Here is a 116,418-nt window from a genome sequence, read left to right on the forward strand (position 1 = left end):
GAGTACTTGTGGCACCTTAGAGACTAACCAATTTATTTGAGCTTACACGAAAGCTTATGCTCAAATAAGTTGGTTAGTCTCTAAGGTGCCACAAGTACTCCTCATATTTTTTAAAGCTGGTGAAATTTCATAAACATGTCTATTGTTATGGAGATCACACAAAGTAAATTAGTGTTCCCTTTTTCTAAAAGCAATGAACATTGTTATGAACACACTAAACCTCTGTGACTGATCAATTTAAAATAATGTCTTTGTTTCAGTGAGTTAAATATGTAGTAATCTGGAATGATTAATCTGGAATCATGTCTCCCCTTAGCCATCTATTTTCCAAGCTGAAAAGTCCCAGTTTTATTAATCTCTCCTCATAGGGGTATGGAACGGCTTCCATATGAGGAGAGATTAATAAGACTGGGACTTTTCATCTTGGAAAAAAGACAGCTAAGGGGAGATATGATAGAGGTCTATAAAATCATGACTGGTGTAGAGAAAGTAGATAAGGAAGTATTGTTTTACTACTTCTCATAACACAAGAACTAGGGGTCACCAAATGAAATTAATAGGCAGCAAGTTTAAAACAAATAAAAGGAAGTATTTCTTCACACAACGCACAGTCAACCTGTGGAACTCCTTGCAGGAGGATGTTATGAAGGCCAAGACCATAACAGGTTCAAAAAAGAACTAGATAAATTCATGGAGTATAGGTCCACCAATGGCTATTAGCCAGGATGGGCAGGAATGGTGTCCTTAGCCTCTGTTTGCCAGAAGCTGGGAATGAGTGACAGGGGATGAATCACTTGATGATTACCATTCTGTTCTGTTCTGTTCATTCCCTCTGGGGCACCTGGCACTGGCTACTGTCGGAAGACAAGATATTGGGCTAGATGGACCTTTGGTCTGACCCAGTAGGGTCATTCTTATGTTCTTATTACTTTATGAAGGCTTAAGAGTACATTTAAAATATAAAATCAGCTTAGAAATACTGATTTAGAAAATGTAAAACAGAGAAGAGCTCCATCATGTATTCCATAATATTTAATGTTGTATTCAGCAAGATAGTGACTCGCCCTTACTACAAAGTTTTTGCAAATAAATGTCTGACAAACTTTAGGGCAGATCAAAAAACCTGTGACTGACATTTTTTATTCCCAAATTTAGTGCTTTTAATTAGGTACCTCTGCATGTCCATTCTGCGTGAGGCAGAGGGTTTGGGGGTCTCTGCGGGGAACTGTGACTCTCCGTCACCATGAGGTGGGCCAAGTATCTCACTATCCTTTGCTGCCTCATCCCTTCCCTCCCCCTGCACTTGGGCTGTGAACCCAGGCTGCCGTCGGGCATAGGGGCACCAGTTTAATAATACTGCGTAGGGCCCCATAAATTCTAAGGACGGCCCTGCCTCCTAGCCCACAGATATTCAAGGGCTGGCTCTGTTGTTATGGACCCTCCTTCCACATGAGCAATGTCCACTGGAGTTTCCAAAGAGGAGAATACATTTCTTTCCCATACACAGGTCTCACGCTTTCCTCTCCATTTTGTCTTAAATAATCTGCAAATAGATGTAAAATTCTTATACAAAATATACATAGTAATATCTGTTACTGTAATTTGTCTTTAAAGATACTACACCCTGAATCCACATGCACATTAATTATACCAGACAAACCTAAAATGGAGGTAACACAAAACTGTGTCTTCTCACGAGAAAAAAGTAGCTATCTTCAGCAGCTCTGCAGGAGCCATAACTACATTCCTATACCCACACTGATCAGACTTGCATAGGAACACACTACAGACTACACCCCACTGCAATGAAACCCAGTGGAGCTGTTTATCTGCCAAGGACAAACCAGCCTTGTCTATGGGGGCCCCTGAGTGAATTCAGAGGTGCAGATTTTGGACCTGCTTTTAGGGGCTGGAGTCAGGTCCCAACAATAGTACAATTTCTGACTAATGTAGAGTTAGTATTTACAAGATGAGATAGGGCTTGTAATGAAAATAAAGGGGATTCTTTACTGAGGCAGATAGTTTTCTCTGGATCTCCAGCACCCAGTCTAAAGAGGATCTCCCTGGATCCTGACCTGAAATGAGCACTCATAAGGGAAGCGATCATTATGCAGGACATTATTTGCTCTTAGAAATTTTTTTTAAAAAGTTGTTATTTAAACAACACACTCGAAATTCAGGCCATTCACTGTTATATTTCCAATCCCATCCTCAAAGCTGCCCCACCCTTCATCTCATGCCACTTACAGATCTCATCATTCACAACACAGAACTTCAACCTGTGTTGAAGCAGAGGAGTTGACCATGCTACAAGTACTCCAGGAAGGTTTAGTGGCCTCACTTTGTATTCAAATAGATTTAAGACAAATTGTCAGAGCAGGACTGTGGACAGTATTTGGTCAGACCAGTACTCCAAGCTGAATTCTGTGTAACCCAATGGGCAGTGTGTGTTACACATTCCCCCACTGTGCTGGATTCACAAAGGATGTGTTAGTCTCTAAGGTGCCACAAGTACTCCTTTTCTCCTAGCTACAGGGTACACCTGCACTGCAACTGGGGGACATGGCTGCAGCTTTTGAAGCTGTGGCAGCACGGGGTAGCCCCACCCTCCTAAGATTCTGGGTACATACTTGAGTGGCTTCCACTGGTGTAATGTAACCGGAGCCAGCTTTGATCTGCCTACACATACTCCAGTTACATTTCCTGACTGCAGTATAGCCTGAGCTACACGGGCTCGCTCTTTAGTTTAAGCCGTAGGGACTCTTCCTTTCAGTTTGGAGCATCTCGAGTTCAGTCCCTAAGATGATGGCCTTCCCAATACACTCTCATCTGTAACTGGGTTGCACTAGAGTCTGTGAAGAAAAAGTAGGCACCTGCTGATATTTCTTTGTTCCCCTCTTTCACTTTTCTTGTTCTCCTCCTTTATCTGGTTCTGTTGCTCTCTTGGGGCCTGATCTGGTTCCCACTAAAGTCAATGAAAATTTTGCCATTGAATTTAATGGGAGCAAGAGGCCCTTGATAATCTCAGTTGTACTATGGCTGGGACCTGATCCCAGCCTTAAAAGCATGTCCGGAATCAGTGACACTGCTAAATCAAGCATGTTCTTTTGAACTCTAAAAGGCTTCCCAACCCTTTCCCCAGATTAAATATTTGCGGTGCATGGGTTTGTGGGGGAAGGGGTTTCTGCCATTCCTTGGTAAATTAATGGATTGCTAACTAATGGAAGAACTGACTCAGCAGGATTGTTTGCTCTGGAGGGGCAGGGGAGCAGGATGTGAGGAAAGCTGGGGGGTTATTCCAGAGTAGGTAGTGGACAAAGGTGCTTCTATTTCCTGGACTAGTAACTCTTAACAGTAGCTGGAGGCTGCATCCGGGATGGAAGGAATGCTGCGGGGCTGCATGCCTGGCTCTGCTTATCTATGCACCAAGGTCAGAGTGGGGGACCATGACACAGAACAGAGGAAGCCTTTGTTCACCTGAACTCTGCAATTAATGTCCCCTATTTACTTGGCTAAAAGAGAATGGAGAGGGAAGAAGGGGCAAGAACCCTGGAGCCACAGAGAATATGGAATTCAGACATACAGTACATAGCAAAGAGTGGCTGGGGCCCCATTCAGATCCCACTAAAGGCAATGCGATTTTTGCCATTAGGAATGGGACTGGGCTCTGTGGACATAGTTTGCTGTTGCTCTGCTTCTTGTACAGTTTTTCCCACCAGAGCTGAGTGAACGCAAAATGCTCAGATCTCAAAGCATTCCACATTCACTTTGCACTGATTGAAATGATTGCACAAGGCAATCAGGCCTTCATTTTCATTTGGTGCCTTTGAATTGGTAACCCTCGGGAGGACTTTGACTCCCTCAGGGAACTGATGGGCAGGATCCCCTAGGAGAATAACATGAGGGGGAAAGGAGTCCAGGAGAGCTCGCTGTATTTTAAAGAACTTTATTGAGGTTACAGGGACAAACCATCCCAATGTGTAGAAAGAATAGTAAATATGGCAAGCGACCAGCTTGGCTTAACAGTGAAATCCTTGCTGATCTTGAACACAAAAAAGAATCTGACAAGAAGTGGAAGATTGGACAAATGACCAGGGAAGTCATGGAAAGTGTGGACCCCTTACTGAATGATGGAGGCAACCTAGTGAGAGAGGATGTGGAAAAAGCTAATGTACTCAATGCTTTTTTTGCCTCTGTCTTCACGAACAACGTCAGCTCCCAGACTGCTGCACTGGGCAGCACAGCATGGGGAGGAGGTGACCAGGCCTCTGTGGAGAAAGAAGTGGTTCGGGACTATTTAGAAAAGCTGGACGAGCACAAGTCCATGGGGCCAGATGCGCTGCATCCGAGAGTGCTAAAGGAGTTGGAGGATGTGATTGCAGAGCCATTGGCCATTATCTTTGAAAACTTGTGGCGATCCGGGGAAGTCCTGCACGACTGGAAAAAGGCTAATGTAGTGCCCATCTTTAAAAAAGGGAAGAAAGAGGATCCTGGGAACTACAGGCCAGTCAGCCTCACCTCAGTCCCTGGAAAAATCATGGAGCAGGTCCTCAAGGAATCAATTCTGAAGCACTTAGAGGAGAGGAAAGTGATCAGGGACAGTCAGCATGGATTCACCAAGGGCAAGTCATGCCTGACTAATCTAATTGCCTTCTATGACGAGATAACTGGTTCTGTGGATGAGGGGAAAGCGGTAGATGTGTTGTTCCTTGACTTTAGCAAAGCTTTTGACACGGTCTCCCACAGTATTCTTGCCAGCAAGTTAAAGAAGTATGGGCTGGATGAATGGACTATAAGGTGGATAGAAAGTTGGCTAGATTGTCGGGCTCAATGGGTAGTGATCAATGGCTGCATGTCTAGTTGGCAGCCGGTGTCCAGTGGAGTGCCCCAAGGGTCAGTCCTCGGGCCGGTTTTGTTCAATATCTTCATAAATGATCTGGAGGATGGTGTGGATTGCATCCTCAGCAAGTTTGCAGATGACACTAAACTGGGAGGAGAGGTAGATACGCTGGAGGGTAGGGATAGGATACAGAGGGCCCTAGACAAATTAGAGGATTGGGCCAAAAGAAATCTGATGAGGTTCAACAAGGACAAGTGCAGAGTCCTGCACTTAGGACAGAAGAACCCCATGCACTGCTACAGACTAGGGACCGAATGGCTAGGCAGCAGTTCTGCAGAAAAGGACCTAGGGGTTACAGTGGACGAGAAATTGGATATGAGTCAACAGTGTGCCCTTGTTGCCAAGAAGGTCAATGGCATTTTGGGATATATAAGTAGGGGCATTGCCAGCAGATTGAGGGACGTGATTGTTCCCGTCTATTCGACTTTGGTGAGGCCTCATCTGGAGCACTGTGTCCAGTTTTGGGCCCCACACTACAAGAAGGACGTGGAAAAATTGGAAAGAGTCCAGCGGAGGGCAACAAAAATGATTAGGGGACTGGAACACATGACTTATGAGGAGAGGCTGAGGGAACTGGGATTATTTAGTCTGCAGAAGAGAAGAATGAGGGGAGATTTGATAGCTGCTTTCAACTACCTGAAAGGGGGTTCCAAAGAGGATGGATCTAGACTGTTCTCGTTGGTAGCTGGTGACAGAACAAGGAGTAATGGTCTCAAGTTGCAGTGGGGGAGATTTAGGTTGGATATTAGGAAGAACTTTTTCACTAGGAGGGTGGTAAAACACTGGGATGCATTACCTAGGGAGGTGGTGGAATCTCCTTCCTTAGAAGTTTTTAAGGTCAGGCATGACAAAGCCCTGGCTGGGATGATTTACTTGGGGATTGGTCCTGCTTTGAGCAAGGGGTTGGACTAGATGACCTCCTGAGGTCCCTTCCAACCCTGATATTCTATGATTCTATGAAGTCTCTTCCAGGGCTTGTCCATACACAGAGTTACACCTGTTTAACTAAAGGTGTGACTTTACATCTTTGAGTGGGTGCAAAGGCTGGGTGGATGCTCTTTTTGGGTTTAAACTAGGCTTATTTCAGTTTAGCTGATGTTGATATAGAGCAAGTTGAAGCTAAATTGAAAAACGTTTCTCTTAAACTGAAATGAGAGTGTTCACATAGGGGTTTGCATCAAAACCAGTAGAAGTTTGTGTGTAGACGAGGCCTAAATCTTCCTCTCATCAACTTGTGTGACTGCAAAGAGCAGTGTGGAGTAATAATAGACATGGCTTGTGTAACCCATAGACCTCCTGGGTGTGGTGTTCTGTCCCATCTAGTGGCACCGAGATCACTTGGAAAGAGAGAGAGAGAGAAAATGAATCTGCTCTACAGCCTTAGGTAACAGCCAGTGGGCTTTTGGCTCATGCACTAGGCTCCAGAGATCCCAAGTTCAATCCTGCTGGAGTCTGTCAGCGTTACACTTGCAGTACCATTATGTTGCTCATTGTGCTGGTTGGGATGATGAAAGGTTGCAAATCTGCTTGCACTCTAACCCCTTATCTGCACTTGGTCCAAACTTCTGCAAAGTTTGCCCTTTGCAAGGAAACCTTCCGTAATTGATTTGCTCCCAAAGGCCAATGTTTTGGAAAGAGCGAGTTCACTCCACTGCCATTTTTATATTACACAATAGGGGGAGTGTTAGGGTTCCCTCCCTACTCTGAACTTTAGGGTACAGATGTGGGAACCTGCATGAAAGACCCCCTAAGCTTATTTTTACCAACTTAGGTTAAAAACTTCCCCAAGGTACAAATTTTTTTTCTTGTCCTTGGACAGTATCGCTGCCACCACCAAGTAAGTTAGACAAAGATTTAGGAAAAGGACCACTTGGAGTTCCTGTTTCCCCAAAATATTCCCCCAAGCCCCTTTACCCCCTTTTTTGGAGAGGCTTGAGAATAATATACCAACCAAATAGGTAAACAAGGTGAGCACAGACCAGACCCTTGGGTTTTTAGGACACTAAAAACCAATCCGATTCTTAAAAACAGAACTTTATTATAAAGAAAAAGTAAAAGAAGCACCTCTGTAAAATCAGGATGGAAGGTAATTTTACAGGATAATAAGATTTAAAATCACTGAGGATTCCCCTCTAGGCAAAAGTTTAAAGTTACAAAAACAGGAATAACCTACCTCTTATCATAGGGAAAATTTACAAGCTAAAACAAAAAATAATCTAATGCATTTCCTTGCTTTACTTAAAATTTTTGTAATCTAGATGCTTATGTCTGGTAGGATTTTAAAAAATGATTTTTCCTACCCTGTTCCCTCTCTGTCCAAAACAACAACAACAAAGAGAGCACACAATCAAAACCTCCCGCCCCCCACAGATTTAAAAGGATTTTCTTCCCTTATTGATCCTTTTGGTCAGGTGCCAACCAAGTTATTTGAGCTTCTTAACCCATTACAGGTAAAGGAGGGATTTTATGCTACCCTTAGCTGTATGTTTATAACAGGAGGGATACTTTGTAAAGAACTGCAAAGTGGCTAGTATTCCTTCCTTTCTAGCCCAATCCCATGGTTCTTTTCCCACGAGAGAGAGGCATGATTTGGGCCCATAGGTTTTAGCAGGAACATAGATTTTCATCTGGAAATATACTTAAAGAAATTGATTTGCAGAAGAGACCCAAGAGTTCCCATTTAGACTCCTAAATCAGTGATAAGATTTTCAAAAGAGCTCATCACCTAAATACAGTGATCAACAGGAGAGAATAAAGAGAACAATGGGGCACTGAGAACTACAGTACTACATTAAGTAGCTAAAGGGGAGCAGAGTTCTTTTGAAAATCTGGCTTTAAAAGTATGTGCTGGTATCTAAAGACATTTTCTGTCATGGGTCAGTTTATTCATGATAATTAGAACATAAGGCTGGTACTTTCAAAGGTGCCAGTGGGATTTAGGCACCCAGACCAAATTGAATCTTTCAGTGGATGTGGGTGCCTAACTCCTCCAGGGTCCTTTGGAAAGACTGCAAGTTGTTTGGGGCAGGGAGCAGCTGTTTGTTCTGTTTGTGCAGCACCTAATGCAATGTGCTCCTGGGCATGACTGGGGCTCCCAGGCACTGCTGGAGTAATAATAATACATACTTCTGTGCTGACTGTATTAGGTCATTTTGTTTTCATATGAAAGTTGGCTTACATTTTTTACAGCCTGGTTCTCATTTACAGTAAGGCCTCTCTCTGGCAGTGAACTGGAAACTTAGAATGAGTGCAGCATCACACCCTGCTAATATGCATTTTCTCCCCCCCGCTCCCCGTCTTTCTTTTTTCTTGTAATTTTCACCATCTTTTCACTGCCGGAGAGGTGAACAGAAAAGGGCCTTAGTGTAAATGAGAACCCAGCCCTTCAATTTGCATTGCCTCTTCTTATATGATTGGTACCTTTTTAGGATACATAGAACATGTTGGAAAACACTGCACATCATTTTTCTAGATAGTGCTAGTGCTAGTGGGTTAATCACTGCCTTGCTTCCAGGCTCTGCCTCTGTGTTGACCAAGATGCAAGAGCCAGAAATTGGCAGAGAGAGAGGCCGATACAGTATGATAGGAACAATCCTTAGCTCTGGCACGGTGCTTTTCATCAGTGGATCTCAAAGTACTTTATATTTACTTGTCAGTACAAGGCCCAGTCTCAGCAGGAATTGTACTCAGGCGATAGTTCAGTGCATTTTTAGTCTGGCATATGCAACATGGATGATCTGTGCAACAGAGATTAATTACACTGAAAGAATGTATCAGAGTGAGCTGACAGATGACATGAAGAGAAGAAACTCTCCCTGTTCTGAAGGGACCACCTGACTTTTTTCAATTTTGAGGATTTCAAATGGCATCCAATGCTAATTTCTGACATACTTGGTGTTTTAATCATCTCATTGTTACACAATGGATTGGCCAAAGTCCTCAATGAACATTCACCTCAAAGGCATTTCTTGCCTTGATGGGATGCCAGCTGTGGGGTTGGTTGGCAGAGAGCCAGCCTGAAGTGGTTTTAAAGCAGCAAGCATCAATAGCAACTTGCGAGTGGCAAATGGAACAATGTAGGCTGGCATGTCACATTGGGGGACGTCTGTTTCAAGGCCGTTCACTAATACAGGCCCAAAGTCTTGGATTCTGACTGTATTTCCTCCTCCCTTGATAACGCCAAGCACAGAGCACTCCAAGAGAGCAGACCCCAGCACAGTGCTCACTGGGGACTTGACCCAGCATTCACTGAAGTCAACAGAACTCTCTCCATTGTTTTCAATGGGCATTGGATCAAGCTCTGAACTTTACTCTGGGCCCAGTGCAGCTCTGGGCAGGAGCAAAAGCTTTTCTTTTCCATTTGCTCACAGATTTAGACTAGCAAATAGAAAATAATGCTGACAGTACTAGTGGGCAGTGTGGATAACTGCAGGGCAGATCGTACCCCCTGCCATGGCAGGAGGAAACAGAGCACGGACATTTCCCAGAGTGAAAAGTACAGGTTCACACAGTGGAGTGATGGCACAGCATCCAAACCCCTGTCAGGGGCTGGACTGGGCCCTTTATGAGGGAATTGGTCCAGCCCACCAGTTTCTCATGACAGCTGGGGCAGGGGGAACAGCAGAGTGAAGCTGCCGGAAGAATGAATCTCCTGCTGTGGTCCCTGAGGAAGGGAGTCATAGTTGGGTTTCCTTTTGGGGAGAAGGCAAAGCAGACAAGCCAGGCCTTGCGTCTTCTTCAGCTGCTGAAGAGCAGAAAGAGACAGCCCTCAGGGAACAGGGGCTGCGGTGAAAGACCTTTTTGTATTTATTTTTGACCTTTATGTTAAACAGCCAGACCCCAAGAAGGGTTGTTGCTATTGCACTCACAAAAGTCTTTTGTGTGTAGAGTTTATTGAGGAGCCTGAAGAGGGGAAACTGAGACAGTTCCACCCCAGGTCACAAGGGGCATTCAGGAGGTAGCTGACCCTGTTATACTCCCTAAATAATAGGGATCTATCTGCAGGCTTTTCAGTCTGGATTAAGGCACAGGCCCAGTAGGCCCATGCCTGGGGCCCCAGCTCCTGTCATTACAGGATGAGATCGGAATTCTGCTTGCATTAAAAATCAACTATACTTCGAGCCCTTGTGGATGCAAAGAAAACTTGAAAAATATGTTCTGAGCATAACTGATGTCTGCAGACAACCTGGAACAAGAGGTCGCAGAGGTGTGAATTGGCCCATTCATCTTAACTCAGACACCTGCTGCCATCCCAGGGAGGGGCAGAGCCATAACAAGGGGGGAGGCAGTGTGGGGGCCTCACATGGATTGTGGGTAGGACCTCAGATTGCCATCATCTGACACCAAGGCTTTCTAAGTGGTGCATGAGGAAATGGATGGGCACAGAGTCCAAGTGATCAGTGGGCTGGCCGCCCGTGGGCCATGAGGAGACATGTGACTTAGTCAAATGGACAGAAAGCATCTCAAGCAAACCTCTGTGTTGTGTACTGTACCTCTGCTCCTTCTCCACAGCTACAGAGGGCTGCTCTGTGACTCAGCTCACAGGGAAATCCTTCACTGCCTCTTTGTGTTTCATATAAATACTGCTAACGACTCATTGCTATGGACACTGAGTCAGCTCCCCAGCTGATGTAAATCAGCATCTCTCCATTGAAGCCAGATCCCCAGCGGGCATAAATCAGTATCTTTCCACTGAAATCAATGGAGTGATGTCTCTTTACACTAGCTGAGGATCTGGCCTGTCCATTTCCTGTTTGCTGAGTAGGATAGCTATGTGCTATGCCTCAGACTTATCAGCTTGGCTGGATCTCTTGCCAGATACACCTGATTGTTAGGTAGCCACCTTGGCAATGAATAGCTCAGATGGAGTTTGCACTCTTTCAGCTATGTAGGAGGAAAACACTGGGCTTATTAATGCCTTAGAATGTCTCTCCACTGGCTGCTCCTCCCACAAGGCACCTGCTTCCAGCCTTCTCTGCCTTCCCCCCCCACCTGCATGCATACCTGGCAGTACTGGGGAAGGTAAGGCTTGCACCAGCAAAGGAGCTCTGCAGAGAGGAGGGGATCTTTGCCCTGGCTTTGTAGCCATGACTGTGATAGTTTCTCATTGGTGCAGCTATCTGTGAGTGATACTTTCCCACGAAGGTCGGAGGCTGGAGCATTTCCAGAGGGCAGAGAAAATCTTGCTGACTGTGCTGGAGAAGGTCACTGCCATGGATTTCAGATTTATAGCTGATTATTCAAGAAACCTGGAAGCTTTTGAATTTGCCCTCTGTACCTCAGAGAATGCAGTAACTGTGGGGTTTCCCTTGTGGATTGCAGCTGATGCCCTCTGTGATCATGCACTCCTAAGGCTTCATGGAAATATGTTTATGAATGTATATATGGTATAACTGGAATATGTTTTATGCTACATATGCCATGTAACATATCTCTGTGAAGGTTATAGAATCATAGAATATCAGAGTTGGAAGGGACCTCAGGAGATCATCTAGTCCAACCACCTGCTCAAAGCAGGACCAATCCCCAACTAAATCATTCCAGCCAGGGCTTTGTCAAGCCTGACCTTAAAAACTTCTAAGGAAGGAGATTCCAACACCTCCCTAGGTAACGCATTCCAGTGTTTCACCACCCTCTTAGTGAAAAAGTTTTTCCTAATATCCAACCTAAACCTCCCCCACTGCAACTTGAGACCATTACTCCTCGTTCTGTCATCTGCTACCACTGAGAGCAGTCTAGATCCTTTGGAACCCCCTTTCAGGTAGTTGAAAGCAGCTATCAAATCCCCTCCCTCATTCTTCTCTTCCGCAGACTAAACAATTCCAATTCCCTCAGCCTCTCCTCATAAGTCATGTATTCCAGTCCCCTAATCATTTTTGTTGCCCTCCGCTGGACGTTTTCCAATGTTTCCACATCCTTCTTGTAGTGTGGGGCCCAAAACTGGACACAGTACTCCAGATGAGGCCTCACCAATGTCGAATAGAGGGGAACAATCACGTCCCTCGATCTGTTGGCAATGCCCCAACTTATACATCCCAAAATGCTATTGGCCTTCTCGGCAACAAGGGCACACTGTTCACTCATATCGAGCTTCTCGTCCACTATAACGCCTAGGTCTGTTTCTGCAGAACTGCTGTCTAGCCATTCAGTCCCTAGTCTGTAGCAGTGCATGGGATTCTTCCATCCTAAGTGCAGGACTCTGCACTTGTCCTTGTTGAACCTCATCAGATTACTTTTGGCCCAATCCTCTAATTTGTCTAGGGTCCTCTGTATCCTATCCCAACCCTCCAGTGTATCTACTACTCCTCCCAGTTTAGTGTCATCTGCAAACTTGCTGAGGGTGCAATCCACACCATCCTCCAGATCATTAAGGAAGATATTGAACAAAACCGGCCCCAGGACCGACCCTTGGGGCACTCCACTGGATACCGGCTGCCAACTAGACATGCAGCCATTGATCACTACCCATTGAGCCTGACAATCTAGCCAGCTTTCTATACACCTTATAGTCCATTCGTCCAGCCCATACTTCTTTAACTTGCTGGCAAGAATACTGTGGGAGACCGTGTCAAAAGCTTTGCTAAAGTCAAGGAACAACACATCCACTGCTTTCCCCTCATCCACAGAGCCAGTTATCTCATCATAGAAGGCAATTAGATTAGTCAGGCAAGACTTGCCCTTGGTGAATCCATGCTGACTGTTCCTGATCACTTTCCTCTCGTCCAAATACTTCAGAATTGATTCCTTGAGGACCTGCTCCGTGATTTTTCCAGGGACTGAGGTGAGGCTGACTGGCCTGTAGTTCCCAGGATCCTCCTTCTTCCCTTTTTTAAAGATGGGCACTACATTAGCCTTTTTCCAGTCGTCCGGGACCTCCCCCGATCACCACAAGTCTTCAAAGATAATGGCCAATGGCTCTGCAATCACATCCGCCAACTTCTTTAGCACCTTCGGATGCAGTGCATCTGACTCCATGGACTTGTGCTCGTCCAGCTTTTCTAAATAGTCCCGAACCACTTCTTCCCTCACAGAGGGCTGGTCACCTCCTCCCCATGCTGTGCTGCCCAGTGCAGCAGTCTGGGAGCTGACCTTGTTCGTAAAGACAGAGGCAAAAAAAGCATCGAGTACATTAGCTTTTTCCACATCCTCTGTCACTAGGTTGCCTCCCTCATTCAGTAAGGGGCCCACACTTTCCTTGACTTTCTTCTTGTTGCTAACATACCTGAAGGTTTCAGAGTAACAGCCGTGTTAGTCTGTATTCGCAAAAAGAAAAGGAGTACTTGTGGCACCTTAGAGACTAACCAATTTATTTGAGCATAAGCGTTCGTGAGCTACAGTTCACTTCTGTAGCTCACGAAAGCTTATGCTCAAATAAATTGGTTAGTTTCTAAGGTGCCACAAGTACTCCTTTTCTTTTAACATACCTGAAGAAACCCTTCTTGTTACTCTTAACATCTCTTGCTAGCTGCAACTCCAGGTGTGATTTGGCCTTCTTGATTTCACTCCTGCATGCCTGAGCAATATTTATATACTCTTCCCTGGTCATTTGTCCAATCTTCCACTTCTTGTCAGCTTCTTTTTTGTGTTTAAGATCAGCAAGGATTTCACTGTTAAGTCAAGCTGGTTGCTTGCCATATTTACTATTCTTTCTACACATCGGGATGGTTTGTCCCTGTAACCTCAATAAGGTTTCTTTAAAATACAGCCAGCTCTCCTGGACTCCTTTCCCCCTCATGTTATTCTCCCAGGAGATCCTGCCCATCAGTTCCCTGAGGTTGTCAAAGTCTGCTTTTCTGAAGTCCAGGGTCCGTATTCTGCTGCTCTCCTTTCTTCCCTGTGTCAGGATCCTGAACTCGACCATCTCATGGTCACTGCCTCCCAGGTTCCCATCCACTTTTGCTTCCACTGCTAATTCTTCCCGGTTTGTGAGCAGCAGGTCAAGAAGAGCTCTGCCCCTAGTTGGTTCCTCCAGCACTTGCACCAGGAAATTGTCCCCTACACTTTCCAAAAACTTCCTGGATTGTCTGTGTACCGCTGTATTGCTCTGCCAGCAGATATCAGGGTGATTGAAGTCTCCCATGAGAACCAGGGCCTGCGATCTAGTAACTTCCATTAGTTGCCGGAAGAAAGCGTCGTCCACCTCATCCCCCTGATCCGATGGTCTCTAGCAGACTCCCACCATGACATCACCCTTATTGCTCACGCTTCTAAACTTAATCCAGAGACACTCAGGTTTTTCTGCAGTTTCATAGCAGAGCTCTGAACAGTCATACTGCTCTCTTACATACAGTGCTACTCCCCCACCTTTTCTGCCCTGCCTGTCCTTCCAGAACAGTTTATATCCACCCATGACAGTACTCCAGTCATGTGAGTTATCCCACCAAGTCTCTGTGATTCCAATCACATCATAATTCCTTGACTGTGCCAGGACTTCCAGTTCTCCCTGCTTGTTTCCCAGGCTTCTTGCATTTGTGTATAGGCACTTGAGATAACTTGCTGTTTGTCCTGCTTTCTTAGTATGAGGCAGGAGCCCTCCCTTTTCGTGTTCTCCTGCTCGTGCTTCCTACCGGTATCCCACATCCCCACTTACCTCAGGGCTTTGGTCTCCTTCCCCCGGTGAACCTAGTTTAAAGCCCTCCTCACTAGGTTAGCCAGCCTGCTTGTGAAAATGCTCTTCCCTCTCTTCGTTAGGTGGAGCCCGTCTCTGCCTAGCACTCCTCCTTCTTGGAACACCGTTCCATGATCAAAGAATCCAGTTATGGTCTACTGAATCTATTCATCCTATTTGTATGCATGTGTCATTGTTGCATTCAATGTTATGAATATTAGCTGTATACTTGTTTGATTTTAAATAGCATTAGTAAGGAATTTGGTCAGCTTCTTTAGAAAGGAATTTGCAAGTTAAGTGCCCAATCAAGAAGCACTTAATGCACAATGGATCATGGAAGGCTCCAATCCACATAAGAGGTCTACATGAGGACGTTCAAGGTAGCATGTGGACAATGGCTGCTGCCTGTAAAAACTGAGTCATGCATGGACATGTGACTTGCCCAGGTGACTCCAGAACGCCATCTTGGAGCTGGACTTTACATAGGAGAGAGGAGGGGGTCTGCACTCACAAGAGAACGGCTATTTAAATCCCTGGCAGACCCCTCCATTTTGTCTTCAGCTAGCTAAAGAGGGAGCCTCTCCACCCCCAAGGATACCTGAAAGAAACTGGAACAAAGGACAGTAACTACAGCAGGTGTGAGTGGTTGCTGGACCCAGAATAGAAGGAGACTAGTCTGTAAAAGGAAGCTTACTGGAATTACTCTGAGGGTGAGGTATTTATCTATATTCAGTTTTCTTACTGTATTAGACATAGACTTGCATGTTCTATTTTATTTTGCTTGGTAATCAACTTTGTTCTGTCTGCTATTACTTGGAACCACTTAAATCCTACTTTCTGTATTTAATAAAATCACTTTTTACTTATCAATTAACCCAGAGTATGTATTAATACCTGGGAGGGCAAATAGCTGTGCATAGCTCTCTATCAGTGTTATAGAGGGTGAACAATTTATGAGTTTACCCTGTATAAGCTTTATACAGGGTAAAACGGATTTATTTGGGGTTTGGACCCCATTGGGAGTTGGGCATCTGAGTGTTAAAGACAGGAATACTTCTTAAGCTGCTTTCAATTAAGCCTACAGCTGTTAGGGGACGTGGTTCAGACCTGGGTCTGGGTTTGCAGCAGGCTAGCAGGTCCGGCTCAAACTGGGCAGGGCACTGAAATCCCAAGCTAGGAATGCAGGGAAAGCAGGGGCAGAAGTAGTCTTGGCACATCAGTTGGCAGCCCCAAAGTGGTTTCTGTGTCACACCCTCCTGCTGCAGGAGTGCTCTAGTAAACAGGGCCAGTCAGAGACAGTTACCAATGGGCACCATCAGATGTCAGGCTGCTGTGACCTAGGAGTGCCCAAAGAAGGAGCTGGCTGGGAAAATTGGACCAGAGAGGATGTGTTCAGTGTGGTGGACAGCGCTGAGTGCAGGGGGCACATAGTGCCAGGCAAGGTCCTCAGGCTCCTGAAAGAGCTAATTGTCATTGCCATTGTCCACTGCAGGCACCAGTTCCTCATTAAGCCAGGTCTGTATGCCAACTACATCTGCGGGGGTGTGGGCCAGTGGAGCAGAGTGACCACAGGGGGTTCTGTGGTTTGACTAGAGGCCTGCTATCTCTTTGCTCCTGGCCCAGAACGGGGGAAGGTGACAGAGATGCAGATGGCAAGAGACAAAAAGGGAAACAAGGAGAGGCACAGACAGAGGCTGAGAGGTGGGGGGAATGGGAAGAGGAGAAGGGGAGAGGAAGAAGATGGAACAAGTTGGAAAAGACACATCAGGTTATTCAGACCATATGATATGTGATATGACAAGAAAGGTCTTTAATAGGTTTCAGATCGATAACGGGTCAATAAACTATATAGAAGTGATGGTTGTTACCCCAAAATGAACATAAACTGAAAGGCTGGATTCCGAACTCCCACCGATGCCAAGAAAGAGAAAAGCTATTCAGTCAGAACTGGAATCTACCAGTAAAGCACAAGCCAGAGCAATGACAGAGAAACTCAGTTCCCCTCTCATCCCAAGATGCACTGCTTGGTCCACTGAGGACAGAGTGGCCCATTGATGGAGACATAAAAAAGAGGTTGCCAACTTTAGATCCCAATGTCTGTCCAAATTCTGACTTAGTTAGTTACATACTCTGCAGAGTGGGGAAAATAAACAACAAAACAAAACCCCTAGGTTTCATCTAGAGAGGTTAATTTCTTCGTGTTGTGCAATGCTGTTGGCACAGGATATCTTCAGTGTTTCACTCTAGAGGTGGTTGCATTTCAATGGTGGGTGAGAAAGCCCCATGGAGTGGCTATAGTCTAGAGTGCTTTGGGATTCTTCAGGTCGAAAGGGCTCAATATGCCATTTGATTACAATTCAGTACCACACTGAAATAAAGTTCCTGGGTGAAATCTTGACACCAGTAAAGTCAATAGGAGTTTTCCACTGACTTGAAAGGGGCCGGGGTTTCCCCACTGTAACTAAGGATACCCTAATAAAAGGTTACCCAGTGCATCTCAATGACTACAAAGCTTTGTTATGAACCAGCTATATATTCTACTTCCCTGTTCTTGTCTAGCTTCACTTGACTGTTGCCTTCAGTCTCCAGACGTTTTTATGTCATGCTTCTCCTGCTTCTCAATGACCAGATGACTGTTAAACTGTGGACGTTGTCCTGGTCTCAGGTCTTGCTCTCTAGATTAAAAACATCGCTGCTAGTGGTATGATAAAGAAGTGACCATATTGAAGTTAATCATAGGCTAGTGAGGTATTGCTGACCTCTCTGTTCTGTGAAATAGAACTACGAGTCGGACCAGTTCAAAGAAGGCTTACTACAAGCTCAGCTAAGCAGGACACTTGTTCCAGGCAGGGAGAAGACACTGGGGGGGGGCATCGCTTGATACAAGATCCAGAAGGAACTATGTAGGGTCTGGAAAGAGGTAAAGAGTCTGCAGAGAGGGAGCCCAGGCAGGGGCTGGGGAAAGGGGCAGGCTGAGGCAGGAAGTGGTCCAGGAAGGCAGTTAAAACGTAGCTATTTACCACCAGCAGCCAGGACTGGAACCTAGAGAAGAGGGAGGGCCCGGGTTCTCCTACCAGCCACTGAGGAAGGGGCTGTAAAAACCGACCTGATACAAGGGGTAAGGACTGTTGGAAGCCCTGGGGAAAAGGGGTGTAAGGAGAACTGGGCCCAGAGTTGGGGCTAGGGTTGCCACCTGTCCAGGTTTTCCCAGGATTGCCCCTTTGTTGAGGTAGCAGACACGGATGAAATGGTTCAGATGTTCTAGTTGGCTGTACCTCAGAGGTGGCAAGCCTGGCTGGGGCTGAGGACCTGGCATAATGTCACTGGACAGTTGTTCATGGAACTCTGTTACCCTCGAAGGGCTTGAATGTGACATAGTCAGAGGGCCAAGTCATATGATGAGGCAGACTGCTCCAAGGCCGAAGCTGCTGTCAGTAGGGGTGTTAGAGGAGGAGGGACTGCTATCCCATGCCCAGCCACAAGAGGGTGCCAGCCACTGAGTCAGTCTTCTACGCACAACTGTTTGTCTGTCCGACCATCTGACTGACCAAACACCCACCTGTCTGTCTAGCTAAGCATCCTTCTCCATGTTTCCATCAATACACATTTCTGTCAGGTGCCAGCTCATGCCAAGCTCACCTCAATCCCTAGAAAAATCATGGAGCAGATCCTCAAGGAATCAATTTTAAAGCACTTATAGGAGAGGAAAGTGATCAGGAACAGTCAGCCTGGATTCACCAAGGGCAAGACATGCCAGACTAACCTAATTGCCTTCTATGATGAGATAACTGGCTCTGTGGATGAGGGGAAAGCAGTGGATGTGTTATTCCTTGACTTTAGCAAAGCTTTTGACACGGTCTCCCACAGTATTCTTGCCAGCAAGTTAAAGAAGTATGGGCTGGATGAATGGACTATAAGGTGGGTAGAAAGCTGGCTAGATTGTCGGGCTCAACAGGTAGTGATCAATGGCTCCATGTCTAGTTGGCAGCCAGTATCAAGTGGAGTGCCCCAAGGGTTTGTCCTGGGGCCAGTTTTGTTCAATATCTTCATAAATGATCTGGAGGATGGTGTGGATTGCATCCTCAGCAAGTTTGCAGATGACACTAAACTGGGAGGAGAGGTAGATACGCTGGAGGGTAGGGATAGGATACAGAGGGCCCTAGACAAATTAGAGGATTGGGCCAAAAGAAATCTGATGAGGTTCAACAAGGATAAGTGCAGAGTCCTGACAGACTAGGGACCAAACGGCTAGGCAGCAGTTCTGCAGAAAAGGACCTAGGGGTTACAGTGGACAAGAAGCTGGATATGAGTCAACAGTGTGCCCTTGTTGCCAAGAAGGCCAATGGCATTTTGGGCTGTATAAGTATGGGCATTGCCATTAGATCAAGGGACGTGATAATTCCCCTCTATTCGGCATTGGTGAGGCCTCATCTGGAGTACTGTGTCCAGTTTTGGGCCCCACACTACAATGAGGATGTGGAAAAATTGGAAAGAGTCCAGCAGAGGGCAACAAAAATGATTAGGGGACTGGAACACATGACTTATGAGGAGAGGCTGAGGGAACTGGGATTATTTAGTCTGCAGAAGAGAAGAATGAGGGGGGATTTGATAGCTGCTTTCAACTACCTGAAAGGGGGTTCCAAAGAGGATGGATCTAGACTGTTCTCAGTGGTACCAGATGACAGAACAAGGAGTAATGGTCTCAAGTTGGAGTGAGGGAGGTTTAGGTTGGATATTAGGAAAACGTTTTTCACTAGGAGGGTGGTGAAACACTGGAATGGGTTACCTAGTGAGGTGGTGATTCTATGAAGATCCCCTTGCCTCACTTGAACACTGACATATACCGAGTTGGAATCAGTCTGGCTCACCTGGGTGTTAGTATGGTTAAAACAGGAGCTAGAATGCTAAGAATGTGTTTAGTCTTTAGAGTTTATGGAATGCTGGTGAGCTGCTATGTGCATTAATCTTACTTATCACACCTGTATCCCATAGTGTAAGGTTATATTTGAGCGGTTGTATTGTGAGCCTCTGTGACTGTGTAAATCACCATACAGGAGAGCGACATTAATTAGTGTGAAGGATTGATCCCAACAGAAGGTGTTACGCCCTTTCCAAAAGGACGATCTATCAATACAAGATAGACTATTGTGGGATGTTGCAACTGGAATTTCTGTATGTACCACCAACAAAAGGACAAAAGACTTTTCTTGTTTTTGTGCATCCTCCCTGTGAAGATGACTCTTCCCATCACCTGAGCTTTGCAACTGAAAGCATGTGGGAAGAAGAGAAAAAAAACCCTATCAAGAAGGGACTGATTATTTCTATGTTGCTTGGACTGTGAGGGGCAAGATATTTTTAGGAATAAGCAAGAGATCCCCAGCTGCTTAGCCTGGATTAGCCCAAAAGGACGTATAGAGCTTGTTGGTTATAGAAGCTTCTATTACCTTTTGAAATTGAAGATTGTAACTCATTTGTGTGTCTATTGTTTATCCGCTTTAACCTTTTAAATAACTTTCTTGTTTCCTTTTCATATTTAATAAGTCTTTATGTAGTTTATTATAGGCTAGGCTATACATGTTGTCTTTGGTGTGAGATATAAGATGCAACTGACGTGGGGTAAGTGACTGGTCCTTTGGGACTGGGAGTACTCTGAATATTGCTGTGATTCTTGGTGTAAGAGACCAGGTATCACATATGTACACTCACCTGGATGGCTAAACAGATCAGTGTACCCAGGGGAACTGTCTATCGCTCCATGTTAAGTGTTATAGTGCCTGGGGAGCTCACAATTGATAATTGGTTGGTGAAATCTAAGCATAGAACTCACCACCAATTTGGGGTTTGTGCCCTGGTTCCTAACAGTTTGCACAGAGGTTGGTACTTATGCTCTTGAGTCATGCAGGCAGTGTGACAGCTATATCCATCTCCCAACTGTACTCTTTATCACTCTGCTCCTGCCTCCCTGACCCCATCACCAGCGTTACATCCTTGTTCTTCTGACCACTGTGCTGTGTTGGGAGTTTGTTCAGAAAGGAGAGCATTCAAACCCAGCCTCTTGGTCTGCCAAATGGGGGGACAAATACAGAAAAGGAGTGTCTGGAGCAAAGACCACCTCAGTGCTACAGGCCCTGTCCCCTGTCTCCTGCTCTGCCCCAGTGATAAGTATCTAGGAAATGTTGACCTGCCTATTAGTTTTGGGTCCTTTTAACTAAAAAACCAAGCAGCTGCTGTACGACGTCTGGAGGGGGAAGAATGAACTCACATGCATCCGAGCAGAGATGCCAGGTTCTTCATTTCAAAACTTTTTCTTAATTTCATCCATTGATCTCGCTCCAGCAGCAGCCATTGCCATGGTCTGTTGCCCTTGCCCATAGGTGCTGAAACAAGGGGAATTCTCATTCTCTCCCAGACTGTCTTGCCTGGTATGCAGTGGAGACTGGATGATGCACTACTGCTAAGCATCCATCCAGGAAAAGCAGTTATATTTTAAAGAACAGGGCAAGAGCTACCAGTCTCAGGGTCCTGCTCGGCTGAACTGGAACTTGTCTCCAAGGCAGACAAGGCTTAAAGAGGAAAGACGGGGGTGGGGGGGAGGAGGGAAGAGAGGATCGGGAGATTTCTGGCTGTTGTTTTCTAAAAGCAACTTCTGCCCTTGACCAGGTGACCTCAGCGCTGAGAGCCTAAAGGAAGAAGGTCTGCAGCTGTCCCTGCTGCTGTCCAGTGGCCCGAAAATGATCAGGTTCAACATTATCCCTGTGGTGCAGAGAAAGCAGAGTGCTCTGAAACTCCACAACAGACGCAGAGAAGGAAGTTTTGCAGAAGGCAGCCTGCAAAAAGTAACACGGGGCTGACTTCATCCCCAGCAGCTACTATTACTGGAGGTAAACACCAAGCTATACTCCTGCCATCCGAACCCCTTCCTGAAACCTTACTGGGAGAGAGAGAGAGGGTTTGTCTGCCATACAGACTGTCAGTGGGGATGCAGTCTTAAGCAATGGAGTATAGTTCTGTAGAATTTAAAAGAGCTAGTGAAAAATGGAGGCAACTTCTTGATTCTGTAAATTTTGATGAATTTGTTTACTGTTTTCCATCCAAATTTGAAGTTTCAATGAAAATTTTCATCAACATTTGAAAATGTTATCTTCAAAATTTGAAAAATTTCAATCAACTCTAAATAAAGTTCAGCCTTTCACTAGGAAGAAAAGTCCTAATAAAATGAGGACCCTGCAATGGAGTTCAGGGCCAGTGTAACACATGGTGAACCACAAGATCTACTGCTGAGTTCAACTGCCATGCCAGGCTGACCGCTCCTGGGTTCTTCTATGGAGTTGTCATGATCACTACTATCTTCACCCTGGAGCACTGGGCAGATTCTGTTGCCTCAGCTGGGAGCTCTGTTACTGTCCCAGCTCTGTTGCTCCCAGCTGGGAATGCTGTTACTGAGCTATCAGTGATGGTCTCTCTTTGGGCTACTCATCCTGCTCTTTCTCCCCTGCTGCCACCCACAGGAACCCACCTCTTAGACGGGGATACTGGAGATCCACCACCAGCCCAGTCTTAGCCCCAGTGCCCTTTTGGGAGGTGAGGTCTCAGACTCCACAGAGGGGTAGGCAAGAAGTTGGTGTCACAAAGCCACCAGACTGCCTCCCCCCTGAGAGGGTGGTGTGACATTGCACTCCATTTGTTTTATGCAAATATGCTTATAAATGTGAATATGATGTAACTGGAATATGCTTTATGCAAAAGGTCTCTTGTAAGGTATCATTACAAAACTTATAATCTACTGAGTGTGTTCATCCTATTTGTTTGCATGTATTATTTCTATGTCTGGAGTTAGAAGAATAAGATATAAACTTGTATTACTAATGTAAACATGTTAAGTGGAAGCCATTAAGGGTTCTTGAAAATCAATGAACTGTAAATGGCTCTGTTTACTTGCAAACTTTCCTGTGTAAGTGTGGGCCAGCCCAGGAAGAATGGAGGTGGGGTCTCACGGGACATGTGACCATGTCACATGATGCTGGAATCCATCTTAAATCTAGTACTTTTCCATTTAGAAGGAGGGGTGGGATCCCAGAGAGGCTAGTGGCTTTCATCATCTGGACCCATGGAAAAGAAGCCCTTGAGGAATTCCACCATGATTTCAACTATTTCCATCTCACCATCAACCTCAGCCTGGACCAGTCCACACAAGAGATCCACTTCCTGGACACTAAGGTGCTAATAAGCGATGGTCACATAAACACCACCCTATACCAGAAACCTACTGACCGCTATGCCTATCTACATACCTCCAGCTTTCATCCAGACCACACCACACGTTCCATTGTCTACAGCCAAGCTCTACGATACAACCGCATTTGCTCCAACCCCTCAGACAGAGACAAAGATCTCTACAAGATCTCTATCAAGCATTCTTACAGCTACAATACCCACCTGCTGAAGTGAAGAAACAGATTGACAGAGTCAGAAGAGTACCCAGAAGTCACCTACCACAGGACAGGCCCAACAAAGAAAATAACAGAACGCCACTAGCCATCACCTTCAGCCCCCAACTAAAACCTCTCCAACGCATCATCAAGGATCTACAACCTATCCTGAAGAACGACCCATCACTCTCACAGATCTTGGGAGACAGGCCAGTCCTTGCTTACAGACAGCCCCCCAACCTGAAGCAAATACTCACCAGCAACCACAAACCACACAACAGAACCACTAACCCAGGAACCTATCCTTGCAACAAAGCCCATTGCCAACTGTGTCCACATATCTATTCAGGGGACACCATCATAGGGCCTAATCACATCAGCCACAATATCAGAGGCTCGTTCACCGCACATCTACCAATGTGATATATGCCATCATGTGCCAGCAATGCCCCTATGCCATGTACATTGGTCAAACTGGACAGTCTCTACGTAAAAGGATAAATGGACACAAATCAGACATCAAGAATTATAACATTCAAAAACCAGTTGGAGAACACTTCAATCTCTCTGGTCACTCGATTACAGACCTAAAAGTGGCAATACTTCAACAAAAAAACTTCAGAAACAGACTCCAACGAGAGACTGCTGAATTGGAATTAATTTGCAAACTGGATACGATTAACTTCGGCTTGAATAGAGTCTGGGAGTGGATGGGTCATTACACAAAGTAAAACTATTTCCCCATGTTTATCCCCCACCCCCCACTGTTCCTCAGACATTCTTGTCAACTGCTGGAAATGGCCCACCTTGATTATCACTACAAAAGGTTCCCCTCCTCCCCCCACCACTCTCCTGCTGGTAATAGCTCACCTTAAGTGATCACTCTGGTGTATGGTAACACCCATTGTTTCATGTTCTCTATGTATATAAATCTCCCCACTGTATTTTCCACTGAATGCATCCGATGAAGTGAGCTGTAGCTCACGAAAGCTTATGCTCAAATAAATTGGTTAGTCTCTAAGGTGCCACAAGTACTCCTTTTCTTTTTGCGAATACAGACTAACATGGCTGCTACTCTGAAACCTACCTGTAATCAGTTTCTTAATGTATTAGGCTTAGACTTGTATGTTTTGTTTTATTTTGCTTTGTGACTTACTTTGTTCTGTCTGTTATTACTTGAAACCACTTAAATCCCACTTTTCATACTTAATAAAATCACTTTTGTTTATTAGTAAATGCAGAGTAAGTGATTAGTACCTGGGGGAGCAAACAGCTGTGCATATCTCTCTATCCATGTTATAGAGGGCGGACAATTTATGAGTTTACCCTATATAAGCTTTATACAGATTTATTTGGGGTTTGGATCCCATTGGGAGCTGGTTGTCTGGGTGCTGGAGGCAGGGAACCTGCTGAGCATTTTTTAGTTAAAGTCTGCAGCTTTGTGGGCATGGACTAGACCTGGGTCTGTGCTGCAGCAAGCTATCGTGTCTGGCTCAACAAGGCAGTGTTCTGGAGTCCCAAGCTGACAGGGAAAACGGGCTCAGGAGTTACTTCACCACATCAGGTGACAGTCCCAAGGGGATCTCTGTGACCGAACCCATCACAGTGGGATCATCCTCTGGCTAGAGTTTTGTCATGGCCAGAATTTAATTTGAGCTGGGGCTTGCCAGGGCTTAGCCCCAGCACCTCTTTTCATTCCAGGGTGCAGCCTTGGCAGCTCTTCTGTCAGTGTCCTTTAGTAAGGCATGCAGTTCTACACTTGCATGTAAGGCATGACCTTGCAAGTACAGTGTGTGAGAGGTCACGCTGTGTGGAGGATGCCGTTTTGTTTTGCTTGAGCTCCGGCACCTCTTTACAAATGAAGCACTGGGCAAGGCTGGGCCTCCCAGGTCTGGATGGGCTCTGCAGTGTAAGGAGAAACACAAAGAGCCTTACTTTAAGCGGCAACTGGAGACCTCCCTGAACCAGGAAGAACTCATGTTTATTAAGCTTCCTGCTGCAACCATCCTGGTCTTCTCTGGTAAACCGTGGAGGACCAGGAACTCTATAACCACTCCACATCTCCCTTTATGATACATGATTAAAATTTAACTTATAAACCAGTGTGTAAAAAGAAAAGGAGTACTTGTGGACCCTTAGAGACTAACAAATTTATTTGAGCATAAGCTTTCGTGAGCTACAGCTCACTTCATCGGATGAAGTGCATCCGATGAAGTGAGCTGTAGCTCACGAAAGCTTATGCTCAAATAAATAAAATAAATTTGTTAGTCTCTAAGGTACCACAAGTACTCCTTTTCTTTTAGCGGATACAGACTAACACAGCTGCTCCTCTGAAACCAATGTGTGTACTCACACCACAATCCAAAATAAACTTAAATTCCTTAATACTATTTACACAGCTATGTGCCCTTATCCATTCCATTTAAGTAGTCCTGAACATTATTCTATAGATCACATCTTTGAGGGATTCTCATCAGCCTTACAAATCTTGTTCTCACTTTGGCTGAGTTCTCATGTAGTGTTCCCTGTAGAGACGGCTCAGTTCCTGACAGAGTACCTGCAGGTTCTAGAGCTTCTCTTTGTCGTGCTGGGGAATACTGAGAATGAACCCAATTGCTCTGGAGAAGACCTTTTGGAGTCTCCGCTTGGGAGGATCTGGGAGTTTCTGCTGAGTTTTGAACAGTTCCAAAAGCGAGGAGCTTTTATCTACAATTTTTTCCCTGGGCTCAGTTCAGGCAGTGCTTTCGTTCTGTGCTGAACATTGAAGTTTTATTGCTGCTGAATTTTTGTTGCAGCATTCAGTTTTCAAATTCCTTCAGGTCAAGCCACTTTGGTTTAAGTCTACATTGAACTTGTTCTGGCAGCAATTCCAGCATCAGCCAGCTGACTTCAGCAAATTAGAGATGAACAACTAAAGCCTGAAACTTGCCAGAAATTGACTCACCTCTGCTAAAGAAGACAACTTCCAACAGGCCTACTACCATATTAGCAGGACCAAAGTGATGTTCACAGAGCTGATGACCTGCTTCTGAAAGGACGGCACTTTTTTATGCTGGCAGTATTTCAGAAAGATGCCCTCCAAAATCTATTTTAGGGACACCAAGATATAACCAAGTGCAGGGATGAGCACAAGAATTTACATAGTGACCTGATTTGAGGAGGAACCTTAATAGAGGGTTCCATGATGCTATAGACTTCTTTGGCCTCCACTGCTCCCTGGCATCTTCCCCTTGCTTGGGAGGATCCAGGAGAAAGGGCAAACCTGCTCATATTAATGTTGATTCAATCCATACCAGTTCTAGAAAAGCCCTGGAAAGGGCAATGAACAGTTTCAGCTGCAGCCTATACATTTCTCTCGCCAGGTACTCCACCAATTTCCCTGTCATAAAACTGCTCCATATTGCAGGCACACTGAAGGGCCACCATCTGGACAGCCTTCGCCTACTGGACCAGGTCAACAGTGAGGTCTGGAAAGAAGAGGGCAGGAAATGAGGGCTCACATTTAATCACTTAAAGATATGTTTTCCTGAGAGACCAGCTTGGGACACTGTACTTGTGACTGTGAATAGCCCGTATTCTGGTGTATGGCACCGTATTCTGATCTGAGTCACTTTGACCCTATGAGAATTGTGCACCTTACACATCTTTACTGAAAGAAACATTCAATTAACCTTGGCATACAAACCCAACAAGATGGGAATAATATAGCTAGGTGTGTATTTGTACCATTGTCTTATGCTGAACAGAATGCCAGGCCTGGTCAGGTGTATCAGAATAGTCACTCTCTTGTTCCCATGAGCCAGAGAAGGTACATAAGCCTTAATACTACTAAAGCTAATAGTGATTCTTGTTCCGCTCATGTGACAGGGGCCTGTGTTTCCAGCCCTGAAGATCTTGTGTTCTATTCCCTGTGCTCCATGTGTGATGGCTAGGGCTGCACATTTGTCATGGGTGGGAAACTCTCACAAAGAGTGTGATTTTTGTGTTTGTATGTGACTTTTCTCCATGTCTATGACTCACCCCACAACAGCGGTTCCTGCAGCCGCTCCAGGTGTTGCAACCTGGTGCATCTGGTTGCAGCGCTGCTCAGCTTTGGCCCACCTGACTCTCCATAATGATTGCACGGGGGAGGGGCGGAACCAGAGCAGCACTGTGACCCCACACACCACATCACAACACCTGGAACATGGAACCATGCCCAGCCACATGGAACATAGGAACTGCAGGAGCTGCCACTGCTGGGGGAGTGCAGGGCAGGCTCAGTGCTGGGGGAGTGCAGGGCAGGCTTACTCTCCAGCCTCCATCCCCCCAGGGACTCTCCTCCATAGCGGGCCAGGATTACGGTTGCAGTACCAAGGGGAGAGGGTGCTTCAGTGGTGGTCAGGGCCCCATTGGTGGGGCAGTGAGGAGAGTTTTCTTTTTAAAAAAATCAGGGAACAGGAACTGGAAGTGTAGCAACCCATGCCTTTTACTACAGTTACTGTGACTGCTCTGGGATTTTTGATAAAAAATAATGTGACAAATGTTCCGCTCTAGTGATGCTTGATACATCGGGAATGGAACCAGGGGCCTCCGGAGCTAAGAGCATGAGATGAGCTAAACAGCCAAGACTCTATAGACGGGGGTTACATATATTTTGGGCTCAGCCAGCAACTGCAGTGTCAATTCTTTGTGGCTACTGATTTGGTACAAGAGAATCCTACTACAACAACTTGAGACGTTGCTTTTTCTACCAAGTCCCAACATGCCATTAGGAGCTCGCACACAGCTGGAGGGTCATGCTTTGAACAGACTTCATCTTTCAACACCCTAGGAAAGGGAAGATTGAGCCGCTGAATCTGTTTTTCACAACCTGAGCATGCACCAGCTGCTAACATTGCAGCCTGATGCTGAGGATGTTGTGCTAGTGGCAGTACCATCTTTAATAATTTGGAGATGCTCCATCTCATGGGACCTCAGCTAAGGTATTACGAGGCACCACGCTCTTGGATGTGCTCCCTTTCATGGTTGAGACATGTTCTGTTGTCCAGAACCGTAGATGGTGGTGAGGAATTTGTCCTTCAGATTTGAACCCAGTTAATACAACACTCCACAGCAGTTTGGAGTGCCCACTTTGGGCAGTGCTAACCTTTATGACTTGTGTATGCTTCATGTTTTAGCATGGTATTGGAAGGTACTAGCCATTGTGACCAGTGCTCCATTTCTCAGTATCCCAGCGTGACAGTAGGCCTAAGCTATGCTAATTACAGACACAAGTGTGTTAGTAGAAGAGTAACATGCTAGTGAAGGCTGGTATGGAATTGTGCCCTAGCCTTGCTGATAGTTTCAATGTGATGATGCCTCCATGTAAATTGCCACAGAAATGCAGATTATTTTCAAGTTGCTGAATAATTTGAATCAAGCTTTCATTAGACAAAAATTAAGACACTTATTAATATGAAGAAAATCTTCAGAATATGAACCGAGTGTCCCTGATGTGCTGATGTCTGCTGGAGTCCGCAGCTCTGGGAGACAGAACAGCCCCCGTCAAGTCAATGGGATGCAAGTTAAAGTCTGTCCACTTTTAAATGTCCACATTAAGCATTAGATACCACAGGTTACAAACATAAATAATGGGTAGAAGTTTCAACATTACTGAGGGATTTGGATGCCCAATTCCCATTAATGTCAGTGGTGCCTAAATTCCTTTGGCAGCTTTGAACATCCCAGCCATAGCTGTATAACCCATGATAGTTTACATGTTCTATATTTTCCCTCTCTGAGTAAATCCTTTTGGTTTCCTCTAGATGGTGCTGCTGCAGGCCACTGATGTTCCCTTCCCCTGAGGACTGGGAGGACCTGGAAGGGTCAGTCTATAGGCTCCTGGTGATCCTGCTTTGTTGCTTAGCAACCAAAAATCTCCCCCACTTCCTGTATTCGGAAGAAAATCTTTTCCAAGGAGAGGATCTAGACCTGAGTGCTTTGGATCTAGACCTGAGTCGAGGGGTTTGCCAGCTCACCAGAGCACTTCCTCAAGTGCCATTTCACCCAAGCAAGGCAGAACAATCACCAGGGACTAGACAATGGTATCAAGACCTCGCTGCAGCTCCCAGCTCAGGACGGAGCCTACTGGGACCCAGCCTACTTTGATGTGCTGCTTAGCAAGGTAATTCAGAATCAAGAGCAAGGATCCCATCAGAGTGCTGGAACAGTTGGAGGCCCGGATTCTCAGGTGTCTGTAGTGTAAACTGAACCCAGCAGGGGAGGGAAAGCTGCCAGGGAGAGAAGAAACTGGGCTGAGGGAACTGGGATTGTTTAGTCTGCAGAAGAGAAGAATGAGGGAGGATTTGATAGCATCCTTCAACTACCTGAAAGGGGGTTTCAAAGAGGATGGATCTAGACTGTTCTCAGTGATAGCAGATGACAGAACAAGGAGTAATGGTCTCAAGTTGCAGTGGGGGAGGTTTGGGTTGGATATTGGGAAAAACTTTTTCACTAGGAGGATGGTGAAGCACTGGAATGCATCACCTAGGGAGGTGGTGGAATCTCTTTCCTTTGAGGTTTTTAAGGTCAGGCTTTACAAAGCCTTGGTTGAGATGATTTAGTTGGTGTTGGTCCTGCTTTGAGCAGGGGGTTGGACTAAATGACCTCCTGAGGTCCCTTCCAACCCTGATATTCTATGATTCTATGAAAGCTGGTTACAGTTCCCTGATTCTCTGCCCTGGGTGCAAGATAGAGTGGGTTAGGAGATGCTCTAATCGGTGCCAGCTGACTGTGATCCTCAGAGAAACTTCCACCAGCTGGGCATTCCTGAAGCTCCTTTCCATGCCCACACTGTCATATGGCTAGAGGTAGGATTCCTCAGAAATATCCAAATAGGTCAGCATGGTGCTAGAGTGCTAGAGCCACACGCAGCTCTCTGGGGCTGAGAAATGCCTCTGATCAGCAGCATTTTCTGATCAGAGTGGGCCTTCCATCTAACTCCTCCTCTTTCCCTTTTGTTCAGTTCCAGGTTTATCACATCCAGGACAAAGAGCAGATCTCTGCTCTGTCGAACATCTTGTCAAAGGCCAAGAAGGTGGTTAATGACCAGAGCTGAGCCAGCTCACCTCACATGGTCACACCCTGAACCTATAGACTGAATGGGTTCCCCCCACATTTGCCTTTACTGCCTTGGTCACAGCAGATGTTCTGGGAACCCAATATCCATTGGCTTCACAGTGCACAAATGGGGAAAAGAGCAATTGGGACAGAGCTGAAATAATCTAGTGGTGGAGGCTGGGTGTTGACACCTGAGTGTCACCAGAACAGGAGAGGTGATGGGGCTACCCATGGCGCATAGACCCTTTTCAGTCCTCTGCCTTTGAATTGCTAGATGAATTGACACAAGATACAGTTCTCTGTATCTGACACACTCAAGTACACTACTACCACATGGCTGCATAACTGAGCTCCAGTCAGTGCAGGGTAAGCCATGCTCTGTGGAATTACTCTTAGTATTGCCGATCACTTGTACTGTGTGGTCTGCTAGAGGAAGAATGGTGTTCTGTAGCAAATTAGAGTCACACACAATCTGTGCTGTGCCATATGTCACTGTTTATTAATCCAGTATGATCTATTCCGGGGTCATGCCCTGTGCATCAGTGAATTTACACATGTATATAGCATACGTTTTTTGCATGGGTGTGCCAGTAGAGCTTGGCTGTTGAAGGGAGCTTCCAAGTCCCTGATTGGTTGTAATATCTGCTTTGATGATGTAGTTTCCTGTTTGTGGGACTACTGTCAGCAGGATCATGAGCCCCTCCAGGCTGCTGTGCTCATGCTGAAAGGACCAACATGGCAGAGGGCAAGAAGGAGGAGGAATAGGAAGCCTTGATCCCAGGAATCCAGGGGCCTGCAAGTCAGTGTGCCGCAGGGAGCATGAAGCTGTTGTGCTGGAGGGCAGGTGTGAACAGAGCAGCACAGAGGGCATGGATGCACCAGTCCAGCCCTTGGCACTCAGCACATGCCTGCTGTCTTAAAAGAGGGCAGGGTGTGAAAGGGGGAGAGCACAGGAAGAGAATGGGCCTGCTGAGGAGACCAGGACTTAACTTTAGCTCGGTGCTTGCCTCTCTGGCCTTGCTGTTGCTGCTAGGCAGGAGCACCAGGGTGTCCAGCAGCACTCTAACTGATGCAGGTTCAGGTTCCACTGTACTCTCAAGTCCTCCCCATCCCTTTTTCCTCATCCTTCACCTGAATGCTGCCAGATAAAGTCCTGAGAGGGGGTGTAGGTTGATTCTGTAGCATGCTGCCTCTCTCAAACTCCTGCTTTGGGTAAGATGGCAGCCCAAGCAGATCTGGAGTTCTGCAGCTGGCAACAAGTTGGAACACTTTATCCCTCTCCTCATACATCTCATCTGCCCTTACCCCCTCTCTCCCCCGCCCAGTCACCTCCCCGCTCTTGCACTGTCAGTTCCACACTACCCTGATCACATCTTGGTCATTCATCAATAAAGCAAAAACTCTGAATATCTATGTGCAGATCCACCTGACACTGCTAATAATCAATTCTCAATTGAGCATGGCTCCCTGGGTATGGCATGGTTCATTTTTCCCCCATAGGGTGCTGCAGCTGGTCTGGCGCTCACCAATATTTCATCGGGTACAACAGACATGAGGGAAATGAGAGCAGTGGCCCCACTTCAGCCTCCTGCTTGAGTTTGGGAGAAGACAGTGGCATCAGCAAGGCCTGAAATGATCTCTTTGTACTTGTGTCTGCAGCTGCACTAGGAGCAGCTCACAGCTTGTGCTTGTGGCAGTGCTGGAGGGCATCTTTCAGGGCATGCAGGACTCGGTCCGCATTGAATTTGGTGGAGTTATAGCCCATGAGTCCTATTCGAAGAACCTGAAATTGAGAGAAAAGGAAACTCAATAGAGAGTAGTAAATATTAATGAGATCAAATTGGTTCTCCAGGATCAGCCCAGTGACATGTCGGATTGCATGACTGCAGGAGATGCAAGGCTCATGGGGGAGGTGAGAACCATACCAGTGACTTCCTACACACATACCATATAATAGGCCAGATTCTCCAGTGCCCTGCACCATGTACTGTCACTTATGCCTGGGCAAAGTGAATGCAAAGGAGGTGTAAAAAGGTAGCAGATCAGAATGGTGTCAAGCTCCCGGCACAGCCACGCTGCAGTAGTGTACGCGGTAGAAGGTGCACGGCAGTGGGGGAATCAGACCACATAGATGTAATTGTTTTTGTTATCATTAATTGAAGCAAATACAAGTAAAATGAAAACACAAGAAATCTTCAGCTTCTTTGGTGGCACCTGCTTTAGTTCTGCTGGCCAGTATGCCAAAGGTAAAATATACTAGGGAGCAAATTTGTGGCTGAGTTGCAACTAGGGTGACCACCTACAGTTAGAGATAATAAATTACATGATATGAAACACTAAAACAAAGCTTATTTGTAAGGGGCCACCCCTCCCAATGCTTTATTCATCCCTTTGTATCATGTTATACTATTCCTTATGACTACTGGAGAAAAAAGAAAAGGAGTACTTGTGGCACCTTAGAGACTAACCAATTTATTTGAGCGTAAGCTTTCGTGAGCTACAGCTCACTTCATCGGATGCATCACGAAAGCTTCATAGAATCATAGAATCATAGAATATCAGGGTTGGAAGGGACCTCAGGAGGTCATCTAGTCCAACCCCCTGCTCAAAGCAGGACCAATCCCCAATCAAATCATCCCAGCCAAGGCTATGTCAAGCCTGACCTTAAAAACTTCCAAGGAAGGAGATTCTACCACCTCCCTAGGTAACGCATTCCAGTGTTTCACCACCCTCTTAGTGAAAAAGTTTTTCCTAATATCCAACCTAAACCTCCCCCACTGCAACTTGAGACCATTACTCCTTGTCCTGTCCTCTTCTACCACTGAGAATAGTCTAGAACCATCCTCTCTGGAACCACCTCTCAGGTAGTTGAAAGCAGCTATCAAATCCCCCCTCATTCTTCTCTTCCGCAGACTAAACAATCCTAGTTCCCTCAGCCTCTCCTCATAAGTCATGTGTTCCAGACCCCTAATCATTTTTGTTGCCCTTCGCTGGACTCTCTCCAATTTATCCACGTCCTTCTTGTAGTGTGGGGCCCAAAACTGGACACAGTACTCCAGATGAGGCCTCACCAATGTCGAATAGAGGGGAACGATCACGTCCCTCGATCTGCTCGCTATGCCCCTACTTATACATCCCAAAATGCCATTGGCCTTCTTGGCAACAAGGGCACACTGCTGACTCATATCCAGCTTCTTGTCCACCGTAACCCCTAGGTCCTTTTCCGCAGAACGCTTATGCCCAAATAAATTGGTTAGTCTCTAAGGTGCCACAAGTACTCCTTTTCTTTTTGCGAATACAGACTAACATGGCTGTTACTGGAGAAAAGTACCTCATATATTGACATGGGTTGATCCAATTCCAATTGAAAGCAATGGGAGTCTTTCTATTGACTTCAGTAGGAGTTGGATCGTGCCTCAATAAGGAATAGCTCTTAAAATAAGGAATCAGTGGTCAACCTAGGTTCTCCTAGCCAAGGCCTTGCAAGAATAGCTTTGCTTTTAAACTCATCCCTGTAAGTCTGTAAGCTTCTCACAAGTGTTATGCCCAACCCAGAACAAGGTATACTCTCTACTGAGTCTTGGAAAAAGTGCTCAAAGCACTAGACCTAAAGCCAGCATAAATATCATGCTGTTATTGAAACTTCCCTCTCCTCTAATAAATGATTGCATTTGAACTTTTTCATTTTCCCTAGTCTCTTCCAGTTTAGGGTAATGAATGGTTAGTAACAAGCCTATGGAAAAAGACTCTTCAATGCAGCTCTGTCTTAGGTATCCTCTTTTAATTTGCATTCATTAACACAAACAAGGAAAACATGGAAAGAACAAAGGCTAGCTTTTCCTCTCCTCTGAAATTTGCTTATGCAAATTTGTCTACAAGCAATTCCATTCTCTCTTGGAAAGACCTACAAATGCTACACCTTCTACCACACAAATAGTGTTGTGTGTTGCGGGGGGGAGGAGGTTGTTTGTTATTGCACCCCCTAATTAAACAGACTTCTTTGTTAGAATTCCCTCACAGAACGACTGGCCCCTTTAAAAGGAAATGGGTCCAAGTTCACCTGTGTCTAGTTAGTTGCCTGATAGAGGGCATCTGACCTCTATAGAGACCCAGGCATCAGTTGAGAAAGGGGAGTAGGAAGCAACAGCAGGAAGGTGGAGAAGAGCAACTTGGCCAGCCCTGGGGACCCATGAGGGAAACGGAGGCAGGACTCATCTGTATCACTGTGGTTGGCTACAGAAGGGTGGTAAACCCTGCTACAGGTTCCCAATAGTCACTGCTTATTTCGCAAGTGGCTGTAAGAACACAGCATGCCAGGCCTTATCTCAAGAGCTTTTTCTCCAAGTTTGCTTGTGGCTGGATCTCAATGCATGAAGCCCTGAGGCAGTGGTTTATCAGTCTTGGGCTGCATTCCTTAGGGAAGGCTCCTCCCCAGCACTACACATAAGTCTATCTAGATGCCTCGAGAGATCTGCAACCTTCGCACCAGGCAGGCAAGTCACCATACAGTTCTCCCGGTCATCACAAACCCAGCTCTCTATGTTTCTAATGATCAAATCTCCCATTACTAACACCTGCCTTTTCCTAATGACTAGAGTTCCCTCCCCCGGAGAGGTAACCTCAGTGCGAGAGGATACCCCAACATCATCTGGAAGGAGGGTCCCAACTATGGGAAGGAGTACTTGTGGCACCTTAGAGACTAACCAATTTATTTGAGCATAAGCTTTTGTGAGCTACAGCTCACTTCATCGGATGCATCTGACGAAGTGAGCTGTAGCTCACGAAAGCTTATGCTCAAATAAATTGGTTAGTCTCTAAGGTGCCACAAGTACTCCTTTTGTTTTTGCGAATACAGACTAACATGGCTGCTACTCTGAAACCTGTAACTATGGGAAGGTTTCCCTCTGTTCCCGTTGACTGCTCTCCTTCTCTGGGCCTTTCATCCTCCTTAACAGTGCAGGGGCTGTCTGACCGGAGGTGGGACAAATCTACAGTGTCCCAGAAAGCCTCATCAGCATACCTCTCTGCCTCCCTTAGCTCCTCCAGTTCCACCACCCTGGCCTCCAAAGCCCATACACGGTCTCTGAGGGCCAGGAGCTCCTTGCACCAAATGCACATATATGCCACTCGCCCACAGGGCAGGTAATCATACATGCTACACTTAGTGCAATAAACAGGATAGTCCCCATTCTGCTGCTGGGCTTCTGCCTGCATTTTCTCCTACAGCTACCAAGGTTAATGACAGGGTTTTTATTTAAATCAAGAAGTTCTGATTATAGGTTAGTTTTGATTATAGTTTAGTTTAAAGGTTTTAAAGAATGGCAAGTGTACTTTGTCCCCTTTCCAAACTTCCTCTCGAAACTCCCTGTTAGCAGTCCTTGGTCGCTTGCTCACTGCTTTATAAAGCCCTGGCCTTCTTGATAGCCCCGCCCCTGACTAAGGCTCAGCCAATTAACAGAGGCTTCGAGATTTCAAACCTTGTTTAGAAGCTCACAGCTTCCAACTGCTGGCCCCATAGCACACGGTCCTTCAAACAAACAAACAAACAAACAGACAGACAGACAGACAAACACAAGTTCAGCACACAGCAAGTAACCCCCAAACACACTACAGACAGCCACTTACCCCAAGGGTCCAGTATTTGCTCCTCCTTCACCTGGAGAACTCCCTCTCAAAACTCCCTGTTAGCGGTCCCTGTTCACAAAGTACCTGACTAGCCACAGAGACTTGCAGAGTTCAACCCTGGTTGGCAGCTTGTACCTACCTTCCCCGCCGATGGTCCCAGGCCCCCTGAGATCTCTATTGCATGTTTATTCATAATAAACGCTGTAATCTCCTTCCAGTCATATCCCTCAGGCAGGACAAAGGTGGTGATTGTAGGGAGCCGCACCTCCTGAAAAACAGAGACATGGTGTCAGATCCACGCAGGAGGTCTCCTCTGGGCGTGTGCAAACAGTCCTCTTCCCCCTCCTCCCTATTCCTTCTGCACCTTGCTGCAAACCTTGCCGCAAACCTTGCCGTCTGGAACAAAGATTCCTTTCTATGGGGAAGATCCTGCTTTTCCATCCTTGGTTGGCTGGGAATCTCCCAGCGTGTGAAACCTCCTGAGAAATTCAGAGCTGGGCGAGATCCCCAACTGTTGGCAGTCAGCATAACTCTGCCAAAGTCAGTGGAGCTACACTGATTTACATGAGCCGAGGATCTGACTTCATCTGTCCCAAACTATCCCCTTAACTCTCTCTTTCTCTATAGCCCAGCCGGATGACACTTCGTCCACAGTGTCACTCTACCAACACCAGTGAGATCCAGCAGGTCTATACAGTGTCCAGTAATATCAGCCCAAGTCCTACCTGTTCCTTCACAAAGAGTTGGAGACCCAGCTGCTGTAGCCCTGCACACAGGTAGAGACTGTTCTCCTTGTGAAGCTTCCAGGAGTTCTCCAGCCCCTGGGCCAATGGGGAGAAGAGCAGAGCCATTAGCTAGGAGGTTACTGTCCCAGGGCCAGGCATGTAACAGGCAGACACAAATCCCGGGTCAGATAGGTTGATTTAACGTTTCATCTTGATGGGGAGAAGAAGGCTCAGGTGATCCTTTATGGGACTGCTCACCTCCCAAGCACCAGTTCCCATCTAGTCCAGGTTTGGAACGACCACAATTTGTTACCCCTTGATGGCTGCTCGATGGTCACACAAACCGAGCCCAGTCCTCGGCAGTGTCTCCACCACAAAAAGCAGCTCCTCCAAGATTGGCCTCCTGCCTGGCAGGCTCAGCAAGAGGCCAGGACTGAATGGCAGTGGAGACTGGACTGGCCTATTGCCTCTCCAGGAGATCCCTCCTGGTCAGGGTCTAGGCAAACGCTTTGATGTTTGCGTGGCAGCTGCCCATACAGTGGTTAAATAAAAGACTTCAATCTCCAGGGCTGTCCAACTGGTTTCTTCCATAAGCACCAAGCACAGATTTTTAAAGGCATTTAGGTGCCTACAGAGGCAGACAGGCATCTAGCTCCATTTGAAAATCCCACCTGGCCTCTGTTTGCATCTTTAAGCACCTAAATACTTTTAAAAATAGCAGTGTTGTCTTCAACTACATTTCTAAATAGCAATCCCAGCAACCAGCTCGGTGATGATAGTCCCAGTCTCGTTTTCCCACTAATGTTCCTTCTCTTTGCCTTTCTCCATCCTGCCTGGCCCGAGTGTCTCCTGCCATTGCTCACCTGTTCTGCAAGGATTGCCAAGCCCTCCCTCAGGCTGAAGAAGCTATTGATCGGTGCAGTATGATGGTATCTGTAATATACATGCGACATGCTGGAGAAGGGCTCATGACCACAATGACTAAATACATTATTGGATCATATCAATACATTACAATCAATACTGAACCCTAGACAAATCCTGGAGGCTAAGCCACCAAAACCATACTTCAGCCTGACCTCCTCTTTCTATCCCACCATAGCAGGGGAAAAGGAAATGAATGAGGTTACTACACTGACATCAGAGATTGGAACTTCATGAAGACTAAGCAGGAGCACTGGATCTGCTGACACAAGGATGTGGATAGCAGGATGCTGTAAGTTGGTGCTATGTGAGAATTACTGTATTCTCTGATTCACCTCTCCTCTTCTAGTGAGAAGAGAGGGGTGGGGCATTAATTAGTTTTGGGGGAAGAATGAGGATTAGCTCAGCGTTAGGGTGAGGGTGGACACAAGGGCTTGGGGTCAGGTTGAAGTTTAGATGAGAAGTAGGTATGTTGTGAGGTCTGAATGGATGTCAAGTATGGGGCTGGGGTGAGTGCTGGGTTCAGATGTGATTTGGGTGGGATTTCAATCTGGACTGAAGTGGAAATGCTTTGTGATTTGGATGAAAGTCCATCTGAACTCAGGTCGTGGTGTGTTAAATCCCTGGTCAGAGAGCTGCTTCCTGGACACCCCAAAGCTCGCCCCTCACATTCTTGGCTTGTCGTCACAGCCCCAGTAATTGGCCAGCCAGCCCATGTCCAGGAAGAAGGAAGGTGGCTTCGTCCTCCTGCTGAAAATCTTCTTCCTGACAACATGGATATGACAAAGCTGAGTAAACGATCCTAGGAGCTCCTCCCTCCAGCCAGAACCTTTACTTAGTTTTCCCACTACATGCACCACACAGACACACTCCTGGCCCCTCTGTGCCTCATTTTCCCCACCTGTAAAATGGGGATAATGATACTGCCCTCCTGTAAGGCACTTTGAGATCAGCCAAGGGAAGTGCTAGATACGAGGTAGGTGTGGTTATTGTTAACTAGTTGAGCTTACTTCCACTGACTAGGGAAGAGAAGGGTTGCTTGGGTGGCACTCAGACGTGACACTGACAGAGGAACTGCTGGGACCGAAATCAATACAACAGATTAGATAATGGTGAGGTGGAAAGGCATCCCACTGAGTGCCCCATGGGGGAGAAGGCAGCCACTGCACCAGTCAGAACCAACCCAATGAGATAGTGACAGTGCCTGGCTTCCTGCAGCTTGAACTGGCTGTGGGTGCAGAGGGCTCCTGTGTGCTGGGGAGGCTCTGAGAGGCCAGGGCTTCAGGGGTAATGCCTGCACCTCAGGCTTAACTGGAACTTGTCAGGCCTGGGCAGCCGTTGCTTTTACTCCCCTCTGCATATGAACTAGGGCCCGAGCTTGCCACCCTTCCTCCCACAGCGCAGCGCGGACTCATGGGAGGGGTCCCTTAGATTCCAGTGGCACTGCCCTCAGGAGTGATAGCCCTGCTGCTTGAGGGCTGAGCGATCACCCAGCTGTACACCTAGGAATCAATGGTCTCAGTCACTGGGAGCGGGGATATTTCTGGGTGCTTGAACACCTTGGGCTAGACTTGCCCATGTGTAACAGAGGGTTGCATGTGGGCCACCTTTTCCCTCTTTCAGGGACATTGTTCAACCTGTGTAGGTGCTTCTACACATCTGCGGACCTGAGTCACCTGCTGCTTAGCCTGCCCTAGTGTTGTGTACATGAGCACCTCTACCTGGCCCTGTGCTTTCACCAATGTGTTTCACAATCCACAGGGATGGCAGCGTTGTCCTCACCTGGCTCGCTCACTGAAGGAGATAGGGGCACTGCCAGGGGGAGCATTCAAGACTTTTTGAGATCCCGAGTACAAGATGTCAATACCTGTGTTAAATGGAAAAGTAGTGTGTTAGAAACCCAGCCATTTAAGATTGATTGTGGAGGAAAGGCAGCAACACCATCCTTCCAGTCCTGACTAGCAACTAGCTTTCCATTAGGAGTCCAGTTCTGCACTCAGGGCTGGATTAACTCTCCTGTGGGCCCGGGGCTATTAGATTTTGTGGGGCCCTGTATACGAGTCTTTTTCCTAATTTAAAACAAAAGGATCACAATTATGGCATTGAAGCTATTAACGCTGTACTAAACCTGCCTTTTAATTAACATAAAGCCATTCTGTGGTTACATTTCAGTCTTAAAACATGTAGAATATAGTTAAGTTAATTCAAAATAGCCTACTTCTTACCTTAGAACAGCTGTTATATTTCTTTCTGGTCTTCAGAGCTGAGAAATCCTTGATGATGTCACTAAAATCTAGTTGACTAAGCAAGTCATACTCTATTGACATTAGAGTCAAATTATTCAGTTTCATCAGCTTGTTTTTTATTAGCGCCAGTTTTGAAAACGATCATTCTCCTCCAGTGTTAATTACTGGCAGTGTCAAAAAAATCCATAAGGCAATGTCTACATTGAGAAACACAGACTGCAGACGAAAAGTAGCGTCTTTATTGTTTTGTTTTTCTCGTGTTTTGTGAACTCCCTAAATTGAACCACTTCATCTGCAAAATCCTCTTGTAAGTTGGTACTATATTTGTTTTGTAGTTTAACAGCTGAATCATGTTGTTCTGATGCAGAAAGTAGAGGAAGATTGTTCATAAATCCGAAGTAGCCGCATATCTCTTTGTATGCCTCATACCTGCGATGCAGCTCTGCAACAGGTTTATCAATAACAACGTTGAAAACCTCCACACCAAATTTCTCTAGGCCTGACAACTTACAGTCTGGCTCCCCAGACTCACACTGTTGATTTTTACACTTCAGCTCACAGTGCTTTTCTGATTTATACTGTTGAGAAACTCGAGGTGTCATTTGTTTAGTGGTAGTTTCAAAGCTGTCAAACTGAACTCGTAGACCAGCCACAAAATCCTTTAAAGAGCCCACCAACTTTACAGCATTAGGCAAGTCAAGGTAAACAGCCTGAAGTGCAGTGCTTGTTGCTTGAAATCTCTGCAGAACTGTGTTCCAGAGGTTGCAAAGAAAAACAATTTCCAGCTTGTCCATTTTCATGACCAGTGATCGAGCATCATTGCACATATTTGGGTTCTGATTTGGATCATCAACTAGTTTTTGGAGAGATTCCTGAATATTTTCATAATTCAGTCGTAGTGCTTTTGTAGCCTGGGAATGTGTGGACCACCTTGTATCTGAAAGAGCTTTCAGCATCTCGATTTGCTTATTGTCATTTGGCTCTAATCCTGCAGCAACAATTTGCCAGCGAGTGGTTGATTTCGAGCAGAAATTAAAAAGTGACTGGACAAAGGAAAAAAACATGTTTGCCTCCAAGCAGCTGTTTACGCTCCTAACCCAACTAAAATGAGAGTGTGAGCTGCACAAGGTACCCATTCTACTAAAGGGTTTATCTCCCAAATTCGTGATTGCAGACCTCTGTATGCCCCTGACATGTTACTAGCATTGTCATAACACTGACCTCTGCAATTTGCTATGTCAATGTCCACCTTCTGCAAAACTGTCAAAACTGAATTACAAAGTGATTCTCCAGTATGACTTGTTATTGCAAGAAATTTAAGAAAACACTCTTGAATCTGCCCCTCTTGCGACACACTGCAGACAATGAACGTACGTTGATCTACGTGAGATATGTCAGGAGTGGAATCTACAATAATTGAAAAGTTCTTTGCAATCTGCAACTGACTGACTATTTCTAAAAGCACCCTTTGTCCCATTAAAGTTATAAATTCCTCACAAATCGTTGAAGAAAGGTCTGAAGGCCTTCCTTTATCAGCATTCCCATATTTTTTTATATGTTCATTTAGAAAAGGATCAAACTGACTCAATAATTCCAAGGTGCCCAAGTAATTCCCATTATTGGGGGATCCAACAATTTCATTGTCTCCTTTGAAAGAAAGCCCACACTCCGCCAGAAACTTAACAACTGCAACAACCCATCTGAGAACCTCTTTCCAATAAGCATGGTCAGTTTGAAACTGTTTTTCCAGTTCCGAGTCAATTTGCCCTTTGGCTTGTGTCCAAGAAATCCTGGTAAGCATTGTATTTCTGTGACAAATGTTGCTCTCATGCTAAACAACACAAACTGCATCGTGTCTCCAGGCATTAAAGCCACAACCACTAAATGCCCTTGTATGAGAGGATGAATCTTCAATCGACACATAAAACAAAAAACAGACCCTGTTGATGGAGAATAAAGAAGCCACTCATGAGGTACAGATTCCCCATTTTGAAGAGTACGTGTGAAGAGGGTTTTTGATAAACACCATTTCTAATGTTTGTATTGTTTTTCAGATGCTGTAAAATCACAATTTTTGTTTTGACATAGTGTTGGCCCTTTTGTGATCCAATAAGATCACACTGTTTCATTTATTGGGCCCCAGCGTGCTGCATCAGTGCTGTATGGGACAAAGTTAGCTGAGTTTTTACCTTCATCACATGCAGCTATTTCACTCTCATCCAAAACTGGCTGACTGACTGTGTCTGGACTGTCTGCTGTGGCTGCTGTCGTTCGCTTGTGAGGATTTGTGATACTTGTTGACTTATTTTCCAAATCGCTAATATCTGGTGCATTTGTTGGTGGTTTATTGAAATAGCCTGTCAATTTTGTATTTTGTTTAACAACTGTTCCTCACGAATCGTTTTTAACTTCTGCGCTTTCCTCTTTTGAGCTCTGCTATCATATTTTCTTGGTGTACCATTATCCGACATTTTTATAAAACCCCTGCACAGGCACACAGATCCAAGCGATAAGAAATGGCACATGATTTGATTTTATCGTATGATAATTATGATCAGGAAGTTGTTTTAATAAGATATATTGGTAAAATAGATTTGTTCTATCCCAAACCATAGATCATACATTTATATAGATATATTTTTTTTTTCATGTATATAATTGTGGATTTATTTTTGCGGGGCCTCCTTTAGCCCAAGGCCCTGGGTTGCAGCCCCCTAAATCCTCTGAGTTAATCCGGCCCTGTCTGCACCCTATCATTTCCTCAAAAATGCCTCATGTCTCATTACATATGGGCCAGCAGCTCCAACACACACCCTCTTGAACTTCAACCACTGACTGCAATACACCAGGACATCTCATCTCACACTGCGCATACGTTACCTTAGAACAACCATTCCATTGCCAGCCAGCCAAGCCAATCTGCATAATGCACAATTCACTATTCTCAACTCATTATCCATCACCCTAAGGATAGAGTGGTTTTAATATCCCATTAGTGCCTCTTAGTCACCCTGTGATCTGGCTCAAACTACTCCTGAAAGTGAATAGAAACTGCACCAGAAGATAGTATCCCTAGTGAGCCATAGTGACATGACAAACTAATCATAGGTCCATTGAGGAGAGGGCTATGGGTCAGAGTTAAGGCTCTTTGTGAACACAAACTATGAGGATTTACAGTCCTGACTACATTTTCTCCAGTTTTGGGAGGAATTTCTCTCACAATGGAGAGAGGTAAATCATGGGGCTCCCCAAAGGTCTGTACTGAGACCAGGGCTGTTCAACATATTCATAAATGATTTGGAAAAAGGGGTAAACAGTGAGGTGGCAACATTTGCAGATGACACAAAATTACTCAATATAGTTAAGTCCAAAGCTGACTGTGAACAGTTACAAAGGGATTTCACAAAACTGGGTGACTGGGTAAATGAAATTCAATGTTGATAAATATAAAGTAATGCACATTAGAAAACATAATCCCAACCATACATACTCTAGAGAAAGACCTTAGAGTCATCGTGGATAGTTCTCTAAAAACAACTGCTCAATGTGAAACAGCAGTCAAAAAAGCTAACCGAATGTTAGGAACTATTAGGAAAGAGAGAGACAATAAGACAGAAAATACCATAATGCCCCTATATTAATCTACAGTACACCCACATCTTGAATACTGAGTGCAGAGCTGGTCTCCCCATTGCTAAAAAGATATATTAGAATTGGAAAAGGTGCAGAGACGGGCAACAAAATGACTAGGGATATGGAACAGCTTCCATATGAGGAGAGATTAAAAAGTCAGGGACTGTTTAGTTTAGAAAAGAGACATCGGGGGGAGGGGGCGGAAGAGGGAGGGATCTGGTAGAGGTTTATAAAATCATAAATGATGTGGAAAAATGAATAGGGAAGTGTTATTTACCCATTGACATGACACAGGAACCAGGGGTAATCCAATAAAATTAATAGGCAGCGGATATAAAACAAACATAAGGAAGTACTTCTTCATACATCACAAAGCCAACCTGTGGAACTCATTGTCAGGGGATGTTGTGAAGGCCAAAGTATAAGTGGATTTAAAAAAGAATTAGATAAAGTCATGCAGGATAGGTCAATCTATGGCTACTAGCCGAGATGGTCAGGACACAACCCTATGCAATGGGTATCCCTAAGCCTCTGACTGCCAGAGGCTGTGACAGGGCAAGAGGGGGTAGATCACTCGTTAAATTGCTCTGTTCTGTTCATTCCCTTGGAAGCACCTGGCATTGGCCACTGTCAGAAGACAGGATACTGGGCTAGATGGACCACTTGTCCAACCCAGTATGGACACTATTATGTTCTTCTGAACAGGAAATGCAGTTACAGCCCCACCCTCTGGATCCCGAACCCTGGGCCGGAGAGCCCTACCCTCTGGAACCTGAACTCTAGGCTGGAGAGCCCTACCCTCTGAACCCGAACCCTAGGCCAGAGAGCCCTACCCTCTGAACCTGAACCCTAGGCCAGGGAGCCCTACCCTTTGGAATGTTAACCCTAGCCTGTGCAGCCCGAAGTGGCGGCAAACAGCAGAGAGGCTAACAGAGGGAGTTTGCCTGGGATCTGTCTGAAAGGAGGTACGCTAAGGGCTACATTAAGGAGGCTATGTTGCTGAGTATCTGAGTGTCTGTTGTGGGGACAGTTTGACCGTGTGCTTGATTGGTTGTTTGTTTGAAAAGTGTGAATTGGGAGTGCTTTCTTCCAGGTGAGCTTTGAGTGGGCCTGACTGTTATAAAAAGCCAGTCAGCTGTGAACCAGCTGAGTGGCAAACAGCAGAGAGGCTAACAGAGGGAGTTTGCCTGGGAGTTCGCCCGGGGAGAGCCCACTGAGGCTTACATCTTGCCGACTTCTTTGAGTAGTTACTACAACTCCTGAGGAAGCTCGTAGAAGGAAGGTAATATGGATGGGGAGCGTTCAGCTATTGTGACCTGCACTGGATGTGCCATGTTTGTCTTTCTTCCACAGGACAGAAGCAACTTTGTCTGTATAAAGTGCAAGCTGGTCTCCCCCATATTGGAAGAGAAGGTTCAAGGTCTGGAGAAAGAAGTATCGACCCTGCGTTGCATAAGAGAAACTGAAGATTTCCTGGACAGACATCAGGCTATGCTTCTATGGACACAAAGTTCTGAAGATTCAGAGCAGGCTGCGCAGCGGGGACAGGAGGACGGTGAAGAAATTTGGCAGCATGTGACCTCCAGAAGAAGAAAGGGGAGCGTCCATGTACCAGCAGCACAGATACAGGTAAGCAACTGTTTTCATGTTCTCTCCACAGGTACTAATGCGGAGAGTGGACTAGATGATACATCTGAGGGAAGGGAACAGAAGGAGACTCCGCTGATTGGAAGGCATGAGATGCACTGTCCTAGGGATGGGGGTTCCACGACCACCAGTCCGAAGAGGAGGAGGCGGGCGGTGGTGGTCAGAGATTCTCTCCTCAGGGGGACTGAGTCATCTATCTGCCGCCCTGACCAGGAAAACCAAGAAGTCTACTGCTTGCCAGGAGCTAGGATTCACGATGTGACGGAGAGACTGCCGAGACTCATCAAGCCCTCGGATCGCTACCCCTTCCTGCTTCTCCACGTGGGCACCAATGATACTGCCAAGAATGACCTTGAGCGGATCACTTCAGAATATGTGGCTCTGGGAAGAAGGATAAAGCAGTTTGAGGCGCAAGTGGTGTTTTCGTCCATCCTCCCCATAGAAGGAAAAGGCCTGGGTAGAGACCGTCGAATCGTGGAAGTCAACGAATGGCTATGCAGGTGGTGTCGGAGAGAAGGCTTTGGATTTTTTGACCATGGGATGGTGTTGCAAGAAGGAGGAGTGCTAGGCAGAGAGGGGCTCCACCTAACGAAGAGAGGGAAGAGCATTTTCACAAGCAGGCTGGCTAACCTACTGAGGAGGGCTTTAAACTAGGTTCACCGGAGGAAGGAGATCAAAGCCCTGAGATAAGTGGGGACGTGGGATACCAGGAGGAAGCACGAGCAGGAGAACGCGAAAGGGGAGGGCTCCTGCCTCATACTAAGAAAGCAGGACAAACAGCAAGTTATCTCAAGTGCCTATACACAAATGCAAGAAGCCTGGGAAACAAGCAGGGAGAACTGGAAGTCCTGGCACAGTCAAGGAATTATGATGTGATTGGAATAACAGAGACTTGGTGGGATAACTCACATGACTGGAGTACTGTCATGGGTGGATATAAACTGTTCAGGAAAGACAGGGCAAGAGCTTTAAAATGGTTTCCTTGAGGACCTTCTCAATGATCAGAAGCAGCAGCCCAGGTAGCAGGTCAGTGATGGGAGCAGAGCCACAGAAGCAGCCCAGAGAGCAGGAGGCAGAGAAGCAGCAGGGGAATGGTCCAGCTATTGTGGGGAACTTTCCCGGCTTATACAATACCCCGGTGAAATGGGCTAGTGAAAGGATCTGAGTTCTCGCTCCCACTTCCTTTTACCAAGAGGCCTGCCTGACCTCGAGGGCTCCCCTTCCTCCCTCCTGTGTGGCAAAGTCCTTGTAACCCCAACAGCAGGGGGTTGGACTAGATGACCTCCTGAGGTCCCTTCCAACCCTGATATTCTATGATTGTATGATTCTATGTATACCAACCCTATCCTGCAGAGTCTTACCCTTTGAAAGCCTACCCACAGCTCAAGGAGCCCCACACTTTGGTTCCCTAAGCGTAGTTTGGAGAGTCTTCTCCATTGTAACCTTAACACAAGCCTGGGTAAGCCTACCCATGGAAACATAGCCCTAGTTTGGGAGCCTTGTCCTCTGGAATCATTCCTCTAGCCAGATAGCCCTACCATGTGGGACATTAATGTTACCCTGACATGTCCTACCCTTGGACTCCCTAACCCTAGCATAGGCAGCACTACCCTCTGAAAGCTTAACCATAGCTTGGGGAATGCCTGCAGTGGAAAATCTCATCACTACCCTAGGCCCAGTTTCTCCCAACAGAAATCACTCTAGAGAATATGGTTCAGGATGAACCCTCTGGTAATCTTCCCCCCACCACCATCTGGAATGGCCCAGGAGCTCTGGTTTTTAAGACAATCACAGTTACCATTTCCCCAGCCTCCCCTGTAGAGAGGGCCTTTCTATCCACACATACATTCTTTCTTGTTTATTTTATGGGGCTGGTGAATACTCTAGTTAAGAAGATGAGTTCTTTGCTCCTTACCCTGTTGGTCCATGAGGATGGGAGCTCCACCTAATGATGCCACAGAGTCCACCAGTAGTAAGCACTTATATCTAGCAAAGGGAAAGGAAGAGCAGACATTACTTAGCAAACATCAACCTGTTTGTCTTGGTGTCTGAAAGCTTCTCATTCATTCTGGTTCTTATCATTTCTCTGATCAGACAATAGTTTTCCAGAGTCCTGGATTTCCCAGGACCCTCCTGAAATGTGTTAAGCACCACTGCAACAGCTCTAGCAGGGTCACTAACCTGCCCATTACTTTGCCCATGGACAGTGGTGAAAGAGAAACATGCAATTTTGTCTTACCTGGGAATGCTATTATACCCCACTGTTCGATGAGTATTCAGTACCCCTCTGGGCACCTGATCCATAGAGGATCTGAGTCTGCAATAGCTGCCTAGGAGGGGCTTGGAACCCTAACCTGAGCCCCCTACCTTCTTGAACCCTAACCTTAGTCCAGTGGCTCTCAACCTTTCCAGACTATACCTTTCTGGAGTCTGATTTGTTTTGCATATCCCCAAGTTTCACCTCACTTAAAAACTACTTGCTTACAAAATCAGACATAAAAATACAAAAGTGTCACAGCACACTAGTACTGAAACATTGCTACTGCCTCATTTTACCATTTAATTATCAACTAAATTAATTGAAATATAAATATTGTACTTACATTTCAGTGTATATGTAAGTGGACTGTTAGTCCCTTACTAAAACTCAGTGGAGTTTTTTTGGTTGGCTAGCTCCCAGTACTAAAAATAAGGGGAAGGGTCAATGGGAATTTGCCTAGATCACTCTGGACCCTATGCCTACCCTCCAGCGTATCTACCTCTCCCCACAGCTTAGTGTCATCCATGAACTTGCTGAGGGTGCAACCTATCCCATCATCCAGATCATTAATAAAGATGTGGGAGGAGGGATAGCTCAGTGGTTTGAGCATTGGCCTGCTAAACCCAGGGTTGTGAGCTCAATCCTTGAGGGGGCCATTTAGAGATCTGGGGCAAAAATTGGGGATTGGTCCTGCTTTGAGCAGGGGGTTGAACTTGATGACCTCCTGAGTTTCCTTTTAACCCTGATATTCTATGAAACAAAACCAGCCCAAGGACTGACCATTGGGGCACTCTGCTTGATACCAGCTGCCAAATAGATATCAAGCCGTTGATCACTGCCCAGTGAGCTAGCCAACTTTCTATCCACCTTATAGTCCATTCATCCAATCCATACTTTTTTAACTTACTGTCAAGAATACTGTGGGAGACCATAACAAAAGCTTTGCTAAAGTCAAGATATATCACATCCACCGCTTTCCCCATATCCAGAGAACCAGTTATCTCATCATAGAAGACCAGCAGGTTGGTCAGGCATGACTTGCCCTTAGTGAATCCATGTTGACTGTTTCTGATCACCTTCCTCTCCTCCAAGAGCTTTAAAATGGTTTCCTTGAGGACCTTCTCAATGATCAGAAGCAGCAGCCCAGGGAGCAGGTCAGTGATGGGAGCAGAGCCACAGAAGCAGCCCAGAGAGCAGACCTGTGCTGGGTGGAGAAGTGCAGCAACCAGAGCCAGAGGGGCCAGAAAAGCAGCCCAGGGGGCAGGAGGCAGAGCAGCAGCAGTGCTGAGGCTGAGTGAAGCTGGAGCTGGGGCTGGAGCAGTCTGGAGCCGGATGCGGTGAGCAGCTGGGGAGAGCAAGGGGGACACTGGGCAGCAGGCCCAGTGCAGGGAGATGCCCCCCCCAGCCAAGAGGTCTTCCAGGTGGTACTGGGAGGGGGATCATAACCCTGACAGGGGGTGGGAGAGCTGATGCTGGGAAGAAGGGTTCTGCCACCTACAGCCTGAGGGTGCGTGCCCTCCGCCAGAGCAAGTGTCTGACCCTCAGCATCCCTGCAGCACATCCAGAGCCTGGGCAGGAGGCCTGGGACATGTGAGAAACAGACTGAACTGCCCTTACCCTCCAGAGATGGCTGGTTGTGGTGTCCCCATACCACAGAGCGGGGTGATGTATTTTCCTTTAACCTTTCCCATTTTTTCCTTTTTTTAAAAAAAATTTATTTCTGTTTAATAAATTGTGTTTGCTTGAATTATATGCAATGATCAGTGAGTCAGGGAAGTGTCCGGTGCGGAGAGAGCACCCTGGAGTGGGGACACCCTAGTCCCTGCCCTAAGTGACCATGACAAGCTTGGGGGTTGAGCCCCCCAAGAGTTCTGGGCCTACCCTTGTTGGGGTTACAAGGACTTTGCCACACAGGAGGGAGGAAGGGGAGCCCTCGAGGTCAGGCAGGCCTCTTGGTAAAAGGAAGTGGGAGCGAGAACTCAGATCCTTTCACTAGCCCATTTCACCGGGGTATTGTATAAGCCGGGAAAGTTCCCCACAATAGCTGGACCATTCCCCCGCTTACATATAGTATATAGAGTAGGGTTGCCAGGTGTCCAGTTTTCAACCGGAATGCTGACCGGGCCATTAAAAGTCTGGTCAGCGGTGCTGCAGGGCTAAGACAGGCTAGTCCCACCTGTCCTGGCACCGCGCTGCACCCCGGAAGTGGCCAGCTTGTCCAGCTCCTAGGTGGGAGGGCCATGGGGCTCCGTGCACTGCCCTGCCCTGAGCACCAGCGCCACACTCCCATTGGCTGGGAACCATGGCCAACGGGAGCTGGGGTGGTGGTGCCTGCGGGCGAGAGCAGGGCGCGGAGCCCCTTGGCCCTGAGCCCCAAACCCCTACCCCAGCCCCGAGCCCCCCAAGCCTGCAGCCTCCTCCTGAACTCCAAACCCCTCATCCCCAGCGCCACCCCAGAGCCCACACCCCCAGCCCAGCGTCTGTACCCCCTCCTGCCCCCCCACCTCCTGCCTCAATCCACAGCCCCCTCCTGCACTCTGAATCCCTCGGCCCCAGCCCCCAGCCTGGAGCCGCCTCCTGCACCCCAAACCCCTCATCCCCAGCCCCATCATTTCTAGCCCCACCCTGGAGCCCGCACCCTCAGTTAGAGCCATCACCCCCTCCTGCACCTCAACCCCCTGCCCCAGCCCAGTGAAAGTGAATGAGGATGGGGGAGAGCGAGCCACCGAGGGAGGGGGAATGTAGTGAGCGGCAGAGAAGGGGGCAGGGCCTCAGTAAAGGGGCGGGGCTAGGGTATTCAGTTTTGTGTGATTAGAATGTTGGCAACCCTAATATAGAGCAGTATAAACAAGTCATTGTCTGTATGAAATTTTAGTTTGTACTGACTTCGCTACTGCTTTTTATGTAGCCTGTTATAAAACTAGGCAAACATCTAGGTGAGTTGATGTACCCCTTGGAAGACCTCTGAGTACCCCAAGGGTCTGCATTCTGTTTGAGAATCACTGCCCTATCCTACATAGCCCTACCCTCTGGAACCCAAACCCTAGCCTGGAGAGCCCTACCCTCTGGAACCTGAACCCTAACTCAGGAAGCATTACTCTTTGCATCCCTAACTCTTGCTGAGGGAATCTTATCTGTTAGAACCCTAGCCCGTGGAGCCCTGCCCTCTTGAACCCTAACCTGAACCTAGGGCGGCCTATCCTTTGGAACATTAACCCTAGCCTGTGAAGCTTGAAGTGCTAGAACACCAACCCTATCCTACAAAGTCTTACCCTTTGAAAGCCTACCCACAGCTCAAGGAGCCCCACACTTTGGTTCCCTAAGCATAGTTTGGAGAGTCTTCTCCATTGTAACCTTAACCCAAGCCTGGGTAAGCCTACCCTTGGAAACGTAGCCCTAGCTTGGGAGCCTTGTCCTCTGGAATTGTTCCTCTAGCCCAAACAGCTCTACCATGTGGGACATTAATGTTACCCCAACATATCCTACCCTTGGACACCCAGATTCAGCACCTGGCAATGACCTGGCTGATGGTTGTTGTGCTGTGCCTGATTGCAGAACCCTCTCCTAACCAATGCGCTGTCTGACACTTTGCCCCCCACATTCAGTCCCTCTGAATAGAGGCTGTTGATAGACATTTGCTCCCCTTGCTACTGCTTTGTCGCCTATCTCTTCTCTGCTGCACTTAGCAAACAATAATGTGTGTTCCCTGGGCTCTCGCAGGGCCACCTGCTGATCTCCCATGACTTAGAACAAGAATAAAATGCAGGTGTGGCAACTTGGTGGTGGTGGAGCTTTGTGGTTTCTAGAGAGCATGATGCTCATTGGGCATTGTTAGTAAGTGTAGTGATTGTTTTGAGTTTCCCAGCACACCCCGACATCCCTGCCTTCCTGTGGTGCGTCCATGGTCCAGACAGTCTGTCCAGCCACAGGGCACCGTGTGGAGGATCCCACTGACCTGTGGCAGAGCTCTCCAAGGCCATCCAGGGGCTGAAGCACCCCGCTGGATGATTCTCCATGTGTGATGAAAAACAGTGAGGGCTTGTGCTGTGCCAGAGCCTACATGGGAGGGGGGGGGGGAGAGAGAGAGAGAGAGAGAGAGAGAGAATTAAATACACCAACCAAGCTGAGGAGGCTCTGGCACAGGGGTGGGTAAACTTTTTGGCCCAAGGGCCACATCTGGGTGGGGAAATTGTATGCAGGGCCATGAATGTAGGGCTGGGCAAGGGGTTGGGGTGCGGGAGGGAGTGCGGGGTGTAGGAGGGAGTGCAGAGTGCAGGAAGGGACTCAGGGCAAGGGGTTGGGGTGCAGGAGGCATTCAGCAGGGGGCTCAAGGCAGGGGTTTAGGGGGCTCAGGGCAGGGGGTTGGGGTGCGGATGCAGCAGGGGGCTAAGGGCAGGAGGTTAGGGTGCGGGGTGCAGGAGGGGTTCAGGGTGTGGGCTCCAGCCCAGCGCCACTTACCTTGAGCGGCTCTGGGGTGGCAGCAGCGTGCAGCGGGGCTAAGGCAGGCAGGCTCCCTAACTGCCCTGGCCCTGCGCCACTCCTGGATGTGGCCAGCATATCTGGCAGTGGCTCCTGGGGGTGGGGTGGGGCAGGCGGCTCTGCAGCACGGTGCCCTGGTCTGTGTGTACCACTCCCGGCCAATTGGAGCTATGGGGGGGGTGCCTACAGGCGAGGGCAGCGCACGGAGCCCTCTGCTCTTCCCCGTCCCCAAGGGGCTGCAGAGACTTGATGCTGGCCGCTTCTGGGAGCAGTGCGGGGCCAGGGCAGGCAGGGAGCCTGCCTTAGCCCCACTGCGCCATGGGACTGGCAATCCCGCAGGCCGCAGTTTGCCCTCCCCTGCTCTGGCAGAAACCCTACCATACACAGAGAACAGGGGCATTTCATGGGCAAAATTGTCCCTTGTGTTTGCACTCTGCGAGGCAGGGGATAATGTGCAGCCCCCTCAGTCCTCACATCATGAGAGTAACCTGCCGTCATGAGGTATAGAGATCCCTTTCTACCACTGTCACTAAGGGGTTAACAGGTAGGCTAGCCATCTTCTCAGCTGCAGCAACAGCTGCGGGATAAGAAGGCAAGCAGGGCCAAGGAGAGGGGGGCTGCAGAGGGACTATAGAGAAGGAGTTGCCTTCAGCTGCAGACTGGCAGGAAACCGGACTTATAGAGAGGCAGAAGTAAAGAGTGTGAGTCTGGCAAAGGCCTCCAGGAGAGCTGAGGTAGGTAGCAGCTCAGGTAAACATTGACGGTTTGTGAGGAGTCAGTCCCCACTGTTTAATGCATGGTCACTGGGCTGGAGCTTGGAGGAGTGGGTGGGCATGCTGGGGTTCCAGCAACTTCTTGGAGCAAAGGGGTTAGAGTGCTCCTCCAGGGGCCTGAAATTACTGACCCTTCATTGGACTCCTGGTCAGTCAGACTCTTTATTGCCCCAGAAGGGAGAGACTATAAATGACCAGGCTGGAGTCATAGGAGCAGCCACCCAGCACAGGGCCAATGACTGTTGGGGGGAAAGTGAGGCAGAATTTCTGCAACACCACACCCAATGCTGAGATGGCATTGGCTGGCAAAGGCACTGTCAGATGCCTGCATGGGCAGTGGTGCACTGGGAGCTCTCCTGTGGCTGCTGTCAGGTGTAGGTACTGGTGGGCTGCAGAGGTGGCACACCTGCTGGAAGACAGGAGTGTCTGTGCAATGAGAGCAGTGCCACAAGATGCTCCTATTTATTGTAGACATGCGCCATCATCATCTCCCACTTATTACCTCAAACAAGCTCCTTCATGCTTCCTCCAACCTGCCCCTGACTCTTGGGGCTGCTCCCTACAAACCTCTAGAAAGACACCTCATAATCCACCTTAAAACTCTCCTTTGCTGTGAGGCCTGCCAAAAGCTGATCCTGATGGGCAGGATCCCCTGGGAGAATAACATGAGGAGGAAAGGAGTCCAGGAGAGCTGGCTGTATTTTAAAGAATCCTTATTGAGGTTACAGGGACAAACCATCCCAATGTGTAGAAAGAATAGTAAAGATGGCAGGTGACCAGCTTGGCTTAACAGTGAAATCCTTGCTGATCTTAAACACAAAAAAGAAGCTTACAAGAAATGGAAGCTTGGATAAATGACCAGGGAAGAGTATAAAAATATTGCTCAAGCATGCAGGAGTGAAATCAGGAAGGCCAAATCACATCTGGAGTTGCAGCTAGCAAGAGATGTGAAGAGTAACAAGAAGGGTTTCTTCAGGTATGTTAGCAACAAGAAGAAAGTCAAGGAAAGTGTGGACCCCTTGCTGAATGATGGAGGCAACCTAGTGACAGAGGATGTGGAAAAAGCTAATGTACTCAATGCTTTTTTTGCCTCTGTCTTCACAAACAAGGTCAGCTCCCAGACTGCTGCACTGGGCAGCACAGCATGGGGAGGAGGTGACCAGCCCTCTGTGAAGGAAGAAGTGGTTCGGGACTATTTAGAAAACCTGGACAAGCACAAGTCAATGGGGCTGGATGCGCTGCATCCAAGAGTGCTAAAGGAGTTGGGGGATGTGATTGCAGAGCCATTGGCCATTACCTTTGAAAACTCATGGCGATCGGGGGAGGTCCCGGACGACTGGAAAAAGGCTAATGTAGTGCCCATCTTTAAAAAAGGGAAAGAGGAGGATCTGGGGAACTACAGGCCAGTCAGCCTCACCTCAATCCCTGGAAAAATCATGGAGCAGATCCTCAAGGAATCAATTCTGAAGCACTTAGAGGAGAGGAAAGTGATCAGGAACAGTCAGCATGGATTCACCAAGGGCAAGTCATGCCTGACTAACCTAATTGCCTACTATGATGAGATAACTGGCTCTGTGGATGAGGGGAAAGCAGTGGACGTGGTGTTCCTTGACTTTAGCAAAGCTTTTGACAGTCTCCCACAGTATTCTTGCCAGCAAGTTAAAGAAGTATGGGCTGGATGAATGGACGATAAGGTGGATAGAAAGTTGGCTAGATCATCGGGCTCAAGGGGTCGTGATCAATGGCTCCATGTCTAGCTGGCAGCCGGTATTAAGTGGAGTGCCCCAAGGGTCGGTCCTTGGGCTGGTTTTGTTCAATATCTTCCTTAATGATCTGGAGGATGGTATGGATTGCACCCTCAGCAAGTTTGCAGATGACACTAAACTGGGAGGAGAGGTAGATACACTGGAGGGTAGGGGTAGGATACAGAGGGCCCTAGACAAATTAGAAGACTGGGCCAAAAGAAATCCGATGAGGTTCAACAAGGACAAGTGCAGAGTCCTACACTTAGGACGGAAGAATCCCATGCACCGCTATAGACTAGGGACCGAATGGCTAGGCAGCAGTTCTGCAGAAAAGGACCTAGGAGTTACAGTGGACGAGAAGCTGGATATGAGTCAACAGTGTGCCCTTGTTGCCAAGAAGGCCAATGGCATTTTGGGATGTATAAGTAGGGGCGTTGCCAGCAGATCGAGGGACGTGATCATTCCCCTCTATTCAACATTGGTGAGGCCTCATCTCGAGTACTGTGTCCAGTTTTGGGCCCCACACTACAAGAAGGATGTGGAAACATTGGAAAACATCCAGCGGAGGGCAACAAAAATGATTAGGGGACTGGAACACATGACTTATGAGGAGAGGCTGAGGGAACTGGGATAGTTTAGTCTGCGGAAGAGAAGAATGAGGGGGGAATTGATAGCTGCTTTCAACTACCTGAAAGGGGGTTCCAAAGAGGATGGATCTAGACTGTTCTCAGTGGTACCAGATGACAGAACGAAGAGTAATGGTCTCAAGTTGCAGTGGGGAAGGTTTAGATTGGATATTGGGAAAAACTTTTTCACTAAAAGGGTGGTGAAGCACTGGAATGGGTTACCTAGGGAGGTGGTGGAATCTGCTTCCTTAGAAGTTTTTAAGGTCAGGCTTGACAAAGCCCTGGCTGGGATGATTTAGTTGGGGATTGGTCCTGCTTTGAGCAGGGGGTTGGACAAGATGACCTCCTGAGGTCCCTTCCAACCCTGATATTCTATGATACTATGATTCTATGAACCCTGAGGATGGCTGGCGAGCCGAGACCCTGCCTGTTGTCTCATTGTTTCCTTGTGCTCCCCTGTCCGTCTGTAGCCATCTGTTGTCTCCTATCTTACACTTGGACTGTCAGCTCTTTGGGGAAGGCTCTCTTTGTGCTGTGTTTGTACCTCTCCTAGCACAGTGGGATCCTGGTCCATGGCAACTCTAAGGTGCTAACGCAACACAAATGAATAATGTTGTTACGAAGCCAGGTGGGCTTGTTAGTGATGAACACTCTCCCTCTACTGGACACTGTGTGTGTATCAGGCACTCAGCTCTGCTAGGAACCTACACAGCAATCTCGGCGTGAGGGAGCCCTGCCTGAAAATGCTCGCATTACACTTAACAGACCCTAGGGAGCCGAGAGGGACCATATATTCTAGCAGTTAAATGCGTGCGTGTCCAGTGGAAACAGTGCATGGTTCTCTCTCTTACTTCTCCATGCTTTCTTCCTGTACTCCCTCATGTCTTTCCTCTGAAGAGCCAAGGAGACAACACTCAGTCCCAAACACTTATACAAACAAAGCAAAGGGTGTGTGGATGGCAACATAAGAAATGTAGGGCCAGGACATCAGCTTGTGTAAACCAGCATCGCTTCCATTGCACCAAGCTGGGGCTCAGCCCTTTGCTTTCCTGCTAGCAGTGAAGGACAGAGTTGCCACATGAGGGCTGCGTTTTTGGCAGGAACCACCGGAGACACACAGTGCCCCTACTGTCTGGTAGGATGGGGAATGCTCCTCTTCCCAATATTTCTCAGGGCTGCAGGCAGAACTGGGCAGGGAGCTGAGGCTCTGCAGACGTGCTCTGATAGTGTGAGTAGCTGCCCACCCTCCACTTGGTGAGCTGCAGGGTTCTCCTGGGCAGGGCAGCTACTTGTAAGCTCAGAGGATGCATTAGGGGACTGTTGAGAATAGTTTCTCCTCTGGGCAAGCCCATTCTTGCTTTCTCTGCCTGCCATTGCAGCAACATGAGGATTCCTGCCTCTCCTTATGTCCCAGGAGGCCGCAGTCACCCAGGCTATTCTAGCCAACGCCAGCGCACTGCAGTCTAGTCCCAACGTCTTTGCTCCGATACGTGTAGCACTCACCTCCTCAATCTCCTTTAGTGCAAAGTATTCTCCAGGGGGCTTCACCAGCTGGTGGACATCAGCTCCTGAAAGGGGCAGGATAGAGAGTCAGTGCCCTGGCAGAAGTGCCCTAGCAAACCCTGCTGTGCAGTTCCATCTCTAACAACAGCCCTGAATAGCACCAGTAGCCTCGAACCCCCAACATTAAACAATGAGGGACAGATTGTGCTGGCTGTGCTGTGATATGCAAGTGTGGAACAGGATGCACAGAGCCATTCCCCACAGGCACCTTGGCACAGTGCAACCAACATCCCAGGGTTGGTGCAATGACCAGGGGAGAATTAGCACGTCTGATGCCACAAAGCACCCCAAAGGGGGTGGGGGTGGAGTCGCCATGGTGCCAAGCCTCCACTCATCAGCGGATGGACCATGACCAACTTCGAGTTGTTGTTCTGGGTGTGTAATAAGTCATGTATTAACTGGGAAGCAGAGACACCTGTCAAAGTCCAGCCTGGCCTCATGGGAATTTGTCCACTTGAAAACTGGGAAAATGCTGAAAGCCCTCCCAATATCACTGATTAAACTTGTACACGCTGTGCCCCTGGGTAGCAGCCCCCCTGTTCCCCATCCCAACCACTGGCTCACTAGAAAGGAAGGGAAATAGAAATTTCCCTGTGTGGGTCAGAGATGTAAAGGCCAGGAGGCACCATGGAGCACAAAGACTGTGTCAGTGTAACGTAGCCCAGTCAGATTCTCACTGAAAGACTGGGAACTGCAGCTGTCATAGCTTCCACTGGGGTATCACATACAGGGACTCCATGCATTTCTGAGGAAGGCAAAGGTGATGGTTCCGTGAGATGTCTGTTCCTTTTAAGGCTCCCTGGGTGGATTCAGTTCCCCTTTATTACCCCCAAAGGTCTGTATTGATGGCAGGGCCCCTGGACCTACTTCTACTCAGTGAGGCCAGCTCTACACTGGGGTTTTTGCAGCAGGATACAGTGATGGATGTGCCCAAAGCAAACCCTTAGTAATGCTTGTATTAGTGTAATACATCACTTGCACTGGTTTAATTTACCCAGGCTTGCAACTCCCCTGGTATAATTCATGACTTACACTAGTGCAGTGTGTCTACACCAGGCTTTTGCACTAGGGGTTTACACTGGTCCAGCTACCCCAGTGTAATTACACCAATGCATAGAACCCCAGTGTAGACAAGGACTTACGGCAGATCCTCAAAGGTATTTAGGCACCTAACTCTCATTTAAATCAAGTGGGAAATAAATGTCTTTGGGGATTTTACATACTGTTCAGTCCTGCCCAACTTCTTCTCTCCTTCAGCACCTGAAAACTTTCTCTCTATTCTGCAGCAAGCCCCTTGCTAACAAAATCTGCCTTTGCCAAAACTTCCCTGATTTCTATGAGCTCCCAGAAGACAGTCAGTGGAAAAGGGAGAGAGGGCTATTTCTTCCAAATTCTCTCAGGCCTGCCAAGTGCCCAGCCAGGGCAGAATGAGCAGGGCCATACTGTATCTGAGCAGCAAGAGTCCAAGTGAGCTGTCAATTACACTAGGTCAGTGTAATCACTCCAGAGTTGGACAAAGCAATTTGGCCCTAAGTGTCAAGATGCAGCATGTCTCTGTATAATGGTTCTGACCTAGCCACAGTGCACATTTTACTGAGATCCACTGGCAGTGAGCAAGAATCTAACTTAGTCCCTGGTCTGAGCCATCGTGGAGCTGTTTGTAGCTTGGGCCCTCAGACAGCAAACAGGAAGGAGGTCAAGTCCCATACCCAGTCTCTTGGAGATGTCTGTTGCGCGCTCGCCCCAGATTCCATTCACTGCTATCAGCACCACCTCTCCAGCCTCCACCGCATTCAGAAGCGCAGCCTCCATGGCACAGTGGCCTGGGCCACTGATGGCCAGAGTCAGTGGGTTCTGTGTCTGGAAGGCGTACTGGATTCCCAACTTGATTTCATCCATGATCTGAGGAGAACGGACAAGATGCCAGGGTTAAAGCAGCCACCTGCAGTTTGGCAGTGTAACTGCATTGAAATCAACACCCACTAATAGTAAAAAGAAAAGGAATACTTGTGGCACCTTAGAGACTAACAAATTTATTTGAGCATAAGCTTTCGTGAGCTACAGCTCACTTCATCGGATGCATTGAATGCATCCACTGAATGCATCCGATGAAGTGAGCTGTAGCTCACGAAAGCTTATGCTCAAATAAATTTGTTAGTCTCTAAGGAGCCACAAGTACTCCTTTTCTTTTTGCGGATACAGACGAACACAGCTGCTACTCTGAAACCTGAGTTCATGATGTGACCCAGTAGTGCTGTCACTTACTGCAGAGTATTTGACTTTAAGGCACAAACTCACTATATTTACAACTTTTAGCTATTTCTTACAGAAATGAGTTTTACCAAAAATAAAACCGATCCCTACCCCTATCTTTGTGGGAGGCCTCTCTTGTGGTGCCCATGGGGCACTGCTGAACTAGACAGACACTCTACTCAGTTCTGAAAGGAAACTAAAGAGCTAGAGACCAACACCAAACAGCTAGACACAACGAATGCCAGACCCTGCTGGCACCGCTCATGGAGAGCTTTGCCATGGAAGCACTGAAGGAAGTTAGGGAAAGGATTTTGTTTCTACCCGAGTTCTCCAAATGCTGGGAGAATTGGGAATCCGACAGGCAGTGGATGGTGGTCCTCTAGGCAATTCCCCAAACTGCTTTTCAGCTTGATCCAAAGCCCATTCAAATCAGTGGGAATCTTTCCACTGACTGAAAGGTCACAGGCTTTAGAGCAGCCTCGGAGTGGTGAATGGGGAGGAATCAGAGCTGTGGCTCTGAGTCTGCAAGAGCCTGAAGCACATGAGTCATCCCCGTGGCCGTGAAGGCAGAGGCACATGCACAGAGGAGAGATTTCAAGAAACACACTGACACCAAAAGCTGAAAGAAGCCAGGAGAAATGACAGCCCAACAGTGACTTATAATTAGTATTGCTAAAGCACCTCTTCTGTGCTCTAGGAGACTCAGAAAGTGATGTCTTGTGGGAATGGAACCCAGAAGAGGGGAAAAGAAGGTCAGGAGCAAGGGAAAGTGGGTTTCATTTGCTATCTAAAACATTGCACTGGTGCCTGAGGAGAGGGGGAGGCTGCAGATCATAGGAAACACTTCGAATGAGTGACCACGTTCTGGAGAAGTTGAGTCGTAGTCCTCACCTGGAACATTTCCTTGTGGAGGTGTCCAATTAGCTGCCGACCTCCTGCAGCCAAGATCCGAGGAGGGACGTTTGAGGGCCCAGGCCCCAGGAGCAGCCTGTCTGGAATGGCCAGGGGCTGCCACAGTACTGCAGGGGGTGGCACCAGCAGCTGTTGTGAAGACATTGCGCGATAACGTGGAGCTGGGAGCCCAGGCAGAAGGAGAGGAGCCCGAACCGTAGCCTGGAGCACTCGGGAGGCACTGCCCATCACTGCTCGATGCATCTTTGGGGCCTGAGATAACAGAATGAACCTTCACCCTGACAGCAACCAGCCCCTGGGCCTGCTGCCACTAGCCGTCGAGCTCCTGTTCCTCTCTGACAGAGCCTCTGCTGGGAGTGGTGACTCAAACGCTGTCAAACCCTCTGCTCTGTCACACTGACCTTCACAGTCCTGGCAATAAAAGCCTAAGTCTAAAGCAACACAGCCCACTTCCCAATGGCCCGGCAGCTCCCTGGCTCCTCCTCGATGTTCCCGCAGAGAGCTCCTCTTGAAAACACACCCCCATTACCCCTCCTGGCCTATGAACTCTGCACCTGGTAGGAGCTGGCACTGACCGCCGCTGTTCATGTGGCACTAACAATGTTGCTGCTTCTTGCTTTAGCCACATAATTTCCTGGTGTGGGAGAAAATCCCCACGTTTGTCTAAGCTGCTCAGTCAGAGCGGTTTTCCCCATAGCTCAGTGAGATAACAAGACACTGCTGTGCTCTGCCAGACTGCCCTGTTGTGGCCTTGGTGAGGGTGCCCCGGTCCTCACTCCCTGTCCTATGTCCTTTTTACCATGCCATGGTTTCTGGTAGCTCCAAGAGGCCGCAGCCATGCTACTGAGAACTCAGAGAAGCCCTGCCCCGAAGAGCTTCCAGTCTCAATAGCCAAGATGTACAGAGGGTGAGAAGGAAAACAGGCACAGAAAAGTGAGGGGTCTTGCCCCAGGTCACCCAGCAGGGCAGTGGCAGAGCTGGGAATGGATCCCAGCTCTCCTGAGTCCCACTCCCATTCAAGAAATCACTTTTCATCACTGTGGGTTACTCAGATATTGGTGCGTGAACAGTCCCAGGCTGCTTCCCTGGCACTTCCATTCAAGAATGCGTTTGTGACATCCAATCCCTATCCTGTGGTCAGGGATGTCACAGACATTGCCTGGAAAGCGCTAGATGCTGCAGTGGGTTTGTGGCCTGAACTCCAAAGCACAGCTTGTCGAAGAGGAGGAGTGTGGAATACAAAGAGCTCTGAACTCTCATGAGGTGTTTCTCTCTCTCTCTTTTCCTTCTCACGTTCTCCCTCCCTCTTCCCCCATTTCGTCTGCTTTCCTTCCCTTCCTCCCCTCCTCCTCTCAGCCTTACTTGGGCCCGGAACCAAAGCCTGGGAAAGTTAGCAGGAATCATTCCATTGATTTGGGATCAGGACACTAGGCCCCATCACGTGCCTAAGAAATCAATGGGATGCTTACTATTGATTTCAGTAGTGCAGGATTAGGCCCTTGAATTAGCACTGTTACTAGTTGGCCAAGACTAGCAGGTGGAGAAGCAGGATTAACTGGGGTTAATAGCTGGCCATATCAGTGCGCTTCTCAGATCTTCGGATCTCAACTTACTGGTAGTGAAATTCCACGAACCAGTGCACAAGCAATAGCTGCTTCCTGTGGTTTGCTGCCTCCCTCTCTCGGACGAGTCTCCTCCCCCGTGCTGTGCCTTTGTGTTTCTGTGATTTTCCTGGATGCTGCCACATTTTGCTCACTCAAGTCCCAGTCCTCATTTACTGTCGATTAATCTCTGCAGTTTCTATACAAGTACTTTCGCGGAGGGAGGGATAGCTCAGTGGTTTGAGCATTAGCCTGCTAAACCCAGGGTTGTGAGTTCAATCCTTGAGGGGACCATTTAGGGATCTGGGGCAAAAATTGGGGATTGGTCCTACTTTGAGCAGGGGGTTGGACTAGATGACCTCCTAAGGTCCCTTCCAACTCTGATATTCTATGATTATGATTCTATGACCCTGGATTTAAAAAAAAAAGAGAGAGAGAAACCAAAACATGTGTAGAGGCTAGGTACATTTCCCTTCATCAGGAAGCACTTTACAAGCTGAGTCAATGAGTATATAGGACTTCTGTCACTATCCACTGACATGCAGCTGTCTCTGGGCTGAAACATAGCAGCTGTTTAACAGTACACAGCAGCAGTGAAGAAGAAAGATGTATTGAACCTTCAGGGGGGATTTAGAAAGGCAGACTGCAACTAGCCCACCTGGAACTTGGCTAGGGCTGCATGGCTAATGCACATGTTCACTCTTACAAAAATGCATCCCTTAGGATCTTTAATCACCCAAGGGGTCAGGACCTCAGCTGTGTGTCTCACAAGAAAGCCAGCCTCGAGCAGTATGGTGTGGCACTGATTCAGTAGGTCCACAGGTAGAGCCGCATTTGGGGAAGCAACTTTTCCTGCTGCTTTGTGGCTTTTCCAGGAGGTCACCCACCCAAGTCCAACCTCCTCTGACAAGAGGACAGCCCGGAGTGGTGTCACTCTCTCAGGCCAGGGGGCTCCTCTAAACGCTTAAAAGCCAGGCTGTTTTCTTCCATCATGGATCAGAAATGGCAACCAGTGTTGTTGGCTTCTGCTTTCTTCATGGCAAGAACTCCATGCTGGTGGTATTAGAATGGCTAATAATCCCCCACAGGGGACAGGAGCCCCCAGCTTGGTAATAGTAAGAGACAGGGATGTTGCAGTGGTAATGCAGGCAGTGATGAGAAGTGGCTGTGCAGGAAGGGGCTGAAGAAAGGAGCAACATTCATGACAAGGTTTGAAGCTCTTAGCTTTGCTGGCCTAAAGCTCTTTCCCTTTTTATAATCCATCAGGTGCCAAATTCTGCTCTGTCCCCCGGTACAAATCTAAAGTAACTCCATTGACTTAGAGCTGCTCAGGGCTTATGCTGACATAACCAAGTATAGTACAGGATTTACACCAATTTAACTGTGAGCAGCATTTCGCCCAGTTGCTTCATGCTTTAGGAGTATGGGCCCAGTCAGAGCCTCTGTGATGTCCAAGGAGCTCACGGTACAGTTTAGGATGTAGAATACAAACCTGGCCTTTGACCTCCTCCACCTGTGTGCTTGACTGGGGCCTTGACATAATTTGGAGCAGGGATTCTCAGCCTCTTTCTTTCTGGGGCCCCCCAATCAGAGATGAAAGTAAGCCGGTACACCCCGGTACGGCGTACTGGTAAGAGCCGGTGCACCGTGCTGAGGCAGCCCGGATTCCCCAAGGGGCAATTTAAAGGGGCTGGGGCTCCCAGCAGTGGCTGGAGCCCCAGGCCCTCTAAATTGCCTCCAGAGCCCCCGCTGCTGGAGCCCTGGGGTAGCGGCTGCAAGGCGCTGGCAGCTATTTAAAGGGCCTGGGGCTCCCCTGCTTCTACCGCCCTGGCCTTTTAAATAGCCGCTAGAGCCCCGCAGCCACTACTCTAGAGCTCCGGCGGCTATTTAAAGGACCAGGGTGGCAGAGGCAGGGGAGCCGCGGGCCCTTTAAATAGCCCCCGGAGCCCTGGGGTAGCGGGGGCTCCGGGGGCTATTTAAAGGGTTGGGGCTCCAGCTGCCTCTGCCGCCCTGGTCCTTTAAATAGTCGCTGGAGCCCTGCCACTTCCCCAGGGCTCCGGCGGCTATTTAAAGGGCCAGGGCAGTAGAAGAGGGGAGCCCCGGGCAGCCGCTGCTACCCTGGTGGGGGGGCACTTCCTTACAGGGTGGCCTGGGGCTGGCTCTGATCCCCTCAGCCTTGCCCCTTCCGTCCTAGGCCCCGCCCCTTCAGGGGCCCAGAGCTGGCCCCGGAGTACTGGTAAGTCACTGGACTTACTTTCACCCCTGCCCCCAACATACTCCCAAAATTCCAGGGCCCAGCAGGGGAGAGGCCAGGGATCCAGGCTCCAGCTGCAGGGAGGCTCTGGGCTTCAGGTGCTGGGGGGGAGAGGGAGCTTGGGGCTTTAGCCCTGTGGGGTAGAGCAGGGGTCTTGGGGCTCTAGGCTCGACTGTGTGAGAGGGTAGCTCAGGGCTCTGGGTTTCAGTTGCTGGTGGAGGAGCTCAGGGCTTGGGGCTTCTGCCATGTGGGGCACTGGACTTGGGGTTCTGGGCTCCCAGCTTTAGCCCCGCAGAGTAGGGGGACTTGGGGCTTTAGATCCACGGGACACTGGGGTGCTGGGGCTTGTGGACCCTGTGAAATGGCTCACAGAGCCCCGAGTCGCAGAGGAGAACTGCTGATTTAGAGCATCTGGGAGCTGCTCTCAATTACACTGCCAGTTAAGCAGCCAGGGATCAATGTGATACAACGATGCCCTGGCCCCACCCCTTTCCCCAGGCCATACCCTATGCTATTACCTGCACGGGAATGCCTCCTGAGTTATCCTGGGGTAGCTAAGAGTAGGAACCAGTCTTCTTTGTTTGTTTTCCTCAAGACCCCGATTTGACTGGCTCTGAGGAAAGGTATTGTATGCCCAGATGATGGTGTGTGGAGGGGTAGAATTTACCACGATCACAAAGAGTCATACCGGCAGCCATGCCCAACATGTAGTTGTAAGAGTGAGGCTATGGGACAAGTGTTTACCCCACTGTGTTAATTAGTTCCCCCTTTGCCTGGTCCTTCTGCACCTTCCTGGCCAGCATGGAATATATGGAGTGTGTAACTGACTTGCAGAGGACTCTGTTTCACCCCAGCTGAGGAAGGCTGGCGTGTCACCTAGAGCAGCACCACAGCCAGGCTGTCAGACCCCCAGCTGCTTTTGTTCTTTATTGACTTAGCTGGGCTGTGTGTGGTTTTATTTTTCTTGTGAGACAACAGTGCAGTTGAAAGAGCACTCCCTTGACGTGAAAGCTGACTGGATAACTGCATGGGTGTTTGTGTAGGATAACTTACCCAATCAGCATGGTAGTGGAGCCAAGCCTCCCATCGAGGATTGCTTAAGCAATTGAGTGTTTAGGCAGAGCTGTGCGGTGAGGTTGCACTGTGTTAACCCACTGGTCAATGCATGTGACACAGCAGCTAGAGCTGAACCACTGAAGAGATGGATCTGGTGCAGCTCTTGGCTATAATAATAATAATAATAATAATAATATCTAGCTCTTATACAAGGATTTTCCTGAGTAGATCTCAGTGCACTCTACCAAGGAGGGATCAGGATCACTATCCTCAATTTACAGATGGGGAAACTGAGGCAGAGCAGTGCAGTGACTTACCCAAGGTCAGCAGCAGGCCAGTGGTAGAGCCAGGACTAGAACTCAGGTTTCCACCGTGCCAGTTCCATGTGCTATCCACTTGATCACACTATAAAAGGTTGCTTTCTAGCAGCTCATGCAGTTAGCTCGGGAGCCCCCTGGTTCAATGCCGAGTGTGTTGGCCAAGCTGGCATCCATCAAAGAGGTAGGGGCTGGTTTGGGAGTCAAACTGCAGTGGGTGTAGGATGCTTGGGATGAGCTTCCTCTGTCTGGAAGAAACATGTAACATGCTGGTCAGTGTGTGTTATGTGTCCCCATCCAGAAAGGCTGTCAGGCTGTTGTAGCCTCAAGCCAAAGAGCCTTGGCCAGGCTATAAAGGTTCATACTTTCAGCTCTGGAGGTCTCCAGGTCAATACCAGATGCATCAGCCAAGACTGCAGCTGTCACACAGCAGTGTCTCCTGTCTGAGAGCTACAGAGGATGTGCATGTCCAGCAGCATCTTAACTGATACAGCCTCTCTGTGTTTATTGTACTGGAGACCTGTCTGTTCTCTCTCATAAGGGACACTACAGTTCTTATCTGGGCAACACTGAGACTATGTCCCACTACACTCTCTGGAGCCTCAGTCAGCACAAACCAGTGGTCTGATTTATGAATGCAGAAGATACAGTTGCATCTACTTATAAGACCATGTAATGTGTCTGCATCTCCAGTAGAGATGGAGCATAGCTGAGCTCTTGAATCCACATGCAAGAATTCAGGGAACCCAGGTCAGGGAACCCAGATTTGAACCAGTTTCAAGGACCTTAAAAACCCACCTCCCAGGATCAGGAGGCTTATTTTCCATCTTGGGTTCTGGGTTGGCCAAATCTCTTGAGATCCTTTGTGAGTTTGGGCCCATGTTGGTGGTGAAACCATGCAATAATACTCATTGGCCCTCAGGGTTCTGATTTCAAGCCCATCTGGGGCCACTGCACCACAAGGAGAGAGTGCGTAAGAAGGGAAGCCTTCTTCAGTTTCACAGAGTCCTCTAGAGAGCCAACGAGTCCAATGTCTCCAAAGTCATAGAATCATAGAAGATTAGGGTTGGAAGAGACCTCAGGAGGTCATCTAGTCTGGCCCCCTGCTCAAAGCAGGATCAACCCCAACTAAATCATCCCAGCCAGGGCTTTGTCAAGCCAGGGCCTTAAAAACTTCTGAAGATGGAGATTCCACCACCTCCCTAGGTAACCCATTCCAGTGCTTCACCACCCTCCTAGTGAAGTAGTTTTCCTAATATCAAACCTAGACCTTCCTCACTGCAACTTGCCACCATTGCTCCTTGTTCTGTTATCTGCCACCACTGAGAACAGCCTAGCTCCATCCTCTTTGGAAGCCCCCTTCAGGTAATTGAAGGCTGCTATCAAATCCCCCCTCACTCTTCTCTTCTGCAGACTAAATAACCCCAGTTCCCTCAGCCTCTCCTCATAAGTCATGAGCCGCAGCCCCCTAATAATTGTTGTTGCCCTCTGCTGGACTCTCCAATTTGTCCACATCCTTTCTGTAGTGAGGGGCCCAAAACTTGATGCAATATTCCAGATGTGGCCTCACCAGTGGCGAATAGAGGGGAATAATCACTTCCCTTGATCTGCTGGCAACGCTCCTACTAATGCAGCCCAATATGCCATTAGCCTTCTTGGCAAAAAGGGCACACTGTTGCCTCATATCCAGCTTCTCGTCCACTTTAATCCCCAGGTCCTTTTCTGCAGAACTGCCCCTTAGCCAGTCGGTCCCCAGCCAGTAGCGGTGCATGGGATTCTTCTGTCTTAAGTGCAGGATTCTGTACTTGTCCTTGTTGAACCTCAGATTTCTTTTGGCCCAATTCTCCAATTTGCCTAGGTCACTCTGGACCCTATCCCTACCCTCCAGTGTACTACCTCTCCCTTCAGCTTAGTGTCATCCGCAAACTTGCAGAGGGTGCAATCCATCCCATCATCCAGATCATTAACGAAGATGTTGAACAAAACCGGCCCCAGGCCCGACCCTTGGTGCACTCCGCTTGACACCAGCTGCCAACTAGATATCGAGCCGTTGATCACTACCCATTGAGCCCTATGATCTAGCCAGCTTTCTATCCACCTTATAGTCCATTCATCCAATTCATACTTTTTTTAACTTGCTGGCAAGAATACTGTGGGAGACTGTATGAAAAAACTTTGCTAAAGTCAAGGTATATCACGTCCACCGCTTTCCCCATATCCACAGAGCCAGTTATCTCCTCATAGAAGGCAATCAGGTTGGTTAGGCATGACTTGCCCTTGGTGAATCTATGTTGACTGTTCCTGATCACCTTCCTCTCCTCCAAGTCCTTCAAAATGGTTTCCTTGAGGACCTGCTCCATGATTTTTCCAGAGACTGAGGTGAGGCTGACCAGTCTATAGTTTCCCAGATTCTCCTTCTTCCCTTTTTTAAAGATGAGCAATATATTTGCCTTTTTCCAATCATCCGGCATGGCAATTGCCATGACTTTTCAAAGATAATGGCCAATGGCTCTGCAATCATAGTCATAGAATATTAATAATAGAATCACATCAGCCAACTCCCACAGAACCCTCGGATGCATTAGATCCGGACCCATGGACTTGTCCATGTCCAGCTTTTTTAAATAGTCCTGAACCTGTTCTTTCACTCACCTCCTCCACACACTGTGCTGCCCAGTGCAGCAGTCTGAGGGCTGACCTTGTCTGTGAAGATTGAGGAAAAAAAAGCATTGAGTACTTCAGCTTTTTCCACATCATCTGTCACTATGTTGCCTCCCCCATTCAGTAAGGGTCCCACACTTTCCCTGACCACCTTCTTGTTGCTAACATACCTGTAGAAACCCTTCTTGTTACCCTTCACATTGCTTGCTAGCTGCAACTCCATTTGTGCCTTGGCCTTCCTGTTTACACCTCTGCATACTCAAGCAATATTTTTATACTCCTCCCTAGTCATCAGTCCAAGCTTCCACTTCTTGTAAGCTTCCTTTTTGAGTTTAAGCTCACCGAAGATTTCACTGTTAACCCAAGCTGGTCGCCTGCCATATTTGCTATTCCTTCTGCACATCAGGATGGTTTGTTCCTATGCCCTCAATAAGGCTTCTTTAAAATACAGCCAGCTCTCCTGGACTCCTTTCCCCCTCATATTAGCCTCCCAGGGGATCCTGCCCTTCAGTTCCCTGAGGGAGTCAGTCTGCTTTTCTGAAGTCCAGGGTCTGTATTCTGCTGCTCTCCGTTCTTCCTTTTATCAGGATCCTGAACTCAACCATCTCCTGATCACCCACTTTTACTTCCCCTACCAATTCTTCCCTGTTTGTGAGCAGCGGGTTTTATGCCGTCCTACGTCTGCAAGAGAGTCCTATATCTGCTCTTTCTTGGGAGCCCAAGAACCTTCCTTAGAACCAATCTCCGCCTCGCTGGATGGGGAGCCTTGCACTGCTCCCTATATCCAGTGAATCCAAAGCAGAACAAGGTATTTCATTTACAAAACCAATACAGGGCGATCAACCCTCTTGCCCCAGCCTATCCTACCTGGTGTGGGCAGTGTGAGCAGCAGTGATGCCTGCCTGGTGTTCTTTTCTGCCTTCAGGTGTGCGCAGGAATGAGCAGGCAAGGTTGGCATGTCTTACTGTGTCCATCCCTCTCCTTCACAGAGCATGTGTGGGGGTTTGAGGCTGTTCCTCGAGATCTGCATGTCCCTTGGTTCTGAATTCTTCTGGGGGAGTTCCCCTAGGTGCCCCTACGGGGGTGGGCTGAGCATGTGGGGAGCGCGTGTTGTTGGGTTTGCTCTCTTTGCCTTTGTATGCTCGAGTGTCTTGTTTTTAACTGATCCCCTGGGCAACACTTAATTTACTGCAGCCTCAGGTTAAATTAATTGAGCAACTGGGCCCCCTCTCAGCTAGGGCGCCACTATCTAGGTGCTGATCCAAAGCCCCTGGCTGTCCTTAAAGGGGTTCCAGAGAGAGCAGTGAGCTGAGCTTTGGGAGCTAATAGGTTTCCATGGCTGACACCCCTCCCCAGGCCAGCCAGAAAACCCCTGAAGAGAGTGAGCAGGGCAGGGGCGGATTCTGCCAGGGAAGTTTCATGAAGTCCCCCTGCTGTTCCCCTCCTCTCCTCGGCTTTTCGGCAAGAGGGAGTGATCGAGGCAAGAAAAATTATTGCCTAATTCAATTGATACATACACACACGTGTAACAAGCATAGATCTCGCTCTCATGCAGACGCACACACCACCGCCCTCCACCCCCCAGTCATAAGGTTAAGATAACTCGCTGAGAGACTGGCTGATGTTTTATCAGTGTTTGCTTCCCTCTTATGACAGCACCAAAGTCAGTTTACTCTGCTCCTGATGTTTTTAAAAGGAGGGTGAAGGCTGAGCAGACTGCATTGCACTAGGCTATGTTTGGGAAAATCTTGTGTAAGCTGCTGATGACATGCAGCAGCACAGAGACCATGCAGTGGTCACACTCTGATGGGACAGTTGTGCAAGGGGCTTTGTGTACTCAGAAGGCATGGTGGAAATTTTTCCAGCAGAACTCTGCATTTGGTGGAAAATTAGGTTTTTGACTAAAAACGTGCATGGAAAAAGTCTTCAAGGAAAACCTGAATTTTTCAACCTCCCGCTCAGGGGTTCAGTGTTGTGATGAAAAGGTGACAATATCCACATGAAAAAAAACACCCAGAGGCTGACTGGGACTAGAATTCAGATCTTCTGAATCCCAAGCCAGTGTTCTAGCCATTAGGCAACACTGCCTTGGCACCATGGAGAACTTCATCTTCCTGGAAACACTCCATTTCTGAGGCTGCAGAGCCTGCACTTTCCTGCTTCTCCTACTGCTTATCTGCAGATCCTGTGGTACCTCCCTTGGCGGTACCTCCCCTCCTCCCTCTGTCATTGTCCTTGGCCCTCTCCACCCCACGAAACTTAAGCACCAATCACATGGTTCAGCTAGGAAAGTTTTGTGCTGGTGACCCTCAGTCCTACCTTCCTGTCCTTAACCAGGCACCCTCTGTTCAGCCCAAGAGAAATCATCACTGTTCAGACCCTCTGTAACCCCTGCCACTCTCCCTCCAAAACATGTCCAAACCCCACCCCTTCCTTTCTGTTCCACAGGTAAACCCCTTGTCTGGGTCTTAGTCACCTAGAGCCTTAGCCACTTCTTCCCAAGCCTCGCTGTGTCCCACGACAGCCCATCCCAAGCGTGTACCATGTTTGATTGAGGCCACAGTCAGGGATTCACTGCCAGGTGACTGAAGCAGAGGAGAGATGAGTGACAGAGTTGCCTGAATTCTGCAGAATGGGAGTGAGGGGTAAGAGGATGGGATCCACGAGATTGAAGAGCTAGCCCAGTCTGACTTTTGGTGCTCCTGAAATGTATCTTAAATGGCGGCCTCGTTTCCCTCCTTTGCTGGTGCCCCCGTCCCCCAGCCCTGGTTATGCTCGTGGCATTTGATTTCTTGGGCTGAGATTCCCTTCTGGAGCCCCGCTAGGTCTCATTACCTGGTTGGTTTTGGCTCTGATAGGAGGACAGCACTTGTAGTAGGTGCCCCTGGGTGGAATGTGTTCAGATGTCAGGGTGAGGTAGTGGTGAGCAGTCTCTATAGTGAGTGGTGCCCCTTTCTGGCGAGCTTCTCTGATGATGGGCAGGGCTTGAGCAGAGGAGAGGTGGAGGATGTGGCAGGGCACCCTGTTAGGAGAGAGCATGGGACCGTTATCCTGCTGGCTGGGCAGCTCTCAGGCCAGTGACTTCACTCCTCATCTCGTGATGATTGAGAGCAGAGCTGCAGTGTCACCACTAGAGGGGCCTGTGGGTTACAGGGAGGGCTAGTGGCCTTGTTCATGACTTAGCCACTGTCCTCAGTCTCACTGATGAGCTGGCAACACAGGTGATAGTTAGTGACCCCCAGCTGGGTCTCCTGGGGCTTAAAGAGAGACTGACCCCAGCTGTGGTGGTGAAGCACTAGAGCTAAGGAGGAGGGTCCTCTCTGGGAAGAGCCTGCAGAAGCCAGCATGTGAGCCACACAAGGAGCAGAGGGGAGCCCCAAGCTAGGGTGTGTGAGGCTGAGGGAATAGAGGAGACACCCAGGAGGCATGTGAGTTAGAAGAGAAGCTCTGCAGCAGGGAGATCTGTGGGGAAAGGAGGCAGGAGAACCCTGCAGGAGAAGCTCTGCAGGGCCAAGAGAAGAGGCCAAGAAACAGAGGCCTTTAGTGGCACCTGAGAAGGGCAGGAGGACTATTAGTTGGGCCTTTTGGTACCTGGAAGGGGACTGAACCAGCATGTGACTTGGCCAAAGGGCTGAGCCACAGGAGTCCCAGCATGGCAGCCTGGGTTAGAGAGTGGCTGGGTGTGGTCCCCACAGCAAAGGAAGTGGTGACCAGAGGGGTGTGAGAGGCAACATCCCAGGCAACACTGCATCTGGGCTGGAGGGGGTGCCTGAGAGGTAAGGACACACGCTTATGCCAAATCACCACACCTATGAGATTGGGGGGGGGGGTAGTCACTGGCTTCCCTGCTGGAGAGGAAGCCTGGGTGTGTGTGAGCCTTTCTGCCCAGTGACAGGTTGCCCTCGGTTTACATTGCCACAGCTCTCTTGGCACAGACAGGGGCCACACACCCTTTTGTGCAATGAAAGCAGAGAGCCAGATGGTGGGAGGGAGGGCTACAGAGAATGACTTTCTGGAGGTCAAACGTCACTTCTGTTAAAGCGCATGTGTCTCCTCCCTGCTTGACCTGTTGCTCACAAACCGGGTAGAATTAGTGGGGGAAGCAAAAGTGGATGGGAATCTGGGAGGCAGTGACCATGAGTTGGTTGAGTTCAGGATCCTGACGCAGGGAAGAAAGGTAAGCAGCAGGATACGGACCCTGGACTTCAGGAAAGCAGACTTCGACTCCCTCAGGGAACAGATGGCCAGGATCCCCTGGGGGACTAACATGAAGGGGAAGGGAGTCCAGGAGAGCTGGCTGTATTTCAAGGAATCCCTGTTGAGGTTACAGGGACAAACCATCCCGATGAGTCGAAAGAATAGTAAATATGGCAGGCGACCAGCTTGGCTTAATGGTGAAATCCTAGCGGATCTTAAACATAAAAAAGAAGCTTACAAGAAGTGGAAGGTTGGACATATGACCAGGGAAGAGTATAAAAATATTGCTCGGGCATGTAGGAAAGATATCAGGAGGGCCAAATCGCACCTGGAGCTGCAGCTAGCAAGAGATGTCAAGAGTAACAAGAAGGGTTTCTTCAGGTATGTTAGCAACAAGAAGAAAGCCAAGGAAAGTGTGGGCCCCTTACTGAATGAGGGAGGCAACCTAGTGACAGAGGATGTGGAAAAAGCTAATGTACTCAATGCTTTTCATGCCTCTGTCTTCACTAACAAGGTCAGCTCCCAGACTGCTGCGCTGGGCATCACAAAATGGGGAAGAGATGGCCAGCCCTCTGTGGAGAAAGAGGTGGTTAGGGACTATTTAGAAAAGCTGGACGTGCACAAGTCCATGGGGCCGGACGAGTTGCATCTGAGAGTGCTGAAGGAATTGGCGGCTGTGATTGCAGAGCCCTTGGCCATTATCTTTGAAAACTCGTGGCGAACGGGGGAAGTCCCGGATGACTGGAAAAAGGCTAATGTAGTGCCAATCTTTAAAAAAGGGAAGAAGGAGGATCCTGGGAACTACAGGCCAGTCAGCCTCACCTCAGTCCGTGGAAAAGTCATGGAGCAGGTCCTCAAAGAATCAATCCTGAAGCACTTACATGAGAGGAAAGTGATCAGGAACAGTCAGCATGGATTCACTAAGGGAAGGTCATGCCTGACTAATCTAATCGCCTTTATGATGAGATTACTGGTTCTGTGGATGAAGGGAAAGCAGTGGATGTATTGTTTCTTGACTTTAGCAAAGCTTTTGACACGGTCTCCCACAGTATTCTTGTCAGCAAGTTAAGGAAGTATGGGCTGGATGAATGCACTATAAGGTGGGTAGAAAGCTGGCTAGATTGTCGGGCTCAACGGGTAGTGATCAATGGCTCCATGTCTAGTTGGCAGCCGGTGTCAAGTGGAGTGCCCCAGGGGTCGGTCCTGGGGCCGGTTTTGTTCAATATCTTCATAAATGATCTGGAGGATGGTGTGGATTGCACTCTCAGCAAATTTGCGGATGATACTAAACTGGGAGGAGTGGTAGATACGCTGGAGGGGAGGGATAGGATACAGAAGGACCTAGACAAATTGGAGGATTGGGCCAAAAGAGATCTGATGAGGTTCAATAAGGATAAGTGCAGGGTCCTGCACTTAGGATGGAAGAATCCAATGCACCGCTACAGACTAGGGACCAAATGGCTAGGCAGCAGTTCTGCGGAAAAGGACCTAGGGGTGACAGTGGATGAGAAGCTGGATATGAGTCAGCAGTGTGCCCTTGTTGCCAAGAAGGCCAATGGCATTTTGGGATGTATAAGTAGGGGCATTGCCAGCAGATCGAGGGACGTGATCGTTCCCCTCTATTCGACACTGGTGAGGCCTCATCTGGAGTACTGTGTCCAGTTTTGGGCCCCACACTACAAGGATGTGGATAAATTGGAGAGAGTCCAGCAAAGGGCAACAAAAATGATTAGGGGTCTAGAGCACATGACTTATGAGGAGAGGCTGAGGGAGCTGGGATTGTTTAGTCTGCAGAAGAGAAGAAGGAGGGGGGATTTGATAGCTGCTTTCAACTACCTGAAAGGGGGTTCCAAAGAGGATGGCTCTAGACTGTTCTCAATGGTAGCAGATGACAGAACGAGGAGTAATGGTCTCAAGTTGCAATGGGGGAGGTTTAGATTGGATATTAGGAAAAGCTTTTTCACTAAGAGGGTGGTGAAACACTGGAATGCGTTACCTAGGGAGGTGGTAGAATCTCCTTCCTTAGAGGTTTTTAAGGTCAGGCTTGACAAAGCCCTGGCTGGGATGATTTAACTGGGAATTGGTCCTGCTTCGAGCAGGGGGTTGGACTAGATGACCTTCTGGGGTCCCTTCCAACCCTGATATTCTATGATTCCCAACCCCAAGGAGAATGGTTCCTTACTTGTACTGGAGGCAGAGATCAGCGATGGTCTGGACAGCCTCCACTTCCATTGCATCGGGGCGGGAGTCCAGAACTGCCCTGTACTCTGTGGGGTCTGCACAGACGCCAGAGAAGGAAATAGAGTCAGGTTTGCATCCTGAGGTGCAGAAGGTTTGTGCCTAAGGGACATAGTCATGTGCTCCTGGACTCGGTGGGCTATTTACACCAGCAGAGAATCTGACCCCGGAAGCGTACAGAGTAGCTAACTGCCTAGCAAAGGTTACAGCTAGGGGAGTTTTATTCCGTGACTCCCCTGTCAGTAGGCTCTTGCTTGCAACATTCATCGTGTTGTGGGGTGTCTGTGTGTGCCCTGCCCTGGCAGCATAAAGGGGCCTGAATGGAAGCGAGAGTCAGGCCCATATGCCTCCTGCAGGCTGTGTACATAGAGATATGTGCTTGCCGTACGTTTCCATCCCAGAGTTGTCACCACGTACCCTCTAGTGCCGGCTTCCACTGGCCCAGCTCTTGCTCTGAGTGGAACTGGAAAGCAAATCCAAATGGAGGGAATGGTTAATGCTGACAGGTTGGGGAGCTAAGCCCCTTCCAAGGTTACTCCTCCCATTACCCTCCTTTCCCATTTGTGGAAGGAAACGGAGGGGCCTGGTGGGTCACACTCTGAGCCATACATTAGAGGAGCCCTGCTGTCTCTGGGGATTGAAAACCCTCGGAAACCGCCTGTCCTGGGGGGTTGAGAAGACACAAATGATGGCAACTTCCTCCCTTTGTGGGGTGTTGGCTCTGTCTAATCTATTGATGGCTTTTCTGGGATACTTGCCCCCCGGGTCTTCATGTGCTCTGGCATCACACTCCAGGGGAGAGGCTTGTCAATGGGAAGGTCATCTTTGAAGGTAATATTTGAGGTTGGAAGCTAGAAACCAGTATTTGCTTTTAGTCTCCAGGGCAGGAACACTGCCCACTGAACTGTGTGGGCCCTCCCCTACCTTGCCCTTTGTGCAGTCAGTTACACCTATGCCAAGTGTGTGGGTGATGCTTCTGTTCTGATTTGGTAGTGTAACACCGACAGACCCCAATTGTCAGCAGGTGGGATCAAACCTGGGACCCCTGGAGCTAAATGCATGAGCCTCTACTGCATGAGCTAAAAGGCATATGGCTGCTGGCTAAGGCTGTAGAGCAAACTCATTACTCTCTAAGTGGTCTCGGTGCCACTTGATGGGACAGAACACCAGGCCCAGGAGGTGTGTGGGTTACAGTAGCACTGGGTCTTGAATCTGGAGAGAGAAAGCAGGGACCTGAACTTCAAGGGACCAAGGACACTGAGCATAAGCAGTGACACTTACCAAGAGGACAGTCTGTGCCTTGCAGCTCATTCATTGCCATGTGCAGATCTTGGAGCCTGACATGGGGGAATTCCTCCACTCCCTTGCAGTCAGGGAGCACTTAAAGCCTGGGACTCCAGCCTGCAGCATGGACAGGAGCTCATCCTAAAGCAGGCAACAGAAGGGATGCACTCAGGTTATCAGACACCTGGTTCAGCCAGCCCTTCTGGATGGCTCCAGCTATGAGAGCCACATTTAAGCAAAATATGCCAAAGGATGAGCACCTAAACTACTGTCGATATGCCCCACGAGGCATCATCCTAGCCAATAACTCAGCATGCATATGGGTCAGTTCTGCTCCACAATGGATAGGGCCATCAGTTTCTTCAACATTTACCTCCGCAGAAGGTCAAATTCCAATAGACTTTGAAGGTCAAGATGCCCCTCAGTAGACAAGCCCTTCATTTCAACAAATCAAAGCTGTATTTGTGCTAGTGGTTACCCAACAACTTTGCTAAGCCAATGCCCACTAATCTCTGACCCCATGTTAGGACAATGGGATTCTATGGTTATGATATTTGCTGCCCCATTGCTAATAGATTGGACCAATACAAACCTCCCAACATCTGCAAGCTGACCCAGCCCAGACACCTCTTCTAACAACAGCAGGGAATGGGATTCTCTCATCAGCCTCACAGGAGCCAGGGCCAAACCTTGGCCGCACTGAAGTCAATGAGAGCCTTGCCAGTGGATGCAGATTTGTTAGTAGCATCCCTGGGACATTGTTCTGCGTCCCTTCCCCAGTGTGGTTATACAGATCAGCTGAGTGGGAGGTATGTTCAGCATTGACTGAATCATTCACCAAGACTTTGTTGGACTGATCAGTTTCCTCTGCTTTATTTTGCAGTTTGCATTGACTGTGCAGCATTTTTTTAGTGACTTGCAGCCAGGTTTCCAGAAGCACTAAGCACGTTGGCTCCCTGCACTGAAACTCCCCAGAGAGGAGGTGAGACCTGGGTATCTGCCCTTGCCCTTATTCCAGCTGGTACTTCATGCTGTTGCATTTGCTGAATAACACCCACTGACCTGGTTTCCAGGGACGACTCCACCCCAGAAGGCTACATCCACAGGGCACTGCCCTTCAGCAGACTGCAGCTTGTCGTCAAAGTTTGCCAGAGCTGTGGCTAGGGGAAGACAGCGTCTGGAGGGCATAGAGAGACAGCAGCTTAGCTAGGCCCAAGCCCCTTCCTTGACTGCTACAGAGATGTAGGGAAAGAGTGCACGAGGAATGCAGGATGAGGAGAGCTGGGTAGACAGCGGCCCAGCTAGCTCCCATAGAGGATCATAGGCAGATCTCATTTTCCGGTGTGGCGCTGGGAGCAAAAGTGTGTAATATAGTGGGATGGGAGTAGACAGAGGATGATTAAGACAAAGTGGGGACCAGAGCTACCAACACTTTGGTGCTCCCCTAGAACACTCATCCCCACCAGACACTACCTCCAAAGCCCTTAGCCCCTACAAATGGATTATACTTCCTAGTCCCCTGCCAATGGCAAGCCCCTTTATGTTCTCATCCCCTGTAGATGGTCTCCTTCTGCTATCGGGACCCTCCATGCCTGGATCCCTACTTCCCCTAGTTAAGCCTTGGGATGGACATCAGAATGAGGATCTTTGCCCTCCTCTCAGAATAAACTTCTCCAGAGTGTGAAGTCCTGAGGGTACTAGGTGTGGCCAGCAGAGAGCACTATTGGACCACATTTGTCATTCAGGAGCTGGGCCCAGTGGCAGCACTTGCTGGGAACAAGCAAATTTGGATGCAGTTTATTTCCCTGAATGCATCCGATGAAGTGAGCTGTAGCTCACGAAAGCTTATGCTCAAATAAATTTGTTAGTCTCTAAGGTGCCACAAGTACTCCTTTACTTTTATTTCCTTTGCAACTCTGAGCTGCAGTTTGTAGAGGGTTTGTCTTGCGCGCCAAGCTCCGTGGGGTGGCAGAGAATAGCTTCACCCAGCAGCACGAGCCACAAAGGAACTTTCGCCCAGCAAAGGCTGGACTTTCCCTGACCTGGCAGGAGTTTAGCAAATAGCATGCACCCATTGAGCTCCCATTCTTTTGTCACCCCACACCCTTCACAGACAGAATAACTCAGCAGCATTGCAGAGGGAAAGGGCGACCAGAACAGCACATGTTCAACACCTGCAAAGAGTGGGCTGAAGTCTTGGGGCCAGATAGTCAGCTGGTGTAAATTTGCTTAGGTTTGTCCTTTATACCAACGGAGGGTCTGCCCCGTTCTGTAGGGGCCCTGATCCACCTCCCGTTGCAGGTGATGAAAAGATGCCCATAGATTTCAATGGGAGATGGTATGGACCTAATTATCCACATGGAGAACAGGTGGGTCTCCAAGACCCATCAAATCCAGTGCAATGCACAGTGAGGAGCCACTTCACTCTCTGCTCCATCCTTCCCTTTACAAAGGTCATGCTATCATTGTATGGGCCCCTTCCAATGCATGGCAACAAGGAGGTAACCCATAGGTGCGTGTGGTAATGCTGCTCCCTCCCTGCCTTCGGTACCGTACAGTGGCATAGCCACCAGGGTTGTGACGCCTCCTGCAGCAGCAGCCTTGGTTGCAGAAGACTAACCCTCTGAGGCCGTGTGCCCTGGCTCGCATGTGTGGACATGAGGGTCCATGATCCCGGGCATCACTACCAGATCGCTGATGTCCAGCACCTGCTGGGAGAAAGGAATGCATGGACAATCCTGGGGAAGGGAGGTCATGTTAGAATCCTCTCAGCCTGCATCAACATTGTTATTAGCACCGAAAAGGCCCAATGTCCCTGGGTGGCTGGTCCTTTATGGGGAGGTGGGTTCAGCCCCAGCCACTCTTCTGGGGGGGAGGAGAGATGAGCAAAGCCATGTGACCCAATCAGGCCTTGAGGGTAGATAGGGATTTTCTGGATGGAGCCAAGGATGAGCTAAAGTCTCCTGCAGGAGTCCCAGAGAGATTTAGAAGGGGAGGCTGCTGGCTGGGTACTGTGAGCTGGCAGGCAGCATGTGCCTCAGCAGAGCTGTCTGGAAGTCTTTCAAGACTTTGTTGCCCCCCCATGATGGAGCTGCTGGAGGGCAAGGAGAAGCACAGAAGTAGCTCTGGCAGGAGGGTGGTGGAGTCCCTTAGCAACGCAGGAAGGCTTTGGGCGTGGAGGCTGGGCTTCAAGGGTGTGGTGCAGACCTGGCAAAGCAAATACAAACTGAGCTGGGTCACTGAGGGTGCATTTTAAGCACTGTTACCACAGCAGCTGCCCCCAGATTATGATTACTGCTCCCCCCCCCCCACACACACACACACACTTCAGGCAGTGCTAGAAATGGCCTGAAAGGAGAGGGCTGCTGGAAGCTGTACTGCCGCAATAAATCAGACTCCAGAAGGGGAACCTTTTATATTGAATACTCTGGACTATGGAAAGTCATGGGGAGGCCCAGGAGGGGAATGTGGGGTGCCTGAAGGGCCACCCTTTACCTGCTCTAGAGGTGATGTCCCTGCTACACCCAGTTTCTTGCATGCAGGTTAGAATCCTGCAGTGGGACTGGGTGGGATCCCATGGATCCCAGGACTGCTGCCATAATAGTGGGAGCAGGTAAAATGTACTTTGTTGTGGTTGGGTGGGGAATAAAATCCAGTCTGTGGGGATTTGCAAGAAAACACTAACTCTATCACCTTGTCCTGTATAGAATTTGAGCAATGTAAAGCAAGTTTCTCTTTTTTTAAAATAAAAAATTTAATACTTAAATTTAAGCAAGGGATAGAAAGAGATTTGATGTCTATTATAACAGGAGTTAAAATACTTCTACATGGTGGGGCAAGATGGCCAATGTTAGTATGGTGGGTCCAGAGCGTTTCTTGGCAGGGGGCCACTGAGGTCCCCAATAGTGGCCCAGGAAGGTGGTAGAGGAGGGAAGCAGGGGAGGGGTCTGGGTTTGCACCTCACTCTGAGCCCCAGCCCCTCTCAACCCCTGAGAGTTCTTACCCTCTTCCCCCTTGTGTGGGGAACCTTCAGTTCTTAGATGCTGGGGGAGGAAGTCTCCCTCACTTCAGTTCTCTGGTTTTTCAACTCTTACAACACACCTTCCAGCTCCAGTCCCCAGCTGCCTGAAGCAGGGGGGTTTTATTAGGTTCCTGATAGGGCTTAATTGACTACAGGTGCTCCAATTAACCTGTAGCAACCCTCCCTAGTCTACAGGGAACCATGCCTTAATTAGCCTCGGGCTTATATATTTCCCCTCTAGCACTGCTCCCTGGCCCTCCTGTATCACTATGGTTTAAGCAAGATTTGTTTTATTCTTTTAGTTGTAAAATTGTCGTTTTAGTAATATGAGAGAATCTGTCTCTTTTGCAGGATCTAAGGTTTTTGCAGGTGGGGGTGAGATAAAAATGCAAGAAACTATGTGGGAGTGGGTGGGAGTGTATTACGGGGCGGGACGGAATCAGGATTTTAAAAATAGTCCCATGCAGGGCTCTATTGCAGGCTGTCACCATCAGGAAGTGACTTCCAGAGCAATGGGAAGATGTGGATTTCCCAATGATTTCCATGAATACCTCCGACAGATGTACTAGGCCAATGAGGTAGCAAATGTTCTAAAGTTCATCTACACCCGGGTACAATTCCTACAGACTGTCAAAATAGCTCCCTAATCTCAGACATGCCAGTCTGAGGGTCCCAGTTAATAAATGATTTACTTTGCTATTCTTTTCATGTCTCCAGTTTGCTCCTGTGCACTAGATCCTGTTAAGATCTTTCAATCACGTATTAAAAATATGCCAAACAGATCTGATGGCTGACTTCACATGTTCATGTCCCTGATACCAAGGGCCAAACTTGCAAAAGGGTGTTCTTCCTATTGTGCGTAAAATTTGCACTGGCCACGTTTGCACCTCTAATTTAGAGGTGCAAGTGCTCTGATGTGCACCTTCAGTTCATCTAAGAAGTGCAACATTGTAGGTTCAAATTGCACCTACAGAATGGGAGGCTTGGCTTCAGCCTGTTTGAAAATACACTGTTAAGGAGGACCAGAGGTGACCTGTGCCTGCCGATAGTGGGGGAGCGGATTGGAGGGCAGGCGGCTTCAGCAGTGTGACTGAGCATGCTCAGTACAAGCCAAGCAGCAAATCTGGGGGGAGAAGGACCCTGTCCCCTCTGAGGAGGATTTCACCTCTGCACGCTCTAGCACTTATCTGACAGAATAGAGGTGATCTTGATGAGCTGGGCCCAGCTGGCTTGCCCATGCTGTGAACTTCACTATAGCTATGTGTGGGTGTGATTTTTGTGTCTCTTTCAGACCCATGATTCTGATTCAGGCCAATCTCTGGGCCAGATCCTCCACTGGTGTAAACTGGCATAGCCCATTGACTTAAACAGTGCTACACTAACTTACACCATCTGGGGATCTAGCCCAAAGTAGTCAAGTTTTCTGGCTTCCCTCTCCTCATCCAGACACTGGTAAGCATCTGTTTTCCCCCATTACACATACCTGAAATTGTGATAACGGAGCACAGCTAGAGTATTTACTAAAAATATTAGTGGGAACTTTAAAGGAAATGTGTCATGGCCAGCTACTCTGGTATCTGAAAGCCCTGGCTCACTACGGTAAGAGTCAGCACTGAGGTAAAGAAAGAACAGCTTGATTACTCTCAGTGATGCCAGTTGAACTCTGGAGTAGTTCCATTCAAATGAGTAGAGTTACTCTCAGGTCACGGAGGTCACAGGCTAGCCATCTATGTGGAACTAATAAAATGGCCCAGCATCTTGCCTAAGTTAGGGGTGGGTACTTAAGGGGCTGCCACTACATTATTTGTGCCAAGTTCCAGGGGCCTGATCTCACTTCCACCAGTATAATCCACTGGGTTAGACCCTTATGGTGTAAATCTGTCTGAAGTCTTTGGAGTCTGCGGATTCACCTGAGGATCTGCCTCAAGATTTCATTTTTTGTATTAATTTTTAAATGCAACTACTCTGTCCCTGATAGCTGTTCCTTCTAACGTCTCTCTAATCTTTGATACATGTAGATTTGGGACCAGATTCTTAACTGCTGCAAATCAGCAAAGCTGCCTTTGGTCCTTGAATTCTAGAGCTGATGAATATGAGACTGGCCAGAGCCAGCTGTCCTCCCCTTCCAGCTTTCTGGCCTGGATTAGCCCTGCTAAACCATTGCTAGCTTTGAGCAGTGGGCAGTAGACCATGGGATCCCCTTCTGAAGCTAGGCTTGATGAAAGGAGATGCTTGCAAACTTCTGCCAACACGCCTCATTCTTTGTAACAACCTGCAGCTGTGGGTCCCTTGCTGCTCCTCTCCTGAGCCGAGATGTAGTTTAATAACTTATCAAGTGGTCAGGAGTACTGTGACAAGGCAGAGGGATGGGAGTGGTCCATCCCTTGTTTAAAAAGCTGACTGTCAACAGCAGAGCCACGTGAGTCACATTTTCCACTTGAATAAAAACTTGGCATTGGCTGTGCTGACAGCCTTCCGGGATTTGCTTTCAAGAAGCATCCCCAGGGAGCTAGTTGGCTGGAGGGAGCAAACAGGGCAGTGGGCCATTATTTGAAGAAGGCAAATCTTCAACTGGAAAATGCAAGAATTCATACTGGACACCTAACTCTATAAGTTACTCCACCAATCAGGAGCCAAACATACCATGTGACCTTCATGTCCAATCAAAACAGCTCAAATTTCTAATATGAAGTCGAAGATACAGTGACCTGCCTGCGAACTCTCTGCAGTGCAAGGGACCTGGTGAGAATAACTAACCAGGCTGAGCAAATCGTAAGCTGCTTGCACACAGACTGGGAACAGGAAAAGAAGTTCAGAATTACCATCTCTGCTCCATCAGCAGCAGGTCCTTGGGGAAGGGTCACTGGGCTGCTGGCTGGAATTGCAACCCCAAGGGCACTGCTGTTAGATGGGGCAGAGCCCACATTAATGGCATGAGCTGTTTGCTTTCCTCACCATCCCACTCTGACATTGTAGCCAGAGGATCTAATTCTCCACTCTCTACCTGAAGTCAGTGGAGTCTCAATGGCAGAAAGCTGGTGCACGGGAGTGGAGAAGCAGGCCCCATCTAAGTAATAGGAGGTGGCAGAATGTTTCACACTGTGGGCTCCTTTCTGACCTCCCATCGTTGAGCTCTGGCACTCGGCAAAGGAGTCCCCTCTAGATATCCCTGGACCATGGGTTTCAGTGAGGCCTGCCGGCAGCCCCATCACACAGCACAAACACAGGGAGAGATGTAGAGTTATGTGCCCCAGCCTATAGCAGCTTGGCAAAAAGGACAATGGCCCCACACCAAGGTCTGCAGCACATGCGATTAGCTGGAAAGTACCCCAGGCAAGTGTTGGGTAAGAGCTAGGTCAGCGGTGGACAACGTGAACCTGAGAAGGAGCCAGAATTTACCAATGTACATTGCCAAAGAGCCACAGTAATATGTCAGCAGCCCCCCATCAGCTCCCCCTGCCCCGCTTCCAGCGCCTCCTACCCACTGGCAGCCCCGCCAATCAATGCCTCCCCATCCCTCCCTGCACCTCCTGATCAGCTGTTTCATGGCATGCAGGAGGCTCGGGGTGGGGGAGGGGGGAGGTATGAGGGCATGGCAGGCTCAGGGGAGGGGGCAGAAAGAGGTGGAGTGGGGGCAGGGCCTGTGGCAGAGCCAGGGGTTGAGCAGTGAGCACCCCCTGGCACATTGGAAAGTTGGTGCCTGTAGCTCCACCCCCGGAGTCGGTGCCTATAAAAGGAGCCGCATATTAACTTCTGAAGAGCCACATGTGGCTCCGGAGCCACAGGTTGGTCACCCCTGAGCTAGGTATTATTATTATTATTGGTATAGCTGGTCATGCAAACCCAGCACAGCCTTCCCCCAGGGTTGTTTCCTCAATACCAGTTCATCTAGCACTTTGGCCCAAACTTGCCTTCTCTCTGCTGGCAAGAGCCTGGCTCCTCTTGGGCAGAATGTCGGCTATCTTGTCGTTGCAGATGATGATTTCAGCCGGGCAGATGGTATTATCCAGCACCACCCTGTTACTTCTCACAGCCGTGACTTCTGACCCCACCTCCACTCTGGCCACCCCTTAGGAGGATGGGTAAGAGAAAGGGAGCACACTTAGAATCCAAGGACATAGTGTAGTTAAGGAGAAGACCAAGCAGTTGGACTCTTTGGTGTTTAAGAGAAGTAAACTGACAGTGGAATATTGTTGTTGTGAGCAGGCTGGAGAGAAGGGAGCTGCTCCCAAAGTAAGCCATTTTGTGGGGGCATCTTGATAAAACACAATTCGATTCCCTCCTCTGCCTGCTTATGGTCTTTATTGTCAGATCAGAGCCCAGAGGTCCAACATGAGCTGGAGATCTCATGGAGCTAGGCCCGGAACATATACAGAGTCAGAGACTGTCCCTGTCCCCACAACTTACCATCTCCATAGACCAGAAAGGCACAGGGGTGGGGGGAACGGCAGGGGAGGGAGGCGCATTAGTGCTGTTGTATGGATGGGAAGCTATAGAGAGCGAGTGACTTGCGAAAGGTCACCTAATAAGCCAGGCAGACCCTGAACTGAGCCAGCACTCTGAGGCTAGTGCTTGAAGCCCAAGCACCCTTCCTCTCTAAAGTTCTGCTCTCTGCGCACCTGTACCTCCAGCATAGCCCCAAACATCCAGCATCCAAACATCTAAGTGGTGCTTGTGAATTCCTTCCTACATCTACAGCTCGGTCTTGCTCCAGTGAAATCAGTGGGAGTTTTGCTATTGATTTTAATAGTAGCAGAATTTGGCCCCACCCCTTTACAGTTGCAGATTTTCCCCTCGTTTTCCTTGTGAAGTGTTTTTCTTTTATGGGTGTGTGCGTATGCAGATGTGTGTGTGTGTGTGTGTGTGTGTCAATTCAGGCCCTTATTCAATGGAGACCACCTCCTCCATCCCCCAGGAAACAGTATTTGAAGCCTTCCCATCCCATTGCACTGCTGCTGGGGGTTCTCACCCCCATCCACTTGCTAACTGCATGTGGAACCCAAGACAATAGCTCAAGCGGCCTATGACATAGAGACCTCTCCTCCTAGTGCTCAGTGGGTGTGGTTGGCAGCTTGAGGAGCTAAGACTGGCTACCTCTCCAGCTCAGGAGCAAGGACAGGGAACCACGAGAGACCAGCGGGGGTTGGCTAATGTTCGAAGGGATTGATGAGGCCCAGCTCCCTGACCAGAATGTTCACTGGCAGTTTAACTCTGTGGAATTGCTGCTTTTAATCCTGCGAACAGAGCCCTACCGGAGGAGGATTTCTGCCAGCTAGTCCTAAGCGTTCTTTCACTTGGAGGTTGGACCTGTTCCTTACTCACCTGTTTGGGAGGCTTCCCCATGTTTTGTAGACATCCTATGCTGGCACGTGCTCTGCCTTTCTACCTGGCACCTCCTCAGTATTCATTCCACCTCCCTGTCTTACGCTTGCGAATGGCTCCTCTGTCAGTGAAGCTCTGGAGCAGGGGAAACTTTCCAAATGACCCCAGTGGGGATTTTCCTCACTCCTTCAGCAGGGATGGGATAGTTAATGTTTGATGAGCTCTGAGCTTTGCAAACAGACAGCCACTTTTACCCAGTGCAGGCCAAGTATTTCCATGGCTTTGACCTTTGAACTCATTTATTTTGTTTCATTTCTTAGCATAACTTTAGTGCTGTGGCAAGCCACTGAACTGATGACAGTGCAACAAGGGACAAGTGCCAGCTTCCTCCCAGCCCAGCCAGGGAGCCTTGGGCACTTTGTGGGAGGAGCACCTCCAGGAGTGCTTCAGCCTTGCTGCTTATCCATGTCTTTCATTGTACATTCTTTGGAGATGGCTACAGAGGGTTATGTGAATCTGAACTTTCTGAGATCAAGTTCTTGCTTAGATTGTCAGCGCTCTGGGGCAGGGACTGTTCTGTGTTTGTCCAACATCTCGCACACTGGGCTCCTGGGCTATGGCTGAGGTTCCTATGTACTACTACAATATATTTGACTGACTCTGTAGGCAGTTAGATCTTGGAGAAATGCTGATTATTAACGATCATTTTAGAAGCTGTGCATGTCACTGATGATGTTTGTTTACTTCCTTTAGTCTCTCTGATTGGATAATTCCTTAGGTGCAATGCTGCCTCTGGGATATGGCAAGTAGACAAAAACATTACATGGTGTAAATGCACTCCAGGCACTACATTCAATTATCTAGTACCTGCACCACCAAGTGCCTTCGCTTTATTTCTAATGATTTTTTTTTTTTTTTGCATGGCAAGGAAACCAATACTGCATAAACGCTGCATTCTCTTCTTATACTATTGAGCAACTGATGGGAACACTGAGCCTTAGGGTGGCTCTGGGGGATCGGACTGTCGTTTTGGTGGGTGTGCATGAAAACTCTGTGGGCATGGGTGGACCTTTTGGACCTTTTGGAGCCCTAATAGGATTTTAATGAAGTACCATGCTTTATTTGCATTTCTTTTACCCCTTCTCCAATATACACTGCACACGTCCTGGGAAAATGCACATTCCTTCCATATAGTTTAACCTCCATAACATTATATTAACCATATTAATTTTACACAAGGTGTAAGGAAGGAAACTGGAATCATGCTTGCTGCAAGTTCACCCCAATAAACATCGAATTGTTTGCACCTCTGGACTTTGGGTATTGTTGCTCTCTGTTCATGCGAGAAGGACCAGGGAAGTAAGTGGGTGAAGGAATAAGCCCCCTAAAAGCAACCATAATGTCAAAGGCACATTCAGCCCTAATGATACGTTAGTCTAGATTTGGAAATATATTAATTATTAATAAACCTCCAACCTAGGCTTTATTCTGTCCCCTAGATAGGCAAATAATTTCCCCAACGGTAGGAAGAGACAGTCTAACACAAGCAATACCCATGCCTAACTAGTCAAAGTGAGCATTTAAAATACCCAGGAAAGCCATACTGAAGCTGACCTACTTATCCTTTCTCTACTTATCCTTTCTAATTAGTACAGCGGCAGAAACAGGCCCCAACAAGATCAGGGCCCCATTGTAGTAGGTGCTGTACATCCATGTAGGGCCAGTCCCAAGGTGCTTGCAATATAAATACACCAGACAAAGGCAACATACCTTGGCTAAGGCCACCCATGACTTGGGTGTGGGGAGTAAAACCCTGATTTTCCAGTCAGCTACTGCATCCTGCTGGCCAGTACAAGAAGTCAGAATGTATATCATAACAGCAGGCGGAGCTCCATGGAAATCAACTGAGCTATGTAGATCTGCACCAGCTGAGGAGCTGTGCTCTTGCATTTCTCAAAAATACAAATGATTTTGTAGCTCTGTACTTTCCCTTGATGGGCCAGAATCCAATTAACAAACCAGCCAACCAACCCTCTCCACCCACACTCCCCCCAAAAGCACCATCGCCATCCCCAGCTTGTGCCTTCCTTTGACCAGTGCTACAATTTTTAGCCTTAATGGAGACATTAAAAAAAATTCCTCATCCCTCTTAAAAGAAAGTCTCCATGTCATTTCATATACCATTAGTGTATAGGATACTGAACAGAAGTAAGAGTTAATAATACGTAGCTCTTTCCATCAGTAGATCTCACAAGTGCTTTACAAAGGAGGTCAGCCTCATTATCCCCATTGTACTGATGGGGAAACTGAGGCATGGGCAGGCGCCGTGACTTATCCAAGCTCACGTTCCCACAGAACTCAGGTCTCCCAAGTCCCACTGTAAGGCTCTATTCACTGATCACACTGCTAGCTGAGTTTGTTTGACAGCCTAAATCCTGAACCCTTGTGTGAAGTGCAGTCTTTACCTGAGGATTTTCATGCCAGCAAGGGAGATGGAATCCTCCTCCCCAGGGCACAGAACATCAGTTTAGCCACTGCTCTGCTAGTGTGATCCCTGGGCTGCAGTACTAGCTCTGGCACCCTTTCTCAGTGGGGGCGGGAGTTGTGCAGCGCATCTACATGTGAACCTATCCATTGTCTCATTGTCTGTCCACCTCTCCTGCTGGGCTACCCCAGAGATAGCTCCTGTGGAGCCCAGTTCCCCTGCGCCATGGAGTACAGGTGCCCCCATTTCCCTGTGCAAATGCACCATTGCCCACTGTGGTGCTGCTGCGCTAGGCAAAGGGGCTGGAACCCGTGCTCTCAAAGGAGAAACGTGCTGGATTTTTCTATATTGTGCTTCTGTTTATAATTTATTGTCACGGACCCATCCAGTAAGAACACACCCCTTCAAAACTCCAGACACTGCTGACAAATGTTAAAGTGACAGCTCTGATAGAGAGCCATAGATATTTCTTGAGCATTCCAGGTTGGTTGGGCTGGAGAGGGTTAATATCTGTTTGTCGGAGGCAGAGGTGGCAAACAATTGGCTCAGTGTAAATTGTAAATTGTAAAATTATCTTGGCAGCTTTCCCTTTTCTCTGTGTTTTGATGATTTTTTAAAAAAGAAAGCAAAGCCAGCTGAAGGCTTCTGTGAAACTGGCTGATTGACAGGCTTGGAAATGCTATTCACTAGAGCTGCTCCAACAATAAAGGCACAGCAGGCACTTGCCTAGTGCAGGGAGATGCTTAGTGGTTCAGTGTGGAGCAATTTTTAATAAAGGTCTAGAGACAGGTTAGAAAAAGAACCACTGAGTTTAGCAAGAGTTTAGATGATTTTCATGCCAGCAGAGGAGCTTCTCTTTCCTCTTCCACCTCTGGACCCTCCAAAAGGATAGAAACTAAAAGTGTTATGGGCTGAGTTGTGAAGTCCTTCAGTCACCCTCCTGCTTGCATCGCAGCATGTAACGGTGTGAATAAGAGAAGGAACAGTGGGGATGACAAATGGCTCTTGGTTTTGTTTTTTTTGGGGTGGGCTCTGGGTGCCTGAAGACTTGACCAAGCCACTCAGTGACTCTGCCGGGTGGGCCTAAATGATGCAGGCACAGGGTACGGTGAGCACAGGGCATGCTCATTAGCTGTTTGAAACTGCCTGGTTGATTTCTATTGTGAGCAAGTAGCCTGACAATAGAGTTCTTCTCTGAGAACCAATGGGGATTCTAGGGGAGGGAGGGGAGTTTATAAATAGGAGGGGTGGGAGCCAGAGTGGAAATCTCAGTGGTGGAGCAGCACAAGGACCAGAGGGTGCTGCTGCATGGATTGGGATTCAGGGGCTTTGCCAGTTTTGTTGATTTAGACAGCAGGCCCCTAACGCCTCTGGAGAAGATGAAGACTAGGATGGCTGCAGATTGAGCAAATTGCAGACCGTTGTTGCACAGACTCAAGAGAGTTTGAAGGAGACTGTGGGGCTATCCTTTGTTTCCCAACTTTAAAGAGCCAGCATGCCCTACAGAGACGGTGAAGGGTAAATTTTTCCTCCCAGAGAAGAGCCCTAGGACAGTGTATGTATGTACATGTGTATAATTATATCGTGTATTGAACTTGTGGTAGTAACAAGAACTAAAATTTGGGACTCCCCCCCTGCAAAAGTGTTAGCTTTAATTATCTTGTAATTAAGAACATAAGAACGGCAACACTGGGTCAAACCATCTAGCCCCGTATCCTGTCTTCTAACAGTGATGAGTTCCAGGTGCTTCAGAGGGAATGAACAGAACAGGCAATCATCAAGTGATCCATCCCTTATCGTCCACTCCCACCTTCTGGCAGTCAGAGGTTTAGGGACACGCAAAGCATGGGGTTTTGTCCCTGATAATCCTGGCTAATAGCCATTGATAGACCTATCCTCCGTGAACTTATCTAATTCTTTTTTTAACCTAGTTATGGTTTTGCCCTTCACAACATCCCATGACAATGAGTTTCACAGGTTGACTGTGTGCTGTGTGAAGAAGTACTTCCTTTTGTTTGTTTTAAGCCTGCTGCTTATTAATTTCATTGGGTTCTTGTGTTATGGGAAGGAGTAAATCATAGAATCATAGAATCATAGAATATCAGGGTTGGAAGGGACCTCAGGAGGTCATCTACTCCAACCCCCTGCTCAAAGCAGGACCAATCCCCAATTAAATCATCCCAGCCAGGGCTTTGTCAAGCCTGACCTTAAAAACTTCTAAGGAAGGAGATTCTACCACCTCCCTAGGTAACGCATTCCAGTGTTTCACCACCCTCCTAGTGAAAAAGTTTTTCCTAATATCCAACCTAAACCTCCCCCACTGCAACTTGAGACCATTACTCCTTGTCCTGTCCTCTTCTACCACTGAGAATAGTCTAGAACCATCCTCTCTGGAACCACCTCTCAGGTAGTTGAAAGCAGCTATCAAATCCCCCCTCATTCTTCTCTTCTGCAGACTAAACAATCCCAGTTCTCTCAGCCTCTCCTCATAAGTCATGTGTTCCAGACCCCTAATCATTTTTGTTGCCCTTTGCTGGACTCTCTCCAATTTATCCACATCCTTCTTGTAGTGTGGGGCCCAAAACTGGACACAGTACTCCAGATGAGGCCTCACCAATGTCGAATAGAGGTGAACGATCACATCCCTCGATCTGCTCGCTATGCCCCTACTTATACATCCCAAAATGCCATTGGCCTTCTTGGCAACAAGGGCACACTGCTGACTCATATCCAGCTTCTCGTCCACTGTCCCCCTAGGTCCTTTTCCGCAGAACTGCTGCCTAGTCTGTAGTAGTGCATTAGGTTCTTCCGTCCTAAGTGCAGGACCCTGCACTTATCCTTATTGAACCTCATCAGATTTCTTTTGGCCCAATCCTCCAATTTGTCAAGGTCCCTCTGTATCCTATCCCTGCCCTCCAGCGTATCTACCACTCCTCCTAGTTTAGTATCATCCGCAAATTTGCTGAGAGTGCAATCCACACCATCATCCAGATCATTTATGAAGATATTGAACAAAACCGGCCCCAGAACCGACCCCTGGGGCACTCCACTTGACACCGGTTGCCATTTAGACATGGAGCCATTGATCACTACCCGTTGAGCCCGACAATCTAGCCAGCTTTCTACCCACCTTATAGTGCATTCATCCAGCCCATACTTCCTTAACTTGCTGACAAGAATACTGTGGGAGACCGTGTCAAAAGCTTTGCTAAAGTCAAGAAACAATACATCCACTGCTTTCCCTTCATCCACAGAACCAGTAATCTCATCATAAAGGCGATTAGATTAGTCAGGCATGACCTTCCCTTGGTGAATCCATGCTGACTGTTCCTGATCACTTTCCTCTCATGTAAGTGCTTCAGGATTGATTCTTTGAGGACCTGCTCCATGATTTTTCCACGGACTGAGGTGAGGCTGACTGGCCTGTAGTTCCCAGGATCCTCCTTCTTCCCTTTTTTAAAGATTGGCACTACATTAGCCTTTTTCCAGTCATCTGGGACTTCCCCCGTTCGCCACGAGTTTTCAAAGATAATGGCCAATGGCTCTGCAATCACAGCCGCCAATTCCTTTAGCACTCTCGGATGCAACTCGTCCGGCCCCATGGACTTGTGCACGTCCAGCTTTTCTAAATAGTCCCGAACCACCTCTTTCTCCACAGAGGGCTGGCCATCTACTCCCCATGCTGTGATGCCCAGCCCATCAGGCTGGGAGCTGACCTTGTTAGTGAAGACAGAGGCATAAAAAGCATTGAGTACATTAGCTTTTTCCACATCCTCTGTCACTAGGTTGCCTCCCTCATTCAGTAAGGGGCCCACACTTTCCTTGGCTTTCTTCTTGTTGCCAACATACCTGAAGAAACCCTTCTTGTTACTCTTGACATCTCTTGCTAGCTGCAGCTCCAGGTGCGATTTGGCCCTCCTAATTTCATTCCTACATGCCCGAGCAATATTTTTATACTCTTCCCTGGTCATATGTCCAACCTTCCACTTCTTGTAAGCTTCTTTTTTATGTTTAAGATCCGCTAGGATTTCATCGTTAAGCCAAGCTGGTCGCCTGCCATATTTACTATTCTTTCGACTCATCGGGATGGTTTGTCCCTGTAACCTCAACAGGGATTCCTTGAAATACAGCCAGCTCTCCTGGACTCCTTTCCCCTTCACGTTAGTCCCCCAGGGGATCCTACCCATCCGTTCCCTGAGGGAGTCGAAGTCTGCTTTCCTGAAGTCCAGGGTCCGTATCCTGCTGCTTACCTTTCTTCCCTGTGTCAGGGTCCTGAACTCAACCAACTCATGGTCACTGCCTCCCAGATTCCCATCCACTTTTGCTTCCCCTACTAATTCTTCCTGGTTTGTGAGCAGCAGGTCAAGAAAAGCTCCCCCCCTAGTTGGCTCCTCTAGCACTTGCACCAGGAAATTGCCCCCTACGCTTTCCAAAAACTTCCTGGATTGTCTGTGCACCGCTGTATTGCTCTCCCAGCAGATATCAGGAAAATTAAAGTCACCCATGAGAACCAGGGCATGCGATCTAGTAGCTTCTGTGAGTTGCCGGAAGAAAGCCTCATCCACCTCATCCCCCTGGTCCGGTGGTCTATAGCAGACTCCCACCACTACATCACTCTTGTTGCTCACACTTCTAAACTTAATCCAGAGACACTCAGGTTTTTCTGCAGTTTCGTACCGGAGCTCTGAGCAGTCATACTGCTCCCTTACATACAGTGCTACTCCCCCACCTTTTCTGCCCTGCCTGTCCTTCCTGAACAGTTTATAACCATCCATGACAGTACTCCAGTCATGTGAGTTATCCCACCAAGTCTCTGTTATTCCAATCACGTCATAATTCCTTGACATCACCAGGACCTCCAGTTCTCACTGCTTGTTTCCAAGGCTTTGTGCATTCGTATATAAGCACTTGAGATAACCTGCTGATCGCCCCTCATTCTCAGTATGAGGCAGGAGCCCTCCCCTCACAGACGTTCCTGCCTGTGCTTCCTCCCGGTATCCCGCTTTCCCACTTACCTCAGGGCTTTGGTCTCCTTCCCCCGGTGAACCTAGTTTAAAGCCCTCCTCACTAGGTTAGCCAGCCTACTCGCAAAGATGCTCTTCCCTCTCTTCGTAAGGTGGAGCCCGTCTCTGCCCAGCACTCCTCCTTCATGGAACACCATCCCATGGTCAAAGAATCCAAAGCCTTCTCTCCGACAACACCTGCGTAGCCATTCGTTGACTTCCACGATTCGACGGTCCCTACCCAGGCCTTTTCCTTCCACGGGGAGGATGGACGAGAAGATCACTTGCGACTCAAACTCCTTTATCCTTCTTCCCAGAGCCACTTAGTAACACTTCCTTATTCATCTTCTCCACCCCATTCATGATTTTATAGACCTCGATTATATCCCCACTTGGTCTCCTCTTTTCTAAGCTGAACAGTCCCTGTCTTTTTAATCTCTCCTCATACGGAAGCTGTTCCATGTCCCTAATCATTTTTGTTGCCCATCTCTGCACCTTTTTCAATTCTAATATATCTTTTTTGAGATGGGGCATCCAGAACTGCATGTGGTATTCAAGGTGGGGGGCATACCATGGATTTATATAGCAGCATTATGATATTTTCTATCCCTTTACTAATGGTTCCTAACATTCTGTTAGCTTTTTAGACTGCCACGAAACATTGAGCAGATGTTTTCAGAGAACTATCTGCAATGACTCCAAGATCTCTTCCTTGAGTGGTAACAGCTAGTTGAGTCCCTATCACTGTATATGTATAGTTGGGATTATTTTTTCCAATGTACATTACATTGCATATATCAACATTGAATTTCAGCTGCCATTTTGTCACCCAATTTTGTGAGATCCCTTTGTAACTCTTTGCAGTCAGCTTTGGTCCTAACTGTCTTCAGTAATTTTATACTGTCTGCAAATTTTGCCACCTCATTGTTCACACCCTTTCCCATAATTTATGAATATGTTAAACAGCACAGGTACTAGTACAAGTCCTTGGGGGACTCTGCTATTTATTCCTCCCCATTGTCAAAACTGACAGTTCATTTCCTATCTTTTAACTAATTACTGATCCATGTGAGGGCCTTCTCTCTTGTCCCCTGGCTGCATACTTTGCTTAAGAGTTTCTGGTGAGGGACTGTGTCAAAGGCTTTCTGAAAGTCCAAGTATAGTATAACTACTGGATCACCCTTGTCCACATGCCTTTTGACAGCCTCAAAGAATTCTAATAGATTGGTGAGTCATGATTTACCTTTACAAAAGCCATGTGGACTCCACTCCAACATATTGTGTTCATTTATGTCTTTGATAATTATGTTCTTTACTATGGCTTCAGCCAATTTGCCTGAATTTAGGCTTAGCACCCTGTAATTGCTGGGATCACCTCTGGAGACTTTTTTAAAAATTGGCATCACATTAGCTAGCCTGCAGTCATCTGGTACAGAGTCAGATTTAAGCGATAGGTGATTTTCACCCCTTCTTGTCTACTGTTGAGAATAGCCCACTTCCACCTTAATTTAATTGGCTCGTTAGCACTGACCTTCCACTTGGTAAGGCAACTTCCATCTTTTCATATGCTGTGTATTTATACCTCCCTACTGTATGTTCTGCTCCATGCATCTGATGAAGTGGATTTTAGCCCACGAAAGCTTATGCCCAATAAATTTGTTAGTCTCTAAGGTGCCACAAGGACTCCTCGTTGTTTTTGCTGATACAGACTAACATGGCTACCACTCTGAAACATACCACACATAGTAGTTCTGCAATTTCATATTTGAGTTCTTTCAGAACTCTTTGGTAAATACCATCTGGTCCTGGTGATTTACTGTTTAATTTAGCAATTTGTTCCAAAACCTCCTCTATTGCCACTTCAATCTGGGACAGTGCCTTAGATTTGTCATCTATAAAGAATGGCTCTCACATCCTCTGCAGTGAAGACTGATGCAAAGAATTCATTTAGCTTCTCTGCAACAACCTAGTTTTCCTTGAGTGCTCCTTTAGCACATAGTTTGTCCAATGGCCCCACTGATTGTTTGGCAGGTTCCTGCTTCTGATGTACTTTAAAAAATTTTCTGTTAGTTTTTGTGTCTTTTGTAGTTGCTTTTAAAATTCTTTTTTAGCCCGCCTAATTATACCTTTACCCATTACTTGCGAGAGTGTATGCTCCTTTCTATTTTCCTCAGTAGGATTTGACTTCCAATTTTTAAAGAATGCCTTTTTGTCTCTAACCACCTCTTTTACTCTTTTGTTTAGCTATGGTGACATTTTTTGGTCCTCTAACTCTCTTTTTGATTTGGGGTATACATTTAGTTTGAGCCTCTATTATGCTGTTTTAAATGGTTTCCATGCAACTTGCAGGCATTTCACTCTTGTTCCTTTTAATTTTCCTTTAACTAGCTTCCTCATTTTTGTATAGTTCCCCTTTTTGATGTTAAATGCTATTCTGGTGGGTTTCTTTGGTATATGCCCCCTCAACAAGGATGTTAAATTTAATTACATCATGGTTGCTAAAACTGTGTGGTTCAGATATATTCACCTCTTGGACCAGATCCTGTGCTCCACCTAGGGCTAAATAAAGAATTGCCTCGCCCCTTATGGGTTCCAGGATATGCTGCTCCAAGAAGCAGTCTAGCATTTATGTTGTCTAGAAATCTTATCTCTCCATCCCGTCCTGAGGAGATATGTTCCCAGTCAGTACGGGGAGAGTTGAAATCTCCCAGTATTATTGGGTTTTCTGATTTTGTAGACTCTCTATTCTCCCTGAGCATTTCAGAATCACCATCATGATACTGGTCAAGTGGTTGGTAGGATATTCCTACTGTTCTACTCTTATTATTCAAGCACGGCATCTCTATCCACAGAGATTCTAGGGTACAGTTTGGTTCATTTAAGATTTTTACTGTATTTGACTCTATACTTTCCCTCATGTATAGTGCCAATCCCCCACCAGCATGACTCTGTCATTCCTATATATTTTGTACCCTGATATTGCTGTGTCCTATTGATGGGACACTAGATGTGGAGGGCTCTGAGTTACCACAGAGAATTCTTTCCCAGGTGTCTGGCTGGTGGGTCTCACCCACATGCTCAGAGTCTAACTGATTGCCATGTTTAGGATTGGGAAGGAATTTTCCCCCAGATCAGATTGGCAGAGACCCTGGGATTTTTTCGCCTTCCTCTGCAGCATGGGGCATTGGTCACTTGCAGGTTTAAACTAGAGTAAATGATGGATTCTCTGTAATTTGAAGACTTCAGTAACTCAGCCAGAGGTTAGGGGTCTATTACAGGAGTGGGTGGGTGAGATTCCGTGGCCTGCAATGTACAGAAGGTCAGATTAGATGATCGTGATGGTCCCTTCTGGCCTTAAAGCCTATGAGTCTCTACAGCCCTACAGTTTACAGAGTACTGGGGTTAGGAGACAGACAGCTGTGTTCTGCACAACCTGGGCCTGGGATAGATTATATTTGTCTGTAGGTGACAAAGATGTGAGCTGTCTCTGAAAGATCCATATGTGAGAGGCATACTCCAGGTGCTGCAATGGACTCTGGAGGTCCCTGGAGTTGTAAACTGTTCTAGAGAAGGACATGCACCCTTGAGAGGTGGTGCAAACATTGCCTCTGCCCATTCCTCTTACTGATATCCCCTGTCAAAAGCCATCACTTCTGTAAGCCACAGGAAAATTGCTTTGCTGCAGATTTGTCTGGTGCTCAGGCAGCAGGAAAGCCAGGAAGCTGCAGAATGTGAGTGGAATGAAAAGGCGATATAGAGGAGAGTACCATCGATGTGTTTGTCTACTCATCTGTCTAGTTAGCCACTTACATCATTCCCATAGCATCTAAGCACCTCTTGGCACCAGGTGGATGATTCTGAAGCCAAAAGCATATCATCATTTATAGTCACTGGACTTGTTGAACAGGAGGGATAGCCAAATGAACCCTGCTGAACCCCCACATATCAGGGTCCTTGGGGGATATGAAATGTCAGGATCCCACAGACAGAACAGCTATATCAGAGACAAAGACTGCTGTTGGTTGATAACATCATGATGGAGCTCTTCTGCCTTATCTGTAGAATTCAGTTATAGCTGGAGTGGCCCCATCATCATCTTCTCCCAAATGTTTGAGATGGGAAGGTAATCAGCAAGGGTATTAATGCCCAAAGATTTCCTAAGCCAGGAGCTAGCCACAGCTGATTTCATTGTGGTTGGCAGCTTGCCCTCCCCACAGAAACACAATCTTTTGTTTATTATCTTCTACAAATGCAGCTTTGCCCAGGCCTTTACTGCACATTATTGACCAGTTTTCTCCTTTGCCTGACCCAGTAGGTATCAAAGGTGATCTGCAATAAAAGTAAAACTACAGGATTCCCACCAGCAGCAAGTGCTGAACACTCACACCACCCAGGCTCCTGCTGAGAGGCCACTGAATGCGAATAATTAGTCATACTCCAGCTGCTTTTTGCCATTCTGATTTGGTAGCATTTTACATCAGCTTTGTGCTAGTGCAAATGGCTGCACAAGGGGCAGAGCTTGGGATAATCTGCCCTAAAACTAAACATACCTACATGGGTCTCCAGACAGGACTAGCTAAATGCCCACAGTGCTGTCCCAACATGTTCTGGGCTCAGTGTAGAGGTGGGATAGGGAGAGCTTTCCAGGGCATTACAGCAATTCATTTGTCATCTGATGTTGCAAAAATGTGTTGAGATACACAGAACAGGAGTGTTGACACCCACAGCTTATGTTGTCTTTTCACTCTGCACAGGCACAAAGAGTGATTCAGTAGCGTTTTACACAACTACACGACGTGCAGGATGATGGAAAGTCTAGCCCACAAAGGCTGTGCTTGACCTTAACCCTGAAAGAAGATCACGTAGTGCAGTCCTGCAGAGCTCCGGAGGTCTGGACAGAATAGGGAGCAGGGCTTTAGGCATATGTTGGGCTTTTTTTATATGAAGGGCTAGGACAGGTAAGAGAATCCTTCCTGGCCAGAGACAAAATAAAAAGCTTCCAGGCAGACACCTATCTCTGCAAAATCTGAATGAGGCCCTGCCATGCTTTGCTCCCATGATGGGATTGTACCAGGCATAATTCTTCTGCCGCCTATTTTCTACAATATATTAAGCCCCACTTTGGCAAAGCGTTTATCCGCTTCCATCCCTCCCTATGTAGGAAAGCACTTCAGTGCATGCTTTAGTCCTTTCAGACTGGGGCTTCAACATGTGCTTCAGTGCCTTGCTGGTTTTGGGCTTTGGAGAATAGCCCCCCAAGTGCCCCAAAATACTAATTGTTTAATTAGTTATTTCAAGATTGGACATTCCATTGAGTCTTTGTTAAACATAATAAAGCCCTTCTTCTAAAGGAGGAATCATTCCTTCTCGAATGTGGAGGGCATTAGTAGCTAATGAACTTGAAGAATCTGGACAATTATTTTTGAAAAGTCACTGAGAGCCAGGGAGGTACCAGAAAAGCCAATGCATTATTCATGTCATGCTATCTGGAGTGGCTCACGACTGTGAGTGCCGACCTCAGGGCAGACTGTCAGAAAGCAGGGCATACACCCCAAGCTGGTTGTATGTTTTACAACTAGATTTCACCATGCCAGTAACAGATGTGAACTCCTGGATCACTGTAACAGTCTCACCATGGAGCCACACACAGTCTCCGTAGATTCTCCAGCCTATCTTGCCACCCAGACCTGATCCAATGCCCATCAAAATCAGTGGAAAGACTTCTATTGATTTCAGTGAGCTTTGGCTCAGGCTGTGGGGGAGCAGGATTATGAAACATGGTGTAGGAAGTCTTTTGAACATTTTGGACACCAGTAGGGAAATTTCCCATGGCCCAGGGAAGGTCACTGGTCCTGTTTCTCAGAGAGAGACAGGAGGCTGGCTGTGGAGTCCATGCTCCCTGAACTACAGAGGGTGGGGCTTTAGGAGAAGCACAAAAGGGAATGCAGTCCTCAACACCAAATGCACAGATTGCATAGGAGGCAGGGTCAAGGTAAAGACAAATTCTGGCACCTTTCCATGATGAGGTCTCTCTCTTTCCCATGGCAGCCTCAGTGTTGATGTACGTGACTTCTGGCACCTGAACAGCTATTGGTCCAGAAGGAAAGGAACATGGCAAAGGGTGACCTGTCCATCTGTTGGTGCTAGGCAGTCGGTGCGTGGTAAAAATGTGGGCACGCAGTGTTATCTGAATAAAATCCTCTGATCCAGTCCCAGAATTGGGAACTTTTTGAAGTCCATGCTTAAAATAAGCCCCTTGTGGAATATTGAGCCAGTCTGAAGTTCCTTATGACTATGAAATGATAAATGACTATCAAATGATAAGAGGTTGAGAAAACCTGGTCTGTGAGGAAAGGTTAAAAAAACAGGTCATGTTTAGTCTTGAGAAAAGAAGGCTGAGGGGGGACCTGAGAACAGTCTTCACATATGTGAAGTGCTGTTATATAGAAGACAGGGATCAGTTGTTCTCCATGTCCATTGAAGGTAGGCCAAGCAGTAATGGGCTTAATCTGCAGCAAAGGGAGATTCAGGTTAGATACAAGGGAAATACTTTCCAATTCTCAGGCCTGGTCTACACAATGAGGTTAGGTCGAATTTAGCTGAGTTAGGTCGATTTTATAATGAATGCCTCTACACAACCAACCCCGTTCCGCCAACCTAAAGGGCTCTTAAAATTGACTACTGTACTCCTCCCCAATGAGGGGAGTAGCACTAAAATCGACCTTCCTGGGTCGAATTTGGGGTAGTGTAGATGCAGCGCTGTGCAATTCAATGGTATTGGCCTCTGGGAGCTATCCCAGAGTGCTCCAAAGTGACGGCTCTGGACTGCACTTTCAACTCCAATGCACTAGCCAGGTAGACAGGAAAAGCACTGGGAACTTTTGAATTTCATTTCCTGTTTGGTCAGTGTGGTGAGCTCAGCAGAACAGGTGACCATGCAGTCCCAGAATCGCAAACGAGCTCCAGCATGGAGCGAACAGGAGACACTGGATCTGATTGCTGTATGGGGAGAAGAATCTGTCCAGCAGAACTCTGATCCAGCAGAAGAAATGCCAAAATCACACAGGGCATGGTGGTCAGAGGCTACACCAGGGACACACAGCAGTGCCGGGTGAAAATTAAGGAGCTCAGGCAAGCCTACCAAAAGACAAAGGAGGCAAACGGTCACTCTGGGTCAGAGCCCCAGACATGCTGCTTCTGTGATCAGCTGCATGGCATTCTGGGGGGGGACACCATACCAGTACCCCAACACTCTCTGTGGACACCTGCAAGGTGGCAGCCTCACACAACATGGATCAGGATTTTGTGGATGAGGAGGAGGAGAATGCATAGCAGGCAAGCAGAGAATCTGTTCTCCCTGGCAGCCAGGACCTTTTCCTCACCCTGGAGCCAATACCCTCCCAGGACGTATTGTTCCCAGACCCTGAAGGTGGAGAAGGCACCTCTGGTGAGTGCACATTTGTAATGACGCTACAGGGGTTAAAATAAATTGTTTTTAATGTTTGATTTGCCCTGAACAATTGGGATGCATTTATGGCCAGTACTGCTACTGGAAAAGTCTCTTAATGTGTCTGGGGATGGAGTGGGAATCCTCCAGGGACATCTCCATGAAGCTCTCCTGGAGGTACTCTGAAAGATTTTGCAGGTTTCTGGGGAGGGCTGCCTGATTTTGTCCTCCACGGTAGGACACTTTACCACTCCAAGCCAGTAGCAAGTGGTCTGGAATCATTGCAGCACAAAGCATGGAAGCGAATGGTCCTGGGTTTTGGTCACACTCATGCAACATTCAGTTTTATCTTTCTGTGTCAGCCTCAGGAGAGTGATATCATTCACGGTCACCTGGTTGAAATAAGGAAAATTTTGTAAGGTACCAGTAATCTCCTCTCTTTGGTGATCCCCAACACATTAGACCCCTGTCATGCTGGGCTGTTTGCGCTTGGCTAAAAGGGATCATTCTGGCCAATAGCCACGCAGGTGGGGTGGGGGTGCTGCACATCCACCCCAAAACTGCAGCCCCTCCTTTTAAGTGGCATTGGTTGCTATGGGAAAGGAGAGCGCTGCAGTTTCAAACCATTCCCACATGTTATGAACACTGAAGAAGCCAACCCCACGTACCCTTTGGCTTACCATGGCTGCCTGGAGACCGAATTCAGTTGCCCAGCTGTGTGTGATGTGTCACTATACTGGCAGGCAATCAATAGAAAAGGCAAAATGCGACCTAAAACACATGTGCTTCCTCCCCCCCCTCCCACACAGATGCAAATGTTTCTATGCTCCCCGCATCAACTCCATCCCTGAGGTTATTGCAGATTAGAAGGCGAAAAAATGCACTTGCAATTACATGTTTTCCAAGCTCATGCAGTCCTCCCACACTGATAGGGCACAGCTGAATGCATGGAGGCATTCGGTGGCAGAGGCCAGGAAAGCATACAGTGAGCATGATCAGAAAATGCAGGAGGAGATACTGAGGCTAATGGGGGAGCAAATGGACATGATGAGGCATCTGGTGGAGCTACAGGAAAGGAAACTAGAGTACAGACCCCGGCTGCATCCATTGTGTAACTGCCTGCCCTCCTCGCCAAGTTCCATATCCTCCTCACCCAGATGACCAAGAACACGGGAGGAGGTTCCGGGCACCCTGCCACTCAACTCCAGGGGATGGCGCAAGCAACAGAAGGCTGTCATTCAAACAGCTTTGATTTGTAGTGTGGCTACAATAAGCAATGTGGCCTTGTCCTTCCCTCCTCCCGCAACCCACCCCATTATCAAACCCTTTGTACACCTGGGCTACTTTTTACTAGTCAGCGTTGTCAGTGATCTCAAGCTTTTTTTTATAAATAAAAAATGAATGGATTCAAAACAATAGGGACTTTATTTCCTGTGCCAGCTGTGGTTGAAGGGGGATTGGGAGGGGGATTGGATTACAGGGAAGTACATTCACCAAAGGGGGCGGGTTTGCATCAAGTACAAACACACACAACTGTCACACTGTAGCCGGGTCAGTCATAAAACTGTTTTTCAAAGCTTCTCTAATGCGCAGCATGCCTTGGTGTGCTCTTCTAATTGCCCTGATGTCTGGCTGTTCAAAATTGGCCACCAGGCAATTTTCCTCAACCTCCCACCCCACCATAAATGTCTCCCCCTTACTCTCACAGATATTATGGAGCACACAGCAAGCAGCAATAACAATGGCAATATTGGTTTTGCTGAGGTTTAACCTATTCAGCAAACTGCCCCAGCGCCCCTTTAAACGTCCAAAGGCACATTCTACCACCATTCTGCACTTGCTAAGCCTATAGTTGAACTCCTTACTGCTGTCTAAGCTGCCTGTTTATGGCTTCATGAGCCATGGAAGCAAGGGGTAGGCTGGGTCCCCAAGGATAACTATTGGCATTTCAACTTCCCCAACAGTAATTTTCTGGTCTGGGAAGAAAGTCCCTTCTTGCAGCTTTCCGAACAGCCCGAAGTTCTGAAAGATGCGAGCATCATGCACCTTTTCTGACCATCCCACGTTGATGTCAGTGAAACGGCCCTTGTGATCCACCAGTGCTTGCAACACCATTGAGAAGTACCCCTTGTGGTATATGTACTCTTTGGCAAGGTGGTCTGGTGCCAAGATAGTGATATGGGTTCCGTCTATCGCCCCACCACAGTTGGGGAACCCCATTGCAGCAAAGCCATCCACTATGACCTGCACATTTCCCAGAGTTACTACCCTTCTTAGCAGAAAGATACTGATTGCCCTGGCTACTTGGATCTCAGCAGCCCCCACTGTAGATTTGCCCACTCCAAATTGATTCCCAACTGACGTTGCAAGCTTCCACAGGGCTATCGCCACTCACTTCTCAAATGTCATGGCAGGTCTCGTCTTGGTATTCCTGAGCTTCAGGGCGGGGGAAAGCAACTCACAAAGTTCCATGAAAGTGGCCTTATGCATGCGAAAGTTTCACAGCCACTAGGAATCATCCCATACCTGCAACACTGTGTGGTCCCACCAGTCTGTGCTCTTTGCTGGGCCCAGAATTGGCATTCCACTGTATTAACATGCCCCAATGCTGCCATTGTGGATGCTGGTGTTTTGGTGTGGTTTGTGTTTCCCAGATTAACAGGATTTAGGTGGGAAGGCTATGACAGATTCAGAGGCAGCAGTGGGAGTGACCCAAGTAGTGGAAGACACAATGAAGATGACTGGATGTGGAAGCTGCGGTATGTACATGGTCCTGGAGCGGGTACCTGGAAAGAGTTTTGTCTGCATGAAGTGCCATCTGATAGAGCTGATGGAAGAAAAGATCCGAGGATTGGAGACTGGGAGGGATCAGCAAGCAAAGCTACCTTGCAGGTGGAAAGTCTAGTTGAGTTTAGAAGGGGGTTTGATTATGGAGCAAAGACATGAGGCAGCTGAAGGGAAAATCTCAGACTTGAACATGTAAGCAGGACCGAAGAACTCTGAGGGGAGACTGCTGGGTGAAGAAAATGGACAGTGGAAGCATGTGACTACGAGAACCAGGAAGAGGAAAAGATGGGCTAATGAAGGAAAAATAGAGCTCAAGAACAGGTTTGCAGAGTTGGAAAATGAAGAATGGGCTCAGCAGGTGGTCACTGAAGGTGGAAGGGAAAGGAAGAAGAGAAGAGCGGCTAGTCCTATAGGAAAAGGGGAAGAGTCAATGGAGACTACACCAAATATGAGCCCTAGGAGGATTCAGGATGGGTTGAAGAGGATTACAAGGGAGAATAGGAATGGAAAGAACTTGCAGCCAGAGGGAACAGGGGATAGACCGCAGAATCGCAACGTCACCAGGAAAAGGCAGGTCTACGTGATCGGGGACTCCTTACTGAGAAGAATGGACAGGCCTGTAACCACAGCTGATCCAGAGAAAAGAAGAGTGTGCTGTCTTCCAGGTGCTAAGATATGGGATGTGGACCTGAGGTTGAAGAGGATCCTAAAGGGAGCGGGAAAGAATCCACTGATCTTCCTTCATGTGGGAACAAATGACACCGGTAGATTCTTGCTGGAACATATCAAGGGAGACTATGCCAGGCTGGGGAAAACACTTAAGGAAATTGAGGCTCAGGTGATCTTCAGTGGAATTCTGCCTCTTCCTAGAGAAGGGCAACAAAGGTATGACAAGATTGACTATCAACAGATGGCTCAGGCAGTGGTGCTATAAGGAGGGCTTTGGGATGTATGGCCACTGGGAGGCATTCATGGACAGAGGACAGTTCTCTCGGGATGGACTTCATCTGAGCAGGGAAGGAAATAGACTTCTAGGATGGAGGCTGGCACAACTGATTAAGAGAGCTTTAAACTAGGAATCTTGGGGAGATGGTTGGGATGTCCAGGTAATCTCCATGCCGGATTTTAACATTGAGAGGGAAGAAAACAAAGTAAGAAAGGATACAGCCGTGGGTAGGACAATGGACATAAGGAGGAAGGACAGTGTGGATACCAGTCTAATAGGTCATACTGGCTGTAGAATGTCCATGCCTCATTGGGTAAAGAATGTGAGCGAGGCCAAACAGCAAAAATTAAGATGTTTGTACACCAATGCGAGGAGCCTAGGTAACAAAATGGAGGAACTAGAGCTACTGGTGCAGAAAGTGAAACCAGATATTACAGGGATGACAGAAAATTGATGGAATAGTAGTTCTGCAGAAAAGGACCTAAGGGTTACAGTGGACGAGAAGCTGGATATGAGTCAATAGTGTGCCCTTATTGCCAAGAAGGCCAATGGCATTTTGGGATGTATACGTAGGGGCATTGCCAGCAGATCGAGGGACGTGATCGTTCCCCTCTATTCAACATTGGTGAGGCCTCATCTCGAGTACTGTGTCCAGTTTTGGGCCCCACACTACAAGAAGGATGTGGAAAAATTGGAAAGAGTCCAGTGGAGGGCAACAAAAATGATTAGGGGACTGGAACACATGACTTATGAGGAGAGGCTGAGGGAACTGGGATTGTTTAGTCTGCGGAAGAGAAGAATGAGAGGGGATTTGATAGCTGTTTTCAACTACCTGAAAGGGGGTTCCAAAGAGGATGGATCTAGACTGCTCTTAGTGATAGCTGATGACAGAACAAGGAGTAATGGTCTCAAGTTGCAGTGGGGAAGGTTTAGGTTGGATATTAGGAAAAACTTTTTCACTAGGAGGGTGGTAAAACACTGGATTGCGTTACCCAGGGAGGTGGTGGAATCTCCTTCCTTAGATATTTTTAAGGTCAGGCTTGACAAAGCCCTGGCTGGGATGATTTAGTTGGGGATTGGTCCTGCTTTGAGCAGGGGGTTGGACTAGATGACCTCCTGAGGTGCCTTCCAACCCTGATATTCTATGATTCTATGACTGGACTACAGCTATTGAAGGGTATGTGCTGTTTAGGAAAGTCAGAAATAAAGGTAAAGATGGTGGAGCAGCATTGTATATCAGTGATGAGGTTGGACCTTGCAAAGAGAATTAAAACCAATAGTAAAAGGTTCTATAGCCATATAAATAAGAAGAAACCAAAGAAAGAAGAAGTGGGACCGCTAAACACTGAGGATGGAGTGGAGGTTAAGGATAATCTAGGCATGGCCCAATATCTAAACAAATACTTTGCCTCAGTCTTTAATGAGGCTAATGAGGATTTTAGGGATAATGGTAGCATGACAAATGGGAATGAGGATATGGAGGTAGATATTACCGTATCTGAGGCAGAAACGAAACTCGAACAACTTAAGGGGACTAAATCAGGGGGCCCAGATAATCTTCATCCAAGAATATTAAATGAATTGGCACATGAAATTGCAAGCCCATTAGCAAGAATTTTTAATGAATCTGTAAACTTAGGGGTTCTACCGTATGACTGGAGAATTGCTAACATAGTTCCTATTTTTAAGAAAGGGGAAAAAAGTGATCCAGGTAACTACAGGCCTGTTAGTTTGACATCTGTAGTATGCAAGGTCTTGGAAAAAATTTTGAAGGAGAAAGTAGTTAAGGATATTGAGGTCAACGGTATTTGGGACAAAATACAACATGGTTTTACAAAAGGTAGATTGTGCCAAACCAACCTGATCTCCTTCTTTGAGAAAGTAACAGATTTTTAGACAAAGGAAATGCAGTGGATCTAATTTACTTAGATTTCAGTAAGGCGTTTGATACGGTGCCACATGGGGAATTATTAGTTAAATTGGAAAAGATGGGGATCAATATGAAAATTGAAAGGTGGATAAGGAATTGGTTAAAGGGGAGACTACAGCTGGTCCTACCGAAAGGTGAACTGTCAGACTGGAGGGAGGTTACCAGTGGAGTTCCTCAGGGATCTGTTTTGGGACCAATCTTATTTAATCTTTTTATTACTGACCTCAGCACAAAAAGTGGGAGTGTGCTAATAAAGTTTGCAGATGACAGAAAGCTGGGAGGTATTGCCAATACAGAGAGGGACCAGGATATCATACAGGAAGATCTGGAAGAGGCCCTGGGGGGTTTTCGCCTTCCTCTGCAGCATGGGGCACGGGTCACTTGCTGGAGGATTCTCTGCACCTTGAAGTCTTTAAACCATGATCTGAGGACTTCAATAGCTCAGACATAGATGAGAGGTTTATTGCAGGAGTGGGTGGGTGAGATTCGGTGGCCTGCATTGTGCAGGAAGTCAGACTAGATGATCATAATGGTCCCTTCTGACTTTAATATCTATGAATCTAAGATATCCCAATTGCCACATCCTGTGCTTTCAGGAACATCTGTGTCCATGTCCTCCTCACAATCTTCCTCCTGCTGGCGGCTCCTAGCTAGGCTCTGCACATACTCCAGGATAATGCGCAAGGTGTTTACAATGCTCACAAAAGCAATGCGCAGCTGAGCGGGCTCCATTCTTGCTGTGCTATGGTGTCTGCATGGATAACCCAGGAAAAAAGGAGTGAAATGATTGTTTGCCATTGCTTTCAGGGAGGGAGGGAGGGAGGGGAGACTGACGACATGTACCCAAAACCACCCGCGACAATGGTTTTGCCCCCATCAGGCATTGGGAGCTTAACCCAGAATTCCAATTGGCAGCGGGGACTGTGAGATAGCTACCCACAATGCACCACTCCATGAGTCGATGCTAAACACAGTATTGAGGACCCACTCCACCGATCTAATGCGCTCTAGTGGGGACATGCATGATCGACTGTATAAAATCGCTTTCTGAAGATCGACTTCTATAAAATCGACCTAATTTCGTTTTATAGACATGCCCTTGGGGTAGTTAAGCTCTGGAGCGAGCTTCCAAGGGAGCTTGTGGAATCCCCATCACTGGAGGTTTTTAAGAACAGGTTCAACAAACACCTGTCAGGGATGATCTACGTTTGCTTGGTCCTGCCTCAGCTCAAGGGGCTGGACTTGATGACCTCTCAAAGTCCCTCCCAGCCCTACCTTTCTGTGATTCTATGAAGTGTGGAATTGGTACAGCAGAGAGAGACATGCGTGTCAAACATTCCATTTCATTAGATGTGTCCTGACTGGCATGTATGTGACACGGACATCCCTGCTATCAGATTCATGCCACAGGCATGTCAGCCAGTGGCTGTCAAAGTGGAGCATATAAAGAAAACCAGCCAGGCACTGTTTGGTGTCGCTACAATAGCTATGGATCTGATTCTCTGTTGCCCGCCACATCATGTGCTCATTTACCACAGTGTGTGGGGAAGTGCTATGAAGTCAGAGTGGTGGTGTATTTTTACATATGTAAAGGTGCTGGGCAATAAGGAATCAAGCCCAAGTGGGTGTTGGGATCTTGGGTTTAACAAAAAAGTACTTGGCCTTTAGGAGCTGGACAGCATGGTTGTGCTGAGAACAGGCAAGTGATTTCTGTGCATGTGACGCTGTACTGAGGCATCACCATTCACCCTGGTGGGACCCATCCATCCCACGCTGACCCTAACTGAGGGCTTCCAGATGTTTCCCCAGCCCAATCTGTCCCTTTAGCCCCTCTGCATAAAGGCAGGTAGCTGAGCTTTTCAGCAAGAAAGCCAGAAACTGCAGGCTTGCGTTGTTACCATGACAACTGGCCTTCTGACAAAATGCAGTCAAATTCCAAACCAAGAAGAGTGGAGATGCAGATCCTGTGGTTGTTATGGTAACAGAAGAAACAGGCTGGTTATTGAACTTGTAAGTGCTGCAATCCATAAATATATGGACATTGGCTTAAAGATTTATGGCTTCCCTTCCTTGGTGCCCTGGTTGTATTCTGATGAACAGTGCCAACTTTCCCCTGTCAAGATGCCTCAGACCCCTTCCCTCGGGAACTCCTCATTCCTTGGTGAGACCTTTCTTTGCAGACAGCACCCTCTGCCTGCTGCTCCACTGGAGCGAGCAGGAAACACTTTGCAGTGATCTCCCCTGAATCCAACCATCTACTTTTACAGATACTAGGCAGGGAGATGAGGTGAGTCCCTGGTGAGCTGGTGACAAGAAACCCATCATCCCAGCTGGTATTGCTCAACCTCCAAGCACGCAGTAGAGAAGGATCTGGATGTGACGTTGAACTCCATATGCTTTATGAAAATATACTTATGAATGTGAATATGATGTAACTGGAATATGCTTTATGCAAAAGGTCTCTTGTAAGGAATCATTACAAAGCTTATAATCTATTGAGTGTGTTCATCCCATTTGTATGCATGTATCATTCTTCTATCTGAAGGTAGAAACATGAAGTGTAACTCTGAGGTCCTATTGTAATTATGCAAAGTGTGGGCCATTAATTGTGGCTTAGAATCTTGATGGCTCCCATTGACTAGGACAATTGGTTGTGAATGGTTTATTTACCTGCAAGCCTTCCTGTGTACGTGTGGGCCAGCCCGTGGGTAATGAAGAATGAGGTCTCACAGGGACATGTGACCATGTCACCTGATGCTGAAATCCATCTTAAATTTTCCATTTAGAAGGAGGGGTGAGGACCCAGAGAGAAAAAAGATTCCTGCCTTGTGCCAAAGCTATAAAAGGGGGTGGAGCAGAACAAAGGGGACTAGTCATGAGAAAGCCCCTGTTTTCCATCTAAGATGTCTGCTGGAACTAACAAGGACTGTACCAGGGGAAAGTATTGGGCCCAGACTAGGAAGGAGTCTAGTCTGTGAAAGAAGCTTATTGGAACATCTCTGGGGATGAGATATTATCTGTAATCAGTTTCTTAGTGTATTAGGCTTAGACTCGTGTGGTTTTGCTTCATTTTGCTTGGTGATTTACTTTGTTGTGTCTGTTATTACTTGAAACCACTTAAATCCTACTTTTTATACTTAATAAAATCACTTTTGTTTATTAATTAATCCAGAGTAAGTGATTAATACCTGGGGGAGCAAACAGCTGTGCATATCTCTCTATCAGTGTTATAGAAGGCGGACAATTTATGGGTTTACTCTGTATAAGCTTTATACAGAGTAAAATGGATTTATTTGGGGTTTGGATCCCAGTGGGAGCTGGTTGTGAGGGAGCTGGAGTCAGGTAACTTGCAGAGCTGTTTTCACGTAAAGCCTGCAGCTTTGGGGGCATGGCCCAGACCCTGGGTCTGTGTTGCACCAGGCTAGTGTGTCTGACTCAACAAGGCAGAGTTCTGGAAGTCCCAAGCTGGCAGGGAAAACAGACTCAGAGGTAGAATCATAGAATAGAATCATAGAATATCAGGGTTGGAAGGGACCTCAGGAGGTCATCTAGTCCAATCCCCAACTAAATCATCCCAGCCAGGGCTTTGTCAAGCCTGACCTTAAAAATATCTAAGGAAGGAGATTTCACCACCTCCCTGGGTAACGCATTCCAGTGTTTCACCACCCTCCTAGTGAAAAAGTTTTTCCTAATATCCAATCTAAACCTCCCCCACTGCAACTTGAGACCATTACTCCTCGTTCTGTCATCTGCTACCACTGAGAACAGTCTAGATCCATCCTCTTTGGAACCCCCTTTCAGGTAGTTGAAAGCAGCTATCAAATCCCCCCCCCTCATTCTTCTCTTCTGCAGACTAAACAATCCCAGTTCCCTCAGCCTCTCCTCATAAGTCATGTGTTCCAGACCCCTAATCATTTTTGTTGCCCTCCGCTGGACGTTTTCCAATGTTTCCACATCCTTCTTGTAGTGTGGGGCCCAAAACTGGACATAGTACTCAAGATGAGGCCTCACCAATGTTGAATAGAGGGGAACGATCACGTCTCTCGATCTGCTGGCAATGCCCCTACGTATACATCCCAAAATGACATTGGCCTTCTTAGCAACAAGGGCACACTGTTGACTCATATCCAGTTTCTCATCCACTGTAACCCCTAGGTCCTTTTCTGCAGAACTGCTGCCTAGCCATTCGGTCCCTAGTCTGTAGCGGTGCATAGGATTCTTCTGTCCTAAGTGCAGGACTCTGCACTTGTCCTTGTTGAACCTCATCAGATTTCTTTTGGCCCAATCCTCTAATCTGTCGAGGGCCCTCTGAATCCTATCCCTACCCTCCAGCATATCTACCTCTCCTCCCAGTTTAGTGTCATCTGCAAACTTGCTGAGGGTGCAATCCACACCATCCTCCAGATCATTTATAAAGATATTGAACAAAACCGGCCCCAGGACCGACCCTTGGGGCACTCCACTGGATACCGGCTGCCAACTAGACATCAAGCCATTGATCACTACCCGTTGAGCCCGACAATCTAGCCAACTTTCTATCCACCTTAGAGTCCATTCATCCAGCCCATACTTCTTTAACTTACTGGCAAGAATACTGTGGGAGACTGTGTCAAAAGCTTTGCTAAAGTCAAGGAACAACACGTCCACCATTTTCCCCTCATCCACAGAGCCAGTTATCTCGTCATAGAAGGCGATTAGATTAGTCAGGCATGACTTGCCCTTGGTGAATCCATGCTGACTGTTCCTGATCACTTTCCTCTCCTCTAAATGCTTCAGAATTGATTCCTTGAGGAGCTGCTCCATGATTTTTCCAGGGACTGAGGTGATGCTGACTGGCCTATAGTTCCCAGGATCCTCCTTCTTCCCTTTTTTAAAGATGGGCACTACATTAGCCTTTTTCCAGTCGTCCAGGACTTCCCCGGATAGCCATGAGTTTTCAAAGATAATGGCCAATGGCTCTGCAATCACATCCGACAACTCCTTTAGCACTCTCGTAATCTCAGCATGTCAGGTGACAGTCCCAAGGGGGTCTCTGTGACCGAACCCATCACACTGGAGTTGGTTAATTTCTCATTGGAAGGGAAAGGAGGGGGCAGAGTCAGGCTATTCTCCTTAGACTGCTTTTTAAAGCTGGTCAAACAAAGGGAAAACTCTCAATATTTTTCAGACTAATTTTTGTTTTGTTCGTTTTCTGACCGGGATGAATTTTTTTCCCCAGGAAGGTTTTTTTATTGCTATTTTATAAAAAATGCTATTTTTTGTTGGTGGTGCTGGTTCAAAAATAGTTTTTTTTTAAACAACAGGCATCAATCTGGACAGTGGGCAATTTTAAGAATTGAAAAATACTAAATGGAAAATGATGACAAAGCCTAGATGCCATTTTCATGAAATACGTCATCAAATGGCCCTTTGGGGCAAACCATTTCCAAGACAGGGAAAAAGTGACTTTCAACTAAACACTTTTTGTTCAAAAATGTCAGCCACCTCAACTGATTTAGTCATGACATACCTCAAACACCTGTTTGCCTTGAACTGCTGCGGCTGCAACAGTAGAAGCAGCGAGGTGGCTCACCCATGGAGCCATGTAGCAGGGTGACACAGGTGTGCTGGCCACAGATGGGGAAAATGAAGATGGTCTGGTGACAGGTGGGATATCTGACCTGACGCAATCAGGCCTCTCCCTTACCTGGCCTGGAGGCCTGGCCCTGGGAAGAAAGAGGAAGTGATGGAGGATGCCGCAGAAAGGCTGTGAGGAGCCAGTGGAGAGCACGAGGTTGCCAGAGACCTGTGGATGACTCCTGGGAGGGTCTGCTTGGGAAAGAGCAGGAAGCAACTCAAAGGCGTGGCTGAAAGGAGAAATGGAAAGGAGCCCAGGAAGAGCTGAAAGCTGAGCGCAGAGGGCGGGCAGAAGAATTAGAGGAGCGAAGACAAATCCTTGGGAAAGAGGGGCTGGGCCCAGTTTGAGACAGGACAAAGACTTTTTGTTTTGTTTGTTTTGAACTTGGACACAGAAACTCTGTTTCCCTAAAAGGGGTGGACTTTTGTTAAGGATTTAGCCATAGGGCTATTCACTCCATCAGGTTACAACAGCAAGCCATGTCAGCTGCTGCAGCAGGCTGAGCAGGGGCGTGCTGGAGGAGGTGACTGGTCACACAGGGCACCAACTGAAATTCAGCTCTGAGTTCAAGTTCTGAAGCCAAAAAGATTGCACAAAACAACTGTCCAGACAAAGTTGTTCCCAGCCCTAAGCCCTTCACCAGAGGCGTCTTTTGTTCCAAATGTATGAAAGCTTATGCACTAACCAAAGGGCCGAGTTGTTGGGCAGGTATTCCCCCTTTGAAACACAAAAGGAAAGCCCCTCTGCTTTCATAATCCCCTGGTTAACACAACAACCCCAGGGTCTGTGGCTAACATTGTACCTTTAAGCTATGAGTTTGATGAAATCTCCAATATTTTATAGAATCATAAAAGATTAGGATTGGAAGAGACCTCAGGAGGTCATCTAGTCCAATCCCCTGCTCAAAGCAGGACCAACACCAACTAAATCATCCCAGCCAGGGCTGTGTCAAGCTGGCCTTAAAAACCTCTAAGGATGGAGATTCCACCACTTCCCTAGGTAACCCATTCCAGTGTTTCACCACCCTCCTAGTGAAATAGTGTTTCCTAATATCCAACCTAGACTTCCTGCACTGCAACTTGAGACCATTGCACCTTGTTCTGTCATCTGCCACCACTGAGAACAGCCAAGATCCATCCTCTTTGGAACCCCTCTTCAGGTAGTTGAAGGCTGCTATCAAATCCCCCCTCACTCTTCTCTTCTGCAGACTAAACAGGCCCAGTTCCCTCAGCCTCTCCTCTAAGTCATGTGCCCCAGACCCCTGATCATTTTCATTGCCCTCTGCTGGACTCTCTCCAATTTGTCCACATCCTTTCTGTAGTGGGGGGCCCAAAACTGGACGCAATACTCCAGATGTGGCCTCATCAGTGCTGAATAGAGGGGAATAATCACTTCCCTTGATCTGCTGGCAACGCTCCTACTGATGCAGTCCAATATGCCATGAGCCTTCTTGGCAACAAGGGCACACTGCTGACTCATATCCAGCTTCTCATCCACTGAAATCCCCAGGTCCTTTTCTGCAGAACTGCTGCTTAACCAGTCTGTCCCCAGCGTGTAGCAGTGCTTGGGATTCTTCCGTCCTAAGTGTACTTGTCCTTGTTGAACCTCATCAGATTTCTTTTGGCCCAACCCTCCAATTTGTCAGGGTCACTCTGGACCCTATTCCTACCCTCCAGCATATCTACCTCTCCCTCCAGCTTAGTGTCATCTGCGAACTTGCTGAGGGTGCAATCCATCCCACAAAACTGGCCCCAGTACCGACCCCTGGGGTACTCTGCTTGATACCGGCTGCCAACTAGACATCAAGCCATTGATCGCTACCCATTAAGCCTGACAATCTGGCCAGCTTTCTATCCACCTTATAGTCCATTCATCCAATCCATACTTTTTTAACTTGTTAGCAAGGATACTGTGGGAGATCGTATCAAAAGCTTTGGTAAAGTCAAGCCATATCATGTCCACATCCACAGAGCCAGTTATCTCATCATAGAAGGCAATCAGGTTGGTCAGGCATGACTTTCCCTTAGTGAATCCATGCTGACTGTTCCTGATCACCTTGCTCTCCTCCAAGTGCTTCAGAATGGTTTCCTTGAGGACCTGCTCCATGATTTTTCCAGGGACTGAGTTGAGTCTGTAGTTCCCTGGGTTCTCCTTCTTCTGTTTTCTAAAGATAGGCACTATATTGCCTTTTTCCAATTGCCCGGGACCTCCCCCAATCACCACAAGTTTTCAGAGATAATGGCCAATGGCTCTGCAATCACATCAGCCAATTCCCTCAGCATCCTCAGATGCATTAGATCTGGACCCATGGACTTGTGCATGTCCAGCTTTTCTAAATAGTCCTTAACATGTTCTTTCACCACTAAGGGCTGCTCACCTCCTCCCCATACTGTGTTGCCCAGTATGATATTTTATGTCAATAACATTGTTAGTCTGCCATCTTTACCACTTTGATTACAATGTTCCTATCCCTCTCTAACATGCTCGAGAAAAGTCCTTTCCCAGTCCAAACTCTGTCTGTGTCTTAGCCCAACCATGGATTCTGGAGAACCAGTAGGATTATGACATAGTAAGAGACTGAAACCTGAGCAGTGGCATAGGGCAACCAGTTTTATCCAGACTGCTAAAAACACGTTGGCTTCTATTATTGTTAATGACTCAAATGCCTAATAAATACACGGCGGAAATGTTCTTTACGAAAGATTAAACAACACCCATTCAGCTGAAGGCCAAGAAATCAGATGTCTAGGTCTCCAGTCCTCCAAGGAGATCTCCATTTAAAAAACAAGGGAGAAAAAACTAGATATTTCTAAGGTAAAAAGCAAAGAAACCTTTCTTTAAAAAAAACAAACCCTCTTTTGGGCCTCTGTCCATCGTACAGAGATAAAAAAGAGCACACAGTTTTATTTCCCCTTTGTAGCTCATCATTAAAAGTTTAAAAAAATGCAAATACACGTTAAAACTTTCAGATACTGTTCTAGCAAGCAGAAGATCCAAAATATGCTGCCAAAAACAGCTGTCAGCTACGATGTAATCTTCTTTGGTCTAAATACTGCTAGGTTTTTTATTTGAAAACAGATGCAAAAAAAAGGCAAGGAAATGTCCTTATGCTGGAGATAAGTCTCTAAAGATTCAAGCCCAATCCCGCTACCATCAGTGTGAGTCAGGAGTAACTCCACATGAGTCAACAGAATCATACCGGGTGTAAGGGAGATTTGAATCAGGCCCATAGCAATTACTGACGTGGGAAAATCTTTTCCAGATGCTAGTTTAAATAAGCAACCCCTGGGAAGCCTGCAAGAGTTAGGATAAAATTTAGCATAAGCTTGGAAATCGGGAATTCCTGAGCAGGTGCATTGGCATGCAGGGGTCACCAGAAAGAGTGCAGGAGTAAGGGAGCTGTTTGGATGACTGGGTAGAGAGCATGGGGGGTGAGGAGGTTGCAAACTCAGGAAGGGGCATTGGAGAGGAGTGAAAATGTTGGTGGTGTGAGGGTCTGAGTTTCTTTAAGCCTGTAGCAGGAAGCCAGGTACCGGCTGGCTCTGGCTGGGGGTGTGGCTCTGGGGTGGATTGGGGGATGAGGAGTTTGAGGTGCAGAAGTGTGCTCCGGGCTGGGATCAAGGGGTTCTGAGGATGGAAGGGGGATCAGGGCTGGGGTAGGAGGCTGGGGTGTGTGTTGGGGGTTAGGGCTCTGGCTGGCAGTGCAGGCTCTGTGGTTGGGCTGGGGTTGAGGAGTTTGGAGTACAGGAGGGTGCTCCGGGCTGGGATCGAGGGGTTCAGAGGGCAGGAAGGGGATCAGGGCTAGAGCAGGGAGTTGGGGCGCAGGAAGAGGTCACGGGTGCAGGCTCCTGGCGGCGCTTACCTCAGGCAGCTCCTGGAAGCAGCCGCACGTCCCCACCCTCCAGCTCCTACACGGAAGCTATGGCCAGGTTGCTCTGCATGCTGCCCCATCCACAAGTGCTGCCCCACAGCTCCCATTGGCCACGGTTCCCAGCCAATAGGAGCTGCAGAGCTAGTGCTTGGGGAGGGCGTAGCGCATGGAGCCCCCTGGCTGTCCCTATGCATAGGAGCCGGAGTGGGGACACACCGCTGCTTCCGGGAGCCGCACAGAGCCCAGGGAGCCTGCCTTAGCCCTGCTGTGCTGCTGACCGGACTTTTAACGGCCCTGTCAGCAGTGCAGACTGGAGACGCCAGCGTCCCTCTTCGACCTGGCATTCCGGTTGACAACCGGACACCTGGCAACCCAATGGGGTGCGTGGAGCGGTGGGGCACCAGACTGGGGCACACTGAGTGGTGTGGCATGTGGAGTGTTGGGGTGCCAGGCTGGTGCGCACAGACTGGTGGTGTGTCAGGCTGGGGCACACAGAGCGGTAGGGTGCTGGGCTGGGAGGGGCTGAGCTGCAGGGGTCAGGCACTCATTAGGAACCAAAGCTTCAGTCATGACTCTGATTTATTCTTTAGCCTTTTTTTGTTGCCAGTGCTGGGGGTTGCAGGTGGGCTGGGCTGTCCTGTACAATACATCTGTCTTAAATATAAAGAAAAGGGTAGCATAAAATCCCTCATTGGCAGCTCTACTGAATCGCTTTACCTGAAAGGGGTTAAGTAGCTCAAATCACCTAGTTGGCACCTGTCCAGAAGGACCAATAAGGAAAGAAGATACTTTCAAATCTGGGGGGGGGAGGGGGGGGGGAGGATTTGTTTGTGGCTCTCTTTGTTTGTTCCCTCTCCAGACGGAGGGAGGGACCAAGCAGGTACAACATCTCCTGAAAATATACCTGGAATGATCCATATAAAATTATAGAAATCGTAAGTAGGCAAGGAAATGCATTAGGTTATCTTTTGTTTTAGCTTGTGAATTTTCCTATGCTACAAAGGTAGTTTTATTCTTGTTTTTGTAACTGTGAAGCTGAGTCCAGAGGGGAGTCCTCTGTGTTTCAAATCTTTTTATTACCCTGTAAAGTTACCTTCCATCCTGATTTTGCAGGTGAGATTCTTTTCCTTTTTTCTTTGTAATAAAATTCTTCTTTTAAGAACCTGATTGATTTTAGTGTCCGAAAGATAAAGGGTCTGGTCTGTGCTCACATTGCTAAGGCAATTGGTTGGTATATTATTCTCAAGCCTCCCTAGGAAAGGGGGTGAAGGGGTTTGGGGGGATATTTTGGAAGTATAGGGATTCCATGTGACCCTCCCCTGAATTTTTGTGTAAATCACTTGGTGGTGGCAGCAATACCATCCAAGGACAAGGAAAGAAATTTGTGCCTTGGGGAAGTTTTTAACCTAAGCTGGTAGAATATAAGCTTAGGGGGTCTTTCATGTGGGTCCACGAGCAGCAGACCCACCTGATCCTTGATCTTTCTTTTTTGTCTGTGATATTTGAAGAACCCCTTCTTGTTGTCTCTAACATTCCTTGCCAGTATTTCAATCTGTGCCTTGGCTTTCCTGATTTTGTCCCTACACGCTAATAAATATTGATTTATTTATAAGTGGGTATACGAATGACACACATTGATTGCTCTGAAATAGAAGTCCACATACATCATCTCACCATAAACTTATGTTATATCCTTTTTAGTACCAAACTGTATATATGACATTACTCTCAAGAAGTATCAGTTCTGCTTCATGGGCAATGTGTGCTCTCAGTTAATAAATATTTGACTGCTGTTTCCCAGGATAAAAAATATCTTTATTTTGGTATCTAAATAATATTCTAATAAACCTACAATTATCCCTGGGTCACAAACTCATCTAATCAAGAGCTATAAAAGGGAAACTTATAGCTGCTTTAAAGGGAGACTTTGTTCCATGAACATTTTCATGAAAAA

General features: G+C 47.7%; 3 protein-coding genes across 3 annotated transcripts; 1 reads left to right on the forward strand and 2 right to left on the reverse strand.

Annotated features, from left to right (window-relative positions):
• Window positions 1–10,986: 10,986 nt before the first annotated feature.
• MAB21L4 (mab-21 like 4) lies at window positions 10,987–30,014 on the forward strand. The gene is given in 9 exon segments (XM_027829616.2): window positions 10,987–11,277; window positions 15,743–16,022; window positions 21,168–21,351; window positions 21,353–21,388; window positions 26,299–26,485; window positions 28,096–28,109; window positions 28,723–28,909; window positions 28,911–29,081; window positions 29,922–30,014. Coding segments are annotated over 9 exon segments (1,443 nt in total).
• A 587-nt stretch (window positions 30,015–30,601) lies between these two features.
• AGXT (alanine--glyoxylate and serine--pyruvate aminotransferase) lies at window positions 30,602–59,898 on the reverse strand. The gene is made up of 11 exons (XM_037908859.2): window positions 59,407–59,898; window positions 57,972–58,164; window positions 56,203–56,267; window positions 51,032–51,132; window positions 46,732–46,802; window positions 39,073–39,157; window positions 37,960–38,055; window positions 37,230–37,299; window positions 36,367–36,462; window positions 35,781–35,909; window positions 30,602–31,799 (listed from the first exon to the last, which is right to left on the reverse strand). Exons 1-11 carry the CDS (start codon window positions 59,668–59,670, stop codon window positions 31,692–31,694), a joined length of 1,278 nt encoding a protein of 425 aa, XP_037764787.1. The 5' UTR covers window positions 59,671–59,898; the 3' UTR covers window positions 30,602–31,691.
• A 9,886-nt stretch (window positions 59,899–69,784) lies between these two features.
• LOC102932906 (allantoinase, mitochondrial-like) lies at window positions 69,785–84,412 on the reverse strand. The gene is given in 10 exon segments (XM_027829615.3): window positions 69,785–69,901; window positions 70,152–70,338; window positions 73,696–73,789; window positions 74,169–74,214; window positions 75,001–75,116; window positions 75,119–75,176; window positions 76,098–76,212; window positions 77,592–77,743; window positions 82,968–83,125; window positions 84,379–84,412. Coding segments are annotated over 10 exon segments (1,077 nt in total).
• Window positions 84,413–116,418: the final 32,006 nt, after the last annotated feature.

Source organism: Chelonia mydas, chromosome 9, assembly GCF_015237465.2.
Source record: "Chelonia mydas isolate rCheMyd1 chromosome 9, rCheMyd1.pri.v2, whole genome shotgun sequence".
Classification (NCBI taxonomy): domain Eukaryota; kingdom Metazoa; phylum Chordata; order Testudines; family Cheloniidae; genus Chelonia; species Chelonia mydas.

Bases quoted from the DNA above. Each gene is read 5' to 3' on its own strand.
- AGXT (XM_037908859.2), bottom strand. From the start codon at position 59,670: ATGCATCGAGCAGTGATGGGCAGTGCCTCCCGAGTGCTCCAGGCTACG. The intron at 56,268-57,971 runs GTATGGGACTTG...TGCCCCTTTCAG, and splicing joins AGACATCTCCAAGAGACTGG to GAGCTGATGTCCACCAGCTG. The intron at 46,803-51,031 runs GTCAGTGGGATC...TCCCTTTGCTAG, and splicing joins CTTGGAGAGCTCTGCCACAG to ATATAAGTGCTTACTACTGG.